This window comes from Mustelus asterias, chromosome 10 (genome assembly GCF_964213995.1).
Source record: "Mustelus asterias chromosome 10, sMusAst1.hap1.1, whole genome shotgun sequence".
NCBI lineage: Eukaryota > Metazoa > Chordata > Chondrichthyes > Carcharhiniformes > Triakidae > Mustelus > Mustelus asterias.
In genome coordinates this window covers 65113232-65257410 of record NC_135810.1, presented here as the reverse complement: position 1 = coordinate 65257410, position 144179 = coordinate 65113232, and the positions used below count along the sequence as shown (strand labels likewise).

The 144179-nt window shown below is 43.3% G+C and overlaps 1 protein-coding gene and 1 pseudogene across 1 annotated transcript; one reads left to right on the top strand and one right to left on the bottom strand.

The window, feature by feature from the left end:
• Window positions 1–43453: 43453 nt before the first annotated feature.
• rab38a (RAB38a, member RAS oncogene family) lies at window positions 43454–117716 on the bottom strand. The gene is made up of 3 exons (XM_078221816.1): window positions 117400–117716; window positions 85042–85322; window positions 43454–51904 (listed from the first exon to the last, which is right to left on the bottom strand). Exons 1-3 carry the CDS (start codon window positions 117599–117601, stop codon window positions 51749–51751), a joined length of 639 nt encoding a protein of 212 aa, XP_078077942.1. The 5' UTR covers window positions 117602–117716; the 3' UTR covers window positions 43454–51748.
• A 4885-nt stretch (window positions 117717–122601) lies between these two features.
• Window positions 122602–122706, top strand: LOC144500155 (U2 spliceosomal RNA; annotated as a pseudogene).
• The last annotated feature ends 21473 nt before the right edge of the window (window positions 122707–144179 follow it).

The window sequence follows — 144179 nt, the reverse complement described above, 5'->3', positions numbered from 1 at the left end:
TTAGACAGCCAAAGTTGTGGCATTTTTCAAGGTTAAATCACCACCTTCCATGAAGAGATGTTCCCTAATTTGTGGAATTCAACTCTTTTCAATTAATTGGTCATGAATTAGTGAATTGGTTAGTATGCCAAATTTACATGTCAAAGCCAATTGGAAGGATCAAAGTCCTGTGAGTGCTGCCAAATGCTTCCACTACCACAGATGGGGGATCTTCAGTAAGCTGGGACCTCAGCACCACACAGACAACCAGAGAGCCATCCACTAAGTCGAGGACACCAACCCAGAAGAAACACAGCCCTTCTTCTTGGGCAATATCAGACAATGCAGCTCCTCCTCTGGAACACAGACATCTCCATGAATGCCATCTAACCAACTTTAAGTTCGTTTCTGGTGCTGGAGTGACAGTCCTATCAGAGAAGGAACAGTAGCTCCAAGGCCGCTGGGTACAAATGATGGACATCCCACTCTATGTTGCAATGGAGTCCAACTCTCAGTCATTGGTATGATTCAGGAGCCATTGAGGTACAGCAACAAACAGATTATGGAGCTGTTGTACCTATTGCGATATCAGCCCTTTTCACTTCTCAACAGAGATGTCTGCATAGCTCTCAATCACCTTCAACTGGCAGAAGATGTGACGATAACCATGGTTCCTACCCAGCCAGAAAGGCATCCTCCCAAATACCATTCAAAAGATGACTTCATTTGCAACCTCTCTCCTCTGTTTATGGAGAAGGTCTGTTCTTCACAAGTTCTTGAATCTACCCAATGGCAAGACCAATCTACTGTGTAGGAGGTTACCACAGCACCTCCAGTGGAGGTGATGCCAGAGCTCGAGTGACCTCCAGAGAAGCCCTCTGCCTCCAGCAGCAACCAAAGTACAAGATGGTAGAGATGCCAACGAACAGCTACCAGCCAGTGTGCTGATGCCACAGAATCAGCTGGACCCAGGTGACAGTCTCATAACTACACAAAGGTAAGCTACCTCCCTATTCTTCCTCCATACACAGAACTGCTCTCCCTCAACCGCTGGGAGCTTCCAGGCACTGGCAAAGACAGAAGAAGAAACACCATTGACAAACTGATGAACATCGCTTGTGTCCACCCAGAAAGACAAAATCACCATTCACTACAATACATCACCACCATATCATCCAGACAGACCAGGTGTGGTGGAGCTAATGGAAGAAGCACATGAGGCCGTGCCTACACCAGATACAACATCCAAACCATGGCCAAGATCAAGAACTGCTCGAGCATCACTAAATGTAAGACTTGAAGCAAACTGTAAGTAAACTAATGTCAGTCCAAGGGATAAAGACTTGTGCGAAGATAATCAAAGAATCTGGTTCCTGAAGGATTAACATGGGACTGAGTACAGTGCTGCCTCATGGTGATTTAAGAAGGCACATGACCGAGAAGCTAAAGGTAGTCCAACGATAGGTAGCAATATGTAAGGACTGAGGATAGGCTCCTCTGCATATCTTTACCCCTTACACTAGATACGTACATGGTTCAGGAATGTTAATAAAATTATCTTTGTAACTTCAACAAGAATGCTTGCTGGTGTCCGCGCAGTACGTATCACAGGTAGCGACAACACAACAAATCAGACTTTCTAGCTCACAGAGTGACTGCAGCTGGAGTAAAACCTAAACATCACAACAACAAAGCTATTTATGTGCTTCTGACTCCATCTAATGTGATAGAATTAGCATTGTTCCTCTGTACTACTAAATTTATCACAAAGCTATTCCTAAATATGCAGAGCTCACGGAGCCTCTTCCAAAGCTACTGTACAAAGCTGCACAATGCAAATGGACAATTGCACAGCAAACAGCATTTGGTGCATGCTTCCAATGTCTGCAAGTAAGAAATTAGGAGAGAGTGAGGGGGAGATGGGATGTTAAAAAAAACATCGGATTCGAGGATACTCGAACATTTGATGGTTTCCGTCCCACTGTTGGACACGGACTCAGCAATCTGCACCCCAAAACTAGTCAGAACCATCTAACCAATGGGGTTAGGACATGCATGCTCGTCCCTCCAGTTAGTTCCTGCTGCTTCCAGTTGTGCTCCAACTTGTTCTGCCAGAGAGAGGGAAGTGTATCAGTCAGTGTGATACAAAGTGTTTGTCTAATGCGGCTGTCATGGTTAAATAGTTGACAGTGTGCATAGCTGTGATGTGTGAATCTGAAGCTTGAAGGGACTGTAAGTGTAGGAGACTGTGGTGAAACATATGAATATCAAATATGAGGTCTGATTGGTAGGTGAGTAATAGGCATGTGGTGAACTGAAGAGTGTCTGAGGGTAGTGGTGCAGCTGGTCAGATGTAGCCTTTAAAAATGTATTCCCTGACCTTGGCTACCCATGTGAGATTGTTAAACTTCTCGCAGAACAGCATTCAGGTCATTTGGGTGTGTCTCCTTGCATTGACTCTGCCGCTGTCTGTATCCATTGCTGGCTGACTGAGTGTCTTAGCTCTACAGGTAAATAGGACATTTTCCTTCTTCTTACCTTCACTGCCAAGGCCTCCAGAATCTTGGCTTCCACGTTCTCTCTCCTATGGTGTGCCATGTCAAATGATCCAAGTTCAAGAGGTGAGAGTAACTGCCCTTGACAGCATCTGACTGTGTGTGGCATCAAGTAGCCCGAGCAAAATTGCAGCCACTGGGAAAGGAAAAACTAAACTCTACACTGATTGGAGTCGCACCTAGCACAAATGATCGTGGTCATCATTGTTGGAAGCAATCATCTCAGCCACAGGACATCGCTGACAGAATTCCAGCAACACTCAAAATGCTCAATGCCATCCAGAACAAAACAGCCCACTTGATTGGTACCCTATCAATCATCCTAAACTGTCACTCCTATCAGCAGCGCATTGTAATATTAGTGTGTACTAACTCTGCAAGATGCACTGTCCCTACAAGGCTGGCAGGTGAATGAGAATACTTCCCCTTGCAATTGCCCACAACCCATGAACGAATAAAAATAAATCCTTATGATGCTTCAAGAATGCACTCATACTGGGACTTTATCTCATCGTTCACTGCTGTTACTTCTGAATCATTCTAGCCCTATTTCCTAAATGAGGCCTGGATCATCTATCAGAAAGCTGTGCACGTACTAGCAACTGGAAGACTATCAAGTTAAATGTAAGAATCTGACAGGTGAAAAGCTTGTTACACGAACAGGTCTGGCTCTATTGGACCTGCTCTGATCTGACTGTTCTTCATTTTAAGTGAAGCAACACTGATCAGTTTGGACAGTATCATCCGTCAGCAGAGGATAATCAATTCCAAGGTGCAAACCTCCCTCCTCTCAGTCTTCAATTCTGTCGTAGAATTTTTTTTTTCTTTTCGAATTTTCATTGCTGAGCTATAATTGAAAAGCATACAGACTGTATTTTATGAACAATTCTGGTGGATTTTCTCATTCTTTCGAGAGGTTATTATTTTTAAGTTTATATATTAGTCACAAGTAAGGCTTACATTAACACTGCAATGAAGTTACTGTGAAAATCCCCTAGTTGCCACACTTCAGCGCCTGTTTGGATCAATTCACCTAACCAGCACGTCTTTCAGACTGTGGGAGAAAACCGGAGCACCCGGAGGAAACCCACTCAAACATGGGGAGAATGTGCAAACTCCACACAGACAGTGACCCAAGCCGGGATCCGAACCCAGGTCCCTGGTGCTGTGAGGCAGCAGTGCTAACCACTGTGCCGCCGTGCCGCTTAACCAAGATTTAAGATAAACTTCCAAAGCAAATTTTGAAAAATTAAGTGAGTTTCTCAAAGCCCCCTCTTCTTGGTTAAGATATGACCTTCACCGTGAGAGCTGTGCTGTTCAGAGCGAAGATTAGAGCTTTTAAAATTTCTATTGCAGACTTAATGATAAAAGAAACAAGTTTTGTGTGTCTCTTTAAGTTGCCAAATGCAAAGTGCTTTCTTTTCTTTTTAAAGAGCGTGTTGATTTTACGTTTCTCAACTACCAAATAAATAGAAGATCATTGCATCAAATAGTAAAATTCAACTGGTGTTTCACTTGTGTGAAACTCTGGTACACGTAGCCGGCAATTGAAATGTTTGCCTCTGATAATGTCTTTCAGATTTGTAATTGGCATTAAGACACACACTTTTGTCTCCAGAAAAGCTGACCTTAAATGACCTGCCATCTCTTGTTTAAGACAAGAAACACAACATTCATTTCCTTTAAGCTGACATTGTAAAGTGAAGTCACAATGATGGGAAATTCAGAGGAAAGGAGATCTGCCTTGACTAAAACATCTCAACAGTTATTTGAGACGAAAAATTGCTGTTGTAGACAAATTCCCCATTTATTTGACCTATAACAGGCAAAGAAATGTCAGGCCAAAAGTGGATAAATTCTTGATGGGCCAGGGTAGCAAAGGTTATCATGAGCCAATGTGCAACTCAATGCAGTAAAAAGTCTCACAACACCAGGTTAAAGTCCAACAGGTTTATTTGGTAGCAAAAGCCACTAGCTTTCGGAGCGCTGCTCCTTCATCAGGTAAGTGGGAGTTTTGTTCACAAACAGGGCATTTAAAGACACAAACTCAATTTACAAAATAATGGTTGGAATGCGAGTCTTTACAGATAATCAAGTCTTAAAGGTACAGACAATATGAGTGGAGAGAGGGTTAAGCACAGGTTAAAGTGATGTGTATTTTCTCCAGCCAGGACAGTTAGTGAGATTTTGCAAGCCCAGGCAAGTCGTGGGGGTTACAGATAGTGTGACACGAACCCAAGATCCCGGTTGAGGCCCTCCTCATGTGTGCGGAACCTGGCTATCAGTCTCTGCTCAGCGACTCTGCATTGTCATGTGTCGTGAAGGCCGCCTTGAAGAATGCTTACCCGAAGATCAGAGGCCAAATGCCCATGACCGCTGAAGTGCTCCCCAACAGGAAGAGAACACACTTGCCTGGTGATTGTTGAGCGGTGTTCATTCATCCGTTGTCGTAGCGTCTGCATGGTCTCCCCAATGTACCATGCCTCCGGACATCCTTTCCTGCAGCGTAATCAGGTAGACAATGTTGGCTGAGTTGCAAGTGTATGTACCGTGTACCTGGTGGATGGTGTTCTCACGTTAGATGATGGCATCCATGTCGATGATCCGGCATGACTTGCAGAGGTTGCTGTGGCAGGGTTGTGTGGTGTCGTGGTCACTGTTCTCCTGAAGTCTGGGTAGTTTGCTGCGGACAATGGTCTGTTTGAGGTTGTGCGGTTGTTTGAAGGCAAGAAGTGGGGGTGTGGGGATAGCCTTGGTGAGATGTTCATCTTCATCAATGACATGTTGAAGGCTCCGGAGAAGATGTCGTAGGTTCTCTGCTCCGGGGAAGTGCTGGACGACGAAGGGTACTCTGTCCGCCGTGTCCCGTGTTTGTCTTCTGAGGAGGTCGGTGCGGTTTATCGTTGTGGCACGTCGGAACTGTCGATCGATGAGTCGAGCGCCATATCCTGTTCTTATGAGGGCATCTTTCAGCGTCTGGAGGTGTCTGTTGCGATCCTCCTCACCTGAGCAGATCCTGTTCATACGGAGGGCTTGTCCGTAGGGGATGGCTTCATTAACATGTTTCGGGTGGAATCTGGAGAAGTGGAGCATCGTGAGGTTATCCGTGGGCTTGTGGTACAGTGAAGTGATGAGGTGACCGTCCTTGGCGGAGATGCGTGTGTCCAAGAATGCAACCGATTCCGGAGAATAGTCCATGGTGAGTCTGATGGTGGGATGGAACTTGTTGGTGTCATCATATAGTTGTTTCAGTGATTGTTCACCATGAGTCCAAAGGAAGAAAATGCCATCGATGTATCTAGTGTATAGCATCGGTTGAAGGTCCTGTGCGGTGAAGAGGTCTTGTTCGAACCTGTGCATGAAGATGTTGGCATATTGAGGTGCGAACTTGGTCCCCATGGCTGTTCCATGTGTCTGGATGAAGAACTGGTTGTTGAGCATGAAGACATTGTGGTCCAGGATGAAGCGGATGAGTTGTAAAATTGCGTCTGGAGATTGGCAGTTGTCGGCGTTGAGTACTGAGGCAGTTGCAGCAATGCCATCATCATGGGGGATGCTGGTGTAGAGTGCCGAGACATCCATTGTGATGAGGAGTGCTCCTGTTCAACTGCTCCATGTGTGCCGAGTTTCTGTAGGAAGTCCGTAGTGTCGCGACAAAAGCTGGGGGTTCTTTGTACAATGGGTTTCAGGATGCCCTTGACGTAGCCGGAGAGGTTCTCACACAGGGTCCCATTGCCCGATACGATGGGATGGCCGGGCGTGTTTGCCTTGTGTATCTCCAGGAGGCAGTAGAGATCTCCAACATGGGGAGTAAGTGGGATGAGAGCATGGAGAGTGCTCTGAAGGTCCGGATCAAAGATTTTGATCAGTCTGTTGAGTTGACTGCTGTGTTCTTTGGTCGGATCTGCGGGTAACTGTCTGTAGTGTTCCTCGTTGTTCAGTTGTCGGTACACTTCTTTGCAGTAATCCATTCTGTTCAGTATGACGATGGCCCCTCCTTTGTCTGCTGGTTTGATGACAATGTTGCGGTTGGTCTTGAGAGCGTGGATGGCGTTGCATTGTGCTTGGGTGATGTTCGGGGCTGTCTGGTCAATGCAGCTGATGAATCTAGCATTGACGCACCTCCTGACAGCTTGGGCATACATGTCAAGTCGAGGGCAGCGGCCTTCCGGAGGAGTCCAATTCGACTCTTTCCTCTTCGGTTGCTGCACCGCGATCTCTCTGTCGACTGTTCCAGTTCATTGGCTGTCTCATTGTGTTTGCTGTTGGCCTCTTGGGGTTTGTGGAAGAACTCCCGCAGCCTCATTCGCCTGATGAATTCCTCTGTGTCTGCTGCGAGACTGATGGGGTCTATTTTGGTGGTGAGGCAGAATTTGAGCCCTCGGCTGAGAACTTCAATTTCATCTGGTTGAAGTGTGTAGTCCGACAAGTTGACAATGGATTTCCCTGCAGTGGTACTGTTTTCTATTGTGACCGAGGGAGTCTTGGTTGCTGCTGGTGGTGATGCTGAGTTTCTCAAGTTTTCTGTTCTTGGTGTGCATGTAGATGGTGTAGTTCCTTTGTTTCGACTGCTTGGCAGTGTTTCGCAGCTGGTCTGCGTCCTGAGCGCAAGTTGAGAATATGGACTCTATCTTGGTTTCCAGGATGCGGCGTTTGCTGTAGAGCTGGTGTATGAGGTGGTTGAGGAGTGAGAGAGAGGTGCGACGGCAAAGTCTCTCAGTGTAGTCTGTGTTATAGGTTGACCTGAGTGGGTTCGTGATCTGTAGTCCTTTCGGTATCTTGTCTGCTTTCTTGCATCTTTGTAGAAACTTGATGTCTGTGTCGATATGCGCGATCTTCTTGGAGATCCTCTCCACTTGGAGCCGGCAGTTTGCGGTGTCGGTGGTAGCCATGATGTGGAGATGCCAGCGTTGGACTGGGGTAAACACAGTATGAGGTCTCACAACACCAGATTAAAGTCCAACGGGTTTATTTGGTAGCAAAAGCCACTAGCTTTCGGAGCGCTGCCCCTTCATCAGGTGAGTGGGAGTTCTGTTCACAAAGAGGGCCATATAAAGACACAAACTCAATTTACAAAATAATGGTTGGAATGTGAGTCTTTACAGGTAAATCAAGTCTTAAAGGTACAGACAATGTGAGTGGAGAGAGGGTTAAGCACAGGTTAAAGAGATGTGTATTGTCTCCAGCCAGGACAGTCAGTGAGATTTTGCAAGCCCAGGCAAGTCGTGGGGGTTACAGATAGTGTGACATGAACCCAAGATCCCGGTTGAGGCTGTCCTCATGTGTGCGGAACTTGGCTATCAGTCTCTGCTCAGGGACTCTGCGTTGTCGTGTGTCGTGAAGGCTGCCTTGGAGAACGCTTTTCCGAAGAGCGGAGAAGCTACGACATCTTCTCCAGAGCCTTCAACATGTCATTGATGAAGACAAACATCTCGCCAAGGCCATCCCCACACCCCCACTTCTTGCCTTCAAACAACCGCACAACCTCAAACAGACCATTGTCCGCAGCAAACTACCCAGCCTTCAGGAGAACAGTGACCACGACACCACACAACCCTGCCACAGCAACCTCTGCAAGACGTGCTGGATCATCGACACTGATGCCATCATCTCATAGAGCCATAGAGTCATAGAGGTTTACAGCATGGAAACAGGCCCTTCGGCCCAACTTGTCCATGCCGCCCTTTTTTTAAAAACCCCCAAGCTAATCCCAATTGCCCACATTTGGCCCATATTCCTCCATATTCATCGTACCCATGTAACTATCTAAATGCTTCTTAAAAGACAAAATTGTACCCGCCTCTACTACGACCTCTGGCAGCTTGTTCCAGACACTCACCACCCTCTGTGTGAAATAATTGCCCCTCTGAACACTTTTGTATCTCTCCCCTCTCATCTTAATCCTATGCCCTCTAGTTTTAGACTCCCCTACCTTTGGGAAAAGATATTGATTATCTAGCTGATCTGTGCCCCTCATTATTTTATAGACCTCTATAAGATCACCCCTCAGCCTCCTACGCTCCAGAGAAAAAAGTCCCAGTCTATTCAGCCTCTCCTTATAACTCAATCCATGAAGTCCTGGTAGCATCCTAGCAAATCTTTTCTGCACTCTTTCTAGTTTAATAATATCCTTTCTATAATAGGGTGACCAGAATTGCACACACGTGAGAACACCTTCCATCAGGTACACGATACATACACTTGCAACTCAGCCAACGTTGTCTACCTGATAGCTGCAGGAAAGGATGTCCCGAGGCATGGTACATTGGGGAGACCATGCAGACGCTACGACAACATATGAATGAACACCACTCGACAATCAACAGGCAAGAGTGTTCTCTTCCTGTTGGGGAACACTTCAGCGGTCACGGGCATTCGGCCTCTGATCTTCGGGTAAGCGTTTTCCAAGGTGGCCTTCACGACACACGACAACACAGAGTTGCTGAGCAGAGACTGATAGCCAAGTTCCACACACGAGGACGGCCTCAACCGGGATCTTGGGTTCATGTCACACTATCTGTAACCCCCATGACTTGCCTGGGCTTGCAAAATCTCACTAACTGTCCTGTCTGGAGACAATACACATCACTTTAACTTGTGCTTAACCCTCCCTCCACTCACATTGTCTGTACTTTTAAGACTTGATTACCTGTAAAGACTCGCATTCCAACCATTATTTTGTAAATTGAGTTTGTGTCTTTATATGCCCTGTTTGTGAACAGAACTCCCACTTACCTGATGAAGGGGCAGCGCTCCGAAAGCTAGTGGCTTGTGCTACCAAATAAACCTGTTGGACTTTAACCTGGTGTTGTGAGACTTCTTACTGTGTTTACCCCAGTCCAACGCCGGCATCTCCACATCATGGAACTCAATGCAAACAGATAAGGCATGATCTTATTAAACGACGGAGCAGGCGCAAAGGCTGAATAGCCTACTTTTGCTCCTATTTTGTATGCTCATACGTACATGATGAATGTTTTATTTGTCATGGCAAATTGTCATTTTAAATCAGTTCTTTTTACTAGAATCAGCCCATTAGATGAATAAACCTTACACTTTTATAATGGGACAGATTTCTCTCATAGAACGGTGCATTGCAAATATTTTGCATTTAACTGTATGAGCACTGATCCTAATTGTCTCGCCCTCATTAAAAAAAGGTTAGCTTTTATGAATGTGAGTTGGTATAGGATAATACATCTAAATGCCTGCTCCCTGGTAGCATTCATGATTTCCTTTATTTTATGGTCAAACCTGTTACCATTATGTGAAAGGCAAGGGAGAATGATTGGATAAACTTGGTGTCCATTGAGTTTAGAATGATTTTTTACATATGTAACATCTACACGTCAGCAGGTGCTGCAGAGTAGCAATATGAAGCAGGATGCCTGGCTGATTTTCCCCTCCCTTTCTCATGGATACTGGTTCAGATTAGCGAACTCAAGATGGACTAGGCATCAAACTTCGGATCTTCTGACCTCTCTGATCCAAACCTGCTACTGTGATTTCATGTGTAGGTAAAATACTTACCTTCTTTGTTGTGACGAAGGGTCATCTAGACTCGAAACATTGGCTCTATTCTCTCCTCGCAGATGCTGTCCGACCTGCTGAGATTTTCCAGCATTTTCTGTTTTTGTTTCAGATTCCAGCATCCACGGTATTTTGCTTTTTACTTACCTTCTTTGTTGCACGCATTACTTAGGTCACACTGCGGGCGAAGGCACCAGCTATTTTAAGGCAAACTAATCTTTGAGAAAATATCTCAGGCAGTGTTAAGCCTCTTTTTTGCTTTAGTAAAGGGATTATCATGCTTGACTCCTCTTACTTGTCTTTTAGCAGTGTGGCAATATGGTGTACTCCTCACCAGAAAGTTCTCAACTCGCTGCACAGTGTTCGTAGCCTTCGTAGTCTGAGTAATATCTGAATAAAGGACAATGAAGGATCAATTTTTAAAACTGAATGTTTTAGCTAATTTTTGGTAATATATTCGAGCACACTAGAGTTGAAAAGGTACAGTTTTCTCACCAACATGCTTCCATCTGTCTGAAGTTATCTATTATCCAACAGCGTATTTTATTATTTACTGAATACTAGATGATTTCAAAATTTTTTGAGGGAAAATTAAACATTTGCTGTCAGTCACTTGAAATGCAAACTCAATCTTAGCATTACCATAAAATATTGGGTGCTGCCCTGTTCATTTTGTTTCCCAGTGTAATTATTCATGCACAAACAACTTGATTACTCTCAGTCTTGCCTGTGTTTGAAGCACCTTTGTCTCCATGTCATTAGATCACGATCGTTTCAAGTTCTGAAGACAAAAATCAAAGCGGGCACTCCGGTGCAGCACTGAATGAATGATGCATTGTCACAGATGCTGTTTTAATTGGATAAGATGTAAAAAACAATCCCCATTCTGCCCTCTCAGGTGACTATAAGATTCCAAGGCAATACATTGAAGAAGAGGAGAGAGTTATCCCTGATGTCTTGGTGAATATTTATGCCTCAATTAACATTGCAAAAATAAAGCATATTATCTGGTCATTATTACATTACTGTCTATGGACAAATTGGCTCAGTGGTTCCTACATTACAACAGTGACTATACTTCTAAAGTACTTTATTGGCTGTAAAGTGTTGTGAGAAGTCCTGTGATTGTGAAAGATGCTGTATAAATGCATGTCTTTCTTTTACATTGTTTTAACCAAGTTAGATTAATTAAAATGAGGTATGATTTTATAATAAAAGATTTACAACTGGTGAAAAAGATTATTTTGAACAGGATGATGCATACTTTGCTACCATCTCAAAGGGCAAAGGCAGCAAATGCACGTAAACGGCATTACCTTTAAGTTCCCCTCCAAATCACACCATCCTGACTTGGAAATATATTTATCTTCACTGCTGGGTCAAAATCCTGGAACTTCCTACCTAATAGAATGATGGGAATACTTTCAACACAGAGACTGCAATGTTTCAGGAAGGCGGCTTACCAACAGCTTCTGAAGGACATTTCGAGATAGATAATAAATGCTGCATTGCCACTAGTGGCTGCATCCTGTGGTCGCTGCCGGAGCTGCTGAGCATATCCAACTGTTGTGTTTTCAGAAATCCTGCATATGCATCAATTTGCTTGTTGTTGATAGTTACGCACAAATTTCACTTAATGTTACCTTTCAACTCATAAGGATAGATTTTATTTCGAAAAACCATATCCCTAGTATGGCTCCAGACAGAAAATTTGCAAGGGAATGCATTCAAGGAATTTAAGCAGATTAGTAATGCACCATCTGGTAGCAAAGCTCAGGGCTAGAAGTATGAATTTGTAAAAGTTCAATGGTAATTATAATAATACTTATTGTGTGGAAAGTATGTCAACTTGTACTCAAAGCAAATCAAATATTCACAGATCAGCCATTTACTACATTTTCTCTGTATATCACTGTTTAAAGATCTATTTTCTCTTTTTAATCTTGTATAATATTGATTCATATGCTATTTGTTTTCCATTGCAATTGTTTTCCTTTTGTTTTTAGACCTTGTGTGCTGCTATTATCTAAAACAAGCAACTAGTATCCATAATCATCTACTTTGCATTTTTGGTTTTTGCATGGACCACTGTGAATGTTGTAATTATGGGAAGACTATATGCACTTGTACTAAATTCCTCTATCTTAGAGGGCAATATCCTATTTATTTTAAATGGTGTAATACCTTGTTACAGCAATGCATGAGGAACCTGCTTTTTGGAAAATTGGAAGGACGTTGAATTTTGGACACTCCCTCTTGAATTATTTTGTTGAAAGTTTACATGTTTAATTCTGGGCTGTGGAGCTGCCGCTTTTTCAAAAAACCACAGGCCAACAGCTAAATGTCCATCAGGGACACCTGGTAAGAGACGAGTTAGTTTGTTTATCTGAGATAAAGAAGAACCATTGTGGCCAGGCTAGAGACTCATGCTGATTGAACAAAGAACAAAGAACAATACAGCACAGGAACAGGCCCTTCGGCCCTTCAAGCCCGCGCCGCTTCCTGGTCCAAACTAGACCATTCTTTCGTATCCCTCCAATCCCACTCCGTTCATGTGGCTATCTAGATAAGTCTTAAATTGGTTGAAAGCACCTGGCCTGGGAGAAGTATTCTCTGAATATTTTATTCTTTTTGAACTCAGAGTCAGAGAGATTGTGTGTGCATTTAAAGTAGGCTTCACAAGGGAGACTCTCTCTCTCACTCTCTCCTTTTGTGTTACGTGCAGTTCGGAGTGAATTAACCTTCCATCAGAAACTTCTCCTCAGAATTTTTGAAAGTCTGTGAAGTTGTGACAAGTGAGAGTTATCAAAGCCAGTGTTTTATCCACTGAGACCAAAATTCTGTTAGATCAACAGCACTGAGACCCTGTTGAACTTAATCCTTTTTTAAGAATGATCCCAGACTCTAATTTTTGCAGAGACCATATACGTTTTGCCCTGTTTTGTATTTGTGTGTGACTATATGGATATTCAGATATCTGTTTATTTTCAAAAAGAGGAAAGTCGTTACACTTCCAAATTACAAATTGTATGTTAACCAGTTTTGCCACTTGTTTTTTTTTAAATAGTTAATTTTATAATAACTTAATTATTTTTTGTTGATTGAAAGAAGCCTGGTTAAAGTCTTTTTATGCCAAGGAGAGCAATATCAAAGGTCTAATGACCAAAGTGGTCAGTTTGGTGAGTGAAGTAAACATTTAACCTATTGTTGTGACTGTGGAGAAGTGGAGCTGGAATTATCTGTGCACTCCTCCCATCATAGTTCATGACATGTTAATGCTAAATGATAACACCACAACATGTACTATCTACAAGATGCACTGTAGAAATTCACCAATGATCCTTAGACAGCACCCTTCAAATACATGCCCACTTCCATCGAGAAGGATAGGGGCAGCAGATACATGGGAATTCCACCACCTGCAAGTTCCCCTCCAAGTCACTCACCATCCTGATTTGGCAATGTATCACTGTTCCTTTGCAGTTGCCGGTTCAAAATCCTAACAGCATTGTGGATCAACCCACAGCACATGGACTGCAGCATTTTGAGAAGGCAGCTCAATACCACCTTCTCAAGGGCAACTAAGGACGGGCAATAATTGTTGGCCAGCCAGCAATGCCGATGTCCCATGAATTAATTTTTTATAAAGCTCACAAACTTGAACCTGAATTTTTAACAAAGTGTTTAAACTCTCTGCTATAGAAATGCTTTAGGATAATGCTACACTCTGGTCTTTATTCTTGAGTATTTCATTGATATATTGTTATTAAATCTTTGTCATAGATGTTATTCTAAATAGTAATGGTCTGTGCTTGTGCATGCCCCACATGTTCACATAAGTGTCAGAAGGTAATACATCAAATATGAGTTAATACAACACCCTTGGACAATGTCACACCACCACACACATTATTATAAACAAAGGAGAATTTATGAATGAAAATCCTAAAGACTCAATATGAAGGTTCCTATTTGAACTAAATCAAATATTTATTTTTTCACAGGTCATTTTTAAAGAAACAGAGGAGTTCTCTGTCCTTTCATGTTTTCTAAATTGTTAAAGCAGAAACTTACATTTTTTAACTATCTTAATGAATTCTCAAAACAATTTACTTGAAAACTGACCTTGTGTATCCTGGTGAAATCGCTAGGATACAGCATCGAAATGGTGAAGTGGATGAGATCAACACTAGAATCAGGGCTACAGAATATAGAATCATAGAATCCCTACAGTGCAAAACAAGGCTGTTTGGCCCATTGAGTCTGCACCAACTCTCCAAAAGAGCATCTTACCCAGTCTCTATCCCCATAATCTCACTTATTTACCCCGCTAATCCCCCTAATCTACACATTTTGAGATACTAAGGGACAATTTAGCTTGGCCAATTCACTTAACGTACACATCATATGAGCAGAGGATGAGAAGCCATTGGCCATGAAGTTTGTGTTGCAACAGGTGTGAGTAGCATCGGGAGCAACATTATAGAAGACGGCAAAGGAGGGATAGTGGAGGAGGATAGAGTGGTTGAGAAACTGGAAGGCAGCAGAGATATTGAAGAAGTTAAAGTTAGATAGGATGTTCCTGCTGATTGACCAGTTATATTTCAGTGATATGGGAAAAGTGGAAGCCACAGTGAACAGACCGAGATAAACAGTTTCAGGAGAGATGCAATATAGTTGCAAGGCATTGATACATTTTAGAACTTTGACAAGAAAGTGAAGTTAGACTACCATCCAAAAGAATGAAATGATTGAAGGCATTCTTTGAGGAAAGCTGATGACTATGGTCTTGAAGGAGTGCAGACAGTTTCAGTGGATAGATACAGAACAATGATGTCAGCAAGCAAGGATGAGGAAATGAATGTTCTGGTCAGACGTTGTCACACAGTAACTTCTTGTTAATGGGTCCTGTGTTGACCTCTCTGTAACATAAAATCATCAATCACTGATAGTGAACCTGGGGAATATAACTGATCTATATTAGAAATATATTTCTGGGTCAGCAAGTGGTGCTCCTAAATGACTATATGGGGCAAGACAGAGTGCCCGCCCTTTATAACCTCCCTGATTTTCACTGTCATGAATTTAAACTTACCTTGGAAATTCTCAGTTCCCAGAATAAGGAGGAAAAGTAATCCGAGAGTTGTGATGAGGGGATATTCCCTTCTTTTACATTGTTCAGGGGTTATGGGATGTCCGCCAAGAAGGTACTGAGCGCTTGCACTGACAGTAGATGTTAAAAAAGAGCATATAAGATCGTGCAATATGAGTAGAACAGACTTCCTGTCTTGTGTCTCCCTCCCAATACAAATGTGTGCCCATGCTGAAGAGTGCTCAGAAAGAAATAGACCTCAGATTCTATACTCAGCATTTCCTCAATCCTTCAGAGTACCAAAGAAGGCGAGTTCATTTTCTTTCAGTGGGCCGGAGACTGCAGGTGGAAGCACCCTGCTTGCTGACCTAGTGACCTTAGCATTTTCAGGGGTCTATCAGGCTTAACAGTGGTGACTGCATTCCATACCCTTTTTCAAAAGCAAAGGCCTGCGGAAGGGAAGATCACGACCAAGGCTGCATTGAATCCAGGCTCAGGGCTCACTCTGCAAATAGAGGCAGTTTCCAGTCAGGTGGATTGCGCATTCAGGCACTGGGAGACCAAACAAAATCCCAATTATGTCCAACTTAGGGGTAAGCAACAAATGCTAGTATTGCAGTGATACTTATACCCCATGAAGGAATAACAAGGAAACTGCCTCTCCTGCACCTCTTCAGTTCCCTGTCCTCTGGACTCCCAGTTCTCCTTCTTGTTCTCTTCCCAACTAAAGCTTTATCCACCGCAGACTCAATCTTGCCCCATCATCCTCTTAGCCGACTACTTTCTTTGCCCTCTGAAGGAGGTAGAAGATGCTGAGTGCGGGATCTGCAGCCTATTTCTGTTGGGCAATTTGCAAATCAGAGACCAGCAGCTCCTCATTGCCCACTGATGCCACTGGGAGTAGTGACTGCTGCTGGTAATGCAGATACCCAGGATTGCTGTAGAGTCCAGGCCACAGGTGAGTGAGGATAGGATGAGGGTCGCAGGATTTTTCAAGGTGGGGGCATGGGGGTAAGATGTTTGATTAAATGGCAGGGAGGGGTGCCTCTCATTGGACCCCCTTTCCCGATGCCAGGTCCCTTGATTAGCCAGTAGGTATCTTTGAATGTGGGACCCCTCCTCTGGAAGCCTGCAAGCAAACACAACAGGGGAAGCCATGGTGGGCCAAGTTAGCCTCCTTCTGCACTGTAATAATTCTGTGATCCTGCGTGATGATTTCCCTGCCCATTGCTGGATGGATACCAGTGGTGACAGGTGAAGACCACTAAATAGGCATTAATTGCCCACTTAAGGATCTCAATTGGCTTACAGCTGTTCGCAAGGCTTCCTGCCCTAGACTTTATCGGGTGGGATTGGGGGGGAAAGCAGTGGGGTCCCCATCCCACAGTCCTCTCACCCAATAGCAAGCCCTCCTGCATCCAAAATCACCACTGGGAAGACAATTAAATTCCTCCCCATATTTCAAAAGTCTTTGTTCCCTGGTGGCTTATATTTTCTCAGACCATAACACAGTATTGGTCCCCTTATTTGCGGAAGGATATATTGGCCTTGGAGGGAGTGCAGAGAAGGTTCACCAGGTTGATACCAGAGATGAGGGGTGTTGATTATGAGGAGAGACTGAGCAGATTGGGTTTGTACTCGTTGGAATTTAGAAGGCTGAGGGGGGATCTTATAGAGACCTATAAGATAATGAAGAGGCTGGATAGGGTAGAGGTGGAGAGATTCTTTCCACTTAGAAAGGAAGCTAGAACTAGAGGGTATAGCCTCAAAATAAAGGGGGGTCAGTTTAGGACAGAGTTGAGGAGGAACTTCTTCTCTCAGAGGGTGGTGAATCTCTGGAATTCTCTGCCCACTGCAGTGGTGGAGTCTACCTGGTTGAATATGTTTAAATCATGGATAGATGGATTCCTGATCGGTAAGGGAATTAGGGGTTATGTGGATCGGGCGGTTAAGTGGAACTGATCCACTTCAGATCAGCCATGATCTTATTGAATGGCGGGGCAGGCTCGAGGGGCTAGATGGCCTACTCCTGCTCCTATTTCTTATGTTCTTATGTTCTTAAAACAGATGTACTTACAATTAAAAAACAGAGTCCAAACTAAAGGTGAAATGGATAAGTAATCAAGTGCAATGAGAGGGTATGTTCTAAACAAGTGGATTGAATAAAGATTTAGGGCTGTTTAAAAATTAGGTAAGTGGAAATGACAGCATTGATTTGATGATCAGGAATCCTGACATGCTAATTATTAGTAAGGTCAAAGATTCTCCCTACAGTAATGGTGCTGCCAATGAACCTGCGTCTGAGATTCAGAGTGCTGTATCCCTGGCAAAGTTCTATGCTGTCAGTAGACTCATCAGATTACTCCGGCTGTACTCTGGTATTGTTCAAAACACTGTTGGGTAATTTTGCACAATTTCTGAAACAACAGTTTTAGCTAAAATGGCAACAAGTGAGATACTCATTACAGAAACAAGGCAGAAAGCAATTTGGCACTTTGTAATTATAACTGACAAGCTATCGTACAAGAATCATACTTGTCTTTTAATGAACCAATATCTTCGAGACAAAACCGGAAATGCATGGATCACACCCACTGTCGTTAGTTTAATACATCAGAACTGTAGTCCAAAATAAGTTCCATCTCCATTGAGGTACAGAATGAACTTTTTAAAATATCCCCATTAGCTAGACATTGATTCCATTTGATACCCTCCAGTCCAGAAATATTAGTTGAAGTTGAAAGCTGTAACAAGAATGACTTGAATTACAGTTCAACCTTTCGACACTGATCTCAGAAAGCCTCAGATTGTAATGGCTTTCTGTCACACCACAAGTCTATTAAAGGCTGCACAGAATGATGCTAAAAGACCAATAAATAAAGAATAATTAAATGACTATATTTATTTGTTCAGGCTTCAGCATCTGTTTAATTGTTAGCTAATTATCAGCATCCCATGTAAGGATGCTCGTTAAATATAATCTCATTCATTGTGAAAATTGTACTTGGCTCTCTTAATTACTTGGTTTGCCAGAAGGAGTCAGTCCACCCATTGTTTAAGGAGTATTGCTGCTTCTAGTAGATTGTGATTAAAGGTCTATGTGCTGAATGTGGGGATGATTTTCAAATGTTAATGGCCTGTTTCTCACTATTGTTTGATGAGCAGCCCATGAGAAGTTGTTTAAGTATGCATATTCAGATCCTAAGGCATTTATAGGATTTCAATTGCAATTTTCAGGTACAAAGAGGCAGAGGAAGCAATGCACAAATCCCATTCATTTATACCAGGCAATGAGCGGCCTAAAAAACAACGCCTTGGGGGAACCATCAGAACCACTGAAAAAAACGGTTGAAGAAATTTTTAATTTTTATTTTTGCACAGTAGGAAGAAGCAATTACTTTGAAGTGACATCTCTGGTGGATAGGAAAATGGAAATGCAGTCTTCAATGTAATTAAGTCAATCCTATAAGGGTATGTGATCACAGAAGACAGACGACACTACACACCCAGAGAGCTCAAAGTTTTGACACAAAAAGTGCCACACTCAACGGCCTGTACCATGTGTGAGCTGATAATACATGCAGATTGCAAAGAACATTCTTGAAAAATGCAGCAGTTGATCAGATTGATACCTCAATCAAGAACGCCATCTAAAATGTTTGCTAGTCTCACACATCGACCGTGCTGCAAAAGCCTCCATACTAATCTGATGTATCCCATAAACAGTACACAAGTAACTCCAAAAGAAACAGCACTGTGAATCAGCAACAAAACCTCTGAAATATCTCAAGAAATATTGTCAGCCAATCAGAGGCTCACAGCTCTTCAGTACAAGTGCCAACATTGTCTGCTGCCACTAATGTGCTGAGGATTTCACCAGGGATCATTACTGGGTCCCTGGAGACAGACAAATAGGGTAGGTTGAAGAGGGGGGGAGGTGGGGGTGGGGGGTGGTCACAGGGAAGGAGCTCACCAGCAAGGACAGCACTGGGTTCAGATGCAAGGGTAGGGGGGCGTGGTTCTGCGTAGCACCATCCTTCCCAATCCCAATCTCTCAATCAGGCCTTGTGTGCCTTTGAAGGAGGAACTCCCCACCCCCCACCCACCCCCCCTCCCAACCAGGCAGTTGGCAAGACTGACAGGGTTTGCTGGGCAGCCTTCAGGAGGCACTGGGGATCCATTTGAGGCTGGGAAAATCCTGGAGCCACCACTAAAAATCCTGGTGGCACCGAGATAATGGCCAATACGTGGCTCGATAATGAGACTGGTTTGCCAGTGGGCAGATTCCCCATGTCAGCCCATTCCTGCCGGGATTAAATGTGGGTCAGATTTCTCACTGGCAGGAATAAGCTGCGCTGCCTCCCCTATGATTACACAGGCCCACCCACCACCTAGCCTACTCTCACAGGCTCTATTAAATCCAGGCCCCTATCACCCATGTTCTGATGCGACCAAGTTGGTGCCATCTATGGTGAATCTGTGACACCCAGCAACAGTGAAGCCATCTGACAGACTGATTAGCCAATTAGACTGAAGCATTTGTACAGACATCAAGCCAGGAAGTAAAAGGCACTGCTTATTAGAATCATAGAATGGTTACAGCACAGTGGGAGGTCAAACACAGAGCTTTTGGTGTAAGTGCAGTCAGCCGACATATTGTACCACCAGACCTCCTCAATTTTGACTCCTTTGTTTATTTACTTATTACAGCCTGACACCCTATAGAATTCTGGTTTTCTGCTTCTAAAGATTAAAAGCTTACTTTTGAGAAACAAGAAAGGTCTTGAAAATTTCATTAAGCTTGATTGGTTACATTAATTGGATGAGGAAGAGATGACCTGACATCAGCTATAGCTAACAGGAGGCCCTGGTGACAAGCAGAGGGGTTTAGCATTTAGGGCAGGTGGGGGTCTTGACCCATGGGCGGCCCATGTCTCCAGTAGGTATTTCCATCGGACATGGAGTTACATAAGTAGAAGGGACACCACCACCAACCAGGCTACACGTATACTGTCAGGTTGCCCACATGGTGTGACCCCACCTGCACGTTCCTGTCCAATTAAATTACCCCCCAATCCCCTTCATCCACCTCTCCCAGCCCACATCAAGGGTAGAATAAAATTCTACCTCATGAGTGAGTTTGAGACTAATTGTAATTGTAAAAGGGTGGGTGTGCATCCGTGAATGATTGATGAGGCATAATTCAGGGGGCCAAACAGCCAACTGACCTTAGTGCTCACCTTTATAGCTATCCCACTCACCCTCCTGTAGTCATGCCTGAAATGGGATATGAAGAAGGCAAAGTTCAGTTCTTCCAAATTGTAAACATTACTCACTTAATCAGATATTATACAAGAGCTGACAGCAATGGGAGAATGAAAAATGAGTTTGAGAATTGTCATACTACTCAAACACTTACATAACATGAGTGTTGCAGGACCTTTCTAATTGTTAGATGTCAGTTAGCCTTGTGTTATCTATTACTTAGCATTTTTTATATTACTGATTACAAACATGCCTTTGCACATGATTAAATTTGACAGCAGGTTAAATAGGTTAAATTATGTTTTATTATCTTGTAAAATATGGTTGTTCAGAACTGTACCTTTGCACAGAGATCCTACAAGTTACATGCCACCCCTGAATAGAGTAGGCATGCCCAGAGTTGTTTAGCACGCAAGTTAAGCACGTGATTGGGCAGCCAGTCTGGATCACTGGTGTGACTTGGAACGTAAACTTGGCAGCTGGGACCCTTACATTCAAATTCAGACAACCTTGCAAATAAATGCCTCAGTGGTGAGATGGGCCTCAGTGTATTCATTAACTGAAGGGAAACCAGAGAGTAGGGCCAGTAAGACTCAGAGAAAGAGCAGACAGAGTGTAGTTGCTAATCAAAGAGGGTCTGGGGGACTGAAGTGCATTTGTTTCAATGCAAGAAGTGTAGCAGGTAAGGCAGATGAACTTAGAGCTTGGATTAGTACTTGAAACTATGATGTTGTTGCTATTACAAAGACTTGGTTAACGGAAGGACGGGATTGGCAGCTTAACATTCCAGGGTACAAATGTTTCAGACGGGATAGAGGGGGATGTAAAAGGGGTGGGGGAGTTGCATTACTGGTTAAGGAGAATATTAAGAAGTCTCACAACCAGGTTAAAGTCCAACAGGTTTATTTGGTAGCACAAGCTTTTGGGGCACTGCCCCTTCATCAGGTGAGTGGGAGTTGTGTTCATAAACAGTGCATATATAGACACAAACTCAATTTACAGGATAATGGTTGGAATGCGAGTCTTTCCAGGTAATTAAGTCTTAAAGATACAGACAATATGAGTGGAGAGAGGGTTAAGCACAGGTTAAAGAGATGTGTATTCTCTCCAGCCAGGACAGTTAGTGAGATCTTGCAACCCAGGCAAGTCGTGGTGTTACAGATAGTGTGACATGAACCCAAGATCCCGGTTGAGGCCGTCCCCTTGTGTGCGGAACTTGGCGATCAGTTTCTGCTCAGGGATTCTGCGTTGTCGTGTGTCATGAAGGCTGCTTGGAGAACGCTTACCCGAAGCTCAAAGGCTGAATGCCCGTGCCTGCTGAAGTGCTCCCCCACAGGAAGAGAACACTCCTGCCTGGTGGTTGTCGAGCGGTGTTCATCCATCCGTTGTCTACCTGATACGCTGCAGGATAGGATGTCCCGAGGCATGGTACATTGGGGAGACCATGCAGATGCTACGACAACGGATGAATGAACACCGCTCGACAATCACCAGGCAAGACTGTTCTCTTCCTGTGGGGGAGCACTTCAGCAGTCACGGGCATTCAGCCTCTGATCTTCGGGTAAGCGTTCTCCAAGCAGCTTTCACGACACATGACAACACAGAATCGCTGAGCAGAAACTGATAGCCAAGTTCCGCACACATGAGGACGGCCTCAACCGGGATCTTGGGTTCATGTCACACTATCTGTAACCCGCACGACTTGCCTGGGCTTGCAAAATCTCACTAACTGTCCTGGCTGGAGACAATATGCATCTCTTTAACCTGTGCTTAACCCTCTCTCCACACACATTGTCTGTACCTTTAAGACTTGATTACCTGTAAAGACTCGCATTCCAACCATTATCTTGTAAATTGAGTTTGTGTCTGTATATGGCTGTTTGTGAACACGACTCCCACTCACCTGATGAAGGGGCAGTGATCCGAAAGCTTCTGCTGCCAGATAAACCTGTTGGACTTTAACCTGGTGTTGTGACACTTCTTACTGTGCCTACCAATTTTTTGTCCTCTGAAAGATTGCATTCTGCCTGTGAATCTTATTAGCTGGTTAGGAATCCCCTTCTACACATGCCATATGCCTTCTTAATCACCACGGCCACCTGTAATGCCACTTATAGGGAACTGTGGACCTGCACGCCCAGATCCCTCTGTATGTCAATGATCCTAGGGATTCTGCCATTTGCAATATAATTCACACCTAAATTTGATCCTCCAAAATGCATCACCTCACATTTGTCTGGATTAAACTTCATCTGCCATTTCTGTGCCCAAGTCTCCAATCTATCTATATCCTGTTGTATCCTCTGACAATTCCGGCACTATCAGCAACTCCACCAATCTTCGTGTCGTCCGCAAACTTATGAATCAGAACCCGTACATTTTCCTCCAGATCATTAATATATATTGCAGCCCTGCAAGACATTTGCTCTTCAAATAATAATCCAGTTTCTTTTTGAAAATCGTAATTGAATCTGCCTGCACTGCACTCTCAGGCAGTGCATTCCAGGTACTAACCGCTCGCTGCATTAAAATAGATTTTTTCTGATATTGCTTCTGGTTCTTCTTCAAATCAATTTACATCAGTGTCCTTTGGTTCTCAACGCACCCACCAGTGGAAAGTGCTTCTCCCTATCTACTCTGTCCAGACTCAGCATGATTTTGGACACCTCGATAAAATCTCCTCTCAAACTTCTCTAAAGAAATCAGCCCCAGCTTCTCCATTCCACCCATGTGAATGAAATCTCTCATTCCCAGAAGCACTCTTGTAAGTTTTTTCTGCACCCTGTCTAGACCTTTCATAAGATGCAGTGTCAAGAATTGGGCTAAATACTTGAGTTAAGGCTAAGCCAATGGGTCGGATTTTCTGGCTGAGTGTACCCCAAAACTGGAAATTCCCGCCTGAGGTCAAGGGACCTTTAAATGATCCAAATTTTCTGTCGCACCCGCTATGATTCCCACGGCAGGCGGGAATGGAAAATTCCACCCAGTGTTTTTTTAAAGGATCGCAATAACTTCCTGTGTTTGTACTTTATGCCTTGATTAATAAAGCCCAGGATCCCAGATGCTTTCTTAACTGCTTTCGCAACCTCCCCTGCCACCTTCAATGACTTGTATACTTATATTCCAGGTCCCTCTGCTCCTCCACTCTCTTTAGAATTGTATCATCTGTACTATATTGCCTTTTCCTTGTTCTTCCTATCAAAAAGATATCACTTTGCACTTCTTTGCATTAATTTTTATATTCCAGTTACATAATTATGTTTGGAATTTTGTCCGAAAGATATTGAAGATTCTGTTGGCCAGTGTTCGCGCTGGTCTTCGGATTAGAGTGGCATGGATTGTTGCCGGAAGGCAGAAGACGCATATGGAACCTTACTCCAGAATGAGTCTTTTTTTATTGATACCTTACGGTACATTTTTTCTAATCAAAAAAGCCAATTCAAATTAGGTCCAATCATGGTCCCTACTTGAGGGGCAAACAGGATCCAGGCTGTCAAGACAAGACTTTGCATCCCATCTTGGGCTCGATCAAACAAGAATCAAGCTGACAGGATGGGGCATTGCACCCCCTCCTGGGCTTGATCTAACACTTCACCTTCGTCAAAAGGCCGAGATGGCTTTAAAAAATTGCATCAGGTAGAACCTCGGTTTTACCTTATTGGCTATCCTGATCCTTTACTCTACCCTGGCTTAGGCAAAGCACGATCACTGGCATCAGCGCAACCCCGTGCAATGGGTTCGCCTCATCCCCTGCCTGGTCATGGTTTCACCCCTGCCAGGTAAGTACCCTAGAATGAGTTAACATTTTTATGAAGATAAGGAGTAAAACTGAAACACAGCGGAAACAGAAAAAAAATACAATTTGCGCCTATTTGCTGCACCTTTGAGATGTAATCAAATCTGTAAATACAGTCCAGTTAAGGAATGTTCCAGAACTGCATTCACGAGGCAATAAATGTTTTGAAAACCTAGTTGTCTGATTTGCAATTGAAGCTCTCTCTGAACAAATTAAATGTGCTCCTCTTTCACATCATTTATATTCATTTTTTTATCTTTTACAGAGTGCACTGACACTTTGGTGCATTGCAGCCTCTCGAAACATATTTATTAGTTAATTTCTCAAGCCGATGTTTTTTTGTCCCACCAATATGTTTGCCTTTGGCATCAGTAGAATAAAGTATGAATTCTATCGCCTAGCAAGGGCCTCTATGCTTAATAAAACTGGAAAATAACCATATCACAGGAAAATTCATATAGTGAATTTTGCAGCTGTACATTTCCTATATTGTAATTGTTTTCATTCTGCTTCAAAATCCAATTCAGCGGAGGCACTGGGATTTAATTTGGATAACACTCGGAAATGGGCACAGTGATCATGATACACAAGTAACCCATACCATTTCACAGCATTGCAGCCAGCATGTCAGATTTGCACTGCCTGCTGTTTTAAATGGTTGTTGTGTGCTGCCATTGAACCAAGCGCTGGTCACTGGCTGCACACAGCAGCAAGGGGCCCAATATCGCAAGTGCCTAAAGCTGTTTAAAGACAGCCTTTACTCCTTAAAGGCTCGAAGCATTGTGGCTGAAATAGGTGATAGTTATCTCAGAAGTGACTCTGTCCTGTGAAAGAGTGAAGAAAAGCTGAGGTGCACCAAGGTTTTCCGATAATGCGCTGAAGGCCTTGGTGGAACCCGTGGAATGAAAGAGAGATATTTGCAGGGTCGAGGCAGGAGATTCCAACACCACTGTCACCAAACCAACTCCCCGTCCCTCCTCACTCCACACCCCCCGTCCCCACGACCCACCCAATAAATACACTGGCGGGAGCAAGAAAAAATAACTGAAGGCATCAGTTTCAGGTATGTTGTTTCTCAAATATGAATGCAGAGCAAAAAAAAAAGTAACAATTACAAGGTGAGTGAGTTTGTCTTCAAAAGGCATATCTGATCAACTGCACCTTCAGCCTCACCCACTGCACAATTCACTACACTGTCATCACTCACCTCATCATCTCCACATCATGATCACTCATCTATCAACAGCCTATATCAATCAGTATGCAACCCTTCAATTCACAAACTTTACCTCAGCATACTTAATCCTCTTTTTTTAATCCCAATTTCCCATTATCACCCAATCTCATCTGGTTGAGAAATTGCAGCTGGTGTAAGCTTGTCCATTTTATTTTCTTCTCTCTCCTCACTACAGCCTTAGCCTTGTTCCTTCTTCATTGCAGATATCCTGGAACATGCCCAGTCGAAGATGCCCAAGAGAAAAGTGAAGTTGAAGAGGGTGGTCATTTGATCCCACAACTGCAGTTAACCATCCCAGAGTGCTGCAGCCCAAGCCTGAAGGTAGCACACTAAAGCTGAACCCTCCAGGCCTAGACCTGCTCCAAGTCACCACTCCCTAAGGCCCTCTGCAGTCTCCTCAGTTTAAGATTGCCTGTCAACCACATTGCAGCCACTGGGAAAACACCTCATAGGAACATTAGGTGATGCAAAGGCACATGGAAAAGACAATATGGGAATGTACAAGGGTAATGAGTTTATTTCTGTGTGCACTGCGTCATGATTTAATTTATAAATTTTGATTGTAATATGAATATCATATGGATTTTTTGTGTTATCTGAAAGAAGATTATGTGATGGTCAGGGATAGAGAAAAGAGAAGGATAAGGCGATTGGTGAATGGGGATTTGTGTTTGACTTTTGGTATTGCTAACAATGCTAATGGTTGTTTGGCTCAGTTGGCTGGACAGTTGGTTAGTGATGCTGAGTAATGCCAACAGCATGAGTTGAATTCCCATACTGGCTGAGGCTATTAATGAAGGCCCTGCCTTCTCAACCCTGATCCTTGCCTGAGGTGTGGTGATCCTTGGGTTAAATACCTCCAGTCAGTTCTCCTCTCCAAAAGAGGTGGAGATCAGCCTATGGTCACCTGGGACGAAGGTAACTTTATTTATTTTATTGCTAATGAGTTATTTGATCATGTAGAGGTTAGGCAGAAAGGAACTGTCTACATGGTAGCCTCCTTTCACTTTCTCTTCCTCCACCTTTTGTTGCACATCCCCTTCTATCATTCTCCAGACTCTCAGCTTCTCAGTGGATAAGAGGTGAAAGGGCTGTTCCCTCAGAATGGCCAGGTCTTGCAGCATGTAGTTAATCTGCTGGGCTGCTCTATATTTTTCCAGGCAGTTGAAGCATTGCTTAAGGATGCAGATGATGTGCTCTATAATGCGACAACATAGCTCTTATATATAGCAGCTAAACCCCTGATTTACAACGGGATTGATGTGGCAATGAAGTTCACGTAAGGAGCAGCCTTATTAAGTGAAAGGCAGGACAAATTTATATATTTAGGATAGATTTCTGTCAGCGATTTACAGAACACTATGAGCTACATACTTCCCGCATCCTAACTGGGTGGGAGAGTGCACCTTTTCCCTCATATAATCCCGTTTTCTTGCGTAGCTTCTAGCTTTCTTGTTTCTTTATTACTTCTTCGCTTTCCCACATTTGTTAGTTTCTGCTCCACACCAAACCCCTTGAGAGAACTTTTCTTATGCTGGCAAACCATCCCCACCCACGCTCCCCACAACTGGCTCCCCCGAGGCTACCAATTGCAATTGCCAATGTGCAGTTCACTGCACAAATCATGTGACTGTTGTCTAATCATGGGTGTGTTCATGTGAATAGCATTCATCCGTGCGTGGCATCAAGCACATTCCTTTGCAATGACACCATTCCTACAATATCACCATCTCACAGTTCTGAACTAATACAAACTAGTTAGTAAAGCATGACTACAGATTTTACCATTCTGCCTTACAGATCAACACACAAGAAAGAAACAGCCCATAGTAACACACAGACGAAGAATGAGCAGAATTCTTACACAGTGTAGGCTTGTTCAAGCACATATTATAGAATAGTTTCAGCACAGAAAGAGGCTGGCTATCCAGCTTATCAAGTCAATGCCGCTCATTGCAAGAACAATTCAGTGAGTCCCATTCCCCACACTTTTCCATAAGCCTGCCATTGTTTTTTATCTTCAGGAGCTTATCCCATTCTCTTTTCAAAACCACAATTGAATCTGCCTCTACCACACTCCCAAACAGTGCATCCAGATCCTAACAGCTTGCTACAAAAATATCATCATGTCATCTTTGGTTCTTTTACCAACTACCTTGAATCTGTGTCCTCCAGTTCTACAGAAATGGAAACAATTTCTCCCTAACACCTCTATAGATCCTTCATGCTTTTGAACATTTCAGATATGCCGGACGTGGTTTTCCGACCTCATTGTGGCGAGACCCACTGCATGAGATTGGGCGACCCAGCCAAAAAAATCCATTGGCTGCTGGGGGGATTGGATGATCCCATCACTGGCAGTGACAGTGTTAACTAGGAGACCATGGATACATGTCTCACTTATACATCTGCTGCTACAAGTAGGGTCATAGAGCGGGACTTTTCGGCTGTGCTCGCCCCAAGATTGGGAAATCCTGCCCGAGGTCAATGGACTTTTGCATGGTCCGCCCCCACCCACTGCAATTCCCATGGTGGGCAGGACAGGGAAATTCCACCCAATGAGTCTCATTCTGTCTCAGTAGTAGTGATTGACATTCGTTTAAGGTATGCCACCTGAAAGGTAAATATATATCATATTGCAACAATTTCCTTCCTATGTCTGCAGGATCTCATCCCTTTCTCTATCTATATCGTTGGAACTGATATGGATCACAACCTCCAGCTGTTCACCCTTTGCTCTCAGAGCACTCAGCAGCCACTCAGTAACAGCCTTGACCCTGGCGCAAAGGAGGCCAGATACTATCTCGAATTCATGTTTGCAGCCGCAGAAATACCTGTTTGTTCCATAATTATGGAATTTTCGCAAACCTCTCCCTGCCGTCCCCTACACATTAACAGCTAAACCACACATGGTACCATGGAGTTTCCTATGTTGCACTTCACAACTAAACCAATCCTCTCACCATTATAAATATGTATCATTAAATGGTTTCAAGAAGGAGATAGATCGGGTGGCACGGTAGCACAGTGGTTAGCACTGCTGCTTCATAGCTCCAGGGTCCTGGGTTCGATTCCCGGCTCGGGTCACTGTCTGTGTGGAGTTTGCACATTCTCCTCGTGTCTGCGTGGGTTTCCTCCGGGTGCTCCGGTTTCCTCCCACAGTCCAAAGATGTGCGGGTTAAGTCGATTGGCCAGGTTAAAAATTGCCCCTTAGAGTCCTGAGATGCGTAGGTTAGAGGTATTAGTGGGTAAATATGTGGGGGTAGGGCCTGGGTGGGATTGTGGTCGGTGCAGACTCGATGGGCCGAATGGCCTCCTTCTGCACTGTAGGGTTTCTATGATTGTATATTTCTGATTTTTTAAAAAATAGGTTAAAGGGATAGGAGGAGCAGGTAGTGAGGTGGATGTGAGACCAGGGAGAGATCAGTCATGACTTGATTGAATGGCGGAGCAGGCTCAAAGAGCTGAATTGCCTACTTCTGCTTCTAATTCCTATGTTCCATAAGGGGAGATGGGGCCTATAAAAGCCAACACATTTGCACCTCAGCAGGGTTTGTTCAAGACACTGGGGAGGCTTAAGCTAGCAAAAGAGCTTGATAAGCAGAAAAGTGGCAAATGGAATTCAACCCAGGAAGCATGAGTTAAAGCATTATGGAGAGCAAACGTGGCAAAGAATACAAAACATTATGAAGTATAGAGCGACCTTGGAGCATGTCTAAGGATCCCTGAAGATAGCAAGTTAGATAGATAAACTGCTTAAGAAGGCACATAGGATATGTTCCTTTTTTTAGCCAAGGTTGTAATCTAAGATCAGGGATATTACACCAGAACTGTATAAAACAGTGATTCAGCTACAACTAGAATACTGCAGCCAGTTCTGTCCACCGAATGGAAGGATGTGGTCACAATGGAGAGAATACAGAGGAGATTCATGAGGATGTTGCTAAGAATGGCAAATTTTAGCCATGAGAAAAGATTGGAAGAGAGGAGGGCGAGGGGAAATTTAATTGAGCTGTATGAAATTATGAAGGGTCTAGATAGGGTGGATAGGAAGGATCTATTTCCTTGGCAGAGTGATCAATAACCAGAAGGCATAGATTTAAAGCAGTTGGTAGAGGATTGGTGGGGAGCTGGGGAGAAAGTCTTTCACCCAGAGAGTGGTGAGGTCTTGAACTCACCACTTGAAAGGCTGGTAGAGACAAAAACCCTCATCACATTTAAAAATATACTTGAGTATGCACTTGAACCTATAGGAATACCGACTAAGAACTTGAAATTGAGCTTAGGGTGGATAACTCCTTCTTGGCTGGTACAGACACATGGGGGCGAATGACCACCTTTCGTGCATTTTTAAAAAAAAGTAATATATGGCAGATTTGGAGATCCCCTGAGATCTAGCTGTGATCTGTAATGATTTATCCCAAAGAAACCTGAGTCTTATGAACCCTTGGCTGTGTTCTAAGGTGACACTCTGCAGATCACCTAAACCACTGACGTAAACACAGCTGAGCAAGGTCGCTTCCAAATACACAACTGGCAGCAATTTAGGCAATTAAACATTTCAAACCCTACACCCACACGCAGATCACTGATTCACAAGCAGGGCAGTCTGGGTTTGGCTTCGCCTTTCCCCAGAGATCTAAGCTGAGTAAAGCCGAGACTGCACTGCCAATATGTTGGGTGAAAGAGTCTTGCTGAGAGCACAGCTCAGAATGGTGAGGAACTAGGTAAGCAGGGTGCAAAGCACAGACATAAAACTCCAGTTTTTCTCAGGTTGCTAGCTGCAGTCCCTGAAAGATCCACCTTCCAATCTCGGAAATGTGTGTCCACCCAGTGAAGGTTAGGAACCCGATTATCAGCCAGAATTGCATATCGAAAAGACACACGACAGCAGACATTGTACTTGACAAGCATGAACATCTATCGACACTTGCTTCATATTTCAATTCTCACTGGTTTTCACACCAAAGAAAAGACAATTTTGTACCTATTCACCACAGGACCAAGATTCTAAAACAGGGATCAATAATTGTCGCCAAAAGAAATGTAATGATTTCAGCTCATTTATTCACACTTTAACATTTAACATCACTAACTGACACTTGAAGAAGTGCAATCATTGAAAGGCTCAACAACTCACCAGCTTCTCTCAGTCAGAAGATTGGGTGCTCAAGTTTAATGTAAAAAAACTAATAAATAAAGCATCTTAAGAGTGTGTGAGGTGTGATGCAAAGATGGTCAGGAATCGAGTGCAAGTATAGATGATCCATTATTTCTCAGTTTCATTTTGCTACTGCAATTTTATTGGCCATCTTATCCCCGTAATGCTGAAGTGGGACTGCATGGAATAAAGAATAAAATAACTGAAATAAAACTGCAGATTTTAGATGCTGTGTGTATCTAAAGAACTCTGGTGGCACAGTGGCGTAGTAGTTCGCACTACTGCCTCACAGCGCCAAGGACCCGGGTTCGATTCCTGGCTTGGGTCACTGTCTGGGTGGAGTCTGCATGTTCTCCATGGGTGGGATGTTATGGCCTCACTCGTCCCAAAACCATAAAATCCCACCTGAGGTCAATGGACCTTCTCATTATCTGCCTTTCGTCCGCTCCGATTCCGGTGGCGTGCGGGGAGGTAAAATTCCTGTCCTTTTTTTTATTCATTCATGCGACATGGGCTTCGCAGCTGGCCAGCATTTATTGCCCTTTCCTAGTTGCCCTTGAGAGGGTGGTGGTGAGTCGCCTTCTTGAATTGCTGAAGTCCATGTATTGCGGATTGACCCACAATACCGTAGGGAGGGAGAGCTGGATTTTGACCCAGCAACTGCGAAGGAATGGCAATATTTTTCCAAGTTAGGCTGGTGAATGACTTGGAGGGGAACTTGCTGGTGGTGGTCTTTCCATTTATCTGCTGCCCTTATCCTTCCAGATGGAAGTGGTCGTGGGTTTGGAAGATGCTGTCTAAGGATCGATGGTGAATTGCTGCAGTGTATTTTGTAGGTGTACACACTGCTGCTACTGAGCGTGTTGGTGGAGGGAGTGGATGTTTATAGATGTGCTGCCAATCAAGCTGCTTTGTCTTAAATGATGTCAAGCTTCTTGAGTGTTGTTGGAGCTGCACCCATCCAGGCAAGTGGGGAGTATTCCATCACATTTCTGACTTGTGCCTTGTAGATGGTGGATAGGCTTTGGGGAGTCAGGAGGCGAGTTACTCGCCGCACTATTCCTAACCTCTGACCTGTGGGTGCTCCAGTTTCCTCCCACCATCCAAAACGTGTGCTGGTTAGGTGCATTGGCAATGGTAAATTCTCCCTTAATGTATCTGAACAGACACTAGAATGTGGCTACTAGGGGATTTTCACAGAAACTTCATTGCAGTGTTAATGTAAGCTTACTCGTGACACTAATAAATTAACTTAAATCTAGAGTGTATTTTTTGAAGTTGGAAAAGGGACAATCTCATTCCAATCAGTGGAAAGGAGAAAATGATGTAATGTGAGGCTATTTTTAACTTTAGATTTTTCAGAAACCACTGCATGATGGTTCGCAATCATATTGCAGCTGCCCACATCACCTGCGCTCAGAATCATCCTTTTACAAATAGTGTGAAAAGCTGCGCCAAGTGTCAGATTAGCAAAGCTGTGTTACATATCTTATGGTTGAGGGCTGTGAAAGACTGCACTGTGATAGGGTCTGTTGATGCTGACAGGTAAGTGGTACAGACAATTACTAACTACTGTTCTTTTCTATGCTGGCACCTCAGAGACCTCAATTCCAGTTATCACCATCTCCGATGGCACATTATGCATTACTCAACAAATATTTACACAGAAATGCGGAAGAGTACAGCCAACGCATTAGACATCTGCTGAATAGGATGGATTTTCTTTGAGCTTTCTTCATTCCTAATTCTGACAGATGGTAGAGGTCAAAAAAATGCAATTATTCAATAATGCTCAAAAAAAAGAGTTGTATATTTATTGTTACAAACATTTCAATCACTGTCCCTCTCAGTCATGTTGACAGAACCCCATGCATTAAAAATAGAAGTGAGACCAGAGATCAGAAGGTTATTAACTTTATCAATTATGTCGAGCTTTCAAAATTAGTTCAGCTACTCCATTCTTCAAGATGCTAATTTGCTTGTTTCCCCATCACAGGGATCTTCATATTTCAGGCATGCAGCTTTTTAATCACCATGGTGACCGGTAGTCAAGAACAAAATGCTATAAATACCAACACATTTTTAGCCACTAGAAATATAAACACAGTCAACAATTTGAAAAACCCTGCTGTGATTTCAGTCAATTGATGCATTTAGCTAGTTTGCAAAATGAATATCATCATTTAACTCCTGAATATTTAGAAGGAGCCAGAGGTTGAAAAATATTTAAAACATTCAGTGTCACCTCCTTCATAAAAATGCAAATATACAGCAATGTAGCTCAGTGGGTGTACCCGTAAATTAGCCGAATAATGAGAAAGCATTTGTCATTTTATTAATTGGTTTAATTTTTCTTTTTAATTGCTTCTTTGGTCTTCATATTGGGCTAAGATGTTTAGTTAGCAATCTAACCCAATTCATTGGCAGTACTAGCATATATATGACCACTAGGAGAACTCAACAGCAGACTGGAATGTATTGTACTCTGGCTGGGATTGTCCAGCCTCCCCCTGCAGCGTGTTTTCCAGTAGCGGAGGCCATTGGCTGCCAGCAGGATCTTCCAGTCCCGGCAATATCTATGGTGTTTTTTGTGGCTCGCCCATATCGCCGTTGTAGGTCATCTTTGGCGGGACTGGAGAATCCCATTGGCAGCAAAGACCAGAAAATCCCATCCACTGCTTCTCCTTCCTCCCAAACATTCCAACCAACCATCCACCTCTTATTGTGGAAAGGTCCTGGCCCCTGCTCAGTTCCTCTCTCTTAAGGAGATATCTGGCAAGTGTCGCTCATTCCTATCTCAGAATAGATTTTTGTACACTGACAGGAGTGTCTCTCTGTCCTTCCCTCTCAAGGAGATATCTGTACATTTATTCTGTGACCTTTGGGACTGGGAAAACACACGTCCAACACAATGGGCAGAATTCTCCCATCCGGGACTAGGTCCTATGGCAGGAATGGGAAGTCATTCCCGCTGCAGAGGTCAACAGGGAACATCACCCTATCTTCCATCCCAATGTAATTAATGATGCATCCAGGGGTTTGGCACCATCTTGAGTGGCAGGGTGTGCTTGATGGCACGTGTGCCGTCGTCATACTCGGGTTCCATATTGGAAAGTCGCCTGACATCATTAACCCACTGTTTAAAAAAGATGGACCTTCAGGAACACCCAGAGGCTGGAAGATGCATCTCCTTGATGATACCAAAGCTGGAAGATCCACCTGTAAGTAACTGAATACCCACCCCTTTCACCCCCAACAGCTGTGATGTTCTGGGATCCACGATTGCTGGTGACCTCCATCCTTAACTTCAGAGGCAGCCCCAAGCCTTCCTCAGGTAAATCCTGATTTCTGCATGCCACTTCGGTCCAGAGGTGTTCTGGATCGGTGTGCTTTTCCACTGGCATACCAGAGAATTGGGCTTTGGGTGAACACCGGGAGTTTGTTTATATTCCATTAGCGGGATGAATATTTGTTTCTCGCTGATCACCAGCAGGATGCCTGATCCACCATGGCAGGCACCATCAGACAATCCCACTGTAAATTCCCGTCAGCCTGAAGCTGATTTATGGACTTCCTGCCGAATTCCCTCCTCCCCGCTTATCATCGAACTCGCTCGCGGGGACATGGGAGAATTCCACCCAATGTGTTCTGTGCAAGTACCAATGTGACTCCCTACACAGAAGATTCTCAATCAGCCATTCTGTTACAGGAGACATTTAATATTGCACATTGATTCTTGAATTCAGAAACTGGAATTAAAAAGCTGACCATGAAGCTGTTTGGTTGTTGTAAAAATAACAACTGGTTTATGTATGCTCTTTCGGGAGGAATCCTTATTATTCGTACAAGCTCTAGCCCATAGCTGAGCCCTGTGTGCTTGACTCTTTAGTGTCCTATGAAATGACCTTGCAAGACACTTGATGGAATTTCCTGCCCCACCCCCTGCAGCTCGTCACTGGCCACCCAGCGGGTTCTTCTGGTCCTATTGATGTCCATGGTGTTTTGTATGGCTTGCCTAATCCGCCATCTGAGAACTGGGTGCAGGGAGTCACCTTCAGCGAACCGGAAGATCCCGCTGGTGGGTAGGGCAGGAAATTCCTGCCCATTGAGTTCAACCAAACTTTTAGAAAATAGGCCCAGCACCATTTTCTCAGGAAAAGACTCATTTTGTTGTTGACAAAGGTTCCAATTGGCGACAAAAAAAAGCTAAAAATAATGAACTCATCTCTTTTGGTAGTGGGATAAATGTCATAGAATCCCTACAGTGCAGAAGGAGATCATTTTGTCCATCGGACCTGCACTGAATACAACCTGACCCAGGCCTTATCACCGTAATCCTATGTATTTACCCTGTTAATCCCCCTGACAATAAGGGGCAATTTACCATGCCCAATCAACCTAACCTATACACCTTTGGAGTGTGGGAGAAACCCGGAGGAAAACCACCCAGACATCCCGAGGCTGGAATTAAATCGGGTCCCTGGCGCTGTGAGGCAGCAGTGTTAACAAGTGTGCCACTGTGCCGCCCAGTCAATCAGGGCATCAGGAGAATTTTCAGCCAGAGAGACAAGCATCCCGATGTTCATGCTGTCGGAATGTGCCAGCTCCCTGTAGATGTGTGACAGGCATTGGCATAACATTTTCCGTCAGGGGCCCAAAGTATTAGTCCAATGACTGTACAATAGTATCTACAGAAATTCCCATCTTTAGCTCCCTTGCACTGTAACTTACCTCAAAAGGTATTGGTGTTAACAACAAGCTCTAACTTTGATTCCATAAATGAACTGTTAGATATATCTGGATACTTATTCTAATCTAACTAATGTACTGTGACACAGGGCAGCACAATGGCATGCACTGCTGCCTGACAGCCTCAGGGACCCAGGTTCAATTCCAGCCTCAGGTCACTGTCTGTGTGGAGTTTGCACGTTCTCCCCGTGTCTGTGTGGGTTTCCTCCAGGTGCTGCGGTTTCCTCCCACAGTCCAAAGATGTGCGGATGAAGTTGATTGGCCATGCTAAATTACCCCTACGTGTCAGGGGGATTACACTGTGTTACAGGGATAGGGCCCGAGTGGGATTGTTGTGCTGCAGACTCGATGGGCCAAATGGCCTCCTTCTGCACCATAGGATTCTATGAGTATATATTGTGATATAGTGATGCTGGGTAAAGATTTCCTCTGAAAGCTCACTAACCTATAGCACGTAAAAATGCATAGTTCAAGTGACTAAATCCCTCTCTTTCTAGAATGTCTATGCTGTTTTCAATGGTAGAATGTGCAACAATATGTATGACAAATAAATAAATAATTTTGTTGAACTTCTTTTGGAAAAGGCACTCGAAAAATTGTAAACATCTTGCATAATCAAAAATCACATTGTTCTGTTTTTCTTATTCTATATTTTAAGGAAAACATTCAGTTTAATATTAGAATATAGTCATAGAATCCTATAATGCAGAAGGAGGCCATTCAGCCCATTGAGTTTGCACCGAAAATAATCCCACCCATGCCCTACACCCGTAACCCCATGTATTTATCCTGCTCACTAAGGGACAATTTACCATGGCCAATCAACCTAACCTGCACATCTTTGGACTGTTGGAGGAAACTGGAGCACCTGGAGGAAACCCATGCAGACACTGGGAGAACGTGCAAACTCCACACAGACAGTCACCCAAGGCCGGAACTGAACCCGGGTCCCTGGTGCTGTGAGGCAGCAGTGCTAACCACTGTGCCACTGTGCTGCCACTAAAAAATCATGAGGCATGATGTGAAGGTGGAACTGTACATTAGAAAATTGTTTTAGCACATGGTAATTAGACTAACAGGAGTTGGACATGAACCCAAACCAGACAACCAGATTTGAGAGAATATTTACTAATTTTTCTTAAAATAATCCATGTATCAGTTCCACTGTGAATTTGAAATTGCTTTCTGAGATAAAAAAGTTTGAGTATAGAAATACGAAAAGCTGTTAAGGATAAAACATGCTGGAAATACACAGCAAGTCAAGCAGCATCTGTGGAAGGAGAAACCAAGTTAATATTTGAGGTCTGTTCTTTACTCTTAATGAAATGCCTTGGGGACTTCATTTAGCTGCTACTTTCACAACCCTCCTCCCCATCCGCCACACTCACTGCCATGCCTGAAGTAACCAGAAGTTCCCAGTCTTCATAGAACCTTAACCCACCACAGAATCGCATAAGTGTTAAAATGCAGAAGGAGGCTCATTGTGACTGCATCGGCTGTCCAAATGAACATGATGACTGAATGCCATTCTCTTGCCTTTCCCCCGAATCCTCGCACAATGTTTCTATTCAAATAATCATCAAATGATCTCTTGAATGCATAGATTGCACCCAAGGTACCCAAAGCATTCAGACAGAAACCATATTTTCCCTTCCAATAATGTTGCCTAAAGAGGTATATTCACAGGTACCATTTCATTAACCCTGATTCTTTCTCCACAGTTGCCGCCAGACCGACCGATTATTTCCAATGTTTCCGTTTTTATTTCAGATTGCCAGCACCCACAATATTTTTTATTTTGTCAAGGCGCTAAGAATACAAATGAAGTATTGCAGCAACGGGGAGTGAAATCCATTTCAAACTGCCTGCAAATAAATCTGATATGCAAATACTAAACGTGGAAAGAATGGCTATTTATCTGCACTGGCAAGCCTCATTTTGTTATCATTAAAAAAGATATGCCTGGTGGCAGGGCCGTTATCACAAAACCCTTTTAATCTCAATTTAATGATTTGTTATGATTTGTGAATGTAATCACAGAAAAATGTAAAAAGATACAACACTTTGAAATGTTGCATACTACATAAGATGGTTGTCAATCTCTTTTAACATTTCAGCTTTATACGTTTGATTGAATAGTTATTGAGAAATGAAAGATAGAATCTGCATTACAAAGTCTGAAAAAAAGCTCAGGCTCAGGGGAAGTAGACGAAATCCTGCATAAATATATACAATTGCTTCTGAGTAATTCTATGAGCAGTGAGAAAAGGCCGGAAATTTGATTGAAATGAATTCTTATGTCTTCCTAATAAAATTTGATTGATATTAGACATGAAAGATTTTATTTTTCACAAAAGATTTTAATGACAGCAAAGTTTAACACAAAGTAATCTTGCATATTGTCTGTGTATTTAATTTATTTAAAAATGTTACTGTATACAACAGCTAACTTTCAACATTGCAGCTTCACTATCATCCATTAATCATTTCAATACAAATGTTCTTGTAAGATGTTGGATAACATACACAATAATATTGGAAAATGAGAATTTCATCTAAAAAAAGAGATTTGCATCAGGGTTTAAGTTTTCTGAATTTCTCCCTCGCACTTCGGAAGGTTTGAGCTCCAGAAGAAAATGACATTCAAAGGGCAGAACCATATTTTTCAAACCTTTGCCAGTTCTGTGACCTCAGTATGCACATACAAACTAATGAGTTCAGAGCAGAGGTAGGCCATTCAGCCCCTTGAGCCTGCTCATCTATTCAATAAGATAGTGGCTGATCTGAATGTGGCCCCAACTCCATATTCCCTCTCTCCCCAATAACCTTTGACTCCCTTATTGTTGCTTCAGAAGGAACTCTTCAAATGCAGACAATAAAAATATAACAAAATTTACTCCAACTTATAAATCAAAGGGTTTAATAAAGAAACTTCATTGCTCCAAACTTGGGGCATCGCCCTGGGCCACTCCAAGCTCCCCACAGTTCCAAACAGGTTCTTATCTATTGTGAGTCAGCTGACTATTACATCATTCTGTAATTGGTTCCATGGTGTATTGGGTCAGCTGAGCCGCACAGTTTGTTATCATTGGTCACATTACATCCAATACAAAGTTGTCGCCGGTTACATTCTAACTCTTATTAGTCAAGAATCTATCAACTTCTGCCTTAAAAATATTCAACGGCCCTACCTCCACTGCTGTCCGGGGAAGAGAGTTCAAAAAACTTACGACACTCAGATAAAAAAAATTTCTGATCTCTGTCTGAAATGGGAAACCCCTCATTTTAAACCATGTTCATTAGTTCTAGCCTCTCCCACAAGAGGGAACATCCTTTCAGCATCTGTCCCCTCAGGGCCTTGCATGTTTTAAAAAGGTCGCCTCTCATTCTTTTAAGGTCTAATGGATACAGGTAGAACCTGTCCACCTTTCCTCATATTAGCCCATTCCAGGTCGTCACCAAGCAGTCCATAACTGCCTGTGGATACACCTCTTCAAACACCATTATTAGGAGGGCAAATGCCACATCTGCTCAACGACTCCTAATACCTTGGTACTGAGATATGGACACTGGAAACCTTATGGTGACTTGCTAATTTTCAGGCATGACAGTGAGTGTGTTGAGTGATGGGGATGGGGCTGGGGGTTTGTGATGCTGGCAACAAAATAAAATCCCCGAGGTGTTTCATCAAGCCATAAAGAACAGATGAAGAGCCAAACAAGAAGGTCTTGGACTGGATTTTCGTCACCAGGGCAGGTAGCTGGAAATGGGGATATTTCCTGGTTCTGTGCATCTACCTCAGGAGAAAGTGCTTGCAAGGATGGGATTATTTTCACTATGTGGGGAGGGGATGGTTGGGCTGAGAGTGGGTGAGGGCCAGCTGACCCAGGAAGGAAGTAGGACGCAGTCACAGAGGCTTCTGGGACCAGAGTGGGGCTGATGAAAAGGCCCACTTCAGTGCAGTGTGTGTGACTTTGTCCCATATACAGGGAAAACAGTTCTCTAGTCCTCATATCCTCTCTTCCCTCCCCCGCAAACACACTCTCCACACCTCACCCTGCGCCAAGCTATGTCTCCCACCCATCCACCCTTCCATGGCCCTTCATTCTCCCTTTGCCAAGCTATGGCACTTCTATACCTATTAACCCACTGCATACTATATAGAAATAATAAATCCTGTAGTGACAATAGGATGTGGAAAGAAAGATTTTAAAAAGTCATTCATTCATTATTTTCCACGACTTTAAGAAAATGTCCTTTTACAACAGGGCAATAAAAATGTCAATCATCCTCATCCTTTAAAATATCAATAGTAAAAACTGAAAGCACTTGAAACCTCTTAACCATGTGCAAATAAATGCTGTGAAACTGACAGAAGAGATCAGAGAGCCAAAGCTGTTAATCAAGCAATGTTTTCTCTGGGGATCAGCTCTTTCAACTGTGGGGAGATCGGTGCATGTGCTCTGCCCCACACCGCTCCCCCCCCCCCCCCCCCCCCCCCGCTCCCGACCTCATTGTCACTGGCCTCTGATTGCTGGTCTTCCCTAGAACCCCCCATTGCTGACCTACCAGACACCACCCCCCCGGACCAGCCCCGACCTCCGCTCCCGATGGCCAGCCCCGACACATCCCTTCCAATGGCCAGTCCTGACACCGCCAGATAGCCATGCCTGACCACCCCCAATGGTCAACCCCGACCACCTCCTCCCTCCCCCTCCAATCGATCCCACTTGTTGAGTGGCAGTGGGTCATCCCCCCACCACCAGTTGCTCCCCAAAAGGCCCCAACCCCCAGTATGCCCCATCCCCTTGGCACTGCCTGTTGCCCAGTGGACAGTGCCAAGGTGCCAAGCTGGCACAGCTCAAGGGGCACCCCACCCTACCCCCGACCTCCCAGGGGGCCTCAATGGCCTCTGTCCCCATCAACGGGGCGAGGGTGCCTGATCCCTGTTAGTGAAGAGCAGTTGTAAACCCCGCTGGTGGGAACCTCTCCTGGTGGGGTGGGGGGGAGGAGACGCTAGCACACCTGGAGAATACTGTCCCTGGCCCACTAATTATATGGAAATTAAAATTTCCAAATGATGATCAGCTTAGTGCTAAATTCCGGCACGGAGCTGATTGGACTATAAAGAAGCACCTGGGAGACTCGCGACTGAAATCTCGCAGAACATTGTCTCCCAATGTTGTCTCCCAGCACACTGCAGTGATCCAGCAGCCCATTCTCTTCAAAGCTGCATAAACAATGTCAAGCACTTGTTAAATGATGAAACAGTTGGATTGTAATCAAGGGCCCATGCAACTCTCTGAGTAAAGAAGAATTAGTCTCAACCTGCAATATAAAGAGGACACCTATTTGCTAAGTAGTCTTGAAATGTGAGTTTGAAAGGGAATGGAAAGGATCAGTTGGACAGTTGAAGTAACAAATGATGAAGTGCTGTGGAGAGTGAAAAGACAAAGAAATGTGCTGAATGCAGTCAGGATCAGAGAGTCAGGGTAGGGCACATCTGAGGAGGAAATGAAATTGTAAGAGATGCTTCGGAGGGAATATTTCAAAGAATACAATGGAGGAGGATGAGAATATCATTACTGGCTGGCCTGAATCTTGAAGAGTTATTGGCCAGTGAAAATACTGGCAGAGCATAGAGAGATGTGGAATGACTGCTAGGAGTCAAGGATTTGAGGCAGAGCACACATAATGAAACTGCTACCTCAACAGATGTCCAGACTGCATACATAAAAGCAATGGGAAAAGATTAAACATTTAGACATGGAATTTTCACCCAGGCAGGTAGAATGAGTTGGGAGATTTGCCAGCTCATCACACGCACCTCAGGAGAAACTTCCTCAAATGGTGGGATCTTCATTCCAGAAGGGTGAGTGTGCGACAGTCAGCCCTTCCACCCCTAGACATAGATCGGAGGAGGCACAGGGGCTGCCGAATGCCAAGGTGGGCCATTTAAAAACTATCAAATTTCTCTGGAACTTCATCCCAGTTGTTTGCTTATGTTTTAGGTCTTCCAGCTCTCAGGCCTCAAATCCATTCACACCGCCACCCACTCCCCATATCTTATCGATGCCAAATCATGTTCCCCACACACCTTCAATGGCCCATCATGCCCTCCAAGACAACACATCAACCGCATTTGCCCTTGTACCCTCCATGCTAACTTACCTAGTACCCACCAGGTGCAAACTTCAGGATCCATGTTGTGATAAAATAAAGTTCTAAATATCTTTTACGGTCTTGGCTATATTACAAAAAAACCATACGCCATTCATGAAAGTCCAATCAATATTTTAAATCCCCATGTACTTAATCCATTATAAAAACAAACAGGTTTCCATGAATAACTCCACATCAAAAATACTCCTTTCAAACCTTTCTTGAACTGTTAATCAAACTATGAATTTAGGGATCACTCTATAGAGATAATCATGTGTTGTGGAAATCAGCCAAGCATTCATCGTTCTTAGATGTTCCTTAGAGTAATGTCAACAAATAACTATTGTCATTGCGAGAACTGAGGTTTTTTCAAACCTCTCCCTGAAACAGACAGCATATTTTTTTAAAGGGCTGGCAACTTAAATATCTCCACAACTTGACAGTTCTACAGATCTCTTCAAGCTTCAAGAGTATTTACATCTATGTTAAAATTCATAACTCACACAACCTGCAGATCAAGGATTTTCTGAGAGTTAAAATGGGATCTGTTTGAATTCAGCATTGAGTTCAAATCACCCAGCTGAGTTTGAGTTTCCCTACAACGCCTGCTCTCTTTCCCCTACTGGTGAAAATTATAAATGAACAGGACTTGTGAATCTGTGTTCCGAACATCATTTTGGATGGTATGTAGCGTCCACATGACTCCACGAAAATCCCAGGTCTTACACTTGGTTATCAGACTAGGCCACCTTCCAGTTGTGTGAAATTTACCTCACCTTTTCATACACAAAACTAATTTTTATTTAAAACTGTTCTGAAGACTTTTAAATATTTAAAATGTTAATCTTTAACTTGACAATTTGCCAGTTGGCAACAGTAACAATCTGGCACAATGTCATAATTCACCTTATTGAACGCAAATGTAACTTATGCTGCAGCACTTCATGATGAACTGTAAAGGAAACAAAATAATTTTACTTACCTTTTAAGCTCTTCCGGCCTCCATGGTTCATGCCTCCATGCAGTGAGTGTAAAACCCGATGGCTGCCAAAACCTGGCCGCCTCCATGAAAATGTAAAAATCTTACATGGGGTTGGCTCTCAGTGAGCCAACAATGTTGTCACTTGTCTCCTTCATAGCAGAAGATATGCTGGGGTGGCATGGTGGTACAGTGGTTAGTATTGCTGCCTCCAGCACCCGGGTTCGATTCCCAGCTTGGGTCACCGTTTGCACGGAGTCTGCATGTTCTCCCCATGTCTGCGTGGGGTTGCTCCGGATGCTCCAGTTTCCTCCCACAGTCCGAAAAATGTGCTGGTTAGGTGCATTGGCCATGCTAAATTCCCCCTCAGTGTACCCAAACAGGTGCCGGAGTGTGGCGACTAGGGGATTTTCACAGTAACTTCATTGCAGTGCTAATGTAAGCCTACTTGTGACACTAATAAATAGACTTCTAACAAACTTTTAGCTTCCAAGCCCATTCCATTTCTCATCCTCTTGAAATGGTCGAGGGCGGGAATCTCTCCATTTCTTTGGTCCTGCCTCTGTGACCGGGACCATAAAAATTCAACCCTAGCGCTGTTAACAATAAGCATTTACTTCTGACGGGGAATCCATCTGATCTGGGTTTGATTGCTATGTTCCACTCTACCTCCTTTTGATTGGAGGCATCACAAGCAGTGTGTGCCTATTAATTCACCCAAATAAATGCTGAACTACTGAATATAAAGTCCAGATTATCCAGTATTTTGGAAGATTTTGTAAAGATAAACAATTTTTTTAAAATTTGAACTTACCTGCGGATTTGCCAATAATTTCAGTTAGAAATGTTCAGGGTGTTCAATAACTGAAAATATAATTAATCGTCTGGTTGAATTGAGAAGAAATCCATCAAGAAAGAAAGTAACGTTTAATCACACAAAGTGGTTTCTGAGCCAGTATGTACTTTATTCTTTTTAACATATCAAGAAACTACAAAAGATTAAAGTTTTCTTAAATAGCAACTATCTTAAGTAGGTTCCATTACAGCAGTGAATACACATTTGCCTAGTTTATAGTTCACATATACTTTCACTCCACAGTATAAATTGCAACTTTACAGCCAGTTATTTGTTGATGAAAGCTACAGTCTACTGAAATTTGCCCTCATTGGAGTTTCAGAATAAAGATGAACCTTCCTCAAACAAAAATGTTTGTGTTTTCCTTTACAATCGTTAATGGTAAGATTGTGAGTGTGCATAATCAACTCCTACTATCTGAATGATTCCATTTGTTTACATGGAAAACTTGATATTTGGTGACACAAGTAATAAACATTTAAACTTGAACTTTAAACCTGCATTATACTTCTGAGCATTCTTGCACGCACACGGCCCAAAATGGAAGGATCAGCATTAGTGAGTGTTAATGACATCTTATCTGTATTGATTCATGTAAATAACAGCACACACACAATAGATACTGGCTAAATACTGGATCAGCACACACCACTCATTCTTAGAGGAAAGAAGCTAGTTCATATGTGGAAAAATATGGGTTATGAGGTACTGTCTTGAAGACACTTGCCAGATCCGTTAGCCACACTGAACACATCTCAAGTCTTATTTCAACGCTTACTTCAGTAGCTTTTGAGTAGGTCAGTGAAAGAGCCATTGACAACAGTTATAGTATCATCATTAACAAAACACTCAGTTCTGATACATGGATATACACACAGACATCAAATCAGAAAACCAGTTTGTCCTTTTGCAGCATGCTGCTGCCATTATCAATGTGCTTGTTTCAATTTTATTACAAATCATAAACAGAATCCAGCGGCAATAGGGCACTGTATTCTTTCCATTTAAATGCCTGTCACAAAACCCTTGTATTCTCTCATAAAGTTCTCTCAGCAAATGCGAAGAGCTATAGGTTTAATTATAAACCAACAACCGCACTGATTTGAGATGTTAGTGATGTTACACAAGACTTATTAGAGTGCTAAATTAAACAGGGGTGATTTTAATTTCCTCTGCCCAATGGAAGTGCATTAGCAGCAGTATCAAAACTACAGTGCGCCAGTCCCGCTATGCTTGCATATTTCCCACTCACAGCTATATTAATACCAGGAATTTTATGAGCTGCCAATGCATCAGCTTCAGACAAGGGTTTCCTGAATCCATTCAAATTGTCATTGTCTGTAGGACCCCAATGCAAATTCAATGGCCTGGACTCGACGTGTGCTGTGGATGTTCTTCTCAGTAACATTTTGTGAGAAAGAGGAACATGTGTCGAAGACTTAACTGTCAAAATTATCATTATGGATCCAGGATGAGCTTGAATACCTCTCTCTGGGCTCCACAAGAATCACTGTTTCACCCCTCGCTTTATTCCCAATAATCGCAATCTGTCCAGATCTAATTCTTTCAGTTGGGATGGCCTCTGGAACACCCTTACCAGTTGTATGTTATTGAGGAAGTATGTTATACGGATGTATAGGTTAGGTGAATTGGCCATGCTAAATTCTCCGTCAGCGTACCCGAACAGGCACCAGAGTGTGGCGACTAGGGGATTTTCACAGTAACTTCATTGCAGTGTTAATGTAAGCCTACCTAATAAATAAATTTTAACTTTTGAATTTCTTTGTAACTGGAGCCTTCTGGGCAGAGTGAGATGACCGTTGCCGCATTAGTCAGGCAGAAACACAGCATTATGTCAAAAGAAACACTGCTGCCCTATTCACAAAAGTGATGCAATTAATCTCCTTTCCAATGAATTGAAAAGAATAAAAAGAGCGAGGGCTATCCAGTTTCTCCAAGCCTTCAGCATTCTAACAGGTAGGACACAGGTCGCACTGTCTTGTATGAAAACCCTTTCTATTTGATGAGCAGGGAAGACTTTCATTCTCTCAGGTACAGCTAGAGTGTGTTGTCAGTCACTGCTTCCTGAACATCAATGTCAGATACCCAGGAAGCTTCCAGGCAGTAACAATTCATCATACCACTCCACATTCACCCAGTCATGTGTCAGGGTGTTTAATTAAAGATCAAGGCTATCCCTGCAGTCATAGCTTACACTTCCAAAAAGTCAGGTTAAATTTAGTGGAGCCATGCGATACAGCCCAGCTAATACCTCGAGAATCAGTGAATCAAGCTGCCTGCTGCACAACGCTGCAATGATGAAAGGCTTGTTGTTGCTGGAAGCTGAAGGTGGTGATGAAAAGAGAAGGCGGTAGTAAACCCCTCCTCACAGCATGAGGCAAGGTGAGAGGAAGGACAGGATGCTGACAGGACATCGAGAAGCCACAGAAAGGAGAGGATACCACACGTGAGGATTCTTTTCAAATAAAGGGTGACTTACCCAATCCTTCCCATTACTGTTCTTCCCTCACAAGGTTGTTTCAGTCACTTCTCTTCATGCAGCCTGAACCCTCTGCCTCTGCGATTTCCTCCCCTCAGTGACCAACAGCCTTGATCTCCTAATTCTTACTTCTATCGAACCCACCCTACCACCCCAATCCCCGTGCAGGGAATGTTGGATAATCTGCAAGTTCTTCCAGCACGTCCAGACATTCAGGCCATGGCTGCCTGATACTCTGCACAAAGACCTACTTTCAAAATGCTACCGTTCCAGATTTCCCTGCATCCCGCCAGCGAATATGTTCAGTTACTAGTGGCGTATCGCAAGGATCTGTTTTGGGGCCACTGCTGTTTGTCATTTTTATTAATGACCTGGATGAGGGCGTGGAAGGATGGATTAGTAAATTTGCGGATGACACTAAAGTCAGTGGAGTTGTAGACAGTGCGGAGGGAAGTGGCAGGTTACAGAGGGACATAGATAAGCTGCAGAGCTGGGCTGAGAGGTGGCAAATGGAGTTTAATGCGGAAAAGTGTGAGGTGATTCACTGGAAGGAGTAACAGGAATACAGAGTACTGGGCTAATGGTAAGATACTTGGTAGTGTGGATGAACAGAGGGATCTGGGTGTCCATGTGCATAGATCCCTGAAAGTTGGCACCCAGGTTGATAGGGTTGTTAAGAAGGCATACGGTGTGTTAGCTTTTATTGGTAGAGGGATTGAGTTTCGGAGCCAGGAGGTCATGCTGCAACTGTACAAAACTCTGGTGCGGCCGCATTTGGAGTACTGCATACAGTTCTGGTCTCCGCATTATAGAAAAGATGTGGAAGTGTTGGAAAGGGTGCAGAGGAGATTTACCAGGATGTTGCCTGGTATGGTGGGAAAATCGTATGAGGAAAGGCTGAGGGGCTTGAGGTTGTTTTCGTTAGAGAGAAGGTTAAGAGGTGACTTAATAGAGGCATACAAGATGATCAGAGGATTAGATAGGGTGGATAGTGAGAGCCTTTTTCCTCGGATGGTGATGGCTAGCACGAGGGGACATAGCTTTAAATTGAGGGGTGAGAGATATAGGACAGATGTTAGAGGTAGGTTCTTTACTCAGAGAGTAGTAAGGGCGTGGAATGCCCTGCCTGCAGCAGCAGTGGACTCGTCAACATTAAGAGCATTCAAATGGTTATAGGATAAACATATGGATGATATTGGAAAAGTGCAGACTAGAGGGGCTTTAGATTGGTTCCACTGGTCGGCGCAACATCGAGGGCCGAAGGGCCTGTACTGCGCTGTAATGTTCTATGTTCTATGAATACGCTTTCAGAGGTGATATTATTACTGTCCCAAACCCACTCTGTACATACTGGAGAAAATGGCAGTGAGTTAGTAGAGAAATGATATGAATGGGCAATAGTCCTGCTCCACTACTGATCCAAGATCTGGAGAACAAATTAGCCCACTAAACCAACACGCAACCCCATTATTAAAATGGAATCATCTAATCTGTCACAGTCTTAGCCCAAAAGAAGCGTCTTTTTACCATTGCTAATATTGTTACATAAAAAAATCTTCTGAATGGTGTGGGGCAGTATACCAGCTGTTTGTGAAGAAAGACCCATAGTAATACAGCTCGGGGTCACGCCCACAATTACCCTTGGTTGACTGGCATCCTTCCATCAGTGAAAGATAATGGGATTGCAGCCTCAGCACTTAAAACGGTCACTTCCCCTTGCCTCTCGGCAAACCACAACAGCTGTATTATCGTACAAATTCATATCACAGAAAACCAGCATCATTCCTGCTACACTTCCCAACAGTTCACCGTTGGGTCTTGGGATTGGGTTGCTCCCACCTCCCCGCATTCCTAAGTTTGGAGTGCTCCCACTGGTTTGGGGTTTCTGGGGAATGCAGAGAAAGACAGACATTTTAACCTTCCAGAAATAAGCTCCACAAGGAAAGCTTGTGACACAGAGGGTAGCATGCCTGCCTCTGAGCCAGAAGCTCCGGGTTTGTGTCCCACTCCAAGCCGTAATGGCCATGGAAGATGTGTTTGTAATGTGGCCAAACAGTTGATTACTAACCTGCAAATTCTGCCTCTGGCAGGGGGTAAAAGGAGAGTCTCCTGGTCAGCCATGTTAGTTGTGAAGCAGCAACCCACAAGCTGTAGCCTCTGCTGACCTGTTCCAGGAAGAACTAGCCATAGAAACAGATGTACGCATGAGCTCCAACAACAAGAACAGAAAATGCTGGAAAATCTCAGCAGGTCTGGCAGCAACTGTGGATAGAAAACAGAGCCAAAGTTTCAAGTTTGGAATGACCTTTCATCACTCTGACTTGAAAATCTCTCTCCACAGACGCTGTCAGACCTGCTGAGATCTTCCAGCATTTTCTGTTTTGGTTTCAGATTCCAGCATCCGCAGTATTTTGCTTTATCATAAGCGTGAACTTTGTCCACGTTACAACAGACACGGGAAGGTTTTATGTCTAAATAAGCTTCACACAACTGCTAATCAAAATGTACATAATACATTAACTGTGATTATTTTGTGTGCTTCCTCGAACTGTGTATCACTGAATATTATCCTTGTACCCAATATGCACTCCAGAAGCCATTACTACAATTTTGAACTGCAGAGAAAGGGAGGTGAATAGAGTCTGAGATTTATACCATGTCTGATTCACCATGCAAGTTTATAAGCAGCTACAATTATTTAGATTCACCTGTTTAGATCACTTTCCAACAGGGACCAAGCAGCTTAGTTAATAAAGGCTAAAGGCCCAGATTGTTCATTTATATATTTACATGGGCGGTACGGTGGCACAGTGGTTAGCACGGCTGCCTCACAGCTCCAGGGACCTGTGTTCAATTCCAGCCTCTGGTCACTGTCTGTGTGGAGCTTGCACATTCTCCCCGTGTCTGCATGGGTCTCCTCCGGGTGCTCCGGTTTCCTCCCACAGTCCAAAGGTGTCTGGGTTAGATGGATTGGCCATAATAAATTGACCGTTAGTGTCAGGGGATTAGCAGGGTAAATGCATGGGGTTACGGGGATAGGGTCTGGGTGGAATTGTTGTTGGTGCAGGCTCGATGGGCTGAATGACCTCCTTCTGCACTGTAGGGCTTCTATTCTATTCTATTCTGTTCTAACAATTCAGTGTTGAAACCCTCCTGGGCAAAATAAATACCGGAGCCCTGAGTCAAATTCTGAACTGTTGGGATCTGAGCCTCAAGTTTCATTTGGAACACCCTCCCCCCGCCCCCATGTTAATCTCTTGTAAAGTAATGCAGCATTTGAATTGTTCCAGTGCAAGCAGACATTTTCCATGCCTTGGTCTAATTGTTTCTTGCCTCTACCTCAGACAAATGAAGCAAACAAAAGACTTCCTGTTCAAAAGTATAAAAATGTAAGTTATACACTGTGGTAAACAGTAATTCAGTGTCACACCACAAACAGCAATGCAGCAAAGCAGCACTTTGAGTTGTACCTGAACAGTCTCTTTCTCTAAACCTCACTTTGAGTTGTACCTGAACAGTCTCTTTCTCTAAACCTCACTTTGAGTTGTACCTGAACAGTCTCTTTCTCTAAACCTAACAGTTAAGCATTTTTGTTATGTTTGCAATATTTCCAATTTTCTGCAACATAATTTTCTACTCCAAAATGCCAATCAAAAAAAGTCGCAAACCTTCCTCCATCGAAATCGATACATTACACTTGACTCAAATACCAAAGCCAGGCATTTTCACCTTCTTCTCAAAGAAATGAATCATTGCAATCATTAGTAACAGATATTAACACTTCTCTCTTCGAACCATCCCATTTACATCACAGCAATATCAGTTCCCCAGGGTTAGAAGAGGTGACAAGAAAGCTAAAACTCTCTTGTGTTTCAAGACAATAATTTAGCCGCTTTCGTACGTCAGGAATGTTTCACACATGACAATGTGAGCGAATCTCATCAAAGCTTCTCCTCCTCCCCTGTTACAGCAGCAGGAGAGAACATAATTTATGCCTGTAAACAGGGTTTCCATAGCACTTCTGCTGGAGTTACCGTGACAGAGCTGGGAAACTCCAAGGAAATACATCCCTGGAGAATAATAGCGATTGCTACACTAGTGTAAACGATCGCTGAGAAATAGCTAACACTACTTTTCTCTATGTCTAAGTATTTTGGTCAAAATTCTGTTCATTGTCCTATTGATGAACGGCTAAAAATTGATCATTGTGGTGCTTCGGAGATTAAATTATAGGTCTTGATTTACCAGTTAGCAGCAGCAACTGGAAATGCCCCCCTCGTGGGGGGATGAGGAGGGGGTTGATCTAGGCTGATTTTGTGGCTTCGAAAAGATTTGAATAATTTTGGTAGACTCTCTGAGTTGAGAATAGGGAAGATGTTAGAATCTATTGAGGCTGTCGTAATATGTTTAGGCAGAATCAACAAAGTTTTATAAAATGGAAATCATGTTTAAGAGGTCTGTCTGATTGTTTTTTAAAGTGTAACTAGCAGGGAAGATACGAGAGAACCAGTGATTATAGTATATTTGGATTTTCAGAAGACAATTGATGAGGTGCCACATAAGAGGCTGTTATCAAAGATTAGGGCTTATGAAATTGGGGTAATTTATTAACATGGATTGAGGATTGATTAATAGGCAGGAATGAGGAGATTATTTTCAGGATAGCGCAGCATAATTAGTGGAGGATTAGTGCGCAACTGTCAGCCATTTACAATTTATATCAATGATTTAGTTAATTCTTCACCACCGCCTCAGCTCTCAATATTCCCACTGTATTTAACTTGTTAGACTTTGATTGTTTGACAAACACTACCATCTTTGACTTTCAACCTGACTTTTACTTTAACTTATTCATGATCAGGGCCTGTAATCGACGGGACCCAAATAGAAAGTTCTGGAGCAAAACAAAAGAACCCCAGAACTGTCCATGGGGTTAGTATGGTCTGTAGCGAGAGACTTGATGGCAGATTGCTATTTTTACTACTGGATATGCTCATGGAGTGCAACTTAAACCTAGCCTTCTGACCCAGAGGCAAAAAGTATTACCAACTGAGGCACAACTGACTGCAGAGTTAATACTTCCAGGTGAGGAAAAAAATCATCTTGAAAGAGTTAATGAATCAGACAGCATGAGGGACTGAGGTTAGCATCATTAGGAGAATATCATTAACCTCGAATTTTAGTAACTGTATCAATCATGCACACAGCTTCCTCAAAGCATTCTGCTCAATATCACCTTCCTGTCCTCCCCCCACAGATGGCATCAGTGTTCACTGTTTGAATGAATCTGTTTTTCAAAAACCGGAATGACAAGTGAAAGGGCAGTGCCATCACAAATAGTTTGGCAAACCCACAAGAATCATGAAGTGCAGTCAAAACGTGTGATTCTGTTTGGGAAAAGGTGACTCATTGCTGGTGAAGGAAAATGACACCTGGAAGGTGAAATTCAACTTTAGCAGGGGTAGAGGACGGGCAGGGGGTAAATCAGTCGCCTGTTATACACCCTATCAACATTCCATTGGAATCACCAATCTGCCATCATCCCTCCATGCTGCCCCTGTCAAAACTGTTTCTTTACCCTTGTTTTGCTTGTATCCAAAACATAAAGGCAATGTCTTCGTTAAAGTTAGTCATTTTGTTGACACTTTGTTTTCATGTCATAAGGCTTCCTTTTGTTTCTTACTCCTGTGAAGCACCATGGGACGTTCTGCTATGTTAAACACGTGCTATTTAAATGCAAGTTGTTGTGAGTGAAAGGGACGTTCAATTCATTCACATTTCTCAAAAGCCCACCTCCCTCCAGGCTCCAGTTAATAAAGTTCCAGCTGTAAAGATAGACATTAGTGTGGAAGCTGTAACAGGCCTGTCGTTACAGCAAGATCCCGACCTAAGACTTAAAACAAGCTGAGCAGTTGCCGTTGCTTCTGAAGGAATTGAGTGTCGGGGTGACAATGTCAGACTCGACAGACTGCGCAAGGTCATTCTCACTCGCGATGATGTGTTTCACCAAACATCGAGCCGCTTCATCAATGTTGACATTTTCCTGTGGATGAGAAAAGAAGTTAAACAGCCATCTGTTCATGTGAGGAAAAACTATTCAAGTACAGGTCCTGCACTGTGGAATAAATGGCATCACTGTACGTGTATGGTGCATCATTTCCAGGAAACACATTGAAAAGTTTATGGTATTACATCTCGGATGAATTTCACTTATCCATCCCGTTGGAATGTCTCTGCCCTTTTAACCCTGTCTGTAATACTGAGTTATCACAGCAGGTGTTATCTCATTATCCATGCTTCTTTTTATTCATTTATGAAGTAAATTTATGATAACGCAGGAAGGACGAAAGCTTACCAAAAAATGGTAGACTGTTATTTCCGGCAAGAAAACCAGTGTGTTTCTCTCCAGAAAAACGAGTCAAATTTCTCTCCAGATTTTACAACACTCTGCCTATAAAAATCAAGGGGCATGTTTCACGCTGTCATGAAGGGGGTGGGGCCACAACACTGTGGCAAAACCCCGCGGCACAGAGATCAGGGCACCATCTTTAAAGAGCACTCTGATCATAATCTGAGTAAATCTCCTCCCAGCCGACCACGTAGGTCTCAGGGCCCCCTCTCCCCCACCTCGATTGGAGTCGGCACTTCTTTGCACCCCGATCATTGGGCCCTTCCCCCTCCCCATCATTGGCCTCTTCACTCTCCCCTTCCCCTCCCAAATCATTGCCCCCCCCCCCCCCATTGCACCTCAACAGGCATAGCCAGTCTCCCCTGCTCCTCAGTCCTCTCCTGGCCCAAACTAAATCTAAATGAATCTCCCCATGAGGCTCCCACTGGGGCCCACTCCTTGGCATGGGTTGGCACTGCCAAGTTGGCATGGGCATGGTGTTAACATGGAAATACCAATCTGTGCCAGGGGGCATTGCCAGGCTCTACCCCAGAGGCTATACTTACCTTTACATCCCCGGGAGACTCCCCACAACAGGTTCACGTCTGGGTGAACCTGTTGTAATCCACACTAGCGTGACATCATGCCGGTACAATGTCAGTATACGGCCAGGGTCAACTGCTGGCAGCGATAGGGCGGATTAAGAACATAAGAACTAGGAGCAGGAGTAGGCCATTAGGCCCCTCATGCCTGCTCTGTAAGATCATGGCTAATCTTTTTGTTGACTCAGCTCCACTTACCCACCCGCTCACCATAACTTTCAATTCCTTTACTGTTCAAAAATGTATCCATCTTTGTCTTCAAAACATTCAATGAGGTAGCCTCAACTGCTTCACTGGGCAGGGAATTCCACAGATTCACAACCCTTTGGGTGAAGAAGTTCCTCCTCAACTCAGTCCAAAATCTGCTCCCCTTTATTCGGAGGCTATGCCCCCTAGTTCTAGTTTCACCCACCAGTGCTTCTATCTTGTCTATTCCCTTCATAATCTTGTATGTTTCTATAAGATCTCCCTCATTCTTCTGAATTCCAATGAGTATAGTCTCAGTCTACTCAGTCTCTCCTCACAAGCAAACCCTCTCAACTCCGGAATCAACCAAGTGAATCTCCTCTGCACCTCCAGTGCCAGTATATCCTTTCTCAAGTAAGGAGACCAAAACTGTACACAGTACTCCAGGTGTGGCCTCACCAGCACCTTATACAGCTGCAACATAACCTCGTTGTTTTTAAACTCCATCCCTCTAGCAATGAAGGACAAAATTTCATTTGCCTTCTTAATTACCTGCTGCACCTGCAAACCGACTTTTTGTGATTCATGCACAAGGAAACCTAGGTCCCTCTGCACAGCAGCATGCTGCAATTTTTTACCATTTAAATAATAATCCATTTTGCTGTTATTCCTACCAAAATGGATGATCTCACATTTACCAATATTGTACTCCATCTGCCAGACCCTCGCCCACTCACTTAAACTACCTTTGCAAATGTTCAGTATCCTCTGCACACTTTGCTCTACCACTCATCTTAGTGTCATCTGCGAACTTTGACACACTACACTTGGTCCCAAACTCTAAATCATCTATGTAAACTCTTGCGGCTCCAACACTGATCCCCGAGGTTGATTTGATTTGATTTGATTTATTATTGTCACATGTATTAACATACAGTGAAAAGTATTGTTTCTTGCGCGCTATACAGACAAAGCAAACCATTCATAGAGAAGGAAACAAGAGAGTGCAGAATGTAATGTTACAGTCATAGCCATGGTATAGAGAAAGATCAACTTAATGCAAGGTAAGTCCATTCAAACGTCTGACAGCAGCAGGGAAGAAGCTGTTCTTGAGTCAGTTGGTCTGTGACCTCAGACTTTTGCATCTTTTTCCTGATGGAAGAAGATGGAAGAGAGAATATCTGGGGTGCGTGGGGTCCTTAATTATGCTGGCTGCTTTGCCGAGGCAGTAGGAAGTGCAAACAGAGTCAATGGATGGGAGGCTGGTTTGCGTGATGGATTGGGCTACATTCACGACATTTTGTAGTTCCTTGCGGTCTTGGGCACCATTAGCCACTGATTGCCAACCAAAAAAACACCCAATTATCCCCACTCTTTGCTTTCGGTTGGTTAACCAATCCTCAATCCATGCTAATACATTACCAGTAACGCCGTGCACCTTTATCTTATGCAGCAGTATTTTGTGCGGCACCTTGTCGAATGCCTTCTGGAAATCCAGATATATCACATCCACCGGTTCCCCGTTGTCCACTGCGATGTAATGTCCTCAAGGAATTCCACAATATTAGTTAAACATGACCGGCCTTTCATGAACCCATGCTGCGTCTTCCCAGTGGGACAATTTCTATCTTGATGTCTCGTTATTTCTTCTTTGAAATTAAAATCTTAAAATTTATTGAAATGCCTGTAAAGCGGGTTCACGCCTGTTATGCGCATGAACCTGATGATGTCACCAGTGAGCGGCGGGGAAGATTCGAGATTGCGATCTCGCCGACAAGATCCGCAACTTCCGGATCTTGAGCTCCCATTGGCATTTGCACGGAGAGCAAGAGTGGGCTCAAGATGGCCATCTAAGTCTCTGACCTGAGCCAATGCGATCTGAGCTGACCTGAGCATTGGTGACCTTTAGCGCAGGAAGCCTCTGACCTGAGCCAACTCGACCCAAGCCCACATAAACCTTGCCGATCGCACACTACCTTTAGTGTGGCAACAGTTGCTTGTCTACACTGTTTACTTTGCAAACCCTCTCCTACACAGAATGACAGACGGTGCCATGGGTGGGAACATATTACAGATAGCCTGTATTTATTATTCAGTGGCACACCTTACTTCTCTAGCCATTTTGTTAAGTTTAGACTCTAGCCAACCTAGGCTTCGACCATCACAATTTAAGTAGGCCTAGACCTATAGGCAGTATCTGAAAACTGAAATCACTTGAAATCTGAAATGTAAGCGGCCCCAAGCAAATCGGATAATGAACACTTGACACTCCTGATGAAAAACAGCTGAGTTCCAGGGACATGAGGAAAAATCACAAGAGAGAAGTAGCTATCTGCTGTTAAATAGGTGGCATCACTAATATCTGGATCTTAAAGAGGCTTGGAAGGCTTTGATTCAGCAAGGAGTCAATGGCTGTGTGGCAATGCAGGAGGTTATCCAAGCCATAATCCAGAGTATACATGGTGTTGTCGGTTATAGTGAAAATGACAACAACTTGGTCAAAGGGGTGGGTTCTAGAAAGGGTCTTAAAGAAGGACAGGGAGATGGACAGGCAGAACGATGGAACAGAAGATCCAGAGTGAGGGTTGAGGCAGCTAAAGACATACCAAGCAAAAATGAGGCATTGCACAAGACATCAGAGTAATGAAATGTTGGTCAGGAGGGTACTGCACGTCTGGAGGTGAGAAAGGCATGGATAAGGATTATAGCAAAAGGTGGGTGGAGGCAGGGACAAAAATGGTGGTGTCATAGAGGTGTAGTTTTGTCGATTTTGTGATGGGGTTGTAAACTCAGCTCTTATGATTTTCAAATAGGGCATTGAGGCTGTGAACAGTCTGCTTCAGTGTGAGACAGTGACTGAGTTAGGGGCGTGGCAAAGGTGGTGAGGGTACAGAATCAGCTTATGTCTTTCCAACTTTCAAAGTGAGGAAAGCACAGGACTGGGTCTCTGAAAAGTCTCTGACAACACAGGAGGTGTGGTAGAGTTGGATGCCATCAGTATGCATGCCAAACCTAATCCATATGTTCAGAAAACGTACCAAAGGGATGTGACAAAAAAAAAAAGAGGATGTGAAGTTAAATCCTTCAGCTGTCTTGAACTTTTCTGCCTCTGGCTCTTTCCAAGGAGCCGAGGGAACATCTTTAACATCAGTCAGGTTATAGCACATTGCTGCATAAAGCATTTGACCAGTTCACTGTTTGACAGAGCAATTATATCATTTTCTCCATGGTGGCAGGAAATCTAGGGCAGATTGATGACATACATGCAACTTTACAATCATCAGTGAATGAGTGAGCTCCATGTATGAACTCCGAAGACGTTATTGTTCAGCCTGTGTGTGACTACCTGCTCAGTATAATGGATTTGAAAACCTGCTTTCCTGGCAGTTGTCATGCAACCTGAATTTCAGTGTCCACTGTGACCTCAATATTTGATAAGCTCTAGTGATTCAAGGTTACATACAGCGAGAACATGGGCACCCACTGCACACCTGGCTCACAACCCTCGAAGGCATTCATGATTCGCAGCAGTGTCCATTTTCCAGCACATCTGAACACATTAGAGGCAGAGGACAGAATGTTGTGGGTAGAATCAGAGAATCATAGAGGTTTACAGCATGGAAACAGGCCCTTCGGCCCAACTTGTCCATGCCGACCTTTTTTTTTAAAACCCCTAAGCTAATCCCAATTGCCCGCATTTGGCCCATATCCCTCTATACCCATCGCACCCATGTAACTATCTAAATGCTTTTTAAAAGATAAAATTGTACCCGCCTCGATTACTTCCTCTGGCAGCTTGTTCCAGACACTCACCACCCTCTGTGTGAAATAATTGCCCCTCTGGACAGTTCTGTATCTCTCCCCTTAATCCTATGCCCCCTCTAGTTTTAGACTCCCCTACCTCTGGGAAAAGATATTGACTATCTGCCTTGTCTGTGCCCCTCATTATTTTATAGACCTCTATAAGGTTACCCCTCAGCCTCCTACGCTCCAGAAAAAAAAGTCCCAGTCTATTCAGCCTCTCCTTATAACTCAATCCATCAAGACCCGGTAGCATCCTAGTAAATCTCTTCTGCACTCTTTCTAGTTTAATAATATCCTTTCTATAATAGAGTGACCAGAATTGCACACAGTATTCCAAGTGTGGCCTTTCCAATGTCTTGTACAACTTCAACAAGACATCCCAACTCCTGTATTCAATGTTCTGACCGATGAAACCAAGCATGCCGAATGCCTTCTTCACCACTCTGTCCACCTGTGACTCCACTTTCAAGGAGCTATGAACATGCACCCCCAGATCTCTTTGTTCTGTAACTCTCCCCAACGCCCTACCATTAACTGAGTAAGTGCTGCCCTGGTTCAACCTACCAAAATGCATTACCTCGCATTTGTCTAAATTAAACTCCATCTGCCATTCGTCAGCCCACTGGCCCAATTAATCAAGATCCCGCTGCAATTGGAGATAACCTTCCTCACTGTCCACCATGCCACCAATCTTGGTGTCATCTGCAAACTTACTAACCATCCCCCTATATTCTCATCCAAATCATTAATATAAATGACAAATAATAGTGGGCCCAGCACTGATCCCTGAAGCACACCGCTGGTCACAGGCCTCCAGTTTGAAAAACAACTCTCTACATCCACCCTCTGGCTCCTGTCAAGAAACCAATTTTGTATCCATTGGTATCTAATTGGATGAATTTTCACCGACCAGTGGGGGTGAACCAGGAGACTGAGGATATCACTCCAGGAGGTGTTGGGAGGGAAGGCTGGCATCTTCATGTTGGAACTGGATATTGCAAAGGATGGCCATAATGATGGGAGAACTACATACTTGCATGTGGTGAGCAGGTAATGAAGCTTGTTTAATGGGCAAGTGACTTAAGTTGCCTTGAGTGATTTAAGGGCGACAGTGGTTAGCACTGCTGCCTCACAGCATCAGGGTCCCAGGTTCAATTCCGGCCTTGGGTCATTGTCTGTGTGGAGTTTGCACATTCTCCCCATGTCTGCGTGGGTTTCCTCCGGGTGCTCCGGTTTCTACTCACAGTCCAAAGATGTGCGGGTTAGATGGATTGGCCATGTTAAATTGGCCCTAGTGTCAGGGGTTTAGCAGGGTAAATATGTGGGGTTACGGGAATAGGGTCTGGGTGGGATTGTGGTCAGTAGACTCAATGGGCCAAATGGCCTCCTTCCATACTATAAAAATTCTATGAAGTTTTGCGAGGGGTTTTCTTTTTGATTTTTCTGGAAGTGCACGGAAACCATGGGGTTTCAGAGCCTCCTTAGGTATCAGGAGGCGATAAGCAAGTAGGAGGCTAGCCCTGGCTCCAAATGGCAGCCATTGCATTTTGGCTTGGCAAGGAGGGTGGAAAAATATGAACACTGGCATAGTCAGACAGAAGGGGAAAAGGTGCCAAATCTCTGGGGGTATGCTGGCAGCATGCCATCTTGGTGCTGGCACTTGTTTGGGTGAAGGAGGGATGAAGAGAGGCCTGGAAACTAAGTGAACCTACATGCCATGGGGCACATTTACTCAGCTTTCAGTTCCTCCTGCGATAAAGGGGGAGGTGGCTAGATGGGTGGAGAACTGGCTTGGTCACAGAAGACAGAGGGTGGTAGTGGAAGGGCCTTTTTCTGGCTGGAGGCCTGTGACTAGTGGTGTTCACAGTAAGAAGTCTCACAACACCAGGTTAAAGTCCAACAGGTTTATTTGGTAGCAAATACCATAAGCTTTCGGAGCACTGCTCCTTCGTCAGATGGAGTGGAAATGTGCTCTCAAACAGTGCACAGACACAGAAATCAAGTTACAGAATACTGATTAGAATGCGAATCTCTAAAGCCAGCCAGGTCTTAAAGGTACAGACAATGTGGGTGGAGGGAGCATTCAACACAGGTTAAAGAGATGTGTATTGTCTCCAGACAGAACAGCTAGTGAGATTCTACAAGTGGTGTTCCGCAGGGCTCTGTATAGGGACCTCTGCTGTTTGTGATTTATATAAACGATCGGGAAGAAGGTGTGACTGGGGTGATCAGTAAGTTTGCGGACGACACAAAATTGGCAGGACTTGCAGATAGTGAGGAGCATTGTCAGAAGCTACAGAAGGATAGAGATAGGCTGGAAATTTGGGCAAAGAAATGGCAGATGGAGTTCAATCCTGATAAATGCGAAGTGATGCATTTTGGTAGAAATAATGTAGGGAGGAGCTATACGATAAATGGCAGAACCATAAAGGGTGTAGATACTCAGAGGGACCTGGGTGTGCAAGTCCACAGATCCTTGAAGGTGACGTCACAGGTGGAGAAGGTGGTGAAGAAGGCATATGGCATGCTTGCCTTTATAGGACGGGGCATAGAGTATAAAAGTTGGGGTCTGATGTTGCAGATGTATAGAACGTTGGTTCGGCCGCTTTTGGAATACTGCATCCAGTTCTGTCGCCACACTACCAGAAGGACGTGGAGGCTTTGGAGAGAGTACAGAGGAGGTTTACCACAGGATGTTGCCTGGTATGGAGGGGCTTGGTTATGAGGAGAGATTGGGGAAACTGGGGTTGTTCTCCTTGGAAAGACGGAGGATGAGGGGAGACTTAATAGAGGTGTATAAAATTATGAAAGGCATAGATAGGGTGAACGGTGGGAAGCTTTTCCCCGGGTCGGTGGTGACGTTCACGAGGGGTCATAGGTTCAAGGTGAAGGGGGGGGGGGGGGGAGGAGGGAAAGGTTTAACACGGATATCAGAAGGACATATTTTATACAGAGGGTGGTGGGGGCCTGGAATGCGCTGCCAGGCAAGGTGGTGGAGGCGGACACACTGGGAACGCTTAAGACTTATCTAGACAGCCATATGAATGGAGTGGGAATGGAGGGATACAAAAGAATGGTCTAGTTTGGACCAGGGAGCGGCACGGGCTTGGAGGGCCGAAGGGCCTGTTCCTGTGCTGTATTGTTCTTTGAACAGCATCAGAGAGCCACAGCCATGGGCAGTGTGGCAGCAGCAACCAGGAGGACAACCACAGCATCAGCTTCAGGGGAAGGAGAGTCAGAAAGAGGGTGAAGCCCTTCTGTATTTCCCAAGGGTCAGTGTGCTGTGCTGTGTCTTGTACAATCTGGCCTACGGATTGTATGATGAGGATACTGTTGAGCATGATGCCTCCTCCTCTGATGAGGACATGGAGGAAGATGATAACCAGATGCATTAGTCCCAGGGAACCACAGGCAAGGTGCCGTGCTGCAAAGCCAAAGAATGTTCAGGACATGGGAATATAGGCACGGTTCACATGATGTTTACTAACAGATCCATAAAATCCAATAAAGACTCCGTACGGGTGGCAGTTGTTAGCCCTGCTGCCTCACCCAGCTTCAATTCCAGATTGGGATGACTGTCTGTGTGGAGTTTGCACATTCTCCCCACACCTGCGTGGGTTTCCTCCGCGTGTTCCGGTTTCTACTCACAGTCCAAAGACGTGCGGGTTAGGTTGATTGGCTCTGCTAAATTACCCCTTAGTGTCCCAAGATGTGTAGGTTAGATAGGTTAGCCATGGTAAATGCGTGGGGTCATAGGGATAGGGTGGGGGTGGGGCCTTGATAAGATATTCTATCAGAGAGTCGGTGCACTTGCGATGGGCCGAATAACCTCCTTCTGCACTGTAGGGATTCTATGATTCCACTATACAGCCCTCGTTCTGCCTCTTTCATTCACCAACCTGGTGAATGAAACCTGGCACAGAGAATGCCTCAATCCCATGCAGTGAGCTTCCACCTAACCAACAGACTGACGGAGTCAGGGTACTCCTGAAGTCCAAGCAGGCCACAAGAGATGCATCATCGCAAACCTTTCCACCATGGATATTTAATGTCAGTACAAACACTTGCAAGGCTCCATGACTCCAAAATAAATTCCAGTTATCTGCCCTTCATAAATCCCTTCTGTGGACTCTTATGTGGTACGCTCTACCCCACACTTTCAGATGAGATGGAGGCAGCGCCTGACTATGTTGCCCCTTGGTTTAGGATTATCTTAGCCATCATCCTTTGACTTGCTTGAGGCCTGCAGGGCTCCGGCCCAATTGAGGGCCTCCCCCACAAGAAGGCAGGAGCCTCCTCTGCTGCTGTGGTTAAGTGAGACACTGGCGTCACTGACAGAGAGACTGAGCAGCCGCTGTCCACAACAGAGTCTTTGAAGGGAACCTCCAGATGCATCAGGCATCCTCTGCTGCTTCAAGGCACACAGGTAACTCACTGCTCAGCTGAGGTGTGCAAGGACCTGACAGTGAGTCCTGGTGCCTCACACCCAACACCCAATGTCCCATCTCTCCAGTGCCTTTAATATAATTAATCATCCCAAGGTGCTTCACAGGAGCATTATAAACAAAGCATTGAGGGGATATTAGATCAGATGATCAAAAGCGTGGTTGAAGAATGAAAGGAGGAAGGAGATGTGGAAAAACAAAGAGGCCGAGGGAGGGAATTCCAGAGCTGGGGCCTAGGGAACTGAAGGCACAGCCATCACTGGTGGAGCAATTAAAATCAAGGAGGCACAAGAGGCCAGAATTAGCGGAGTGCAGTTATCCTAATGATCATGGGGTTGGAAGAAATTACAGAGATAAGGAAGGGTTAGGCCATTGAAGGATTTGAACACAAGGGTGCGTATTACAAAGTCAAGGCTTTGGTTGACAGGGAACGAATTCAGGTCAGCGGGCACAAGGGTGAAAGGGAATAATAGGGCATGCTGTGAGGTAAGACACGGGAGCAGAATTAACCTCAAGTTGACAAGAGCGCAGAACTTAAAATAGTCAAGTCTAGAGATAATGAAGGCATGGATGAAGAGTTCAGCAGCAGATGAGATGGGTCAAGTTGCGGAGGTGGAAATAGCGAATCTTAATGACGGCACCGATATGAGCCAGCATAATCAAGGACCCCATACACTCCAGACATACTCTCTTCCACCTTCTTCCATCAGGAAAAAGATACAAAAGTCTGAAAACACTAACAGACTCAAGAACACCTTCTTCCTTGCTGTCATCAGACATTTGGATGGTCCTATCATATATTAAGCTGATCTTTCTCTTCACTCTACTGTAACTGCAACACTAGATTCTGCACCCTATCCTTTTCCTCTCTGTACTCTATGAATGGCATGTTTTGCCTGTATAGCGTGCAAGAAACAATATTTTTCACTCTATCCCAGTACACGTGACAATAATAAATCAAATCAAAGCTCATCTCAGTGTCAAAAGTAACACCGAGGTTGTGAACACACTGGCTTAACCTGCGACTATTGGAACTGGTCTGCAAGCATCTCTGGAGTTGGAATTCACTAAGTGGTCTGCTGGCTATGGTTCTCCATGAGACTGGTCAATCTCTTGATGGAGGATGCCAGGTGCACACATGCCTGAGACATGGTGGCACCTATGACCTGGATGGATTCCTCCATCATCTGTGTTAGTGTGTGCCAAGCCTCTGGACCTTCCACTGGATGTTTAGTCACCTGGGCCCTCCCAAAGTCCTCCGAGTGTCAGTGGCCCAGCTGTCAGTGGCCCACCTCGCCACCCGAGATGGAACGCCCTCCACGTATCAGTGCCTCCTCCTCATTGGGGTCAGGATTAAGAGGTACAGGATGTCACTGTCTGTCTTGCCTTTCCCCTTGCATTTTGGGTTGCTTTTTGTTGCAAGCACATTGATGACCATTTTTAATCATCCAACAAATATACAAGTAACACCTATATTGGTGGCAGGTTCACTATTCATGGCAGTGTCCAGCATGCCTGAGTCAATTGTGTGGCCAAATTCCCCTCCAATTCAATTTTCAGGTTCGCTGCCGACATCAGCGTAGTGGGTCGGATCTCAAACAATGACAAGACTGAGTACAGGAATGAGATAGAGAATCTGGTAAACTGGTGCAGCAACAATAATCTCTCCCTCAATGTCAACAAAATGAAGGAGATTGTCATCGACTTCAGGAAGCATAGAGGAGAACATGCTCCTGTCTGCATCAACGGGGACGAAGTAGAAAGGGTTGAATGCTTCAAGTTTTTAGGTGTCCAGATCACCAACAACCTGTCCTGGTCCCCGCCTGCCGACACTATAGTCTCTACTTTCTCAGAAGACTGAGGAAATTTGGCATGTCAGTTATGACTCTCACCAACTTTTACAGATGCACCATAGAATGCATTCTTTCTGGTTGTATCACAGCTTGGTATGGCTCCTGCTCTGCCCAAGATTCAAGGAACTACAAAAGGTCGTGAATGTAGCCCAATCCATCACGCAAACCAGCCTCCCATCCATTGACTCTGTCTACACTTCCCGCTGCCTCAGCAAAGCAGCCAGCATAATTAAGGACCCCACACACCCCAGACATTCCCTCTTCCATCTTCTTCCATCAGGGAAAAAGATACAAAAGTCTGAGGTCACGTACCAACCGACTCAAGAACAGCTTCTTCCCTGCTGCTCAGACGTTTGAATGGACTGACCTTGCATGAAGTTGATCTTTCTTTACACCCTAGACTGTAACACTACATTCTGCACTCTCTCGTTTTCTTCTCTATGAACAGTATACTTTGTCTGTGCAGCGCGCAAGAAACAATACTTTTCACTGTATGCTAATACATGTGACAATAATAAATCAATTCAAAATTGTGACAGAACAGGACCCTTCACATAAAGGCCGAGGTACCTATGACAGAAACTGCCACTGACTGGTTCCATCGACAATAACCAGGTTAGCATTTCACTTCCTAATAAGCTCAGCCTCATGTCTTGCCACGTGTAAAACCTTAAAGAGAGCAAGGTGTGGTGCATCTAAGCTGGCCGATTGCCTGAGGTTGTTAACCTGCTTTTGGCATGGCACTGGAGCTAGTCCCAGGGACGGCTGCTCGGCTGCTGACCTCCGTGATCAGTATCTAAGCTGGCTTGGTCTGAAGGGCAAGTCTCCTCCTCCTCCCATCATGGGAGAAGTGAACCTCCCCACTTGCCCGAGCAGCCTGGAGGAGAACCCGAAGTAAGATTTCGATGAACTGTGCAGCCACCTTGAGTCTCTGCCTTGGTCATTATTGCAATGGCCTGTTTTCTGATGATTCCCCTCCCAGGTTTCCTTGCTGATGGATTGTGATATAGTCCTGCTCACGAAGAGGATGTACATAAGAACATAAGAAATAGGAGCAGAAGTAGGCCTTCTAGCTCCTCAAGCCTGCTCCGCCATTCAATAAGATCATGGCTGATCTGATAGTGGGTTCAGTTCCACTTACCCACCTGCTCCCCATAACCCTTAATTCCCTTAATGGTTAAAAATCTATCTATCTGTGACTTAAGCACATTTAACGAGGTAACCTCCACTGCTTCATTGGGCAGAGAATTCCAAAGATTCACTACCCTCTGGGAGAAGAAGTTCCTCCTCAACTCTGTTCTAAATTGACTCCCCTGTATTTTGAGGCTATGCCCCCTAGTTGTTGTTTCCATTGTAAGTGGAAATAACCTCGCTGCTTCTACCCTGTCTAGCCCCTTCATTATCTTATATGCCTCTATAAGATCTTCCCTCAACGTTCTAAACTCCAATGTAGTGAGGACTGCTATTGGGAAAGATGCATGCTGTAAGAAACGAGCCCTGCAAGTCGCTCTAACTTTTAGAAGTGGTTCATGCTGCAAAGTCCTGGGTACGACGAAAGGCAAGATTATGGAGAATGTAGCACTCTCCAATCATTTTGAAATGTTTTCTGGGTTATACTGAAGAATATCTTGCTGATTTAACAAGACATTCGAAGCACTGTTTCATCATGCCTGAGGAATGTGGAATAATGGCCTGGATTTTCCATGCAGCAGTGAATGAATTATGTTGGTCCTTCATCAGAATTAAGTTGCCCACAGACAGTCTGTGGGCTTCTGGACTGGAACCTGTAGGTTTAGAAAGGCAGAGCAGCGTGGCACCCTCCACAGGACATCTGGCACCTGTATGAACAAGGTAAACAACCAATAATTTCTGAAACATGCAGGCTCCAATATATATGAAGTTGCGCATTCAGAGCAGGGAGGAAAAGCCTGAACGAGAAACCTGGAAGTACAGATACCCTGCAGTTTTGTGCCTTTTACATTCTTTTCATGTTTATGGGCCGAACAGGCAGCCCGATTGATAATCTGACTGTCTATCATGTGGAAAAGACTACAGCAGAAGCTGGGGGGAGATTATGGAGGAGCAAAAATGGTTTCTTGTGGTTTCTTGTAGCTATCATTTTTGGTTGGCTGGGAATGGTGGTCAGGGTGCCTGTCCACTCTCAGGATGGCTGGAGATAGTGGTTGAAGAGGTGGTTGTCCAATCGAGGGGGGCTGGTGATCGGGTGTGTGCCCAATCTTCATGGAGGTAGGCAGACAATCACAGGGGGGGTTTACAAAGTAACTTCTTGGACCAGAAGAAACACTCCTGGTGCCTCTGGCCCACATAGCTGTGCTGAAATGTAGTTCCCTCATAGATTCAGACCTGCTCACCTCCCTTTATCTAACAACATTCCTGAAGGTAAATCTGGCCGACCTGAATTAAAAATGAAAGGTTTTCAAATGGAGGTACACATCTTCCTTCCAACTTTCATTTATCCACTTACCTACCTCCTGAGAGCAGACTGGCCACCCATCTAAGGTCCCACCTCTGTTAGAACTGGAAATGGTAGGTTCTCGGTTTGAAATTTCTTAAATTTAAATCTCTCAGCTGACCCAAACCTAGCAATGTTTAGGAGTGACTCTCAACTAGAATGTGTAAGTTGTAATATTTAAATCCTTGTTACAGCATGTGAAGCAAAGAAAATAAGAGAGTGAGAGAAAAATAAACAGAGGAAGCTAAAGGAAACAAAGTTAAAAATCAAACTAAGGCCAAAATTTTTCCAGCTCTGCTATGGCGGATGCAGTGGGTCATTCAAACGTGCACTGGCTTCAGTTTGACCAATAGATCCCGGAATGTTCCAGCCTAAATCTCCAAAAAAGTAAAATCTGAAAGAACGAGGGTCCAAATTTTTAAAATTTCATTTTCAGTGATCTTCAGTAATAAAGACTCATCACAGCATTAATAATCCACTTGAGACTGAAAGGACAAGTTATAGCATTATACAGAACATAAATGGGCATCCATAAATGGGAAAGTACACAATTTCGCCCATACTTGAGTTCAATGCTGAATCTCAACAAAATGCTATCGTGGCCCTGATTTTAAAATTCACATTTCATTTTCCAACTGTCTCATGGCCTTCTCCATCTCTGTAACCTCCTCCAACCCTACAACCTCTGGGATCTCAGTACTCTGTAAATTCTAGTCTCTTGCACATCCTTTCTTTTCTAACCTCCACCAGCAGCAGTTGTGCCTTCAGGTTTTAAGCTTTGGAATTTCCTCCTAAATCTCACTGTGTCTCTATACTTCTCTCGTTCTTTTCAAATATTCTGTTAAACCTACTTCTGTGCCCAAAACTTTGATCACCTGCTGTAATATCACCTTATGAGGCTCAGTGTTAGATAATGCTCCTTACTTACTACATTAAAGCCGCTGTATAAATGCAAGGTATTGATTTGTGGGTTCAACTTTGAGTAGTATTTGGATCATTCTTTGATTACCTTGTGACACGTTCTGGATTGGGAAGGTTACCCACTTCTTAAGGTAACTATGGTATGATTCTTCACAAACTCCTTTATTTACTCAATAGGGCAAGAGTCTGTACAAGAGAGAGATGTACTTAGCTTCCAGCTAAGTTCATCTCTCTCTTGTACAGACTCTTGCCCTCTTCTCAGTTTCTCGGACATGACTGCTAATGTCACTTACATCATGGCACACATCGCTATATTACCAATATCCAACAAGAATCATTGTTGTTGATTAGATAACATTGGTGCCGTGCCATTTACTGACACACGTAGGTTAGCTGCAAGTACAGGAAAAACTGAAACAAGTAAAATTCTGGTGCTAGGCATTAGAGGAGTTGATCGGGGTTTACCCTGTTTCTACTGAAGGAGGCAATTGGAGACAGAGTGCTGGGAAGTGATCATGACTGTATAATGGTTATCATGCTGGAAGACTGCAGAGAAAATCAAGGAATACATGGGTGCGCCAGAGCAGTTCAATATAGTATTAGCCGCAGTTCATGAATATGAAACAACAGTACCGTCTACTTCTGGCATGATCAATTAACTTTTTTGCAGCGTTGGGCACAAGCCCACTTCAGTTTTTCTGGAATTCATAGAATCTGTAACCTCCTGTATGCTCCCTGCACCTGACATTTTGAAGTCTAAAAATCATCTTGTGGGAACGCCACATCCCTCTTGGGAAGCATTTATTGAAATAACATGTTAAAGACTTGTCCTCAAATCAGGGTGTCAACCTGACGAGCAATAGAGTTTCTATATTTGATAATGCGCAGTAACGGACAATGGGACCCAGGGGACAATAGGTCAGGAAAATACTTAGAACTTAATTTAGAAACAAATTAAAATGGAATTGGTGAAATTGGAAAGAAATTATAGATGAAGATTAAATTAAAACACAACGGGTGAGAAAGAGGGATAGGGGAGCCTATGACAAGAAACAGAACTGCAGTGTTTAAACTCATAAGTTATGTTTAACTGATTATCTGTGTTCATTGACATTCAGTGGCATTACCATCACTGAATCCCCCACTTTCAACATCTTGGGTTCCCCATTGGCCAGAAACTGAACTGGACTAGCCATTTAAATATCGTGGCTACAAGTGCAGATCAAAAACTAGGAATCCTCTGGCAAGTAACTCACCTCTCGACTCCCCAAAGCCTGTCCACCATCTACAAGGCACAAGTCATGAGTGTGATGGAATACTCTCCACTTGCCTGGATGAGTACAGCTCCAACAACACTCAAGAAGCTCAACATCATCCAGACAAAGCAGTCTATTGATTGATACCCCTTCCATAATCATTCTCTCCGCCACCAATGAACAATGGTGGCCGTTAGTAGCATTTACAAGATGCACTGCAGGAACTCACCAAGGTTCCTTATGCAGCACCTTCCAAACCCTCGACCACTACGACCTAGAAGGACAAGAGCAGCTGATGCCTCAGAACACCACCACCTGGAGGTTCCCTCCAAGTCATTCACCATTCTTTCTGACTTGGAAATATCTGTTCCTTCAGTGTCACTGGGTCAAAATCCTGGAACTCTCTCCCTAACAGCACTTTGGATGTACCTACACCTCAGAGACTGCAGAGGTTCATGAAGATAACTCACCACCACCTTCTCAAGGACAACTCAGGATGGGCAATAAATGCTGGCAAAAGCCAGGCTTGCCCACATTCCATAAATGAATTTTTGAAACTGTTTAATATTACTGTTATGAAAACTAAAGATAAGTAGCTTTCCAATGTTTGTACGTGATGAATGGTCACTTGGGCAAGTTGCCAGGGGCAGACAGGTTCCATAGAACTGTATCTAACAAGAATCAGTATCCAGAGGATAAGGAGGAGATGGAAAGAAAGAAAACTGGCAAGAAAGTCTATGAAATTTAATAGTGTGCAGGATTCTTTGGTATGATACAGTCTCTTTCAACCATATCAATGGAAAGTTATAAAAGAGGGCATGTTCTTGATAGGCAGTTTGCATGTGGTTTCTAATGCCGCTGATAAAACATGGTATATTAAACCAACATCAAAGTATAGTAGATTTCACTGACTTCACGTTAGGAACCAAATGACTAGATTAAGGTGACTGGCTCCAATCCGTTTATCTCTATTTTCAAGATGCTTTAGGGACGGCTCCAAAAAGGAAAATAAATGTTTTAAAATAAAGCTTTGGTTTCTTCAAGGCATTTCTTGTCATATTGGGCAAAGTCCTTGGGCAGGATTTTCAGGCCACGCTCGCCCCAAAACCAGAAAGTCCCGCCCAAGGTCAACGGACCATTCCATGGTCCACCCCTCGCCCGCTCCGATTCCTGTGGTGGGCGGGACAGTAAAATTCACCCCCTTATTTGATCTAATATGGGAGTAACATCCCACCATTGACTAATGAGGATACCAACTTTGACTAAGGTCATTCTCGAGAGTCATGTTGTAGAATTATAAAATGTCAATGTATTTAAGCAAAATCCACTCTGTTGCTCATTGTGGAGGAATCACATTATTTTGACTGACCTTTCACTTAGCTTTCTAATCCCATGTCTCTCTCAAAAAAAAGTATATTATATTGTATTGTTCCAAAATGCATCATACTGGTAGACATATAGGGAAGATGTAACAGGAACCATCACTGCCTTGTTCCAAATATTCTGAATTTATGGAATTAGTCTTCAAATTAACAAGAACCTGCAACAATCGAAGCTCAGCCCATTCTTTTGTAAACTGGCAGGAATCCGATGGACTAAATCACACGAACTCTGGACTAAAGCTAGAGGAGAATTGTTGTGTTATTGCGTTTGGTGCTGCTAATTGCACAGAGTTGCACTATGGTTTTTATACTGCTAGCCTCTATGAGGCTTTATGATACCATCTAATGTTTCTGGCCAGGAAATTAAAGACACAATCATGACATTGTTAACAATGATATCTGTAAATTGTGCAGGTACTGTTTTTTTTTCTCATTCCTGCTAGAGCCCTAAAATCTGTTTTCTAATATGTCCATCCTGCAATATAAATAAGATGCCATTCCAAAGTAATAGCAATAACATTGTAGAACTGTCGAAGGTAGAAGAGGCTCTAACATAAAACTGCCACAGATTATAAGAGGCTCTCATTTAATCAAAGTATTAACGATGACCATACATCCCCGAAATTGTGAAGTACACAAGATATGCGAGATTGAATAGCCTAAATCTATTTACAAGAGATCAATAGATTGTCGTCTTAACAAAGACAACATGAGCACCAAACAGCAAATAAATAAAGAACCACACAGTGTGCAAAGAGAGCGAGCAGAGTAGAACCATTCATCAGTCAAAGGTAACGGTGACCTACGGGTTTCCACATCGCGTGATTTTTTTTCAGGTTCCTGAGAAATTCTGCATGCACTTGTGAAGTCATTTTGAAGTAACTTTAAAATGTAATTAAACTAGCGGCAGAAGCAGGGGAGCATTGGAATGCTGCATTTACTCGACAGCTCCAGTATTGGCAGCACCTTTGACACTGAACACACATTAGTGTCCCTGCAGGTATGGGGTACAGTTTCCCCCTGTACGTCAGGATGCACATCACTTCCAACTGCAAATATAAGCTGTGTTATCATCAATACTGGATATCACAGAGTGGAAAGTGTGACACTATTGATCTTTTGTTGCTGCCAGTGCCTGCAGTCTGTTCTATAAATGGAAAAGTACAGGTTTAATGGTGGCGAAGACAAATGGTACAAATCTAAATTAGCTGAAGAATCTCTGCATTGGATACCCGATAAAAAGGTTATACAGAATACTTTAACAGTTTAATAAGTGTTTAAAATAAACCCATGGGAATCCAACAGGACAAAATGTCATTTAATTAGGATGCCCGTTAACTTGCATAAAAGAGACTGTGGTCACACTGAATAGGAATGGGCGTGCCGGTGGTGATTGTGTGAGGGGGGCAGGGCACCCAATTTCAGTGGAGTCAGTCTTGCTGGCTCGGAGGCCCCAAAGCCCCCCTCCACCCCGTGATAGCACAAACCGTGCCCACTCATTATTTTTGACAAAGAGGCTCAAACTCTGGAGAGAAAATTGGTCTATGGAGCTGGAGATCTTCACACCGGTTTTCTGTCTGAGCCAAACACTTGAGGTTTTGGTAAGAATTGCCCCCCCCTCCCCCCTCACCATACTGGATGTGACAGATGGAGAATAGGGAGCAAAATTAAGAATGTTTTTTGTCTAATATTCATCTCCCCAGAACTGATAGCAGCATTTAGAATGAAACGTCGATATTCAAAACTAATGACACCATCAGAATTGCACACTGGTTGTCTCCTTCAAAGTAAAAGGCACCTTGAGAATTGTGAAGATTCTGATTGCAAAAGATGAATTATTATTTGTAATTAACTGATGAAAAAAAGGTTAGTGCTGTAATCATTTCTAAAGTTTTGCTATTTTTATGAAAGTGTTAAAAAGTATCAGTCAAATCAAAAGGAAAGCAAACTTGACTTTCTCCTCAGTCACTCAAAAGGATTCTCCGGATGTGAAACCAGCTCTGCAATACAACAACAACAACAACTTGTATTTATATTGCAACCTTAGTATAATTAAATGTCCCACGGCGCTTCATAGGGCCAATATTAAAGTAAAGCCGTGACACTGGGCCACATAAGGTGATATTAGGGCAAACTGGTCAAAAGCTTGGTCAAGGGGAGTCTTAATGGAGGAAAGCAGGGAGAGAGAGAGGGAGTTTGAGACATAGGGCTGAGTCAGCAGAAGACACGGCCACCAATAGCAGCACAATTAACAAGGAGCCAATGAAGGTCAAGGGAGTTGGATGAACAGGACTTGGTGATTTCGGACCCAGAGCATAGTTTTATGGCCTTACATTTGCAGAGGGTTGTACTGGAAGGTCGGTCCAGAGTACTTCAGAGCAGCCAAGTCTATAGTTAAGAAAAGCATGGATGAGGGTTTCAATGCAATGTTATAAATTCAATCACAATAAACCTTCAATCCTACCTATTAACTAGCTTCATAACTAGTCCCTCAAACAAGGCAAAATGGCTGCATTAAGATGTTAAAAAATTCATATAATAATCATCTAATTCTATATTAATTTTCAGTTGTCCGACCGATGCCTTGTGCACAGCTCACCCTAATCTCATACACGGGGAGAGATTTTCCAGCCGCACTCGCCCCAAGACCGGAAAATCCCACCCAAGGTCAACGGACTTTTGCATGGTCCTGTCCCACCCGCTACGTTTCCCGGGATGGGCGGGATGTGAAAATTTCATCCTTAGTCTTTTGAATGTAATCTTTAACATTTCTATCTTTAGCATTGAAAAGAATGGAGTGAAACTGAAGAAGTCGGCACAATACAGGCCAGATCGGCTGCTTCACATGCCTGATCTCTCAGACAAGACGCACAAGCCACCTGGGGATTCATGCCACTTTTTGATAAAAGGATGGGCTCCCACAGCTCACTGTTCAATCATAGAAATCATAGAAACCCTACAGTGCAGAAGGAGGCCATTCGGCCCATCGAGTCTGCACCGACCACAATCCCACCCAGGCCCTACCCCCACATATTTACCCGCTAATCCCTCTAACCTACGCATCTCAGGGGCAATTTTAACCTGGCCAATCAACCTAACCCGCACATCTTTGGACTGTGGGAGGAAACCGGAGCACCCGGAGGAAACCCATGCAAACACGAGGAGAATGTGCAAACTCCACACAGACAGTGACCCGAGCTGGGAATCGAACCCGGGACCCTGGAGCTGTGTTCAATGGCAGCTCCCCTAATGAGGAGCAACAGGAAAGCAGACATCCTCAAACATGGAAGTCTCCTTTTGCTTTTTGACTGTGAGGCCCAGAATTGTGAGTTGAATGACACCTCTGTTGCCCTTTGCCTGGAGAGGCTGTTTCATGCAGCTTTCTTGGATCTGTTCATTTGCATTTCCATTGATGCAGTCACTGGCTTGAAACCATGGAAAACAACCATCTAACCATCGGGTGGCACAGTAGTTAGCACTGCTGCTTCACAGCTCCAGGGACCTGGGTTCGATTCCCGGCTTGGGTCACTGTCTGTGTGGAGTTTGCACATTCTCCTCGTGTATGCGTGGGTTTCCTCCGGGTGCTCCGGTTTCCTCCCACAGTCCAAAGATGTGCGGGTTAGGTTGATTGGCCAGGTTAAAAAAAAAAATTGCCCCTTCGAGTCCTGAGATGCGTAGCTTAGAGGAATTAGCGGGTAAATATGTGGGGTAGGGCCTGGGTGGGATTGTGGTCGGTGCAGACTCGATGGGCCAAATGGCCTCCTTCTGCACTGTAGGGTTTCTATGATTTCTAAACCTCTGGAGAGTCACTAAGAAAGTCAACCCTGCAATTTTCACCAGCAGACGGATATGAGGATCTGTGCTCACCACACTGCCTTTGTTTTCCAACTTCACTGCACATCTTAGCAATATTTTTATTCCATGTGTACAGATTTATGACTATGCAGACACCATCTGGACTCAGAGGACAAAGGGACATGGCACCAAGCCAGAGAAAAACACAAAACTTCCTTGATTCAAATTTCCAAGCCCTTCTCGAGGAAATCAAAGGCAAGAGACACAGATTCTTCAGTGTGGTTTAGTATCACCCAGGCACCCAGCTGCCTTGAGGATGCTGGCACTGGCACTGAGTGCCAATTTCTCCACCCCAAGGCAGAACAGTGCATCAAAATGTTGAAAAACCTTGCCCGAGCTGCCAAGTTAACACACTGGGCACTCTCCTGGTATTTCTTGACCATCCGGGCATTCACACAATCTTCATCCTTGTAAAGTGACATGTGCAGACTGAACCTTCAAAATGCATTCTGGTTAAAGGCAGCATCTAACTCAGCATCTTGCACTTTGCTATCCAGTTCCCCCTGACTGCAATTATACACAGCCCTAAACCCCCTTCCTCACCTCCTTTCCAAAACCCTTAGTTTCATCTCTCCCATGTCACTTGCTTGAACAGGCCATTGTACCTTTGTTCATTTAACTAACACACAATGATTGCCGCATCTTTAAACCATTAAATCATGCAGCTTGTAGGAACCCATTCAGCTCCTGGCATGGAAGAGGGTGACATTAGTGACATCCTGCCAGCACTATGTTATTAACTGAGCATTTGCCCTGTTGTGGAGTCATCCTGGAGAAGCACCAACCATTCACAAGTTTCCACCCCTGTTCTGCCCATTTAATGTCAAAGGAATGATGTTCATTCACTCTATCTTCCTTTTGGGCACACCAGCAAAGCAATGAGCTGCGGAATTGGAGCAGGGGAGGGGGTAATGCAGGAGGATGATCAGAGAAACAGAAACTGGGTGCTTTTTCTGTATCTCATTATATAGCAAATACGAGGGAGAGGGGATGAGGTTTTGCACACCCACTGACTGCAGCCATTTCAGCCTGTCCTGACTCAGTCTACATAATTCCCTCAAAGTTAGGCCCATGGCACTTCCTTCCTTTCGTTCAGGCACCAACCCAGAGAATTTCATCCGGTGGTTTGGATAATGTTGGTGAGAATCTGGCACCAGATGAATAAGGAAGCGTTGGGGACATGGAGAAGTTTGTGAGGAGGTGCCTTCCTCCGAGAAGAGAGTGATGAGAAAGCAGTCTAAGTCAGAATGAGCAGGCACTTGCCTCTCTGGTTGGCTTCTCACACATGCAGGGTGCAACTGATTTACAGAATGGCAAACCCAGCAACTAGGAGCAGTTGACCACAGGGGATCTTATTCCATCAATGCACAGCTGGTGTGCAACCACAAGAAACAGTTCATGCGGTCGTACATCAGATTCCCTAGGAGCGGTCACAATGCTTCCATTTTGCAGCAGTTCACCATTCCTATTACTGCAGGAAGCAGACATTACACCTGGCAAGGGGTAGCCCCTTTAAATGTGAATCACAATCTTGCGAGGGATTCCCCGAGGAGCGACAGGAGTGCCACATGACCACCAGGTCGGTCTTCGAAAGAAACACTGAAATAGTGAAGAAATGCAGGTGTCTTTTAATACTTGCCAGAGAGTCTCCAGAATAATTGTGGGGTGGTTTGTTCTGCACACCATTGCACAGCGGAGAGGATTGTTAATGGATGCCCAAACAGCAAATGACTCACACGTTACACAGGAGAGAGAACTTGATGAATGAAATTCTCTGGCCTGCACCCACTACAAACACCAACTCTCACTGCCCCTTCCTTTGCATTTAACAGTCCTTCAACCACACATCCATCCATTGCACATTTGCCCAATGGCCCATACCGTGTTATTGATATTCACAATGAAACATAATAATGGGCAACATGGAAAAATGGCACTCAGCAAGAAATCAGAAGAAAAAAGACACCTAACAACAATACTCTTGGTCAAACACCCATCTGCAGAAACTTGGTGAATTACAGTTGCTGCAGTTCACATTACCGACCATTTCCAAATGATCCTTAACACATGGGTTGGAACTCTACCACCTCACTGGCCCACTCTGATTCTGGGCGGGCGAGGGTCCAACAATGGAAATCTCCATTGACCTCGGGTGAGAATTTCCAGTCTCGCCCGAACGAGGCTGTAAAATCCCGCATAGCTTCAATAGAAGTACGGACAGGATGCGTAGATCATTGCCCTGACTGCTGAGATCCTTTTGGCCTGAACCCTATGGCTTTTGGAACTCATGAGAGCTTCCCAAAGGCTGCCATCTGCATAGGAAAATTCAGCTATTGGATATTGACTGGTAGGGAAGGAGGAGCAATGGGTATGAAATGGGACAGCTTTGAATGGCGTTTCTGCTTCCATGCCTCCTTTTGATACAATCTCCATCCTGGGATGTGGCACATTCCTACTGCTCTACAGCAGAAATGCTTGGTAAAGATCAGTGATTGTTGGAAGGTCGAGTTAAGGTATCTGTTGTCCTACTTAAGGTGCGGGACATGTTGACATCCTAAGTCTGCATGGCCATGAGGATGACCTTCAGAGACTAATTCCAGAGTTTTGCTTGAAGCTGTTCTCTCCTTAGCAGACATTCTTAGAATTACCTATGCCTATGCCACAATCCAATAGTGATTGAGTGGACTTCTCCATCCTTTCCACTACTGTGGCGAGTATGCGTGGCATGTTTACCAGTACCTGGCCAAGTTGCTGATGTGCTCCTTGCATTCTCCGTCTCACTAACAACCCTTGGAATTCAATACCTGGGAGCAGCTGAGCAGAGCTTGGAGAGGATTGCTCCCTCGACATGGAGCCTCTATAGTTTTCCCTACCACCAGCATCTGCTCAAGCTCACTTGTGAATTAATCAAGTGAAAAACTAAGTGTCCAACTGGACCCACTGATGTGTGAGTATTTGCATTAGTGCAGGTATTTATGTCCTGTGATAGTGCCCTCACAGAAGGAATAAGGCTCTCTAAGGAATCATCCTCATGCATCTCCAGCAACACCTGCTGCATATGTGAAAATCCTGGAAGACAAATGAAAAGGACATAAGTTAATCATAGCAAAAATCTCAATCTTGATATACTTGATCTTCTTGGAAATTTAGACATTCACAAAATGAAGTCAAAATGGGTGTCAGAGGTATTTAGCATTTTCTCACCAGCTATCTACGAGTTCCTTGTCTCTTCATCTCCCATGAGAGGAATGCAGATGAGCTACTTATTGTATCCTCCTTGGACCTGGACTTTTTCTAGCCAACAACTTCCAGTCTGCTCCCTTGTGTTTTGTTCTTTCTTCTCCTACAATACAAGGAGTAAAGAAAACTGACCCGAGAGTGAGTGAAAGCCACATATTCACCCGATGGATGCAGTGCATACAATGATAGGAACAGAAGTAGGCCATTCAGCCCATTGAGCCTGTTACATCATTCAATGAGGTTCTGGCTGATCTGTGACCTACCTAACTCCATATACCGGTCTTTGGCCCATATCCCTTAATATCTTTACTTAACAGAAATTTATTTATCTCAGATTTAAATGTAGCAACTGATCTAGCATCAACTGCCATTTGTGGAAGGAAGTTCCAAACGTCTACCACCCTTTGTAGAAGTGCTTCCTAACATCTGTCCTGAATGATCTGGCCCTAATTTTTAGATTATGTCCTCTAGTTCTAGAATCTCCAATCAGTGGAAATAGTTCATCTTTAACTATCCTGTATTTTTCTGTTAGTATCTTGAAGACTTTGATCAGATCACCCCATAATCTTCTAAATTCTAGAGAAAACAGGTTTAATTTGTATAATCTCTCCTCATAATTAAACCCCTGAAATCATGTATCATTCTTATAAATCTATGTTGCACTCCCTCCAAGACCAATATATCCTTCCTAAGGTGTGGTGCCCAGCTCTGCTCACAATACTCCAAGTGGGGTCCATAAGACACAGGAGCAGAATTAGGCCACTTGACCTATTGAGTCTGCTCCGCCATTCAATCATTGCAAATATTTTTCTCATCCCCATAACCCCTGATCCCCTTATTAATCATGAACCTATCTATCTCTGTCTTAAAGACACTCAATGACCTGGCCTCCACAGCCTTCTGCGGCAAAGAGTTCCACAGATTTACCACTCTCTGGCTGAAGAAATTCCTCCTCATCTCTGTTTTAAAGAATCATCCCTTTAGCCTGAGATTGTGCCCTCTGGTTCTAGTTTTTCCTACTAGTGGAAACATCCTCTCCACGTCCACTCTACCCAGGGTCGAACTAGGGTTTTGTATGGCTGCAGCCCAAGTTCTGTGGCCTGATACTACAGTCCTCTAGATATAAAGGCTTGCCATTCCATTAGCCTTCTTGATTATTTTCTGAACCTGTTTGTGGCATTTTAAGGATCTGTGCACCGGAACCCCCAAGTCTCTTTGGACATCCACTGTATTTAACTTCATATCATCTAGAAAGTACTTTGATTTATCCATTTTCAGTCCAAAATGAATATCCGCACGCTTGCTGAATTGAAAACCAACTGCCACAGTTTTGCCCATTCACCTAGTCTATCAATATCCCTTTGTAATTTTATGCTATCTACAGTGTCCACCTAACTTTGCATCATCAACAAATTTAGATGTATAACTTTTTATGTCATCATTTAGGTCATTAATAAATAATGTGAATAATTGAGGCCCCAACACAGATCCCTGTGGGACACCACTAGTCACATCCCATCAATTTGAGTACTTCCCAATATCCCTACCTTCTGTCATCTACCACTCAACCAATTTCCCAGCCATGTCAGTACTTTGTCCTCAATTCCATGAGCTTCTACCTGAGCTAATGGTGTCTTATGTGGGGCTTTATCCCAAAGGCCTTCTGGAAGTCCATATAAACAGCATCCATAGACATTCCCTTGCCCAATAACTTAGTCACCTCTTCAAAAGATTGAGAGGTTTGTCAGGCATGACCTACCTGTCATGAAACCATGTTGGCTCTCTCTGATTATCTGAAACTGGGGGTATTCAGTTACCCTATTCTTGGTTATAGACTCCAACCATTTCCCCACCACAGATGTTAAGCTAATTGGTCTGTAATTCCCTGGGTATCCTCTTTTGCCCTTCTTAGACAGCGGAGTAACATGAGCAATTTTCCAATCCGGGAGATGACTCCTGAATCTAGGAAACTCTGAAAGGTTATAGTTAGGGCATTGACAATGTGCTCCCCTATTTCCTTTAACACTCTTGGATGGAAACCGTCAGGTTCTGAGGATTTGTTGCTCTTTAGTCCCATTGAGTTCCTCATGATCAATGTCTTACTTACGTGAATTGTATTTAATCCCTGTCCCTGATGGTGACTATGAGAAAGTTACATCACAGAGGAGACAGTAGTGCAGAGATAATGTAATTGAACTTGTAATCCGGAGGTCCAGGCTAATACTCTCCGGCCATTGGTTCAAATTCCACTGTGGCAGGTGGCGGAATTTAAATTCAATTAATAAATTTGGAATATAAAGCTAGTCTCAGTAATGGTGACCATGACAAGTACCATCCAGTGGTACAAAACAGTGGTTAATGTCATTTAGGGAAGGAAATCTGCCAATCTTATTTTGCCTGGCCCACATGTGACTCCAGTACCACGTCAGTGTTGTTCATGTTTAATCACCCCTTCAGCCTCTGAAGAGGTCTAGCAAGCCACTCAGTTTAAGGACAACTAAGGATGGACAATAAATGCTAGCTTTGCTAGAGGTGCCCAAATCCCTTGAAAGACTTTTTAAAACACAAAAATTGGGATGAACCGCAATGGTAAGGAGAAAAATGGAGAAGTGCTGAAGTGAATTAAAAGTGAAGCCTGGGTGCTTCTGAAAAGTTGAGTGTGTGTGAGGGCTGGTGTGATAGGCCATGCTTTGCAAGTCAAATAGGGCATAGGTTTCTTCCTCACCTTCCTAGGAAAAGTATGTCCCTGTTACTCTGACAGCACCCAACAGGGATACATCATTAGATCGAATTGCTGCCTTTGCTTTCTATAAATCCATCCTACAAACCTTCTCTTCCAAATTCTATTTTCACATTGGCATTTAAAATAGAGATATTATTTCATATAGCTGTGCGCCATGCCCATGGCAAAGTTTGGAGTTGTGACAGGGGCTGGGGCATGACGGAAACCCAATCTGAACAAACTCGGTGTTGAGTTCAAACAGATCCTGTTTTCGCTGGTGCAATGGCCTTAAGCTGCAGTATGGGAGTTATGATAATAAAGAAAATAAACTGCGTGCGTCAGTGGGCGATAAATAAAAGAATCTAGTCTAACAGTTATATTAGTTACTGTTGAGATTACGCAAAGGGGCATTATTACCTCATTCTTAATTCTTTGCCGTTTTCCACAACCTATAGTTAACCCAGCAGGGGTCCTAAGTTCACAATTTGATTGACAGCTCAGAAATTATTAAATGATTAGCTGTCTTTGATGTGGGGTTATGAACATGAGTCCGTTTCATAAGGGATTGAATACTTGAGTAGATTTTTTAAAAAAATAAACGGATTTTTGTGAATGAGAGTGTTTTTAAATATAATGAAGGTTGCAATAGTTTAGATCTTTATTTAATTTGATCGCAACCTGCCTGCTGAGGTCTGTCCATGATCGATACGGAGTGAGATGGCATGGAGGATGTAATGGCAAATGATATTGGGGGAGTTGGAATGTGTTGGCATTTGAGGCTATTAGAGGGCAAATTAGGGGTAGGGGTAAAGGTTGGCATTGAGGCTACGAGTTCCTATGGATGTGACTGGGGATCATGACTGGTTGAGCAGGGTGTGAGGGTTTATTGGCTGCAAGTGGGAGGGGGCAGAGTTGGCATGATTTGGGATGGATAGAGCATGGAAAGTGGGTGGACAGTTGAGAGTATTAGCAACAGCAGAGACAAAGTACCAAAAAAACAAAGGCGGGCTTTTTAAACAACCTACTTTGGCACTCATTAGCTCCTGTGGTCACCTCCAGCCTGCGTCTGGTTGGAGGGGGGTGGGGGGCTCATAAATTTGAGTAACAGGTGAAGCTAGCCATTTCACACGGCTACTATGTAATAGCAACATGAGTAGAATTCATCATGAACAGGATTCTGCCACCAAGCCAAAAAAGACATTCTGTAGTATGGTGTCTGAATTTTAACGCTCACATGATGCCAGCTATGCAAGTTGGTAGATCGTAAGAAACAGAACACCCCTTCAACTGTTCACAACAGGCAAAGAGTACGGACTGTACTCAGTCAGCCTGAGCCTGCGATACTCTGAACGCAGTGTGGAATCACACCCAATCTTGGATACTTACTAAACAATCCTGATTGTGCTATAATTTATTTCCATCAGTCGGGTTCGCAGTATGGCTCTCTTGCACTTGCTAGAAGCTGCATATATTCACATAGGGCTCTGTAACATGCAATACACATGTAACATGCATGGACATGTAACATGCATGGAGGAGAAGTTTTGTATTAGGGAAATGGATAACCAAACATCACATCAGGATCTGACAAAATTGCCCAAGTTATTGGAACTGAATGCCGTTGATCATTGAACATGGAAAGAAAAAGCACCATTCAGAGTGGGGAGAAACCGAACACGTGTTGTGTATGTGGACGAGGCTTCAGTCGATCGTCAGGCTTGTTGCAACATAAACGTGTTCACACTGGGAAGGAAACATTTTGTTACCCGTCTGAGCTGGAAACTCATCAACGCACTCGCACTGAGAAACCATTTACTTGCTCTGTGTGGGAAGGGATTCAGTATCATTCTGGGAGAAGTTGGCCCAGCAACATCTAGTAAGAAGTGGGAAGCGGAAGATCTGGTGTCAAGGAGCGGTAAGCCCGAAACATTATATTAGTGTTTCCCTCCCACCCTCCTTTTAACCAAGAAAAAAGGCCACTGTGAGAAGGTAGAAGTGAAGGTAAGAATTTAATAAATTTTCTTAAATCATTTAATTCTTGATCAATTGGGCCAGTGGGCTGACGAATGGCAGGTGGAGTTTAATTTAGAAAAATGTGAGGTGATGCATTTTGGTAGATTGAACCAGGGCAGGACTTACTCAGTTAATGGTAGGGTGTTGGGGAGAGTTGCAGGATAAAGAGATCTAGGGGTACATGTTCATAGCTCCTTGAAAGTGGAGTCACAGGTGGACAGAGTGGTAAAGAAGGCATTCAGCATGCTTGGTTTCATTGGTCAGAACATTGAAGACAGGAGTTGGGACGTCTTGTTGAAGTTGTACAGGACATTGGTAAGGCCACACTTGGAATACTGCAATACTGCAATTCTGGTCACCCTATTATAGAAAGGATATTATTAAACTAGAAAGAGTACAGAAAAGATTTACTAGGATGCTACCGGGACTTGATGGATTGAGTTATGAGAGGCTGAATAGACTGGGACTTTTTTCTCTGGAGCGTAGGAGGCTGAGGGGTGACCTCAGAGGTCTATAAAATAATGAGGGGCATAGACAAGGTAGATAGTCAATATCTTTTCCCAAAGGTAGGGGAGTCTAAAACTAGAGGGCATAGGTTTAAGGAGAGAGGGGAGAGATACAAAAGTGTCCAGAAGGGCAATTTTTTTCACAGAGGGTGGCGAGTGTCTGGAACAAGCTGCCAGAGGTAGTAGTAGAGGCCGGTACAATTTTGTCTTTTTAAAAAGCAATTAGATGGTTACATGGGTGTGATGGGTATAGAGGGATATGGGCCAAATGCGGGCAATTGGGATTAGCTTAAGGGTGTTTTTAAAAAAAGGGCGGCATGGACAAGTTGGGCCGAAGGGCCTGTTTCCATGCTGTAAACCTCTATGACATGTTCTTGCTTGCAAACAGAAAGGCACATTGAAAAAGGCACAATGAAACAAAAGTTCGGGGACAACTGTTCACTGGTGCATTCCCCATGGCAACACTTTGACCAATTAGAGTTGACTTGCCTGGTTGGAACATAAACAAAAGTTTGAGGGATAACTGTTCCCAGTGAAATTCAACCCCTAACTTTCTGGTGGTATGAAATGACATTTGAAATTAAGCATATTGTATATAGCAGGAGATATGCAGGCATATGCCCAAGTACATTGCTGGTAGGAATGACATTTACACAGGTGCTCTCAAACCTCTGCCAATGTGACCTACAGCCTGATGGATCTGCTTTGCTTGTTTGCTTTGGACCCTCTTTGCTATTCTCACTTTAACAAACAGCACTGTAGCATCCTTACTGTGGAATCTCACAGAATGATTACAGCCTGCTGTTGGCCAATGTTTCATTTTCTTAAAAGCTATCCTTAATTTTTAACTCAATCACTTGTAATTTGCCTTGTTCCTGTCTTTCAATTGATTACTCATCATTTCTGTCAAAATGGACTGCTGAACACCAAATTAATTGGGAACCACTCTGCTGAATTGTAATATGGGGGAGGTTGGGAACCACTCTGCTGAATTGTAATATGGGGGAGGGGAATCTTACCAAACAAATGGCAGAGTGTCGATTCCAGTGAGAAAACCGGTGTGTTTCTCTCCACAGAAACAGCTTCATAGAATCCGACAGTGCAGAAGGAGGCCATTCGGCCCATCGGTCTGCACCAACCACAATCCCACTCAGGCCCCATCCCCATAACCCCATACATTTACCCTAGCTAGTCCCCCTAACACTAAGGAACAATTCAGCATGGCCAATCCACCTAACCCACACACCTTTGGAGTGTAGGAGGAAACCGGAGCACCCGGAGGAAACCCACACAGACATGGGGAGAATGTCTGTGTGGAGTTTGTACAGTGACCCAAGCCGGGAATTGAACCCAGATCCCTGGAGCTATGAGGCAGCAGTGCTAACCACTGTGCCTCCCCTATGATTTGATTTACTCTCCAGATCTTACAACACGTTGCCTAAAAATAAAATCAAGGCGGTGTGATTCCACACTGTGTTCAGTGTATCGCAAGCTCAGATTGACTGAGTACAGTCAGTACTCTTTGCTGTTGCGAACAGCTGAAGGGGTGTTCGGTTTGTCACGATCTACCAACTTGCGTAGCTGGCATCACGTGAGCATTAAAATTCAGACACCATACCACAGAATGTCTTTTTGGCTTGGTGGCAGCATCCTGTTTATGATGAATACTACTCATGTTGCTATTACATAGTAGCAACAAGCCAGCAAAACCTGGCTGCACGGAGATCGGGGAGCCATCTTTAAAGGATGCCCCAATCATAATGGGAATAAATCTCCCCCTCAGCCCAGCAGGCATGTCTCTGGGGCTCTCCTCTCCAGCCCCACTCTGAGCCGGCACTTTTCTACTTCTCACCCTTCCCCCACCCCCCCAATCATTGGCCCCTTCCTCTCGATCATCAGCCCCTTCTCCCCCTACATCGATCATCAGCCCCTTCTCCCCAGATCATCGGCTCATTCTCCTTCTTCCCCGATTACTGGCCCCTACTTCCCCTTCCCTGCACCCACCGCTCCCCCCACCCCCCTGCCCCAGATCATTTGCTCCTCTCCCCCAGATCATTTGCTCCTCTCCCCGAGTCTGGGACAACACCCACCCACAACTCTCCCCATTCCCCTCCCCACACCTCCAAACAGCCATCGCCAGCATCACCTGCTCCTCCGTCCACAACCAAATCCGAATCTAGCCCCCACCCTCCTCCATGAAGCTCCCACTTGGCCGCACCCCTTGGCGCAGGTTTGCACTGCCACATTGGTACTGCTAGGCATGGGCATGGCACCAACCTGGCAATGCCAGTGCCAGGGAGCATCGCCAGGCTATGTTCCTCTCCCCCAGGTGCTATACATATCTTTATATCCCTGGGGAGACCCCCCTGACAGGCTCACCACTAGGTGAACCTGTTGTAAATGACACCGGCATGGCAGCACGCCAGCGCCCGCTGAACATCGGGTGAGATGGGGAAGTTCTGGAGAGAGTGCTCATTATTAAAATGAGCTTCCTGAGGTCCCATGTTTCACATCACTCCACTGGCGAGGGGTCTGGAAGATGAGAAACTCAGAAACTCGCTGGCGCGAATCACGCTTTCTGGATTTTGAGCGTGTGCCGCCCGCCATTCTGCAGATGGAGAGTGGGGGCTCAAACTTGCCCGCATAATGTTATGGCATTCTGTTCATTTACCAGGCCTTCCTAACTATCCCCTATCACAGTGTTTCCAGCTTCCCAGCATGGCTGAGAAACAATCCGGATCTTGTGCCAAAATCCCCTTTCTTCTGACATGATGAGACTTTACTCCAGGAAAATCAATGGGAAGAATTTGTCAGCCCATCAGCCCTTTTTGCTATTGCCAATGTTAAGGTCTACCAACAGGATCACACTGGTTCTAGGTTTGTGATCACCTCTCTCCCTTGTCTGTATTTCTATAGTTAGAGCTAAGCTGTCCCACCATTTAGCTCTAGTCTTCCAGGAAGTCTCTTCCCAACTGGGACCCACATCAAGGGAGAAGCAAAAGTCAATTTCCATATTCTTTCTTCCAGCATTTCTAGATTACCTCCTTCACTGTTTATATCATTTAGAATTCATAGAATCATCATAGAATCCTGCAGTGCAGAAGGAGGCCATTTGGCCCATCGAGTCTGCACTGACCACAATCCCACTCAGGCCCTATCCCCACAACCCCATGCATTTATCCCAGCTAGTCCCCCTGACACTAAGGGGCAATTTAGCCAATCCACCTAACCCGCACATCTTTGGACTATGGGAGAAAACCGGTGCACCCAGAGGAAACCCACACAGACATGGTGAGAATGTGCAAACTGCACACAGACAGTGATCCAAGCCGGGAATTGAACCCGGGTCCCTGGCGCTGTGAGGCAGCAGTGCCAACCACTAATTACAATTTTCCTTTGAGCACTGTTAAGTTTAACGAATAAGAAGGTTACCCTGAAGATTGTGGCTTTGCATTTCCATGCAGTGTGTGTTAGAATTACCAATTTCTTCTTTTTGTTGCATCTACCATCTGGCAGGCTGAGAATTAATTTTACCTTTGCTGAAGTTTCAAAGCAGCTGACAAACCCGTGATCCTTGCAGAACTGTTCCATTTTTCCAGGATTAGCGGATAAGAACTCACTCCCTTGATCACATTTGTTTGCCAGTAGGACAACGGAGACAGGTTTGCCATTGGGTAGAGTCAATTTTGAGTCTAAATCATCTTTCCATTTGGACACGGCCTCAAATGTTGCAGCTCGTGTAACATCGAAGACAATAAATGCTCCAAAGGCCTCTCTGTAGTAGACTCTTGTCATGTTCCCAAATCGTTCCTGACCTAGAGAAATAAAGGACACCGGGATTTATATGAAGGGAGAAGAAAGGAAACTTCTGATGGGTCTATAGGTGTACCCCCTTAAGATCAGACCATTTTCAGAGATTTGCATATGAAGATTGTTTCTGTTCCTTTTCCTGCACTCTCTGATGAGCATCACGATATGAATTAGAAACATCGGGGGTGATTCTCCCAGCCTGCTGTGCAGCGGGCCTGGAGACTCAAGCGGAGGCCGTTTAGCAGGCTCCCCACTGGGTGCCATGGCCTCCACATGTCTCCGGTCGCCGGATTTCCGGTGCCGTCAGTTCCCTGCCAGAAATCGGCGCGGAGCTGTGTAATTTATTTAAATTGGAATTTAAATCTCATTAGTGGGCCCAGAACTGAAGTTTCCAGCCCCGCGAGCCTCTCTTTCCCCCCCGCCACCCCCACCCCGCCCATTCCAGGAGTGTTTCACTCCAGCAGGGTTCATAATAACTCCCCACTTGCAGGGAGCTGGCGGCCCGACCCTGCTAGAGTGAAGGGAGGGCCATCGAGGCCCCTCAGGAGGTCTGATGGGTGCCCCCTGGGCATTCTCAGCTTAGCAGTGCCAGCCTGGCCCCCTGACACTGCCCAAGGGGCAAAGTGGCAATGTCCTGTGGGCATCATGGCACTGCCAAGGGGGCAGGGCCAGGGGTCCCACTGCCACTCTTGGTGACAGAGGGAGGGAGGCCAGCGATTGGGGTGATTTGGGGGGGGGGGGGGGGGGGGGGGGAGAAAGAGTGGTCAAGACTGGCCTGGACACATCCAGGAGGTGGGGAGGTCTGTATGCCAGCATTGCGGGGTCGGGGGGGGGGGGGGGGGGGGGGGGGGGGGGGGGGGGACGGTGTGGGGCTACTGCTGCGCATGTGCCAATCTTGGCACTGACAGATTGGCGCCGCGCAGTGGCCCACTCAGCGCTATACTGCCTGTTTCTCCAGTGGGAAAAGGCCCCACCCACAGATATTTCACATGATCCATGCTGGGGCACTGTGTGATGCACAGAGAGTGGGAGATTCATTTTGAAATTCCTGCTGAAAAAACCAGCGGGATTTACTCCAGTTTTTACGTAAATACGACAATTAGAATTGTTGGGAGAATCCCAGCCATCACTTTATGCAATACAATACAGAACATATCTAAAATGTATATAAAACAACACACAAGTTTGTCAAATTTGCAGTGCATATCCTATATGAGACTTTTTTCATTTGGAGCAAAGAGAAGTTACGCACAAAAATTATTTGACCAGATGCAAAGATTTATAAAATCAGTGAACAATATCCTCTGAAATCTGCTTCCAGTTTCATTCAAACTATTATTGTTATATATTAAACAACGCTGCCTTCAGATATCCTCTTCATCACATACAATTACATACCACTGTCCATCGTAAATATATAATACAATTTATTAGTATTATAACAGAAACATTATTTCTGTTGCAGTACAGTACTAAAACAATATTTTATGTACCAGTTCCTTTGGGTGTTTGTCTTTCAGAAGTTAGAACAAGAGGTCTTGGCCATTAGTTGCAAGATTAGGGCGGCACGGTGACACAGTGGTTAGCACTGATGCCTCACAGCGCCAGGGACAGAGGTTCACTTCCAGCCTCGGGTCACTGCGTGTAGTTTGCACATTCTCCCCGTGTCTGCATAGGCTTCCTCCGGGTGCTCCGGTTTCCTCTCACACTGCAAAGATGCGCAGGTTAGGTTGATTGGCCAAGCTAAGTTGCCCCTTAGTGTTAGGAGGATTATAAGGGTAAATAGATGGGGTTAAGAGGATAGGGCTTGTGTGGGGCTGTGGTCGGTGCAGACTTGATGAGCAAATGGCGTCCTTCTGCACAGTAGGGATTCTATATCACCACAGGACATTTTAAAAATCACGATTATACAAGATCATCTTAACTCATGAGTATAAAGGATAATTAAAGTATGTCACAACAATGCGATGTTATTAAATGACTGTAATGATGAATATGGAGCAATTCTCGTAGCTCATGAATATTCAGCTCCATGGCCTCTTCATTTAATTAAAAGAATGGAAATCATGTCCAATATATTTCCAAGTTTCTAACATCTGACCCTCCTGTAAACAGTCAGAAAATGTTCTTACTATTTCAATATTTGCTAGCTATTAACTATACCAAGCACTGTTATAGTACACTTTGTTACAGACGTCAAATTAACATCAGTTCATAGCTTGAACACCGAATTACTGAATGATGCATGATCGATATGTATTGTATTAAATAAATCAACTAATTGAATGAAAAGAGGTCAGCAATCATTTATTAGGTTTTATCAATGTAATGTCAATTAGAAAGATACAAAGAGTATAGTACAGGACCGTTTTTTTAAACACCAGTTGCTGGAGTACCTCATGTCCCCAAGTGCTTCTCCACTCTGAAAAGTTGAATGAAACATAGAAGTAGGTCATTCAACACCTCGAGTCTTTTCCATCATTCAGTGAAGTTGTGGCGGATATGCATCTCAACTCCATCCATCTCATTTGGCTCCACCTCTTTTTATACCTACGTCTTGCAAAATGCGGCCATCTCAAATTTAAACTTATTAATTCTGCTACCATTTGCATGAAGCGATGTTTCCCTGAATTTCCTTCAGAATTGTCCTATTTAAAAGGTTAATTGCCCTAGCCTAAGGATTGCCCAATCAATGGAAAAGATTTTGAAGCAAAGGTTTGTTCACGTAGGTAGAGGTGGGGCTGCTACCTTTGCAGTCTGTACACTTTTCTTAGAAGATGGTAGATAAGGAATAGAAGCAGGGAAAGGACATTATACTCCTCAAGCCTGTTCTGCCATTCAACTAGATCAGGGTTAATCTTCTACTTAATGCAATTTTACTGCACTTACCCCCATATCTCTTGGTACCTTTAGTATCTAGAAATCTATCAATCTCGGACTTTAATATACTAAACGACTGAGCTTCCACAGTCCACTAAGTCGAGAATTCCCAAGCCTCATTATGTATTCTTGACTGTGAGTCCAGACAGTGAGAGAACACCTGCACGTTAGGCTCTCGGAACTTTGCTATCAATTTCACAATGTTTGTGGGAACAAGTGGTTTTTGAAACCTCAAAGGATCTGGATGATTAACACTTTTATTCGTGTGCAGTCCAGACTTTTGTTTTCAAAGATAGGAGAAGGTTTGTCAATAAATTACCTTTTTTCAAAGCTTTTATTTTTACACATCCCACTTACACACTACGGTGTTCATTGTTTCTAGAAAGTGTACGGTAGATCAATGGACATGGAAATGCCATAACCTTGGCACGGGGGCATGAAACACCAAAGCAGGGTGGTTAGAGGGACGTGAGGCCTGAGAGGCTGTGTGAAAGAACAGAGCATGCCAAAAATTGGGCAGTCCAGGATTAGACATTAGATTGTGTCGGGGATCCTGTTTTTAATGGGCTCGAGTCAACCTGACTTAGCAAATGCCTTGATCAACACATCCAAAGCATTAATCACAGATTGTGAATAAATGGGGCCCAAACACTGACACTTGCTGTAATCCACAAATCAAAGCCTTCCAACCTGACAATTACCTCTTCATACCTAATCTTTGTTTTCAGTCCATTAACCAAATCTCAACCCAGGGCAGTATATTACCCAATCTCTCTAATTTTGCTTACTGACTTCCGTGTGGGATTTCGTCAATAACCTATTTACACCCTCAAAGAGCTCTACCAAATTTGTCAAGTATGATTTCTCTCTCATAAACCAATGTTAACTCAGCCCAATCCTACAACTACTTTCTAAATTTGGGATTTTCCAGCCACACTCCCCCCAAGGTTGGAAAATCCTGCCCAACGTCAATGGACCTTTGCATGGTCCATGTCCCACCCACTACAATTCCCGTGGTGTGCGGGACGTAAAAATTCCCCCCCAAGTGTCCAGTTATCACATCCTTTAGAATAGATTCCAGCATTTTCCTTACTATGTCAGGCTAACAAGTCTGTATTTTCGCTCTCCCTCCTTTCTTAAATAATGGGATTACATTTGCTACCTTCCAATCTCAGGAAGTATTCCAAAATCTAAAGAATCTAAGAATTCTACCGACATCTCTTTCAACACTCTGGGATGTAGATCATCAAGCCCAGGGGATTAATCAACCTTCAATCCCATTAATTTCTCCTGTACTCCTTTTTTTAATAATACTTATTCCTTTCCATGCCGCATTCTTGCTGATCCTTTGGTTTTCTGGTGATATAATTGAAGGATGCTGTGCAGTTGCTACTGATGGTGCTATCTGTCCATGATGAATCAACTCAAGTTTGCATTTCACAGCTAGAAGTAGCACTATAAACAAATTTTTCCCCTTCGTGTCTCTACTCTACCCATTCCTTTTAAAATTATGAAAATCTCAAGACAAATCACCCTTCATCTATATTTTAGGGAATACAAGTCTAATTTATGTAATTGCGCCTCATAACCTAATTCTTAGGGTGTTGGTGAATCTACTCTGAACCCTTTCCAAGTCTCATATTTCCTATTTAAGGTGTGGTGCTCTGAAATGTATCCAGCACTGCAAAGATAGCAAACCAACCCTTTTATATTCTGATCCTCAAGTTGCAGAAGCTAATATTCCATTATCCCTTTTGATTTATTTTTGTATTACTGCATTTTAACAATGTGTACATAGACCCTAAATCTCTTTGGGCCACCGCTGTTCCCAGACTTTCGCCATTTAAATACTTGTAATTATAAGTTTTTGGTCCAAAACAGATGGCCTCACTCATCTGTATTGAAATCCAGCTGCCAGAGTTTCATCCACTTTCTTAGGGCGGGATATTCCAGTCCCACCTCCGCTGAGGCTGGAAATTCCCACCCAAAGTCAACAGACCTTTCGATGGTCAGTCAGACAGTCAAATATTCCATCCCTATTGCCAACCTCCAGATCGCTGGCCAGCACCGCAAATCCCCATTGTTGGCCTCCCCGGGCGAGCCCCGATGTCCACCCCCACCCCTGGCCAAACCCAATCTCCCCAACGGCCTCTCTTCACTCGAGCGGGGTCAGGCCACCTGTTCCCAGTTAGTGGGGAGCAGTAGTAAACCCCACTGGAGGGAACCACTCCCGGTGGGGGTGGGAGGGGGGAGACTCTGGCAGGCCTGGAGAATTCAGTCCGGGGCTAACCACATTGAAATGGAGATTTCCATATGGTAATCAGCTCAAATTGGCACGGAGTTGATCACATCAAAAAAACTTAGCCTTGGAGACGCGCAGAGTCTGTGACACCCAGCCGCTGATGTCCCAATGTTTTATTTTTACCTCGAAAGCAAAAACTAATTCCCCCGGTAAAAGAAACTAGAATTGATGCTAAAGCATAATTGCATGTCTCATGATTTCATTACATTTCTCAAATGGCTGTATCTTTCTCATCAATATTAAATAGAACACCAACCTTTAGGAGAGGCAGGGTTGTTTGCCCTAATTTGATTTGCAATAGCCGAAACTAAATGTTTTTTCCAGTAAACTATGGCTGCATCTTGTAGCCTAATGGTCTGTAACGAATGTGTCAAGCTTAAACTCAATGGGAGGGAATATTCCCGTCCCGCCGGCCACAGGAGTTGTAGTGTGCAGGGGGCGGTCGGAGCATGCAAAGATCCGTTGACATCGGGTGGGATTTTCCGGTTTTGGGGCGAGAGCGGCTGGAAAATCTCACCCAATGAATAGTACAAAACCTACATAGCAAGATGTCATAAAGTGCTAAGGGACAATGCAATAGAAGTCGATTGATTCACCCATTCATCAAACAGTTGCGCAAGCTCTTGTGTGAATCAAAGGCAGCCATGAGTCACCACCTCCTGTAACACCAGGAAAGCAGGGTGCAAGAGTAGAAATTCTTATCTTTATGTTCGAGTTCCAGGAAGATCAGACTGTCATCCATTCCTTCATGTCCCACTAACCCATACCCCTGAGCCGGGCGGCATGGTAGCACAGTGGTTAGCACTGCTGCATCACAGCGTCAGGGATCCGGCTTGGGTCACTGTGTGGAGTTTGCACATTCTCCCCATGTCTGTGCGAGTCTCCTCTGGTGCTCCGGTTTCCTCCCACAACCTGAAAGACGTGCTGGTTAGGTGCGTTGGCCATGCTAAATTTTCCCTCCGGTGTCTGTTTGGGTGCACGGAGTGTGGCGACGAGGGGATTTTCACAGTAACTCCATTGCAGTGCTAATGTAAGCCCGCTTGTGGCACTAATAAATAAAACTTTAAAAAGCTCATTAAATATCCCAGGCATGCTCCATCAAGGTCCAGCCAATGCAAAGGAAGGGAATCTCATCACTCCAAGCACCAGATCTGGTAAGGTACTTTACATGAGAAAAGGCAACCTGAAGATCAAAATTGATGTTCCTTTAAAGGCTTCTAATCAGGTTAAGTGTTGGTGGAAGACCAGTTGGATAGGATGAGGCCCTCCCCTCCATGGGGGGGAGGGGTGGGGGAACACCTTCAGGACTATTACCACAGATTACTTAAACCTACATTCCTGTACTTTCCAGCCACAAGAAGCGATAGTAACATGAGCAGAAAGAAGGAAAATCTGCCTGTGACTGAATGTGGACCTTCCCAACTAATGCTGGTGTTCTCAGCCCTGGTCAGGGGCCAATAGGGAGTCCATTTTCCTGCTGTATTCACCACAATGCTGCCCAATTTGAACAAATGGTTTTCCTTTGAACAGAAGATGAACCCATGACTTAAATACTTTTTAGTTGTATTGCTTCTTATAGTGCTTAGCTACTTTTAAGTTGAAAAGAATGAGATGACATAACGGAACGAACAATCACTTCTGTTTTTCCAAAAGGAGTAAAATGGCTGCTTTTTTTCCCCTTCCAGACTCAGGAACTGTGAATTCTGGGGGAAAATAGCAATGAACTAAAACCTGAAAATGTTGGATAAACTCAGCAGGTCTGGCAGCATCTGTGGAGAGAGAAACAGTTAAATGTTGTTTCGGATCTAAATAACCCTTCTACAGAGCAATGAAAGTCATGTTTCATACATTAGCTATTGCACATCCTGGTGACCCTCACGGGACATCATAAACACAATTGAGGATGATTCACAAATTTTTAAAAGAGGATGTCAACTTTAGGATTGGCAACAACCACTAGAAAAGCCTTACGGGGGGGGGGGGGGGGGGGGGGGTGGCGCGGGGGGGTTGAGAAAGAAGTTGCTTGATCAGAAAGCATTATGGACATCAGTGCAAACTAGTTGGATAGGGAATATACGTGCTGGAAAACAACATTTGTATGGAGGAATGTTAAAAAGAATGCAGTAAACAAATTATTAGAATTGAAAATAACTGACATGAAACTGCATTGTGAATAATAGGCGAGACAAATATTGGACTGTAGGGAAGAATTTCCAAGGGCTAAGTGTTTCCATTCCCACTGTGTTTACTTGTAAACAAAACGGGCTGGATTTTCTGGTTTTCAGCTGGGTGAGGGAGACGGAACGGAAAGTGAGTGATCCGCTCGCTCCCGAGCCCCTGCTATCTCGGCATGGTGTATCAAGCATCGTCTGTTGTATGGCCAAATAGCAGCAGTGATGTGGAGATGCCGGCGTTGGACTGGGGTAAACACAGTAAGAAGTCTCACAACACCAGGTTAAAGTCCAACAGGTTTATTTGGTAGCAAAAGCCACTAGTTTTCGGAGCGCTCGCTGCTCCTTCCTCCTTCGCTCCTTCGAAGGTGGCCTTCACAGGATCGGGACACCATGTAGGAGCGAGTTATCCTGTGAACAGGAAGGCAGCTAAAGGCCCCCTGCCCTCTCACCTCTTTATTTCTAATGACAGGCACAAAACAGTGTAGCAATGAAACAACAGGGCAGGACTTACTCAGTTAATGGTAGGGCGTTGGGCAGAGTTACAGAACAAAGAGATCCAGGGGTACAGGTTCATAGCTCCTTGAAAGTGGAGTCACAGGTGGACAGAATGGTGAAGACGGTATTCAGCATGCTTGGTTTCATTGGTCAGAACATTGAATGCAGGAGTTGGGACTTTTTGTTGAAGTTGTACAAGACATTGGTAAGGCCACACTTGGAATACTGTGTATAGTTCTAGTCACCCTATTATAGAAAGGATATTATTAAACTAGAAAGAGTGCAGTAAAGATTTTCTAGGATGCTACCGGAACTTGATGGTTTGAGTTATAAGGAGTGGCTGAATAGACTGGGACTTTTTTCTCTGGAGCATAAGAGGCTTAGAGGTGATCTTATAGAGGTCCATAAAATAATGAGGGGCACATTTCAGCTAGATAGTCAATATCTTTTCCCAAAGGTAGGGGAGTCTAAAACTAGAAGGCATAGGTTCAAGGTGAGAGGGGAGATACAAAAGGGTCCAGAGGGGCAATTTTTTCCACACAGAGGGTAGTGAGTGTCTGGAACAAGCTGCCAGAGATGGTAGTAGAGGCAGGTACAATTTTGTCTTTTACAAAGCGTTTAGACAGTTACATGGGTAAGATGGGTATAGAGGGATATGGGCCAAATGCAGGCAATTGGGACAAGCTTAGGGGTTAAAAAAAAGGGGCAGCATGGACAAGTTGGGCCAAAGGACCTGTTTCCATGCTGTAAACCTCTATGACTAATAACATATAACTGCTGCCACCTTCACTAGAAGACTCTGCTGCTATGTGCAGTATGGTCCAGTTGGCATTCTTATTCTTCTGCCTTTGTGCCGCCTCCTATCTGATACAAAGCACTCCCAAACTTTCCCATCCAATGCCCGAAAAAAATGGAGTGGGCAATGAAAATTGCCTACAATTGGGTCTTTCACAAGCTCAATAGCTTGTTAACTGCTCATTTCAAAATGGTATGTGGGTGTCTAATTTCTGTGCCTGTTTGCCTTCCGGAATATGGAGAGTGGTGAATTTCTCACGCACCATCATTCCGCTGTATTTTATGTACGCATGAGTGGTGGGGGTGGGGTGGTATAACTCCAGCCCAACTTGTTCTTCATTAAAGAGGACAGCATGGAACTCACGGTGGATCCCCCACCCCATCAAACCATAAGCAACTAATAATATTTGCGCAAGGTATCATCGCTCTAAGGGACATCTCCAAAGCAATAAGGACTGGATGAGAGCACATAGTTTGAGATTTATGCCATTAGTCAGAATTACTATGAGTTGCATGAACATAGCCACAAACACTAACAGCGCTCACATACTAATTGGAACATCAAATGAAAATCAAAGCTAGTTGGAACAAAGTGCATTACTAACTTGCAATACATTACCAGCCACATTTAAAACTGAAGTAATGGAAGTATACATAATTCAGACACAGGAGTGCACCAGGCTACAATGCTGACAGATATGAAGGGTTGGCTGGTACAGGACTGAGTTAGATTCAAAGTTTGGTTGGTCTGCTTTCTAATGGGAACTGGTAATATGTCAGTTCTTTACTGGGGGTCATTTTTTTTTTGCACATGACAGTAGGATTGTGGTCTGGATTTTCACAGCATTGTGGAGACTCTGCAGTATATCCAAAATGTCAGATGGACCCTGGATCTGGAATTCCTGCCCCCCATATTCCATTGAAGGCATTTTCGCTGTGTGTGTGTGTGTGTTGGGGAGAGTGGGGGAGTGCAGGAATGGATGCGATTCCCATCTATGGGAAACCTGACTTCAGCAGGGTCATCTGAACTAGGTACAGAGTTCAAAAAGACCCCATTTTCACTGCAGCAAGAGACTTATCATGCAATGTGGGAGTTATGAACCTTTATATTAAGTCATAAATTCTCATGAAGGATAAATAAGATCTGTAGAACTGTCAAGCAGTCAAGTTGTTTAAATGGCTGAGTCTTTAAAAATTGCAACAAAAAAGAAATCAGCCTGAGAGTTGAAATAATATGTTCTAGCAGTTTCAATAATTGTTGATATAACCCAAAGTACTATCATCACAGCGTTACTATTACTGAACTGTTTTCCACACCGCCTCTTCATCAGGGAGGAGCTGGATGTTCACAGTTTGATTTACAGCTCAAAGGGGCATTAGTTGTATTTGATGTGGGGCTATGAATATCAATGTTTGGTTTTTATAATGGATTAACTACTTGAGGGGACTCAAATGAATGGGCTTTCGTAAATGAGAGTTATTTTAGATCGCAAATTAGATTTACATAGTGTAACATCTATAATAGTCACATGTCAGCAAGACATGGGATAAATCAGGGACTATGTAAATCAAACTTTATTCTTTTTTGCTCATTTAAAAATGAACTTTGCTGAACCAGAATATGGCTGCTACAAGTCACTTTATGTCTGAAACTGTAAGGTTACTACTAAGAAGTTATATAGGCATCATTTGCATCTTTACAAGCTTGCTCCTCTAACAGCATGCAGACATTCACCAAGATAACAGCTACCCGGAACATGATCATCAAAATTGATAATGGCTCTTTCAGGGGCCAATGACTGAAATATTATCAGTCATAAAACAAAAGCCTAATCGAGACACCAGATAAACATCCTTTATAACATCGCTGTGGAGAAAGAAGGTCACACGACTCGAGTGACCATTTTAAAATCTCTATACACAGTTGAGAGCTCAGCAGCAGTGCAATCTGCTGGTTTAACTCCAACCTCCAAACGTCAAAAAGCAGGACTCCCGGCTGCCTGCTACAAGACTGAGCCTTTTCGAAGCATCTCTCTCTGGAAGTCATCGGTCACCGCCTGCCTAGCAGATCAAGTCTTTGAATGTCAACCTCATCTCACGACCTCACTATCATCTTTAAAAGAATTCTGTACTTCAGCCAGGAACCCACCTGAAATGGAACTTCTCATTGAGGGAACTCCCTCTGGAGTTGGACTTTCTGAACTCTGGCAATCACATGAAACAATTTCCATTTCTGTTGTTCTTTTTTACCGTTAAGTTATTCAAAGAACAAAGAGCGGTACAGCGCAAGAACAGGCCCTTTGGCCCACCAAGCCTGTGCCGATACATGATACCTTTCTAAACCAAAGGCCTTTTACCTCTAAGTGGTCCGTATCCCTCTATTCATGCATGTCAAGTGCCTCTTAAACATTGCTATTGTATCTGCTTCCACCACCTCCTCTGGCAACACATTCCAGACACTTACCACCCTCTGTGTAAAAGGTTGGCCTCTTACATCTCCTTTAAACTTTCCCCCTTTTACTTTAAACCTATGTCTCCTAGTAATTGGCATTTCTACCCTGGGAAAAAGACTCCAACTATCCATGCCTCTCACAATTTTGTAAACTGCTATCAGGTCTTCCCTCAGCCTCCAAGGTGAAAAACAAAGTTTGTCTAATCTCCCGTCATAGCTAATACCCTCCAAACCAGACAGGTAAACCTTCTCCAAAGCCTCCACATCCTTCTGGTGGTGTGGCCACCAGAACTGTATGCAATATTCCAAATGTGGCCTAACTAAAGTGCTATACAGCTGCAACAAGACTTGCCAATTTTCATACTTTATGCCCCAACCGATGAAGGCAAGCATACCATATACCCTTTTGACCACCTTATCCACTTGTGTTGCCTCTTTCAGGGTACTGGTGACCTGTACACCTGGATCCTTCTGTATGTTGATGCTTCTAAGGGTTCTGCCATTTACTGTATACGTCCCCCTGCATTAGACCTTCCAAAATGCTTCACCTTGTATTTGTGTGGATTAAATTCCAGTTGACATTTCTCTGCCCAAGTCTCCAGCCTATCTATATCCTGCTGTATCGTCTGACAATCCTCCTCACTATCCGCAGTTCCCTCAATCTTTGTATCATCCACAAAACTATTAATTAGACTACTTACATTCTCCTCCAAATCACATATATACTACAAACAACAGAGGTCCCAGCACTGATCCCTCCGGAACACATTGGTCACAGATCTCCAGTCAGAAAAACACCCTTCCACCATAACTCTGTATTCTATGACTAAACCAGTTCTATATCCAGCTTATTCAGAATTACAAAGCCCTCTTTTTAATACTCTTTTGTATACATACGTATGTATGTATGTATGTATGTATATGTGCGTGTGCGCATGCCCCAATGTGTAAATAAACTAAACTTCTGATTCAATCCAAGCTACTGCGAGTCATTTTAAAAATTGACTGCACAAACACAGGGTTTGTAGAATGAATGTCACAGCTTATTTTTAAAACAGAAAGCAACTCTTCTTGTGTACAGATGATGAGAGAATAAGGTAGTTCAGTTTTGCCTTGTTCCTTTATTTCATTTCAGCATGTCTCCTATGGTTGGCCCACAATGGATACCTTTCCTATGCCGGATGCATAAACAATATAAATCCTTTCCCTCCTGCTCTCAAGGCTAAACATACTCATAGCCAACTTCAACTCAACATAATGAAGGATTCTGAAAACATAAATGCTTCCAATTCTGATCTGATACAAACCAGGGGACCCCATGAGGATATGCCCTGCGGTTGTTGAATGTGTGGAATAGCACAGAGAAACCAATTAACTGTATTCCAGAGGCAGCTCTGTGCAACCAAGTAGCCCCAGGTAAGTATCAATAACTGCAAACTCTTAAAGCAATGATTTCACAGCAACCTCAATGAAGGACATCACTGGCAATATAGTTGCAGCAGGGGTTACTACATTGACAACTATGATGGACAAGTAATGGGCAGCATGTCATACACCTAGACCGGAAGTTTACCACTTCACCCGCTCCAGAATCGGGGCAAGATCGTAAAATCCCACCCATATTGACCAGTCCAGCAAGAAAGGGACCAACTACTTCCCAAAATTTTCAATAGTACTACCATCATTGCATCTCCATCCAGTAACATCTTGGGAGTCACCACTAACCAGAAACTTAATCAAACCTAACAAATGCACCTCGCTGGCTCATCTCCTGATTCTCAGGAATATAGGATTGGGAGCACAAGACATAGCAACTGGAGTAGGCCCTTCAAATCTGCCCTGCTATTCCATAAGAATTTGGCTGATTTGATTGTGGTCTCTTAAAAGCCCTTCAAGAGTCAAAGACTCTTTGACAAGAGTCAAACCAGGAGTATGATGGTATACATTCATGGATGATTGAGGCCACAACACTCAAAGTTTGATACCATCCAGGATAGAGAAGTCTGCTGATCAACGGCATGGGGGCGGCACAGCAGTTAGCAATGCTGCTTCACAGTGCCAGAGTCCCAGATTCGATTCCCAGCTTGGGTTACTGTGTGTGGAGTTTGTATGTTCTCCCCGTGTATGCGTGGGTTTTCTCTGGGTGCTCTGGTTTCCTTCCACATTCTGAAAGACGTGCTGGTTAGGTGCATTGACCCGAACAGGCACCGGACTGTGGCGACTAGGGGAATTTCACAGTAACTTCATTGCAGAGTTAATGTAAGCCTTACTTGTGACTAATAAATAAAATAAGCAACCCTTCCAGCAGTGTTAATATCCAGTTTTAGCAACTTTGGTTGCAATATGTACAATTGACAAGTTTGTAGCAACTCATCAAGTTTGCTTCGCTAGATTCCACTGCCCAAAAACTTCTACTGCCAAGGTGCACAAGAGCACCAAGGTTCATAGGTACACCACATGTGTCAGGGATCCCACTGTACTCAACTGAACAGATATTACCATCCCTCCCTCATCACCAGATTTAAATCTTGGAATTTATTGTGCCTACCAATGAAACCTGATGTTCTGATGAAAAATATTGCTATTGTGCGCTATTCACTCTGTCACTACTGTAATGAAACGTCCAAATCTTTGCTTTTCTTAAGCCCCATAACCCTGGTCTGACCTTAAATAAAATATGGACTTTTGACTTTAGAAAAGGCTGTCAAGGCCTTGCAGATGGTGCGGAGGAAATTTACTGAAACGGTAACACAGTTGAGGCACCTCAGTTATATGGAAAGATGAAAAAAATCCAAATTGTTTCCCTTGAAGCAAAGAATTTTAAGGGTGGGTTTCATAGAGACTTCCACAATTAGGACGATTCTGACAGAGTGGATGGGAAGAAACAGTTTCCAGCAGAAAGATGATTTGACAAAAGAGCCAGTTGGAAGAGGAAGGGAATTTCAAAAAAAAAATCATAGAATCCCTACAATGCAGGGGAAGCCATTCAGCACATTGAGCCTGCACCGACAACAAACCCCTTAACCCTAGAAATCTACCCTGCTAATTCCCTGGGCACAATTTAGCTTGGCCAATCAACCTAACCCGCACATCTTTGGAGTGTGGGAGGAAATGGAGCACCCAGAGGAAACCCGATGAGAACGTGCAAACTTCACATTGACAGTCACCCAAGGCCGGAATTGAACCCTGGGTCCCTGGTGCCATGAGGCAGCAGTGCTGACCACTGTGCCACCATGCCACACTTTAGCAAATTCTTATGATTTAGAGGGAGGGGGGGGGGTGCTGGGAGATGATTCAAATCAAAAGTAGATGCCGCTTTAAAAGGGAAACATTGCAGAGCTATGAGGAGGGAGCAGACAGAGACTAATTGTATAGCTCTTTTAAAGAGTTATCACAGAAAGGATGGGCCGAGTGGTCTTCTATGTTGCATGCTTCTATTATTCAATGATTCAATTTTACTGCTCAGGTGAAAATGCGAGAAGAATTCATTAATAATGAGCTCAAATGTGTGAAAAAGTTGTGCATTTTCTGCAAGTGTTAATTTATCAACTGACTATTGTTAAACGCTAACAACACTTCAGGTAGCAGCAAACAGGGATAAACAGTACTTTTACTGACTTTTTTTACTAATCTCTACCAACTTTGCAAAGAATTATGGTCAATAAATTTTAGCCTCAGCCATCAGATCTAAAGTTCACACCTTTGGCAAAAAATACAAAACAAACGGCGGTGCTTCTGAATTAATCCACTTGTGTAATGTCAATGTAACCCTGAAGTTACCTTGAATCTGATTGATAAAAGAAAGAAAAATTAATGTGGCAAACCTCTTGGTTGTTCTTTGCATTTTCTTCAGCCCCCATGATTTACTAGTGGGATTTATCAGCTGAGTGCCTTGATCACATGCTAATCAATAATCCCTTTGTTTCCAGCCAAAACTGGGACCAAAATCTTAATTTGATGTCAGGCAGCTATTAAAAAGCTAGTTATAGGTCAACAAGAATGTAAACTTTCAACATTATTACATTTCAAGGACAGAAAATTAGACAACAAAGTTATCACTGTTAGAAATTCTAGAGCTGTGGTCATACCAGCTGACTGTAATTAGGAGGGGAAACAATCAATTCTTTGCATTCTCCATTGATTAAATAGAGAACATATCAAGTATGCAAGATGGCACACAACATTCCCACACATATGCACAAGACACACGCAAGATGACACACAAATTTCCACAAACCCACACACAAATTGGGTGGCACGGTGGCACAGTGGTTAGTGCCAGGGACCAGAGTTCAGTTCCGGCCTTGGGTGATTATCTGTGTGGAGTTTACACGTCCTTCCCGTGTCTGTGTGGGCTTCTGGGTGCTTAGGTTTCCTCTCACAATCCAAAGATGTACAGGTTAGATTGCTTGGCCATGCTAAAATGCCCCTTAGTGTCACATGATATATAGGTTAGAGGGATTAGTGGGGTAAGTGCGTGGGGTTATGGAGTAAGCCTGGGTAAGAGTCAGTGCAGACTCAATGGGCTGAATGGCCTCCCTCTGCACTCTAGGGGTTCTTTGATTCTATTAATGGAGGCGACAAGGGTCTCACCCGCTGACTGGAGAGCCGATGAGAGCCCTCAGTGCACCTTTTCAGGAAGGCCAGCAGAATTTAGTGCTCAGACACTTTAGGCACCAGTTGCCATCCCCAGGATGAAGGACACTGGGGACAAGAGTCCCACCGCTAAGAGCCACCAGTCAATCAGAAGCTGTCAGTTTTTCAAAGTAAGAAGTCTCACAACACCAGGTTAAAGTCCAACAGGTTTATTTGGTAGCACAAGCCACTAGCTTTCAGAGCGCTGCCCCTTCGTCAGGCGAGTGGGAGTTCTGTTCACAAACAGGGCCATATAAAGACACAAACTCAATTTACAAAATAATGGTTGGAATGCGAGTCTTTACAGATAATCAAGTTTTAATCAACCTTGAAGACTTGATTACCTGTAAAGACTCGCATTCCAACCATTATTTTGTAAATTGAGTTTGTGTCTTTATATGGCCCTGTTTGTGAACAGAACTCCCACTTACCTGACGAAGGAGCAGCGCTCCGAAAGCTAATGGCTTGTGCTACCAAATAAACCTGTTGGACTTTAACCCGGTGTTGTGAGACTTCTTACTGTGTTTTCCCCAGTCCAACGCCGGCATCTCCACATCACAGTTTTTCAAAGCTCAGCTGCGCCCACCAGGGAGGTAATAGTTGCTGCTGATATTACGTCCACCTGAGGCCAAGAATCCAGGCACAAGTGAGCGATGGTGGGGGTGTTATACATTTAAGTGGTTGCATGATTGTTTTAGGAGCCGGTCACATGATTTGATGGTGATATCATTGGGGTGTTTCACAGGCTCCCGTCTTAGCTTCATTTTTTACTCTGTATAGGCAACAGTTCCTACAATAAACCTGTTGTTGTTATTTTGAATCTATTTGACTTTTCTTTAAAACCTACAACCTGTAACATAGTTAGGACATTACAAAGAGAAAATTGACAATGAGTCGGGATTTTGTTTCATCGAGAACATTATGAAATGATCCTAATTATCGAAAACAAAACATGTGGGTCCTCACACTTGCATATTAGAAAGCCTAAAGCCAGCCAGTCACCAAACTACAGGTTGTATATTCTTCTTACAGACCCTAAATTGACCAGTTTATCCTTCCCTGATCTGCAATCTATAAAAGTGTGTGAACTTCAAGTATGTGCATGATAGTCAAAGCATATATTATTTTACTTAGATCAGTTTAAGTATAATAAAGCTAACTTCTTTCTTTGTTAAACTCAAGAAAACCTGTCCAATTAGTTATTTTCAAATCACAGCACGTAAACAGTTCAACAATCACTGAATTGGCAAGTTTATCCTTTTCAAACATTAAACCTGTTACAGACAAATGAGGAGAGAGTAAAGGGGGGAATCATTTGACTCCTCTTCACCTGACTGAAACAATGGTGTCAAGCCTCTTGAATATTGTTCACGTTGCACTCAACCAAGCAAATGGGGAATATTCACTCACACTCCTGACTTGTGACTTGTAGATGCTGGAAAGGTTTTGGAAGAGTGACTCACGACTGATCACCCAACCTCTGACCTGTTGTGGCCACAGTGCCCATTAGGAAGAAAGGTAACAATCAGACCATTGTGGGACTATCAAGCATCAAAACTGTCCATTAAATGATGCAGATCATCTTTGATTTTTACATCAATTTTGTTATGACCAGGTGAGCAGGGGCTAAACCAGCTCCCCGCCATTCAACACGCTCGGTTGGTCATAAAAGGTCAAAGTTTATTTTTTACAACGATATACCTTTTCCAAATCAAAATGTATTTAACGATTCAAACTATGAGCAAGAAGGAGCCAATTAAACCAAAGCTTTTCTTAAGTCAAAGAAAGAGCAAATTCATTAACCACTAACCCATCGAAAAATAATAAAAACACAATGTCAAGCATTTGGCTCTCATGCAATCATTCAGGCCCACGCACACATATCAGAAAGAAAAAAGGTAAAAGAATATGCAAGTGGCACAGTGGTTAGCACTGCTGCCTCACAGCTCCAGGAACCTGGGTTTAATTCCGATCTCGGGTGTCTCTGTGGTGTGTGCACATTGTGTGTCTGTGTGGGTTTTCACTGGGTGCTCTGCTTTCCTCCTAAAGACATGCAGGTTAGGTGGACTGCCATGCTAAACTGCACCTCATTGTGAGCGTGTGCCCTGTGATGGATTGGCAACCCTTCCGAAGTGTATCTGCCTTGCACCCAGTGTCTACCGGGATAGGCTCCGACTCCCCTTGACCCTGAATTGGAGTAAGCGGTGAAATAAAGAATATATGATTAAGTACCCTTGAGGTGTCAATTTTAAATGCTGCAACTGATTTATGTTAGCTGGTTTTCTGCATGCGATCTTAAGATACCGCTATTATTACAAGATCGCGGTTCGTTAGCAGGTTTCTCATAAAGTTAGCTTTTTGAACTAGGTGACACTCTTATTCCAAAAGTGAGAGAGAAAGTGGGCAGGCCCCAGCTTGTTTCCTCCGCTGAAGACTTTCTTGACACCGCCTGTGTCACATGCAATCTCCCTCTAGTGACTGGAAACCTTGGCTTGAAATGGAGGTCTTGGGTGTGTGTCTGTGGCAGCCATTGTTTTAATATCCAGTACTTTGCATTTTTAATGTCTCTTCCTTAGACCTATGAGTTTCAATGGATGCCTGAAAATGTCTCTCTCTTCACACCCCCCTGCGGGTGATTTATTGGGTTCTGGCCTTTACCTTGTAATGTGGTCTTTCGCTTTTAAGCAGCTTGCTCCGTTTGAGACATCGCAAAATTTCAAGTCAATTAAAATTGAAAAATCATATTTTCAAAAATAAATGGGGCATAGCCTTGCAAAATTATATGCACATATTCTGATTGTGTGCAAGGGGATAATATTGCATGTAATGACAATGCTCATGATGTGATCATGATGTTTGCTATCTTCAGGGAATTTAAGAAAGCCAGTAATCTAAATGACAGACAAATCACACATCTCACAGCCACCACTTGAACCAAGTACTTGCACAGATGCAAACACTTGAGTAATATCATCATGATGGTGTTGAGATAAAAGCAAATGCACTGACCATATGCACCATTCAGGTGGAAACAACAAAACAAAATGTTGTTGTCTTTTGGTCTGTGTGCCTTTTATATTGCCAAAATAAAAAATGCAAGTCTGACTCCTTGATGTCCCTTGTGATTGCACAGTGCTTCTATGACATGTTAGAATTGAGGGAAATGGGATAATGTATGCAAGGTGTCTATCTTCATTATAAGCCTCTGTAAATCTAGCAACACACCAGAGTCACGGCCTCGACTGGTTAGCTTCAACACCTTTTATGCACTTTCATTCAGCAATTCAATGAATAAACATTCAAGGGAATAGCTGAGTGGAGACTTTGCAAATTGAGTTCAGTGATGAAATAATTGTATGCCCTCATTGACAGCATAATTTAAATCCTTGAAGCGCTCTTTAGATAATCTAGCAAATATCTTGAGGAGCCAGTTACCAGATAGGGAACTTCTGAGTGTTGAATTCAGTGCGTGTGGCTCAGGAGGAGGTCTGCAAATGATTTCAATATAGTGAATCAGCTTTTCTTATTAACACACACTGTCCTTGGGGTTTAGGGACAAACTTGTGTGAAAAACAGAGATAATGTGAACTGATGGTTTATAGTACTGTAAAAAGCCTTCACATTGCACATGAATGTTGAAGTGTAGAGTTCATAAGTGTAAAACTACTGGAAGATAACCATCATCGGGGGTGGGATGCAGAAGGACTCCCTGTTATGTGTCACATTACAGATATATTACAAAACCATGTACTTTATCTTAAATCAACATGTTTATTTACTTTGATTGGGTGTAAGTGTTTCATACACTGTACACAGAAGCACAATAAGATAAATATGTGATAAACTAAGAGTGCCTGTTTACCTCTCCTCACAGTATATAGACAACTAGGTGATCAAGAATGATGAGATCATCTACACTTGTACCAATCGAATGCTGTAGGTTGTTTTATTTACAATATTGCTGATTGTTTTAGAATGCTGTGGATTATCTCACTTGCTGTCATGAAATTTGTCACAGCTGTCACAATGTGAGCAGAGTTTTCAGAGCAGGTTCTTGGAAATAGATTTGCCTGATGCCTCCTCAGTGAGATGGAAGCTCTTAATAAAACAATTCTTTTTTCAGCTTTGCACTTACAGAACAACAACCAGGCATGGAAAATCCTCAAGGAAGATCAGTAATTATAATAATGTTGTGTTGACAGTATTCTCTACTGAATCCCATCTTTGTTTGTTACGAATGTGGAAGAAAGACTAGAGCTGGGTATGGAAGATGATGCAGTTCTAGGGGTGGAGGTGAACCCCAAGGGGATGGGCAGAGAGGGGTTGGGGTGTTGATGGAGAGGTCAGTGGGGAGGGGAGAGGAAGGAGAACATGCAGAGGCCAATCAGGGCAGCAGGACTCACCCAATCTTAAGCAGCTTCTAAGATTCCACCCCCCCCCCCCCCCAACTCCTCTTTTCCGCCCAAGACATAAACAGGGTTAATTTATGGGCTTCTCGTACTTTTGACCTCCCTTGCCAGCTGCAAATTGAAGCTTGGTGGGAAACAACCCTCAAGTGGTCATGAATTGGAACTTAAGGACCTTGACTGGGGCTACAGTGGGCAGGTTGCCCTGGGCCTCACCCATCCCAGCATAAAATTGCAGAGGGGTCTGAGCGGGCAGCAACCCAGTGGGGAAACCCATCCGAGAAATATTGAGACACCCCTTGTCTACAAATCCACCAGTGGAAAATGTAAAATTCTGTCCGAGGATTCTCTCTCTCTCACGAATGCTTATGGTGCATGTTTCGAGAACAAGGTCTGAGAAGCATCAATTCCCAACTGGAATGCAATCAGGTAAAAATAACATAATTCGCAAGGAGCAATTCAATGGCTTTATAGAAGCATATTATTCTTCACTGCAACATATTATCCAACTTGGTAATAACAATAAAACTGTAAGGACTCAACACAATCAGGTGGTGATAGAATGAAGAAAACTGCTGAGAAAAATAATTTGCCTTCCCCCATTCTAATACCACATATCTGGAACTAAGCAGCTGAAGCAAATGGCAAAGCCTCCTTAATAACTGTGCAATAGTCAGAACTAATCTGCAAGTTAAGAGCAGCTTCTCATGAATCTCATTGACTGGTTCTGGGGAAGAACCCGAGTAGGTAAGCTGCGTCTGAACAGAGCCAAGACCAACATTTCTGCTGCAAAGTTAACTGGAACTGTTGGGGAGGGAGGCTTTAAACTGATTTGACAGGGAGAAGAGAACCAGCAAAAGGACAAAAAGGAGTTGCGATGAGATATCGACAGCAGTAAAATCCGCAATATCTTAACAATTATAGGAACCAGACTGAGGAAAATAGCAAAAGTAACAAAGGAATTATCAAATTGCACAGATGTCATTGTCTGTAGTTTAACTAACAAGATCGGTGAGCAATCTTTTTCTTTATTCTTTCATGGGATGTGGGTGTCACAGGCAGGACCAACATTTGTTGCCCATCCCTAATTGCCCTTGAACTTGCCAGGCCATTTCAGAGGGCAGTTAAGAGTCAACCGCATTGCTGTGGGTCTGGAGTCACATGTAGGCCAGAACAGGTAAAGATGACAGCGTTCTTTCCCGAAAGGACATTGGTGAACCAGACCAGTGAACCTTTCTTCCCGATGGGCACTGTGGCATAACAACAGGTCAGAGGCTGGCTTGATCACTTAATGGACACTTTTAGCACCTTCCCAGCCTTCTGTATCCCAAAGTTTTTCACGTTTATTTATTAGTCACAAGTAGATTTATATTTACTGTGAAAATCCCCTAATCGCCACACGTCAACGCTGTTCGGGTACACCGAGGGAGAATTTAGCCTGACCAATGTACCCAAGCAGAAATGTCTTTCGGACTGTGGGAGGAAACTGGAGCACCTGGAGGAAACCCATGCAGACACGGGGAGAACGTGCAAACTCCACAGTGACCCGAGCCAAGAATTGAACCGGATCCCTGGCGCTGTGAGGCAGCAGTGCTCACCCCTGTGCGACCGTGCTGCATGTAAATCCTCTTTTACATTCCCTTTGTCCCATTCCACCCACTCCCAACACCCATCCCCATAGTATAAATCTCCACTGATTCTCTTTGCTCTCAGTTCTGACGAAGGGTCATCCAGACTCAAAGTGTTGGCTCTATTCTCGTTCCACAGATGCTGTCAGACCTGCTGAGATTTTCCAGCGTTTTCTGTTTTTGTTTCAGATTCCAGCATCCAAAGTATTTTGCTTTTATCTGGGTTTTTAGAATTATCAGTCATAATTTCATGGTCATCATTATCGAGATGAGCTTTATATTCCAGATTTATTAATTGAATTCATGGTCTGGAGTTAAGGAGCAGAGTCAAAGCTGTTACATTTCTCAAAATCTTTGTTTCATAAAGAATTCCAAACAATAAGTAGAGAGATAAGCAGATGCTTTGTCAAATTTTAAAGACATGTTAAGTAGCAGAATACAGTATTCTGTAACTTGATTTTGTGTCTCTGTGCACTGTTTGAGAGCACATTTCCACTCCATCTGACGAAGGGGCAGCGCTCCGAAAGCTTATGGTATTTGCTACCAAATAAACCTGTTGGACTTTAACCTGGTGTTGTGAGACGTCTTACTGTGTCCAGTCCAACAAGGCAGGAAGCTGAGTTGGACATGGTTGTGGCATTTTGTCAAATAATTTTTGGAAGTCTACTTGGACATTATCCTCATCCACCTCTCTGATACCTCAAAAAACTCAATCAAGTTAGTTAAAAGGAAATAAAAGCAGGAAGTGCAGGAGACATGCAGCACGTCAGGCAGGATTGACGGAGAGTTGGATTTTTATGGGTTTTGGTAGACTCGGGAAGGTTTCAAAATGGACAGGGTCTGGATCCAGAAGTCTCACCCCCATTTCTGACGGATCTCATTTTTGCCACAAAAGGGCCATGGTATGGAGCACACAGGTGCAAATCGCAGATAAACTTGGCTGTTTAAACACAATGCACATGACAATCAGACCCTCTTTTCACTCCAGGAAAGGCCTCAACCTGCAGTGTGCGTTCCACGATGTTATGTTTGACATGTAAATGTCTGTAGAACTGTCAAGCTGTCAACCCCCTGCCCTTTAAATTTGAAAAAAAACTGCCTGCCATTGTCTGTAGCAGTGAATAAAATCTGTTCTAGCAGTTTCAATGGATGTTTGTTGGCATAGCAATAAGGGATATCTTCATAGTATTATTACTGCTTGGCCGCTTCCACATCTTTCATCATAGTGCAGAGGGCCTCGAGTTGGGGGAGGGGGGTTAGGGAAGTTATGGGGGCTGTGGTTTACAGTTTGACTGACAGCTCCAAGCGGCTATTAAAGCATTAGCTGTTTTTGATGCACGATTATGAATATAAATGTTGGTTTTTTACACTTGAGGGGATTTTGATGCATTAAATGTGCTTTTGTAATGAGTGTTTTTTTAAAACAAGATGACATCTGTAATAGACATTCAGAACTTTATTCTATTTCATCTAAGCACGTCTCCTGAGGTCTACTGGGTGAGTTGGCATGAAGCCTGTAAGGGCAGAGGGTGGTGGGTCATGAACAAAGAAAGTTACAGTCCAGGAACAGGCCCTTTGGCCCTCCAAGCCTGCACCGACCATGCTGCCTGACTTAACTAAAACCCGCTACGCTTCTGGGGACCATATCCCTCTATTCCCATCTCATTCATGTACTTGTCAAGACGCCCTTTAAAAGTCACTACCGTATCCGCTTCCACTACCTTCCCCGGCAACGAGTTCCAGGCACCCACCACTGTGTAAAGTATCTGCCTCGTGCATCTCTTTTAAAACTCACCCCTCGCACCTTAAACCTGTGCCCCCTAGTAATTGACTCTTCCACCCTGGGAAAAAGCTTCTGACTATCCACTCTGTCCATGCTTCTCAAACTTGTAGACTTCTATCAGGTCGCCCCTCAACCTCCGTCGCTCCAGTGAGAACAAACCAAGTTTCTCCAACCTCTCCTCATAGCTAGTGCCCTCCATACTAGGCAACATCCTGGTAAATCTTTTCTGTACCCTCTCCAAAGCCTCCACATCCTTCTGGTAGTGTGGCGACCAGAATTGAACACTATATTCCAAGTGCGGCTTAACTAAGGTTCTATAAAGCAGCAACATGACTTGCCAATTTTTAAACTCAATACCCCGGCCGATGAAGGCAAGCATGCTGTATGCCTTCTTGACTACCTTCTCCACCTGCATTGCCACTTTCTGTACGCCCAGATCCTTTTGCCTATCAATACTCCGAAGGGTTCTGCCATTTACTGTATATTTCCTATCTGTATTAGACCTTCCAAAATGCATTACCTCACATTTGTCCGGATTAAACTCCATCTGCCATCTCTCACCCAAGTCTCCAACTGATCTATATCCTGCTGTATCCTCTGATGGGCCTCATCGCTATCCGCAAATCCACCAACCTTTGTGTCATCCGCAAACTTACTAATCAATCCAGTTACATTTTCCTCCAAATCATTTATATATATTACAAACAGCAAAGGTCCCAGCACTGATCCCTGAGGAACACCACTTGTCACAGCCCTCCATTCAGAAACGCACCCTTCCACTGCTACCCTCTGTCTTCTTTGACCGAGCCACTGTTGTATCCACCTTGCCAGCTCACCTCTGATCCCATGCGACTTCACCTTCTGCACCAGTCTGCCATGAGGGACCTCGTCAAAGGCCTTACTGAAGTCCATGTAGACAATATCCACTGCCCTACCCTCATCAATCATCTTCATCATTTCCTCGAAAAACTCGATCAAGTTCGTGAGACACGACCTCCCCTTCACAAAACCATGTTGTCTCTCACTAATACTTCCACTTATTTCCAAGTGGGGATAAAGCCTGTCTCGAAGAATCCTCTCCAATAATTTCCCTACCACTGATGCAAGGCTCACTGGCCTGTAATTACCTGGATTATTCTTGCTATCCTTCTTAAACAAAGGAACAACATTGGCTATTCTCCAATCCTTTGGGACCTCCCCTGTAGCCAGTGAGGATACAAAGATTTCTCTCAAGGCCCCAGCAATTTCCTCTCTTGCCTCTCAGTATTCTGGGGTATATCCCATCAGGCCCTGGAACTTGTCTACCTTGATGTTTCTCAAGAACCCCAATACCTCCTCCTTTTTGATCTCAACATGACTCAAACTATCTACACATCCTTACCCAGACTCATCATCCGCCAAGTCCTTCTCTTTGGTGAATACTGAGGCAAAGTACTAATTTAATACCTCGCCCATTTCCTCTGGCTCCACGCATAGATTCCCTCCCTTGTCCTCGAGTGGGCCAACCCTCTCCCTGGCTACCCTCTTGCTCTTTATACATGTGTAAAAAGCCTTGGGAGTTTCCTTAATCCTGCTGGCCAATGCTTTTTCATGACCCCTTTTAGCTCTTCTTACTCCTTGCTCAAGTTTCTTTTTACTTTCCTTGTATTCCACACTTGCTTCGTGTGTTCCCAGCCTCCTAGCTTTGACAAATGCTTCCTTTTTCTCTTTGACTGGGCTCACAATATCTCTCGTTATCCAAGGTTCCCAAAACTTGCCATACTTATCCTTCACCCTTACAGGAATGTGCCAGTCCTGAATCCCTATCAACTTGCACTTGAAAGCCTCCCACATGCCAGATATTGATTTGCCCTCAAACATCTGCCCCCTATCTACATTCTTCAGTTCCTGCCTAATATTGTTGTAATTAGCCTTCCCCCAATTTAGCACCTTAACTTGAGGACTTCACTTAATTTTATCCATCCATTAAAGCTTACTGAATTGTGGTCACTGTTCCCGAACTGCTCCCCGACTGAAACATCGACCATCTGGCCGGGCTCATTCTCCAATACCAGGTCCAGTATGGCCCCTTCCCTAGTTGGACTATCTACATACTGTTTCAGGAAGTTGGCAGTTAGTTGACATTGGGGTTACAAAAGGCAACACGGATGAATATTGGGTCATGAGATGGCAGAAAATTGGCATAAGGGTTATAATAAATGAGGCACTGGTTAGCATGAATGTTATAAGGGGCTATTGTGGGTGGGTACAAAGGCATGGGTTGGAATTGAGGTATGAGCGGCCACTGGGGGTGGATGAGGCCTGGGTTGACATTGATGGGGCCTGGGCATGGTTGGAAGTGAGAGGGTAAGGGCAAGAGAGGCTAATATTTAACAACACACCAATGCCCTGGGGCAAAAGTTTCACTATTTGGCACTTCCCCCCTCCCCCTCCAAGCTGGGTGAGCCCCACCTCAGATGAAAATCTAGCCCAACATTTCAGCTCTGAGCTTTCACCTAAATATTGGCCTTTCTTCTTCTCTCCATAGATACCGTCAACTCTCAGATATTTCCAGGGTTTGCTGCTTTGCTTTCAGATTTCCAGCAGCTGCAGTTTTTGCTTTTCTATTAGTTTAAAAAAAAGATTTGCATTTATCCAGTCTTACTCAAGTAAGTGTTAACTTTGTCCCAGAATATTAAAAAAAACTCTGCTGCCCTTAGAATCCTTACAGTGCAGAAGGAGGCCATTTGGCCCATCGAGCCTGCACCGACTACAATCCTAGCCAGGCTCTATACCTGTAACTTTATGTATTTACCCTGCTAATAACCTGACACTAAGGGGTAATTTACCACGGCCAATCCTCCTAACCTGAACATCTTTGGAGTTTGGGAGGAAACCGGAGCACCCGGAGAAAAACCACACAGGCACAGGAAGAACATGCAAACTCCACATAGACAGTCATCTAAGAACGGAATTGAACCCGGGTCCATGACACTGTGAGGCAGCAGTGCTAACCACTGTGCCACCCATTCTAAAAGCTTTCCTGCTTTTAGGTTAAACTGACTGTCCTCTGGGTTGCTGAGCTTATCCTTACACATTCTGTTGAAGAAGAATGATCCCCATAACTAATGAGAATTGGAAGATTGTACCCAATACCTCTGAAATTTCCACTATTACTTCCTTCAGCATCCTCAGATGCATCCTCTCCAGTCCAGTGACTTATTAACGGGTGCAACCAGCCTCTCCAGTATCTCCCCTTTATCAACTTTTAACCCACGCAGTATCTCAACTGCTCTTTCACTAGGACTTTGTATCCGACTTTATCAAGGAAACGGATGCTGCTAAAGCAATGGTAGGCAACCTGTGGCCCTGGGACAACATTGGTTTGAGTGCAGCCCATGCACAGAGTTGCCACATTTTGCTGGTTACCATCCACATATATTTTTTCCTATCAGTATGACTGAAGTGATATGCATGTAAAACAAGGGCAAGTGAAGTGAGGTGCATGCTGATTGCACACAATATTGACGGCAAGAGCTGTGCGCTCCCTCTGTGTCCAATCGAAGCGTAAATATTTATTTTGTTTTTACCATTTGAAGTTAATAATTCTGTAATAGGAATTAAGCATTTTTATAACTTTGTAAAATTCGGCTGTGTTTTAAGTGTATCCAATCTTATTCATGGGGTCATAGTTAGTGAGCATGCCCAATCTCAATTGTGTGACTCACTAAGGCAAAGGAGAGAGTGACAAATACACCAACTCACCAACTTAATCTGCCCATCACTGTGTTAAAGTGTTTAAGGATGGGGGTTGATTTAAGTTGCAGGGTTATGGGGAAAGCCCTAGGAAGAGGGACTGGCTGAACTGCTCCAGAGAGCTGCTGTAGCCTTAAACCAAAAGGCCACTTTCTGTGCTGTAATCATTCTATGATGCTATCATTCTATGACTGAACCAATAACCAGAGATCATATATTTCGAATCATTATTCAAGAGATCTAGGAAGGAGATGAGAGTTGTTTTCATTCAAAGAGCTGTCCGTATGTGGAATGCCATGCCTGAAAAAAAATGGTGGGTGTTGACTGTATGAATACATTTAGAAAGGGAGTTGGATGGGCATTTGAGAAGAACTTAAAGGGTTTCAGATCAAAAGTGGGTGTGAGACTCAGCATGATTGCTGTTTCAAACAGCCAATAGATGCATGATGGGTTAAATAGTTTCCGTTGGTGCTGTAAGTTTCTATGATTCAATGATTGTACGAGTCATCATCTCATCTCACTGGGCTTGCTTTCTACAGAGAATATTAAAGCACATGGAATATGCTGGAAAGCCACATGCGACAGCAGGAAATAGTTGATAATTATTGACCAGGAAACATAAATTACTGTCAATAATGTCATTATTTATACTATATACAATGGGAACTCTATAAAGACTAAGATAAAGTTGAAATTCTGTAAGCTTCCAGAAGTGGACTACAACGTAGGTTAAAGAGCCTCATCTATCATTCTGATGGTGTGGAAGGGACTCTCATCCACAGGGCACAAGTACAGGCAGGCCTCAGACTTATGACACAACTGGTTCCTGTTGTAACTCGAAGCATCATTAGTCGGAACCGATTTTCCCACAGGAACAATGGTGTAAATGGGGGATTGGTTCCTGAATCAAGGCCTGAAATCACTCATGGGGTGACCGGCGGTGTAAAATACTCTCAACTGTTGCCCTTTTAAGTTGCTGAGGCGACTGTTGATGTCTGCACACCTTAACACAAGTTCCATGGTTAGGGTGGGGTGTATATTGAAGCCATTCAATCATTGTTAGTTGCCTGTTTACCCTTGAACTTTTGAGAGTCTGAGCACATATTAAATATAACAGAAGCATTTAAATGCATTAAAATCATGACGGTTGTGCCAAAATACTTTAACAGAATAAAACACTCATTTCCAACCTAATTCGACTTGTCCAGTTATACATTGGGCAGCACAGAACATCAATGCGCACGTATGGATTTGCTGACATGACAGCGTAAAGTCAAAATTATTGTAAAGTCAAAATGGGGTGTCAGTTTATAAATGTTGTGCCATTCGTCGTAACTTGAGTGCCGTAAAGTCGGGGACGGCATGTACTCCTGCTGGATGTCAATCCAGTTGTTTAGAATCAGTCTCTACTCATTGGGGTTAAAACCATTCTTTCCGAATAAGAAATGGGAACACCAGCACTGAGCCAACAGTCACTCCATTAGGATGTGAGAATGCCCGTGGATGCCAACTAGCTTTTAGTGACCACATTCCAGTCTGCACTTACTGGGCTGTCCCAGTTGGGGCTCAAGCCTTCACCGTTCCACTCAGCTGAGATTGTAACCAGTAAGTTGAAGACTAACTTCATACATCTAGTACATGAGATTAATAATGGGATAGATTTTCATGGGTTTGATGTTGTGGTTCCCTGCTGTACATGTTTTTGGCAGAGGGACACCTAAAATACAAGGTGTTCTCAGCCCATCACCTCCCTGCCCACTGCTCAGCTGTCCCCATAATGTTAGGTGGACTGGTGCCAAAATATCACCATCTTTAAATAAAGAATTAAAGGCAATTGAACTTTTTACCAGCTAATTGATCCAAATAATTTGCTACCCACATTATAATTTGATTGGCATGCGTAGCTGGGCAGGAGTTGGTAGGCCACTTTTTGAGGCAAAGTTGAAAAAAGGCAGGAAGGGCATGATTCAGGGGATGTCACATGTGCATCAAAGGCATCTCCCTACCAAGATGTAATTCTGCCTCACTGCCCTGCTCTTCAAAATCTGCCCCCTCCCTTCCATCCTCTTCTCCCCAGTAAGTGGAGATTGGAATATGGTCACTAAAAGTTAGTTGGCATCCAATGGCATTCTCACATCCCAACGCAGTGACTATTGGCTCACTGCTGGTGTTCCCATTTCTTATTCAGAAAGAATGGTTTTAACGCTACGACAGAGGGCTCTCCAATCTCTCCCACCCCAACAGCCTGGGATTCACCTGTCTCCGGCAGCCATCGGTCTTCTTCCTGCTCCCCTTGCAGTCCTAGGTGCACCCAATACTGCCAGAACTGCTGGCTAATCAGATTGGCTGAGGGTGGGACTTCCTGTCCACTGAGGACCAAGCAGTCCACAGCCCCTACTGTCCCCGTCTCCCCACCACATGAAATGCAGCTCCATGAGTCCAATTCTGTGTGGCAAGAGGTAGCTGGTGGTCAAGCCTCATTGCTGGTGAGCTGCTTGCATTTTTTAAGCAGTTCACTAATCAAAAACAACCAGGAATCCAGTGGATCCCATCCTGGCTGCTGTCCAGCAGCGGCAATCCAAAACGGCTGCAGAGCATCACGAGGTCATTTTGGTGAGGGCAGGAGAACTTGCCTATAGTTTAACTTCCTTGTTTCTGATTGGCTTCCAAAGATATCTTTAAAAGATTGCTGCTTAAGCCACTTAGTGCAAACTACCAACAGGCAGCCTGTCACCTCAAAGCAAACCTCAAATGTACCAGGCAAGATATCCCACTCCTAAAACCATGCTGACATTTTTGGGTTACTTCATGCCTCTCATGGCAAGCTCTGTGCTCTGATTTCTATTGCGCCACCACTCCATTCGCACCTCAAAAAAAAGGGTGGAAATTAGCCCCCATTCTATTTTGCAGTGACGTAATGGGCACTGATAGAGGATGAAATATTCTGTAACTTTTAGAACACTTTATCAACATTCAAAATGGATCTGAATACAAGTTTTCTGAAATATGTATCTATATTTTTCATATCAACTTCCGAATATTCAGCATAAAAGAACCCAAAGATAAAACTATCAAGCAACAAATGAAAGACAAAAATTGACCCAAGTTTTGGGTGGACCATTTATGGAAACTAAAACATTTGCAGCCAGCTAATGGATGTTGTACGTATCGGTGTGAATGAGTTTTGGAGAGAATTTTGTTTTCTATGCCAAGCATGTTGGTGTTGAATGCCAGAAGTTGAAAGCCTGAGATTCATCTTAAACCTGGCCCCCAACTGAATTCCAGGCCCTCTTGAGGGAACTCACTGGTGTCCACAGGGCCAGTTTGCACCTGTTGCCACACTGGCAATGGTCCTCACTAGGTCTTAGGTAAGCGGGAGGTGAAGGGGGTGGGGGCAGTGAACAGGAGATGGTGCGAGTATAGAATAGCTTTGCAGTGAGCTCAAGGATAACTCTTGCTCCTCCAGGCTCAGAATTAAGACAAGTTAAAATGGGTAAATGTGTAGGGATATGGGGGTAGGGCCTGGGTGGGATTGTGGTCAATGCAGACTCGATGGACCAGATGGCCTCTTTCTGCACTGTAGGGTTTCTATGATTCTATGGTCCCTGCTTCATTTAATTTCTGATCAAATTAAGACAGGGGGCTTGAACTGGTTTTAGCATCCTGCCCCCCACCAATCATTAATCTATAAAGGGGCCTAATGTTCGATTAGAGCAGCACAGAAATATTTACAAAGCACATGAGCAAATACGATGTTGGATGTATTCCAAGGGTTTGGGACCTAACCCCTCCCCATATGGTACCGGAAAAGCAGGCAAAGCTCCCTCATGACTAAATGATTATAGCTCTCCTGCTTCTCTGGATTGAAATTGTTCAAACAATTCACCAATCTAATAACAAGTTAAAATCCCCCCAACTTTAAACCACGTCCTCAAACTCTGGAAATGTAGAAAGAATTACATTTTCCAGTTTACAGCAAATAAAATTACATTAAACTAATTACATTCGTGCACTGCTGGTGCATAATTCAAACAAAGTAACTTGGAAAGTCGGACTCCAGATTTGGATCATATGATGCAGCACCACATGACTTGTGCACATCATTGCTGGTCGGCAGGGTAACTGCAGTGTTCTGCAGCTTTAGACAACCCGAGTATCTGTGCCTGCTTTACATAATACAGCATGGAACTGAACAGGCCTGGTAAACTTCACCATGTTGGAGGAACTCAAGTATCTTTCACACACTACAAAAAATATATAGATCGTCACATCTAAATGATCACTTTACATACACCTCAAGTTCAGATGTGCAGAATACCTGCCAATAATTTCACTGAGGTGTTCAGATGATTTCATAAAGCTTTGTCTTTATTTTAAATCCATGATTAAATTATTCTTTCTGTGCATCCATTATTATCAGCAATGTATGCTGCAGATCTGGTGGGGCATAAGCTTGTCTAATTTGTTCCCCCACCAAACTGGAAGCATGACTTTCACTCCGGGAATATCTCTCCAACACTTGAGGCATATTAACTTTTAAACAAATGCAATAACTATTAGTTTATCGCGGCACAATATACAGGTGGAATTATTACTGTCAATGTATAAATGTCGAATCAAGCCACAGTACAGAAGTGGCTGATGCTACTTTTATCAGATCATCTTCAAATTCACAAGAGATGTTTGTCCAGCTACAAAAGTATTGTGCTGCCATGCTGCTTCTTAACAAACTGTTGCTCTCTTCCAGTCTCTGTAGTCGAAAGCACAGCGGGTTGAGAAAGACGAACACAATCTTACCCGCTATATCCCATAACTGCAGCCGAACCACAGTCTCCGAGTCCCAGTTGAGAACTTTAAGGGCGAAATCCACGCCAATGGTAGCTCGGTAATGTTGGGAAAAGTTTTGATGCACGTATCGTTTGATAATGCTGGTCTTTCCCACCCCTAGGTCGCCGATGACTAAGATTTTATACAGATGCTCGGTCTGGCTTTTCTGCATTTTGGAAGTTGCTGCCTCATAACCCGTGTTTGGAGTGAGTGCAGCAGCCGCGCCTCTGCAGCAACGCCCCTGGCCCAGACTGACAGCACACTGGGGGAAGCAAGCTCTGCCCAAGCAGTGTGAATGCGCGCAGCCCGACTGCCAACTCCCTCCCCATGGACAGCCCCGGCCGCTTCACCCACTCAGTTATATAACTGCTGGGAATGTGAAAAGTGCAGATCCCTCCTGCTACAAGCTCATTTCATTGCAACTGAGCCTCTTCCTTTCGACCCTCCCAACTTTGATTGTTTTCCCACTCCAAAGCATGTGACTTTTTAAATCTGGCACAAGCAAGCAACAGGATCAATGCTAGAAATTCATACGATCCCTACAGTGCAGAAAGAGGCCATTCGGCCCATCAAGCCTGCACGGACAACAATCTCATCCAGGCCCTATTCCAGTAATCCCACATGTTTACCCTGACACTAAGGGACAATTTACGATGGCCAATCAACCTAGTCCACACATCTTTGGATTGTGGGTGGAAACCAGAACACCCAGAGGAGACCCATGCAGACACGGGGAGAACGTGCAAACTCCACACTGTCACCAGAGGCCAGAATTGAACCCAGCTGTGAGGCAGCAGTGATAACCACTGTGCCACCATGCCACCCAGTTGACTAAGGTGTTAAAGTACTTAAGAAATAAGGGTAGTTAAACATATTATGAAGCTGGGGGATGCTCTGCAGTCCATCTGGCAGGTGTCAAAAATCCTGGTACGTTCACTGCTCACTCCTTCAAACATCTAATCCAAATCTCCTTTAAATACTTCCCACAATTTCTGCCCTCACTGTCCGGATACCCAGTCTGTCCCACAAGGCCACTTGTATGGATGCAAGAATTCACAGCACAGAAACAGGATATTGAACTAAACTGGTGCATATCTCTGTGTATACTGCACATGAATCTCCTCCCACCTTGCTTCAGCTAATCGTGACAGCATATCCTTCCATTCCTTATTCCCTCAGGTGTCTTTGTTACTTGCCCTTTAGTTCTTGTTGACTGTACGTTACACATTCTGCCTATTCACTGGGTGAAGAGGTTTCTACTGAATTCCCTGCTGGATTTATTCTTCAATTTAAAACCCTAGCTTTGCATTCCCCCACATGTTGAAAATTTTGTACGACAATCTTCAGAATTATTGGTCTTGAATTTCCTTGAAGTTCTGGTTGGATGATCAGGTCAATCAGTATGGTCGGAAACAGAAAGTGCAGCAGGATCTGCTAATGCTGGGTTTCTGCACACACAAAATTGACACCGGGATGCCCTGTGGGTGTGCGTGGTGACTGTGTATACAGAGGGTGTACACAAGAGTGCAGAGACAAGCATTGCTTACCAGCACCAGTCAGAAGACTGTTCCAGGATGTGTTCATGGCCAGGAACACTGAGATTTTCTGGTCCCAGTTAAATTGGCATTCAGGGGAATAATTTAATATTTTGCCAAGTTGTTCTGCCAAACCCGTGGTTAGCTGTTCCCTCAATCCCCTTAGCTAGTGTGCATCCAAAATGCTCTGTTACCAGTGTGTGTGTGTCTACTGGCATTATGCAAGAAGTCCACCCCGGAAACCCAATAGTCAGACACTCAGGTCACTGGTGGGACACCATACTTACGGTAGCAGTGTGGGATGTCAGTTTTTGGGCCCATCAGCGTGATTTAGCCCATTCCCTTAAAGACCTTGAACACCAGAATATAAGAGGATTTGATGATCAGGGTATCAGATATCTCTATGAATTGTTTTTAGATAATATAGGGTCTGATGTTGAATGTTGTCTTCTACAATAAGAGCTACTAGTTGAAATTACTTGTTCTACCATGATTAAGAATGCTTCCTATGGTGGCACAGTGGTTAGCACTGCTGCCTCACAGCACCAGGGACCTGGGTTCAATTCCTAGCTTGTGTCACTGTCTGTGCGGAGTCTGCACATTCTCCCCGTGTCTGCGTGTGTTTCCTCCAGGTGCTCCGGTTTCCTAACATCCCACACTGCTACCATAAGTATGGTGTTCCAGTGACCTGAGTGTCTGAAAGACATGCTGGTTAGTTGCATGCTAAATTCTCCCTCAGTGTACCCGAACAGGTGCCCGAGTGTGGTGACTAGGGGATTTTCACAGTAACTTCATTGCACTGTTAATGTAAGCCTACTTGTGACACTAATAAATAAACTTAAGCTTTAAATATATCACCATTTGACTATTATGCACAGAATCAGATGCACTTCCCACCTAACCACATCTGTGCCTTTGATTTATGTATAATTCCAGCTTAAGTTGTAAACCACTCTTCCCACTGCCAATCATACTTTCCGTCAGTAATAAAGTTAATTTTTAAAAATTCTTCCAAATGATACATTTCTAAAAATGTAATTAGACCCCATGGAACAGTGCACAATATTATTGAAAAAAGTTATTGAATATTCGCTGATTAAAATGTTTTTTAAATGCCTAAATTATTTTTTTCAATCAGCAGAAACTATTACTTTAATTGTAGTCAAAAGGATTCTAGTTGAACTGGTTTGCAGGCTAGAAAGTGAACACAACAATATTTCTCATCGTACAGCTTTCTGCAGCTAAAGGTCAGAGCAACCATAGTCACAAATTGTTTCAGAACAACAGTTGCCAATTCTAGTCTGTTAGACTTCAAGAAGCACTTGTGTAATTAATAAGGCTTAAATGATCAAATTGGACTGCACATAACATAAGCAAATTACTGCAGGTGCTGGAATCTGAAACCAAAAGAATCTCTTTTGGACTACACATAAGCTCAGTGGTAAAAAGGTCTCAATTTCTACATACTATTGGGATAATTCATGAATTTTGTTTTTTTTAATTCATTCTTGGAATGTGGGCATCACTGGCTGGGCCAGTGTTTATCGCCCATCCTGGAGGGCAGTTTTTAACAAGTCAACCACATTGCTGTGGGTCTGGAATCACATGTCGGCCAGACTGGGTAAGAATGGCAGATTTCCTTCCCTGAAGAACATTAGTGAATCAGATGAGTTTTTATAACAATCAATAATGGATTCATGGTCATTAGACTTTTAATTCCAGATTTTTATTGAATTTAATTTTCACCATTTGCTGTGGTGGGATTCAAACCTGGATCCCCAGAGCATTACCCTGGGTTTTTGGATGACTAGACCAGGGACGAAACTGCTGTTGATAAAGTCTTAAAGTTGGCATCTCTTCAAGAAGCTTTAAGAAAGAACATGTGCGACCTTTGGGAGTGAACTGAATTGATAACTGGGACACATTTGTACATTTGGGCTCCAGCGAGTTCAGTTTAGCAGTAAAATGAATCCAAAGTTACAGTGCTGATCGGCCAGGAAAGTAGCTTGAGAACTGGTTGTTCCACGGTCTATGGTCAAAGATACAAGTCATAATTTAGCAAATAGAAGGGATGTTAGGTTGTAAAGTTAGAGATAAAAAATAAGGTTAGATTGCAGTGGAGATGCTTGGAGCACTCATCCCATTGGTCAAGAATTGTAAACATTGGGCTAGAAGTTGTTAGTTATGTCGATTGTGTACATACTTGGACTCAATGTGGCAAAACTACCTACAAAAAGGAAATGAAATTAGGAGTGCACCTCTTTGCACTAATCAAGAGTTAGCATTTGTCACAGGACACTTGCCAGGATTGGGGCAGGGCAGAGGGTGAGGGAGGTATTTTTCAGGAGGGAGTTAGGATTAGGACACTTGCTGAGTGAGCACTTGCCTGAAGTAGGTCATTTACTAGGAAGTTAGCATTTGCACACAACATTGCCATATAATAGATATTTGTCACGGGGCTGAGGGGCTGCCGTAAGAACCCAGTATTAGAGATCAATGGATCTTGTATAGACAGAATGGCAAGGGCTATAGAAATTGGGGCATGTGCATGCGAGGGAGAGAACGAATACTCAGCAGCTGAGCTGGACTGGAATCTGTGGGCTGGAAAAGGACCAAATGCAGTTTTATGCTCCTGTGATTTTTCCCCCAGGGTTCTCAGACTCCAGACGAATCCTGGAGAGTTGGCATCCCTATTGAGAACCCACTGACTAAAGACTCCTGTGCTCAACTGAATGGAGGTGCATTTTAAGCAGAGTGAGCCATTCCATTCTTATGATGAAATCTTACTATCTGTGGAGTTTGCTTAGTAATGGTTGTGTCTGTTCCCAGAGTTGCTTGATGACGGAGCAGTGCTGGATGCTTGCATAATTAGAGTTTGTAGCCAAGAAGGTCAAAAGATTCAGTGATCGAAATTATGAATGCATTATGCACAAAATGTGTGGTCAGACAAAATTAATCTGATATCTTTTTAAAACTGATGCGATTCAGTGGAAATATTTTTGGATAAGTTAGTACGTAAACTTATACAAACTTTAATTACTTTACGGTGCTTTAATTCTTTTGGGAAATAAAGATTTAAAATATGAATTACTACTTCAACGTTATGCCTATCATAAAAGACATACTTCTCTGAGCTGACATTCCACACAGATGTGACGGTGCATGAAAATGGTCACGCAACAGCTACTTTGTCTAATATAATTATAGTAAAACAGTCAGATGAGTGACTGCATCACAATTTGACATTCAGTGTTTGGAAGAAAAATAAACTGCAGACATCTTTTCAGTCTGAGTAGAACAGGATGATGACGGTTCTTTTAATACACCTTGTCAGTGTTCCCGCGAGACAATATATTTATTCAACTGTTGCAGCTGAGCGCGCTGATCTGATGCCTTTTGTTATTGTTTTTCACCAGGGGATTATTACTGAGACTTTTACCATTTCTGCCACTGACAGGTTGAACTTATTTCAACTGCCTAATAAATAGCCACGGTCCTCTTATTCCAATTCAGCTAAAATGGCAACACCAACTGGGAGTTTTCAAGCAGGCTGAACTCCTGCAATTGGCTAACTCAAGTTGACAACACAAGATCACACAACAGTTTTGTGCTGTAGCATTTGGGATCTGATGTAGTGCAAACTTCTCCACCTTTTGGCTAAGATCAAGTGTAGTATCTGTTCTTATCAGCTTAATATCTAATATGTCCTCTATCAATGGCAGCACAGTGGTTAGCACTGCTGCCTCACAGTGCCAGGGTCCTGGGTTCGATTCCAGCTTCAGGTAACAATCTATGTGAAGTTTGCACGTTCTCCCCGTGTCTGCGTGGGTTTCTTCCAGGTGCTCCGGTTTCCTCCCACTGTCCAAAAGACATGCTGGGTTAGGTGCATTGGCCATGCTAAATTCTCCTTCAGTGTACCCGAACAGGCACTGGAGTGTGGCGTCTAGGGGATTTTCACAGTAACTTCATGGCAGTGTTAATATATGCCTATTTGTGACACTAATAAATAAACTTTAACATTTTACAACGTGTGCCAATTTTAACTCCATTGCCTTGGCAGATCTTAGTACAGTATCAAGAGGAAAAATAAACAAAGTTGCAACTCCTATCAGTATTCCAGTCAGGTCCAGAGCAGGGGGAGGTTCATTGAAATATCAAAAGGTTGGTGTCGGGGGGCCAACACATCCACAATGTGACTTACTACCTTCCTCTGCCAATTGGACGATGCTTGATTGTCAGCCATTCCGCTTTTCCACACTCCGCACCAGCACTCTATTCAATACTTTTATATTTAAACAAATGTCCAAAGAAAATATAAAAAAATCGGTTTTTAATGTCCTCTGAGTTTTCTCCAGGATTGTATACAGCAGTGTCCTGGACGTTGCTCTTCAATCCTGGAGGGTTGGCAACCCACTTTATTTTGTTCTGTTCCCAGCTAGGACTTGCTTCTCTTTTGTGATCATTAACAACAATTATTAACTTTTCTCTAATCTCCCTTCATTCTCCCCAGAAGGTTTACCAACAAGACTCCTTTAAAATGACGTGAGGAAAAGGAGACCAGCAAAACGGTGCTAGGCAGCTCTGACAAAGGGTCATCCAGACTTGAAACATTGGCTCTATTCTCTCTCCACAGATACTGTTAGACCTGCTGAGATTTTGCAGCATTTTCTGTTTTTGAATGCTAGGCAGGTCTCGCTGCCGAGTAGTGCCCTGCGTCTTCTTGCCTATGTTTGCGCTTGGATATCTACAGCAATGAGAAGCAGCAGCTCTCCACTTGGCAGATACTGTTGGCAGAGACGTCGCTTCATGATGACAGCTCCACCAGACCTCCTGTTGGCTCTCAGTGAGAATCTAAATGTCCATCTAATTCTTATGTTGGAACATCCTTCAGACACATCACAATCGCAGCTCAGCATGGCTTATATGGATTTGCTTTAACCATTTCTGCAGTTCTGGCCAACTTCCCTGAGAACAGCTGTGGTATCCTGTCTTAAAAGTCTGGGTCAGAAGAGGGGAGAACATGGAAATCTGCCATGCATTGCACAGACACCAGAGGTTACTGTTCAGTTATCAGTATTCTATGTTTCCTGGCCAATATTTATCCCTCACCCAAACCCATCAAATTCAGATTATCTGATCTTTATATCAGGGCTGTCTATGAAACCTTGTTGAGTGAAAAATGGCTGCCGTGTTTCCCCACACTAAAACAGTAACATAAGTTCAAAATACTTTATTGGTTGTAAAGAACACTGCGCCATTGCTTATCCGCAGACACAGACTCATGCTTGCACCAACAAGTCTCTTTTCCAGCATTCTGGCCTGCGACAACTTCTCTTGCTCCTTCAGCTTAAATTTTCTCTAGAAACTTTCTGATTTTAGTTCCTCCCTCAGAATATTTCCCCATAATTCTTGCCATTTTTTAAATATTGCTTGCGATTTTAGTCTCCTAAGATGTGTAGATTTGGTGGGGTTTGCAGCTGTGAATATTGTGAATTATATAAATAAGGTTAAACATGAAAATCACACACTTTTAGCACTAGGTATTCTGGTGGGTCTTAAAAGTAGTGCAAATTAGAATAAAACCTCAAGATGTGGGGAGGCACGGTGACACAGTGGTTAACATTGCTACCTCACAGCGCTAGGGACCTGGGTTCAATTCCAGCCTTGGGTGACTGTGTGGAGTTTGTATATTCTCCCCATGTCTGCATGGGTTTTCTCTGGGTGCTCCAGTTTCCTCCCACAGTCCAAAGATGTGCAAGTTAGGTGTATTGGCTATGCTAAATTGCCCCTTCCTGACCCAAGATGTATGGGTTAGGGGTATTAACAAGGTAAATGTATGGGGTTACGGGGATAGGGCCTGGGTAAGATACTCTTTCGGAGAGCTGTGCAGAATTAATGGGCTGAATGGCCTCCTTCTGCACTGTCAGGATTCTATGATTCTTTCAAAATCATTTGCACAGCCACTAACATGTTGGAATTGCACACTGCAGCAGAGATTAGCTCTGTAAGAAAGAATTCACAACAGTGACATCTGGAAAAGAAACATCCACACAACCATCAAGAGGAAATGCAAACTCCTCCAGTTTGCACAAGAGCGACAACATTTACTTTCAAGGTTATGCTTAAAATAAAAATCATATTGGAACTCTTGTTGTAGGCCATATCAACAGTTTCACTAGCAAAGCCCCAGATATATCAGTGTGAATGCTGTATCCAGTGCTTAATGTTTTTGGACTGTGGATGGAAGCATCTGTTTTTGCAGATCACAAAAAAGAAAACCTAGGTTGAGTTTCAAATATGGTTTGACATTGCACTGCAGTTACATTCCACAACTCCGAGTGTGAGATATCTTGCCTGAGGGGACTGCCACCCTGAGGTTGTGGTATCAGATGATAGCTGGGGTTACACAGTCGTTTCTATGTTACTGTAAAATTAAAATCACTTTACAATATCACAAAAGTCATCAACGTGATGCTGTACAATGTGCGATTCCAGATTATCTGCTGTGGGAGTGATTGAAATTCCTTCTGTCTCTCAAATTCACATTTTGTCCTACCTTCTGACAGAACATGAAATGTAATCACTCCATACATGTATGCACCGTCTTTAATGAAAAGCAGTTGCTGGCTGAGCTTAAATGTATTGGGAAAAATTAGAGCTTTGAAATGCAGTTAAGGAATTTTAACCAGGTTTAGTCAATTTTGGAGAACTTGCTCCCTATAAAAGGGAAAATCACTGGCAAGATTGTTCAGCCAAACCACATGTCACTGCGCTGAAATTGAGTCATAATCAGCCGCAAAAATCAACAGCTCACAGCAGAAATTCAGGGTAATTAAAATTCTAGCATGTTCTACCATCACCTTTTAGCAGAAATAAATAAATATGGCACCTTAATAGAAACATAGAAAATAGGCGCAGAAGGAGGTCCTTTCAGCCCTTTGAGCCTGCTCCGCCATGCAGTATGATCATGGCTGAGCCTCTATCTCAACGCCACACTCCTGCTCTCTCCCCATAACCCTTGACACCATTATCATACAGAAAAATATTTCCTTCTTAAATATATTCAGTGACTTGGCTTCCACAGATTTCTGTGGTAAAGAATTCCATTGGTTCACCATCCTCCGAGTGAAGACATGTCTCCTCATCTCATGTCCTAAATGGCCTATCCTGTATCCTGAGGCTGTGACCCTTGTTCTAGAGCCCTCAGCCAGAGGAAATATCATCCTTGCATCCAGTCTGTCCAACCCTGTCAGAATTTTATATGTTTCAATAAGATCCCCTCTCATTCTTCGAAGTTCTAGTAAATCCAGGCCTAGTTGACCCAATATCTCCTCATATGACAATCCTCCCATTCCAGGAATCAGTCTGGTGAACATTCAGTACACTCCTTCTAGCCTTTCTTCGGCAAGATGACCAAAACTGCACATAATATTCCAAATGTGGTCTCATCAATGCCCTATACAGTTGCAGCAAGGCATGCTTACTCCTGTATTCAAGTCCTCTTGCAATGAAGGCCAACATACCATTTGCCTTTCTAATTGCTACTGCACCTGCATGCTTGTTCACAGTGATGGGTGGACAATGACACCCAGAACCCTTCATATATCAACATTTCCCAATCTAATCACCATTTAAATAATAATCTGCAGTCCTGTTCTCCTGTTGAAGTGAATAACTTCACACTGACCCACATTATCCTGCATTTGCCCATCACTGAACTTGTCTAAATTGCCTTGAAGCCTCTTTACATTCTCTTCACCACCCATATTCCCACTAAGTTTCATGACATCAGCAAACTTGGAAATACTACATTTGGTGCACTTATCCAAATCATTAATGCATATTGCGAATAGTTATGGCCCAAGCACTGATCCCTGCAGTACTCCACTAGTCACTGCCTGCCACTCCCAAAAATACCCATTTATTCCTATTCTACTTCCTGTCTGCTGACCAATTCTCAATCCATACCAATATATTACCCCTCATCCTTTGAGCTTTAATTTTACACGCTAACCTCTGATATGGAACATTAACAAAAACTTTCTGAAAATCCAAACACATCACATCCGCTGGTTCTCCCTCATCTGCTAGTTACATCCTCAAAAAACTCCAGTAGGTTTGTCAAACATGATTTCCACTTCATAAATCCATGTTAAAGAACAAAGAAAAGTACAGCACAGGAAGAAGTCCTTCAGCCTTCCAAACCTGTGCCAATCATGATGCCCTAACTAAACTAAAAATATTCTGCCCTTACTCGATCTGTATCCCTCTATTCCCTCCCTATTCACGTACCCATCTAGATGCTTCTTAAGTGTTGCTAATGTGCCTGTTTCCACCATCTCCTCTGGCAATGCATTCCAGGAACCCACCACTCTGTATGTGAAAAGGTTGCCCCACACATCTCCCTTAAACTTTCCTTCTCTCACCCTGAACCTGTGCCCCCTTGTAATTGACACTTTCACCCTGGAAAAAAGCCTCTGACTATCCACCCTGTCTATGCCTCTCAATTTTATAGACCTCTATCATGTTTCCTCTCAGCCTCCATCATCCAGTGAAAACAATCCTAGTTTATTCAACCTCTCCTCATAGCCAACACCCTCGAGACCAGGCAACATCCTGGTGAACCTTCTTTGCACTCTCTCCAAAGCTTCCATATTCTTCTGGTAGTGTGGTGACCAGAACTGCATGCAATACTCCAAACGTGACCTAACCAAGGCTTTCTATAGCTACAACATGATTTCCCAACTCTTGTACTCAATGCCCCGGCTGATGAAGGCAAGCATGCCAAATGCCTTCTTAATCACCTTGGCCACATGTGATGCTAGGTTTTGGGGAACCATGGACCTGCACTCCCAGATCCCTGTGTATGTTCCTCAGGGTTCTGTCATTTTGCAGTATAATTCACACTTAAATTTGATCCTCCAAAATGCATTACTTTGCATTTGTCCGGATTAAGCTCCATCTGCCATTACTGTGCCCAAGTCTCCAATCTATCTATATCCTGTTGTATCCTCTGACAATCCCCAGCACTATCAGCCTCTCCACCAATCTTCATATCATCTACAAACTTACGAATCATACTCCCCACATTTTCCTCCAGATCATTTATATATACTACAAACTACAGAGGTCCCAGCACTGATCCCCGCGGAACACCACTAGCTACAGATCTCCATTCTGAAAAACACCCATCCACGCTACTCTCTGCTTTTATAACCAAGCCAGTTCTATATCCATCTAGCCAGCCCACCCAAATCCTATGTGTTTTAGTTTTTGTACAAGTTTGCCATGTGGAATCTTGTCAAACACCTGATTAAAGTCCATATAAACTATATCAACAGCCTTTCCCTCATTAATTACCTTTGTCACCTCTTCAAAAACTCACTCAAACGTTGGTGAGACATGACCTTCCCTGTACAAAACCATGCTGCCTGTCACTAACTAGTCCACTTTCTTCCAAATGTGCATGTATCCTGTCCCTCAGTATCTTCTCCAAAAGCTTCGCACCACTGATGTCAGGCTCACCGGCCGATAATTTCCTGGATTATCCCTGCTTCCTTTCTTAAACAAGGGAACAAATTTTAATTTGTCTAATCCCGTTGATATTTTCAAAGTGCCCTGTTATCACATCCTTTGCAATAGACTCCAGAATTTTCCATACTACTGATGTTAGGCTAACTGGTCTATAATTCTGTTTTCTCCCTCCTTCCTTTTGTCAATATTAGGGTTACATTTGCCACCCTCCAATCTGCCAGGACTATTCCAGAATCTACAGAACTTTGGAAAATGACACCCAAAGCATCCATTATTTCCGTGGCCACCTCCTTTAGTAACCTGGGGTGTAGATACTCAGGGGATTTATCAGCTTTCCGCCCTATTACTTTCTCTAGTACCAGTTATTGGTGATACTAATTTCCTTCAAATTCCTCCTTTTTACTGGATCCTTGGTTCCCTAGCATATCTGGGAAGGTATTTGTATCTTCTGTGGAGGCAGAATTAGTTGTTTAATTTCTCTGCCATTCCCTTGTTCTCTATTATAAATTCTCCTATCTTTGGGTTGTAAGGAACCTACATTCAGTAATCTTTTTCTTTTTATGTACATATGGAAGCTTTTACAGTCTGCTTTTATGTTCTTTAATATCTACTCTCACTCTATTTTCCCCCATCAATATCATGGCCCTCCTTTGCTGAATTCTAAACTGTTCCCAATCCTCAGGCTTACTACTTTTTTCAGCAACTTTATAAAACTCCTCTTTGGATTTAATACTATCCTTAATTTATATTGTTAGCCATGGTTGGACCACTTTTCTGTTGTGCTTTTGCGCCAGAAAGGAATGTATAACTGTTGCAATGCATACATTCATTCCTTAAGTATTAGCCATTACCTATCGACCATCGTGCCTTTTAATGAAATTCCCCAGCCAACTCATGCTTCATACCTTCATTGTTTCCTTTGTTTAGATTTAGGATCCTAGTTTTGGATTCGACCACTTCACTTTCCATCCTAATGAAGAATTCTATTGTGTTATGATTACATTCCCGAAAGAATCCCACACAATAAAACTATTAATTTATCCCTTCACGTTGCGCAAATGCAAATCTAGGATATCATGTTTCCCAGTTGCATCCTCGACATACTAGTTTAAAAAAACTGTCTCACACATACTCCAGCCACAGTGTTATTGCTAATTTGGTTTGCTCAATCTATATGTAGATTTAAGGCATCTATGATTACTGTAGCAACCTTGTTACATACATCTCTAATTTCCTGTTAATGTCTTACCGCTACTGCTTGGAGGCCTATGGGAAATTCCCACTAATATCTTCCACCCCTTGTTGCTTCTTAGACTGATTCTGCATCTAGATTTTCTCAGCCCATATCCTTTCTCAGTATTGCACAGATTTCATCCAGAACTAACAATGCCATCCCACCTCCTTTCCCTTTTGCCTGACCTTCTTATATATCATTATCATTCGATATTGAGTTCCCAGCCTTGGTCACTCTGCAGCCATATTTCTGTAATCACAATCATATAAGAACATAGGAATTTGAAGCAGAAGTAGACAATTCAGCCATTCGAGCCTGCTCTGCCATTCAATCAGATCATGGCTGATCTCTCCCTGGTCTCAAATGCACCTCCCTACCTGTTCCCCATATCCCTTTATCCTGTTTTTATCAGAAATATATCTATCTCCTTCTTGAAACCATTTAATGATTCAGACTCCACCGCGCTATTGGGCGGCGAGTTCCACAAATTCACCATCCTCTGCGAGAAGTAGTTCCTCCTCATCTCAGTTTTAAATCTACTGCCTCTCAACCTATACCTGTGACCTCTTGTTCTAGATTGCCCCACAAGGGGAAACATTTGGTCTACGTTTACTCTATCAATCCCTTTTAGTATTTTATAAAACTCTCATCCTTCTAAACTCCAGTGAGTACAAGCCCAAACTGTTTAATCTCTCCTCATACATCAATGCTTTCATCCCCAGAATCAATCTGTGAACCTCCGCTGAACTGCCTCCAATGCCACCACATCCTTCCTCAAATAAGGAGACCAAAACTGGACACAATACTCCAGGATGTGGTCTCACCAACACCCTATACAATTACAACACTTCTCTACTTTTATACTCCAGTCCTTTTGCAATAAATGCTAACCTCCTATTTGCCTTTTTATTTCATGCTGCATCTGCATACTGACTTTCTGCGATTCATGAACACAGACACCCAGATCCCTCTGTCCGGACGCATTTTAAATCTGCTTTCCATTTAAATAATAATTTGCCTTTCCATTTTGTCAGCCAAAATGGATAACCCCACACTTATCCACATTAAACTCCATATGCCAAATTTTTTCTGTCTGTAAAATTGTTATCTCCTCTTCACTGCCTGCTTTCCTATGTATTTTAGTTTCATCCTCAAATTTCGTTATGTTTACATCTATTTGCATCATTAATTCATCGATCTTATTGCAAATGCTTCATGCATTCACATACAGCGCTTTAGACTTGACTTTTAAACGTTTTCATACATCTGTTTTGTACAACAGCTCTATTTGCTGCAAGCCCTCATTTCTTCTGCCTTTCACTTTTGTTTTCTATTTTTCTGTCTTTCATTTTGATCCTTGTTTTGCTCTTATGTCTCCCTGCTTAGGTTCCCATCCCCTAACACTCCAGACAAGACAGCCAGTGAAACTCTGGTTTTGCTGGCTTTCACTGGGAAACCTGGTTTCACTGGCTGTCTTGTCTGGAGACAATACACATCTTTTTAGCCTGTCTTGATGCTCTCTCCACTCACGTTGTTTTGTTTCTTAAAGACTTGATTAGTTGTAAGTATTCGCATTCCAACCATTATTCATGTAAATTGAGTTTGTGTCTTTATATGCTCTGTTTGTGAACAGAATTCCCACTCACCTGAAGAAGGGGCTTGGAGCTCCAAAAGCTTGTGTGGCTTTTGCTACCAAATAAACCTGTTGGACTTTAACCTGGTGTTGTTAAACTTCTTACTGAATTCAAATTTAGTCATTCCTGTCTGTGTCCAACTCAGTGAGAAGATATCCTTTGAAGCTCCAAGCACAAGCTGGGCAGATATTTTAGAAACCTGAAATGCAGTCCATTAAAGTTAATCCATTCCCTGCAAGACTTGAGAGATTCAGGAACAACATTCTTCTCATATTTGCTGATTTGGCTTCTGTAAAGACAACCAACTCTTATAATTGCGAGGTGGTTATTAATAACTGATTAATACAATATTCGTAAGAACCATTTCACAATTAATTAATTGCATCATGGAAAACTGCAAAATAACCTCAACAGCAATTTTCCATTTCAAGGTTTTATGTGCAAATATATATATTTAGGATGCTACGCTGTTCTATACATCTGTGTAGCACAAGGCAGGGAAGGCAGATTAGTTTGCTTATGGATGTGTAAGTGGTGTTACAATCATGTGAGGAAGGGCAAAAATGACTCCCCAATGATACGACTCCAAATCTGACCGTGACAGGATTTTTTGGTGTGAATTTAGCAAGGACGAAGGTACTTATTCAATTGTCAATGCACAACCATTTATGTGCTGATTGCAAATAAACTAGTCTGGCAGGCTTTGAGTTTGAAACAAAAAAAATGTTAATATTATTGATTTAAAAGCCCATTCAGGTAAAGATGTCAAAATATTTAAATAGGTAAATCTTAACCTTTGCAACACATACCTTAATTTGCACAAGCATGCAGTATTGTAAGTTACACCATAGGAAGTTACTTTCTTAGCCCAAATTAAAGTTTGCTGCAAAAAGGAAAAAAAAAGAGAGTTTACTGTTGACGAGTAGTTTCGCCGCAGTAGACTTTTCTCCATGGTGGACTTGACGTTCAGGAGTTGAAGCCCATATAAACTGCAATTTTTGGAGACAGCTGTTTCTGAAAAATAAAATAAGCTGCAACTGTGTTTTCCAGATGTTGATGTTTTGTTTTGCACCTGGAGTTCCTTTCAATGGAAATTCTCTGTCTCTGTGCTGGATTTCAAACTGTGATAGAGACACAGTCCTGAACGTGGGAGAGAAGGGGAGAGGGAGAATGTCATTGCCTCAATGGTAGATTTCTTCCAGACTGCATCTTAGTAGCTTGAGTATGGTAATAAAATATTTCAAAAATGATTTTTCTAGTCAGAATCTCTCCCCTCATAATGATTTCAGAAGACTTTTATTTACCTCATGTCTGGACAGGCTGTGGCTATTGTTTTATGACTGAGGTGATCAATTGTGTACTGTCCCATCCATTAATTCCTGGATGATCCATTATCCATCTTGATGAGATAAGAAGAACACCTTCCATGTAGCCATTGTCCCAGGAGACTTACTGGCTGGAACTCTACCACCTCGTCCGCTACGGAAGCGGCGCGGGTGAAGGTCCAACAACGGAAATCTCCGTTGATCTCGAGCGGGAATTTTCGATCTCACCCGAACAAGACTGTAAAATCCCACCCACTGTCTCTGCATAGAGTTAGATTTATAGAGATGAAAATGTGAAGTCTAGTACAGTTTCAGTAACTCTTTTGAAATAGATCTTGACATCGACAGATGTGAAATTCCACCAGAGGATGTCTGAGCTTGTCTTAATTGTATTCCATAGTGGAACCTTTCAGTAAACCGGTCAATTTATAATACCAGGTGTCAGGTGCCTTTGCAACCATCTTAAATCTATGTCAATGCTTAAATTCCTTTTAGAAGTTCCATATATGTATTACCAGCCAATAAAAATAAAAATTAATGTCACATGCACAAGTCACATCATCATAACAGAGGCCACAGTGATGCACATTGCCCTCTTGCTTATGTTTGGTCCCTAGGACCTCTTCAATTGAGGGAAAATAATTGAAAGTAGCATCTCCACAGAAAGCGTACTATAGATGTTTACAGAACAAAAAGAGACCCTTTGGGCCATTGCATCTGCCTTCCTATCTCTGTGCCAGAGAGAGCAATGTACCAGAGGTGGTGGTGTAGCGGTATTGTCACTGAACTAGTAATACAGAGAACCAGGCTAATGCTCTGGGAACCTGGATTTGAATGACGCCATGACAGAATGTGAAATTTGAATTTAATAAAAATCTGGAATTAAAAATCTAATGATAACCAACGTTAACTGTTGTAAAAACCTATCTGGTTCATTAACGATCTTTAGGAAAGGGGAAATACGCCATCCATACCTGGTCCGGCCAGATCCACAGCAATGTGGTTGACTCTGGCCTAGCAAATCATTCAATTCAAGGGCATTTTGGGATGGGCAATAAAAGCTGGTCTAACCAGCAATGTCCACATTCCCTGAATGGATAAACAATTCCAGCCCTGCTCACTCCCAATAATAATGTTTCTCTTTAAATTTTTTATTAATGAAAGCAATTTTCTTTGCCTCAACTATTCCCTGTGAAACATATTCCATGCTCCAAAAACTTTATAAAGATGTTCTTTCTAACATTTCACTCAACTCTCATATTAACTAAGCTTAAGTTTCCTGTTACAAACACTTAATGATAGGAAATAGTCATTCCCTTTTCACAATCAATGTGCCAAATTTTTAACACCTCCTTAAATTTCTCCTGAACTCTCAATGCTTCAATGGATAAAACCCTGTAATGCAGGCAAAATTATTCTTGAGTGGGCAGTAGTGAAAGCAGAGTGCCGTTTCCTTTTCCAGGCGGCTGCTTTTAAATAGTTTATTTTGCATTACTGTGTTACAATCCCAATTAATGTTAAAATTGGACAGGAAGATGCCAGATTGGAACCCTAACTCAAAAGACCATAACTTCTACTTTTTTTATAACATGTGGAGGAACAGAATCAATTACTTTTACTTTTGTTAATTACTTTTAACAAGAAAAAAACAGTTATTAAACATGGAATAACCGTATTATTATATAATATCCCTTTACTACCCCTTATCTGAGCAAATACACATTGATTAATATGATTACATATATATCTGAGCAAATACACAAGATTAACATGGATTACAAAATACTCCTTAAACTACAATAGTCTCATTAACACAAAGTCCCTTTGACAGACACAAGATGACTGTGGTCAAAAACACACTCCTCTCTGAACCTAAGTTAGTGTCTGTGGTTTTCTCCTTAGAATCCTCCAAGATGATTGTCACATGAAAGTTTCCAAACTCCCAAAAACACACCTTAAAGTATTCTCTCACAACAATGCTTTTCCTAGTGGTTTGTATTCCAAAATCCAGACCAAGTTTTCCAAATGACACTTCTAAACAAAGCTTCCACTCCACTTTTATTTTTTTATTCTTTAATGGGATGTGGGTGTCATTGACTGGGTCAGCATTTGTTGCTCATTCCTAATTGCCCCTTGAACCGAGTGGCTTGCTAGGCCATTTCAGAGGCCAGACCGGATAACGATGGCAGATTTCCTTTCCAAAGGACATTAGTGAACCAGATGGATTTTACGACAATCAACAATGGTTTTGCGGTCATTATTAGACTTTTAATTCCAGATTTGTTTTAAAAACTGAATTCAAATTTCACTATCCGTCGTGGGAGGCTTCAAACCCAGGCCCCCAGAGCATTACCCTGGGTCTCTGGACTACAAGTCCAGTGACAGTACCACAACACCACTGCCTCTCAATATATAATAGTGAATCCAATCCATGATTTACACCTCCTTTTAGGTCTCCTTTGTTATAACTGTTTTTACACAAACTCTGATATTCAGCCAACAATTTCCATAGTTATTTCAACTCATATTCCACAGACTGTAGTAAAACCTCACAAACTTGAAAATGACCTCAGATGTCTTTCTGGCATCTCAGCCTTCCTCTCTCAGCTCTGTCTGTCTTTATTGAACAGGTCACTGTTCTAGTACCTTTAACCTCAGACTTCTTGGAAACTTCCCTTCATTTCTCTGCTCTTTAGATAACCATTACTCCAGAATATGGTTTTTCTTATAGCAAAGCTGAGAGAGATGTTCCCTTTCTAACCTTCTAACCCATGCTTCTAGCAGAACTGTGAGAGCTGCTTCCTCTCTCACTAGTAAGAAGTCTCACAACACCAGGTTAAAGTCCAACAGGTTTACTTGGTAGCAAACGCCACTAGCTTTTGGAGTGCTGCTCCTTCTCTCTCACTACATATCTTCAACTGCCCTGGCTTCCAGTTAAAACTAAGGAGAAATGTTAGCCCTTCCATCTGGGAAGTGGCCTCCTGTTGCTGAGCAACACCCCTGCTACTACTATTTATTCTTCACACGTAGTCCTCTCTAAGCACAATAAAAACACTGTTGGAACTTAATTAACCCCCATACATATAAACACCTTAGCATGAACCTAACAACATGTTTTACCCTTCCAGGCACAGAAACACTCAGTTAAACCCACTTAAACTCACTTTATTTCTAATGTTTACCAATGCAAATATAAATCCCTTAAAACTTATATTTTCTTAACATCTGTCCATGACAAGTATCTCAAATCTCTCCTCAATTGTAGTTTTGCATTCCTGGCATCATTCATAAGATGCTTAAAATTGCAGATAGTATTCCAACTGTGACTTAAGGATTTTATCCAAAATTTCATTATCTGTTTATTTATGTACATTCTGCATCTGATTTTACCACGTCAATACCGTTATAAAAACAAAATATTGACGTTGTTGCAGACCTGAAATAAAAACAGTGCTGGAAATACTCAGCAGGGTTGGCATCATCTGTGGAGAGAGAAAAACAGAGTTAATATTGCAGGTTGATAACCATCTGAAGAAGGGTTACTGACCTGAAACAATGGCCTGAATCTTCCAAGGAGTAGCAATCATCAGATTAAAAACTCTGCTCCTTTTCCTGTGGCACACCAGAGCTCGAGTTTCTGGCTATGACTCCGTATTTCTGGAGAAACCAGGATTGGGAGTTCATTGGGTGGCACGGTGACATTGTGGTTAGCATTGTTACACATAGTGCGAGGTACCTGGGTTCAATTCCCGGTTTGGGTCACTGTCTGTGTGGAGTCTACACGTTCTCCCCATGTCTGTATGGGTTTCATCCGGGTGCTCCGGTTTCTGGTTTCTTCCCACAGTCCAAAAGACGTGCTGGTTAGGTGCATTGGCCATGCTAAATTCTCCCTCAGTGTACCCGAATAGGTGCCGGAGTGTGGTGACTAGGGGATTTTCACAATAACTTCATTACAGTGTTAATGTAAGCCTTCTTGTAACACTAATAAATAAACTTTAAACTTAATAAACTCACCTGAAATGGAGCTACTTCTCAATCGCCAGGGGAAGATAAGCCACCACCCCTTTTTACAACGCTAGATGCCACATTCCAGTGAAAGATTTAATATCCTAAAGCTTCTTTGAACAGCTTCAGAGGGGTAAGTCAGGTCAGATCGGAAGGGAGTCAGGGCATTGGATGGGGTGGTACCACTGGGGGTCAGTTGTATAGGTACCTAGGAGTTAGACAAGGATTTTTCTGTCTAACATTTCCTGGGTAACTAACCAGGTAAATAGGTCAATATCCACTAAAGCCTCCAACTTTATCCCAGAACAGGGGGAATTCCCATTAATTCAAACTTCCTAGGCAATCCCAGGGTTGTCACATTGGGACTGGAGGGGTCCCGTCGCATATCTTTGGGAGTATGTTCAGTCTCGGACAACCTGGAGACTAGAAAATCTGGGCCAATGTTTTGCTCTCTACAAATGCTGCGGGACCCACCACTTTCTGATTAATTCCTGTTCACCTTTATACTCAATTGACTTGCAGTAAGATAAGAGTGACTAAATAATTTTTAATAACTTACTAATTTTAGCTCAGTCAATGAAGCAAAGAAAATAAGAGCAGGAGGAGGCCATTCAGCCCTTCGAGACTCAACTACTTCCTGCGGTAGCGAATTCTACAGGCTGACCACTCTGGGTGAAATCCAACTGTCCACAGACAACATTTGATAAATTTGGGTCTGTTGCTACCCAGTTTATCTTTCCTTCCCAATTTGACCGGAGTTGTGCTATTTTGCCTACTGTTCAATCCATTGGAATTTCTTTTTAAAAACCGGTTTCTCAGTGCTGCCCTTTCTTTATGCCCACTGTTTGACATTGCATCTTGGTTTAACAGTGACAAGGCAGTGTGTCTACATGTCCTATGGCTTAAGCTTTTTGTTAAATATCACACCAAAGATAAAGGAAATCTGTCGAGCAGCAACATGAAAGGGCCTTAAATGTCACCAGCTGTGGGAAGTCTTGTGCTCTGCCAGGCAATGTCGGAAAAACAGCTGTGATTTAGAAATGACTTTTCGTAGTCATGCTAACTGCTTGATTTTGTTTTAGAAACTTGTTGCAGCCAGCTAATGGCTGTGTCAAAAAAGAAATGGTAGCCTCGATAATTAAACATTAAGCTTTCTATTTTTTGATACGTAAAATTTATTCAAATAATTAAGCATTATCAAGTTATTATGCAAATATTTTGGTCCTTATGCAGACAATGGACCATTGTCCTGAGAACAGGTGACATGCAAACTTTAACCAAGATTATCAATTCACTCATGATTATTGCAGGAATCTGTCGTTACAGACATTCCTGAAGACGGCATTTGTATTAATAGAATGAGAAGAAGCCAATACACAGATGACATTTGATAAATTGACTTGCCATAATGATCCATGAATGCTTAAGCAGCAAATAACCTACTTACCAGGAATGTCAAAGATGCTTAGAGATAATGGCCCAAATCCTGCGGTCTCCGGATTGCCAAACACCGGATGTATGACTAAGCACTCATCTTAGGATCCTGTGGATGAAATCCTTACATGCAGACCCAAGTGGGAATTACCTGGGAAAATTGAACTTCCAATAGGCAACTCCACCTGCGCCCAGGACCCTCAGTCTCGGTGCTAGAGTTGGAGGCTTTAGCCAGTTCAGATATAATTACTTGAATAATTACCCAAGAAAGGTTATTTGACATTTAAACCTAGTCTAACATTTGGGCAACTGCACAACTGACTCTCTCCCTACTTCACCACCACCTCACGGGCAGCACCCCCCCCTCCACCCACCCCTCCTTCTACTTCACCACAACCACCACCCACCCCCTCCCCTGCCAGCGACTAGCAAACATTCACTCATTGACTAACATTCAAATTTGCCATTTGGCAGCTAATGCTGTAAAAAAAAAGGTGCATCTTATCTTTCCCAAACTTTGATAAAATTCCCAGAGTGGTGCTGCACATTTCTGGGAGAGTTGGGCTTTAAAAGTCCCAGTAAAAATGTGCAAGAGGGAAATTTTCAATCACAGCGGCAATCCAATCATTGCTGCTACTCTGATGATCTGAGCTATCGAATGCATAGCATTGGTATCATAAAGCTCATTGCGTATTGATATATGCAATTGATATAAATACATTGGCATTCAATGAGAATCATAGAGTCCTACAGTGCAGAAGGAGGCCATTCAGTCCATCGAGTCTGCACCGACCACAATCCCACCCAGGCTCTATCCCCATAACCCCATGCATTTACCCTAGCTAGTCCCCCTGACTCTAAGGGGCAATTTCACATGGCCAATCCACCTAACCCACACATCTTTGGAGGATGAAGAGAATTTTGGTGGGGGTTGCCAGTCTCTAATAATACAATCTTGGGTGACGTGGTGACGTGCTATCATGCAATGAAATTAACACGGCATTGATAACAGAACCTGGTGGGGAATCTAGAAGTTTTTACACAGTTTGTTTGTTGGAAACAACAGAAGAGCTTGCAAAGGACACCAAGGATGAGGTACTGGTAGCATTGTAGCTGCCATCATTCAAGAAGTTCTTGGTCAAGAGATAAGGGCACAGTGGACAGACCGAGGAAGAGTCAGAGCTTGGACTCTTGAAGCAGTAACCTGCTGCTTAAATGTGGAATCAGTAGATCGTCTGCTATTTCACCTGTCTTCACGTACCATTGGTTTGGTTATGGCATCAGCTGCCTTGGAGCAAATCAGTTTTGTACTGGGAGTCCTAACCAGCCCTTAGTCTGCTGATCTGCCAGCAAGGGATGTGGACTCTGGATGCGTGGTGTCTTCTTCAGCAATACAGTGGCTATGCAGTTGCTGCTTGAAATGTGCCTCCTGCCTGACATAGCGGGGACCTGACAGGCCAATTTGCAGCTAACAATTGGGCTCTGTGCAGCCAAAATCCGGATATAGCTACAAAAGCTTACATTTATATAGCATCTTCAACGTCTCAGTCTGAAAGATGTGCTGGTTAGGTGCATTGGCCATGCTAAATTCTCCCTCCGTGTACCTGAACAGGTGCTGACGTGTGGCGATTAGGGGATTTTCACAGTAACTTCATTGCATTGTTAATGTAAGCCTACTTGTGACTCTAATAAATTAAATTTAAAAAAAACACTTTACTGGAGAATTATCAGACACAATTTGACACCAAGTCACCCAAGGAGGTATTAGAATTTAGGTGATATTAGGTGATCGAGAGATTGGTCAGAGGTAAGTTTTTAAGAAGAATGGTGGCACAATGGTCAGCACTACTGCCTCACAGTGCCAGAGATCTGCGTTCAATTCCAGCCTAGTCTGGATGGAGTTTGCACATTCTCCCTGTGTCTTTGCGGGTTTCCTCCGGGTGCTCCGGTTTCCTCCCACAGTCTAAAGATGTACAGGTTAAGTTGATTGGCCAGGCTAAATTGCCCCTTGATGTCCCAAGATATATAGGTTTGGGGGACTAGCGGGTTAAATACATGGTGCTATGTGTTAAGCCTGAGTAAGTGTCGGTGCAGACTCGATGGGCCTAATGGCCTCCTTCGGCACTGTAGGGATTCTATGATACAACATGGAGAGGGAGAGGAAGAAAGCTTTAGGGAGGACATTCTAGAATTTAGTGCTGGGAAGCTGAAGGCAAAACATTTTTCACAAGAGATCATCATTAAGTTCTGTGCCAGTCACAAGTATATGATAGTGATCAGCAGCAAGGCAAGTGTAGTAACATGCTTGCATTCCACCCAGTAACAAAATTGTACTGTACTAGACAAATTTAAAACTCTCGGCCTGGTTTTTCAATCCCTCTGTATTCCTATCCTCCTCCAGCCTACAACACTGCATACAGCCACCCTTTCACCTCTTGACTGGTCTCTGCGTCAGTATGATGCCAATCTTTCAATTGTCCTGTATCTGTTTTGAACAGGAATAATCTCAGTCGTCCATCATGAATGGTGTTCCACTATTTACACACATGCTTTTTACAAAACTAAAATAATGCTCAGGAGTCCACCACCATTTATAATCATCAAAAGAATCCACCTCCCCACAAAAAAAACCCCTCAGGAGCCTCCATTTCAAAGATAAAATCAAAAATAAATTTGTTTATGAGGAAACAATTTGCAAGTGCTGACAGATATGGGTGACTTCTCACAGCCTGTCAGGAGAAAAATCAATGAAAAAATACCAACTTCAAGGGGAGTTTTCCAATATAATGTACAAATCTCAGTGAAATTAATAGTAGAAGATCTCTGATACTGTGACTGCTGACATACATTATTAATGAAACTACCTGCACAATCCATCACAGTGTATACCCATCTCAATACAAAATCAGATAGTCATTGCATTAGCAGTGCATCCATCTTAACCTGGATTCTTGGAATAAAAACACATTATGGTGAAGGTTTAGTAACATCTACAGCATGGTTTCTTAAACTCTGCAAGGGAATTAATTCTTTACTTAACAGATTGGATGATTAAAGATTTTTTAAAAAAACTTTTGTACTTAGTATCGCTTATAATCCATCTTTTTTTTCAAATCTTTAGTGATGATAGCCCTCAGCTGTTCATTAACACAAATATTAAAGAAAAGACTTTACCTACATAAGGCACAGGAAAGAACATCAGCAATTCTGCACTCACGTTCCTTAGCTAAAGTTTAATAAATATATAAACTACCTCATAGCTGAACAGTTACAAGTGCCTGAAGTGATTTACCAAAACTAACTTGAGTTTAGCATGCATGCCATTTGTGCTTAAAAGTGTACAGGGAGGAAACAATATAGGGCGAGTTACAAATCACCACAATTTGGGTGACTTGCACTACTCTGCCATTAGCCTTGTAAAAACAGGAGCTTGCTGTGGACCTCAGAGTTAAGAAATTGCAGCACTGCACTCAAAACCAATTAATCTTGCCATAAAGTTAGGGCTGGCACTTAATGGTGAGACTTATTGCTGAAAAGAGACATGCTCTTCATCTTGTACTCACCAGGACGGACACAAGAATGCCAAATGTCAAAGGAAACAATATTTAAAGTACATGAGAAAAGGGTGCTGTTTGATTGGCAAGTTGACTCTGGTCGAAACATTGCCATGGAGAATGTACCACACAATAGACAGATGACTGATCATATTCAACCAGCCCGTGCTTGCAGCAACTTGTCTTTGACCACAGACTACAGAACCCTCCATCGTCCTAATCAACAGTATACCAGTCAACTCAGGTCAGAGGTTCTGTTGTCAAGGAAGCGTCCTTTCCTGCACCATATTGGAATTATGAAATCGTCCATCACCTGGGAAAAGCAAGCACAGCATTCGACAGGTTCATCCATAGGGAAGTTAATCCCAAAAGGAAGATCAATGTCTACCAAGCTCTACCATGTGGTTCTCACATCACGTCTCCATAGTTGAGGTATTGACAATAGGCATCACATGTTTGCTGCTGAAGATCCATCTGCAACATCAAGTGGCAGAACAAAATCCCAATGCTGGAGTTCCTGGAAGGTGCTACATACCTGATAGAGAGCGCAACTATCAGAGTTCATCTTTGCTGCATTGGCAGAGTGATGCACAGGATGGATCCCTGCATACCTGGAGTAGGGCTACAGCTAAATGATCAAATTAACTCATCATAGAAGGTTAGATATGAAAGTCAATCTCAGAGCCTGCAAGTTGGACCCCATTGCATGGGACAAAACAAACCCGGCCAGATCCAAATGGAGATGTCTCTGTCATCAAGTAATCTTGGTATTTCAAGAGAACAGTTAGTCAGGTCCCCCCAGAATAAGCAGGCATGCTGCAAAGTCAGTGCCTTCATCCACCCAATAATGACTTCAGCTGAAATACTTACAATCGGAAGCAAACATCATGATTTGATTTAACAGCACATGTGATGGCACCATCCTGGATGGTGAACTGTTGGATCACTTTGCTGAACACTTATCCATCCAAACAACAGAAGAATCTATTAATCTCATTATTACTGTATGTTCCTTCAGAAGGAACTCTTCAAATGCAGACAATAAAAATATAACAAAACTTACTCCAACTGATAAATCAAAGAAAGGGTTTAATAAAGAAACTTCATTGCTCCAAACTTGGGGCCTCGCCCTGGGCCACTCTAAGCTCCCCACAGTTCCAAACAGGTTCTTATTTATAGTGAGTCAGCTGACCATCAGATCATTCTGTAATTGGTTCCATGGTTTACTGGGTCAGCTGACCCTTACAGCTTCTTACCATTGGTCACATTACACCCAATACAAAGTTGTCACTGGTTACATTCTAACACTGTGTACCTTTGCTTCAATAAGATTTGGTGCATGTATGCAAGTTTAGCTATTTTACAATTTTTTTTACAGTAAAACATGCAGCTTTAAACACATTATTTTTCACCTTGCATGAAATAAATATTGCTTTAAAGAAAACAAATTCCAAAGTAACATTTTGATCACAATATCCACAACTTGATTAGATAAGAGTTTTAAAAAATGATAAATGAAAATAATGGCAAAGTATACAATAGGATTTACATAATTGATTGAGGAACTCCATACTAATTATACAAACCTTTGAGAGAGTGGTTGCAGAAATAAGTGTGCTGAAAGAATTATGGTTAACTTAAAAGTTAAGAGTTTTCAGAAGTGGTCCTCCCTCTATATATATCTTTTGATGTTCAAGAAACCAAAATTCAGATCGCAATAACTTTATATCTGGGAACACTGACTTACCAATACAAAGGATATTTTAAACTATCAAAAGAGCAAAACCATCTGGTCTGACCTGTTTTCAATAAAGTTCCTGTAATTAAAAGTATACTTGACTACTGTATAAAGCATGCAGACATATGAATCTAATCTCACACTATTGCCCATGGTCTGACCTTGTCAACAACATTAGTAATAGAGTAAATCCTTGTGTCATGTTTCCATTCACACTGTTAATAGTGATGAGAAGGAGTTACAATGAAATATGAAAGACTTGGAATTGGTTCAAACCTCATGGTACATTTTTACTGCAGCTAATTGGCTTTAATCTTTGTCAAATAAGCACACTCCTGACATCTGGTGGCTATGCAACAGTATTTTATAAACCTCACCTGGAATTAAATGCTTTGGTTTGATTTGCAGGGGTAACAAATTAAAATCTGGCAAAACAATTGTCCACTGGAGGAAAGAAAAGAGAAAATTTTAAAATGTAAGGTAGTTGAGAAAATCCAACAAATCTGACATACGAGGACGGTGGCACAGTGGTTAGATAGCCTTGGGTGACTGTGTGGAGTTTGCGTGTCCTCCTTGTGTCTGCGTGGGTTTCCTCCCGGTGCTCCAATTTTCTCCCACAGTCCAAAGATGTGTGGGTTAGGTGGATTGGCCGTGCTAAATTGCCCCTTAGTGTCAGGGGGACTAGCAGAGTAAATACATGGGGTATAGGGATCAGGCTTGGGTGGGGTTGTTGTCAGTGCAAGCTCGATGGGCCATT

Excerpts from the sequence above, each read along its gene's own strand:
- rab38a (XM_078221816.1), bottom strand. The coding sequence starts at position 117,601 with ATGCAGAAAAGCCAGACCGAGCATCTGTATAAAATCTTAGTCATCGGC. Across the intron at positions 85,323-117,399 it reads GCAGTTATGGGATATAGCGG|GTCAGGAACGATTTGGGAAC; the intron begins GTAAGATTGTGT and ends TTATTTCTCTAG. Across the intron at positions 51,905-85,041 it reads GCTTTGAAACTTCAGCAAAG|GAAAATGTCAACATTGATGA; the intron begins GTAAAATTAATT and ends TCTCATCCACAG.